This window comes from Leucopleurus acutus (assembly GCF_964270905.1).
Source record: "Leucopleurus acutus genome assembly, chromosome: 5".
In the NCBI taxonomy this organism is placed as follows: Eukaryota; Metazoa; Chordata; class Mammalia; order Artiodactyla; family Delphinidae; genus Leucopleurus; species Leucopleurus acutus.
Window position 1 is genome coordinate 49928443 of NC_139147.1, and position 144179 is coordinate 50072621.

General features: G+C 36.6%; 1 protein-coding gene across 1 annotated transcript; it reads left to right on the forward strand.

Annotated features, from left to right (window-relative positions):
- Positions 1 to 48325: 48325 nt before the first annotated feature.
- On the forward strand, positions 48326 to 87277 carry ZPLD1 (zona pellucida like domain containing 1; the record flags this gene model as incomplete). Its single annotated transcript, XM_082839388.1, has 10 exons — positions 48326 to 48439; positions 64033 to 64253; positions 67566 to 67747; positions 69153 to 69225; positions 73620 to 73717; positions 76385 to 76465; positions 79908 to 80079; positions 81139 to 81247; positions 86656 to 86685; positions 87102 to 87277. The coding sequence occupies exons 1-10, from the start codon at positions 48334 to 48336 to the stop codon at positions 87275 to 87277; spliced, it is 1248 nt and encodes a 415-aa protein (XP_082695514.1). The 5' UTR covers positions 48326 to 48333.
- Between the last annotated feature and the right edge of the window lie 56902 nt (positions 87278 to 144179).

Genomic DNA, 144179 nt, shown 5'->3' on the forward strand with positions numbered 1-144179 from the left:
TCTGAGACACGAGATCACATTTTATATAACAGAAGGTACCATGTCAAAGCTGTAATAGTCTCAGAGCCCTTCCCTCAAGGGCCACTTAGCTTTAGCCATATATACTTTTCTTAGTGCTTCAAACAACAAAATATTTTTAGGTATTTTTAGGAAGTTATCAGTGTCTTTCAAGCTAGTAACACTTGCTATAATAATTATTTACCTGAAAATGATAATGATTATAGATTACTATTTTCTGTATAACAAACATTGTAACTGGAGTTGACTTATGAGAAAAGCACTTAGTATTATGGTGATCCCCAAATAAGTATCATACTTATTTACCCTATAATCTGTATAAACTGTACATTTCTCTAAATAAATAGCTTATTGAGACCTACTCATTTGGCTTATTCTCTGGCTTGCAGGGAGAGGATGGAGTACATCTCTCTCTTTTACCCAGCTCCTCAAGATTTTTGGCTTCCCTGATCCTATTCACACTTGTCCAATGATCAAGATGGTCTCTCAGTTTTCATTGTTAGAAATCTCTTCCTCATGGAAGCAGAATTTTACTTTAGTTACTTAAATGTTTAAGTTAAATCAGATAGCCTTGTTGCCAACTCTCCGTTCAGTTGAAAGTTCGCCTATAATTTATAGTTGGCCCTCCTTATATGTGGTTTTGTTCCCCGTAACCAAGATCCCACAGATCCATTGTGTAGTATTTACTATCAAAAATAAATCTGTGTATAAGTGGACCTAAGCTGTTCAACCTATGTTGTTCAAGGGTCAACTGTAATATGATTCACCTTATATGGATTTTGTGATGCTGAGTTCTGTTCTAAACTTTTACTTGTCTGCCCCATCAGTGTGACAGAACATCTGTTCCCAATTCTGAATACTTTTTTAAAAGCCTGAACTGTTGGTGAAATAAAATTTCTCTTTTTTTTGCCTTGTTCAGCTTCTTTAAAAGAGGCCTGGGCTGGGGGTGAGAAGGTGTGGGTTCCATTCCTGCCCTGGCACTAACTAGCCCGATGGTAACATTGGGTGCTTAGTCCCAGTGGGCCTCAGTTTTCTCTTTGTCAAATGAAGGGGTTGGGCTAATAATTTTTGATTCCTCCTAGCTCTAAGTTTCTCTACTCCACACGTTTTTTTTTAAATTATTTTAATCCTCATTAATTATACAATACTCATTAATGATGATCAACTGTCCCATTACGTTAAAAATACTAGAACTGAGTCCTAGAAATGTAAGCCTGTGAAGGGATCTGACAAAAATGCCTGGGTTTCTTAACATCATGGCTTGCTTTTATAATAAACATGATCGGGGTGCAGCCGTGGAGTTGTACACCATGAATCTCCCTGCAAGAAAGAACTTGTAGTTAGACCACCACCTCCAGCAGCAGGACCTCAGGAATGCTCTCAGTGTTTGATATGAGGTCAGTCTTCCCAGGTGATCCTCTGTACACTACATGAGAGTACTCTCCAAAGGGCCGTCTTTGCTCTGGAGCTCCCCATCAGGTTACCAAAGACGTTTTCAGGTTTGTAGCACTCTGAGGCTTTCTGTGCCCATTTCTGCTCTCTCCCTCCTTCCCTTTCCTTAGTGTCAGATCTTTGTTGTTCCTGAAAGCTTTTCCTGCTCACTTCTGCTGCTTCCGCTTTTGTTTTTCACAGGCACTGCCCACCCCTTACCCCTCAAGCCCAGTGGACCTCTTGCTCTCCTCACTTCATCTCAGCACCTCCTCCCAGAGGACCTGAACTGACACATCAGGGATCCATGCCACATTAGAGGTAAAAACAGATATACTGAAAGATACATTTTCAGGTTTATTTAAAAAAGGCCTTTTTGGTTTTGTTTGTTATTTTGTTTTCTATTGATTTACAGTATTGTGTTAGTTTCAGGGGTACAGCAAAGTGATTTGTATATATATATATATTTAGATTCTTTTCCATTATAGGTTATTATAAGATATTGAATATAGTTCCCTGTGCTATACAGTAGGTCCTCGTTGTTTATCTGTTATATATATAGTAGTGTATACCTGTTAATCCTATACTCCTAATTTATACACATCCCCCACATTTCCCCTTTGGTAACTAAAAGTTTGTTTTCCATGTCTGTGAATCTGTTTCTGTTTTATCAATAAATTAATTTGTATTATTTTTTAGATTCCACATATAAGTGATATCATATAATACTTGTCTTTCTCTGTCTGACTTACTTCACTTAGTACGTATTCTCTGGTTCCATCCATGTTACTGCAAATGGCATTATTTCATTCTTTTTATGGCTACATAATATTCCATTATATATATGTACCACATCTTCTTTATCAGTCATTTGTTGATGGACATTTAGGTTGCTTCCATGTCTTGGCTATTGTAAATAGTGCTGTAATGAACATTGGGGTGCATGTATCTTTTCAAATTAGAGTTCATCTTTTCTGGATATATGCCCAAAAGTGGGATTGCTGGATCATATGGTAGCTCTATTTTTAGTGAAAAGGGTCTTTGGTTACATTTCTTCTTTCCTTTCTATTTTCTTTCATGGAATTAAATACTTTTGAAACTGGTTAGGACTTAGAGAATGTAATTTCAACTTTTTGACTTTTGACAGATAAAGAATGAGAGAGATATGAAGTGAGTTGTCCATGAAGTGAGTTGTCCAAGGTCATAGCTGGACTAATTAATAAAATGACATTTTAGACCCTGTTTCATTGAAGAGGTATCAAGACAGATGAAGTGTCTCTAACCCCTCAGACCCGGCCTCTTACACTTATAGTTTATTGTAACTCATGCAGTTGTTCGAATGCACATCCCAGCTTGACCAATGACTGACAGTGTGGTCCTCCTTGGTGGTGTCTTTCATAGTCAGAAATAAGGGCCTTACATGGGGGAGAAGATAATTTGAGTCATGAGGCTATTTTTTCTAAGCTGCTTTTCTAAGCCTGGATGTGACTTAAGTCATAGAGGTCTCTGAAACCCCACATTCCTGCACTGTTAGTGACCAGAAAAGAAGATTAACATTTGAATGGGGTTTCAGAGGAGTTGTGGAAATTTGCGACATAGTAATTGGGAAGATAAATTTCTGTAGCAAGAGCAATATGAACTCATGAGGGTAAGTGGGTACAGAGCAATGGCAAACAGAAAAGCTCAGGGTTCTCTGCCAAGACCACATCAGCACAGAGTCCTGAAAGTAGCGAGGCTGGGCTGTAGATGGTAGAAATAGATGAGGCAGATTAAGTCAGAGCCAGGGCCTGGACAGGGAGATGGTGTAACTACATCTGCCTTAGGAAGAGCCAGGTGTATGAGCCTGTGACTAGGGCAGTTACAGAAGGCCCAATGCTTAGGATTTAACACAATGTGGTCATCATAAAATTATTAATAATTTTGCTTTAAATTTGTATTTTATAGTCAAAATCATCCCAGTGGGATGATGGAGCATGCACGGGGATCTTGGAGCCTCTACTCACACATGGTCTTGCCTCCTGTCAGCTCCCTATGTCCCCACCTCCCCTGGTTGGGTGTCTAGTAACCCACTCCCTTACTTCTACCCGGTGACTTCTGCTGCCCTCTGTTCCCTGTGGGGACTTAGGGATGGATGTGGAGAGGACACTTGTGAGGGTCTATACTTGTCCTGCTGGTATCCTCACTCCCAAGGGAGCAGAATGTTGAAAGCAAATGGAAATCACCATGACAGGGTGAGAGACTGCAGAACAGAAAAAGCTTTTTTTCCTTTCTTTTGAATAAGGAGTCCACATTTTTGCTTTGCACTGAGCCTGCAAATTATGTATCGAACCCTTGCCTCAGGCTTTCAAAAACATCTTTCATTATAAGGGTTACAAATTAATAACAGCATCACCCTTTCCATATTGCTTTATATACTGTATAGTATATAAAGTATATAGTATAATTATAAAGTATAACTATACATATAATATAGTGATATTTAGGGTATCACTATTTTTCCAAGTCTTATTTCTCAGTTTTGTAGATTCAGGAACTTGATTTTATTTTTCTCTGTAGGTAGAAACCTCTGGAAGACTGATCCATGTCTACCGAACTATAAGAGCCCTATAAATTAATCTGTTTTGAATTGCTAAGTGGTTGGAAATAGTGATATTGGGGTATCAGTGAATTTTCTTGTTAGAAGATATATTTATTTGGGAAATCTGATGGTATAAAAAACTCAGACAAAAATTATTTAGATGGAAGAGGAGCTTCAAGATGGTGGAAGACTAAGACATGGAGATCACCTTCCTCCACACAAATACATCAGAAATACATCTACATGTGGAACAACTCCTACAGAACACCTACGGAACACTGGCAGAAGACCTCAGACCTCCCAAAAGGCTCATGGTGCTCCATCAAGGTGTCAGAGCTGTGCCTCTGAGGTGGGAGAGCCAAGTTCAGGACACTGGTCCAACAGAGACCTCCCAGCTCCACGTAATATCATACGGCAAAAATCTCCCAGAGATCTCCATCTCAGTGCCAAGACGCAGCTTCACTCAACGACCAGCAAGCTACAGTGCTGGACACCCTATGCCAAACAACTAGCAAGACAGGAACACAACACCACCCATTAGCAGAGAGGCTGCCTAAAATCATAATAAGGTCACAGACACCCCAAAACACACCACCAGAGGTGGACCTGCCCACCAGAAAGACAAGATCCAGCCTCATCCACCAAAACACAGGCACTAGTCCCCTCCACCAGGAAGCCTACACAACCCACTGAACCAAACTTAGCCACTGGGGGTAGACACCAAAAACAGCTGGAACTACAAATCTAAAGCCTGCAAAAAGGAGACCCCAAACACAGTAAGTTAAGCAAGATGAGAAGACAAAAAAACACACAGAAGATGAAGGAGGAAAGTAAAAACCCACCAGACCTAACAAATGAAGAGGAAGTAGGCAGTCTATGTGAAAAAGAATTCAGAATAATGATAGTAAAGATGATCCAAAATCTTGGAAATAGAAGGGAGAAAATATAAGAAACGTTTAACAAGGACCTAGAAGAACTAAAGAGCAAACAAACAATGATGAACAACACAATAAATGAAATTAAAAATTCTCTAGAAGGGATCAATAACAGAATAACTGAGGCAGAAGAACGGATAAGTGACCTGGAAGATGAAACAGTAGAAATAACTACTGCAGAGCAGAATAAAGAGAAAAGAATGAAAAGAATTGAGGAGAGTCTCAGAGACCTCTGGGACAATATTAAATGAACCAACATTCGAATTATAGGGGTCCCAGAAGAAGAAGAGAAAAAGAAAGGGACTGAGAAAATATTTGAAGAGATTATAGTTGAAAACTTCCCTAATATGGGAAAGGAAGTAGTTAATCAAGTCCAGGAAGCACAGAGAGTCCCATACAGGGACAAGGAGAAACACACCAAGACACATATTAATCAAACTATCAAAAATTAAATACAAAGAAAATATATTAAAAGCAGCAAGGGAAAAACAACAAATAACATACAAGGGAATCTCCATAAGGTTAACAGATGATCTTTCACCAGAAACTCTGCAAGCCAGAAGGGAGTGACAGGACATATTTAAAGTAAGGAAAGGGAAAAAACTACAACCAAGATTACTCTGTCCAGCAAGGATCTCATTCAGATTCGATGGAGAAATTAAAAACTTTACGGCCAAGCAAAAGCTAAGAGAATTCAGCACAACCAAACCACCTTTACAACAAATGCTAAAGGAACTTCTCTAGGCAGGAAACACAAGATAAGGAAAAAACCTACAATAACAAACCCAAAACAATTAAGAAAACAGTAATAGGAACATTCATATTGATAATTACCTTAAATGTAAATGGATTAAATGCTCCAACCAAAAGACATAGACTGGCTGAATGGATACAAAAACAAGACCCGTATATATGCTGTCTCCAAGAGACCCACTTCAGACCTAGGGACACATACAGACGGAAAGTGAGGGGATGGAAAAAGATATTCCAAGAAAATGGAAATCAAAAGAAAGATGCAGTAGCATTTCTCATATCAGACAAAATAGACTTTAAAATAAGGACTATTAAAAGAGACAAAGAAGGACACTACATAATGATCAAGGGATCGATCCAAGAAGAAGATAAAACAATTGTAAATATTTATGCACCCAACATAGGAGCATCCCAGTACATAAGGCAAATACTAACAGCCATAAAAGGGGAAATTGACAGTAACACAATCATAGTAGGGGACTTTAACACCCCACTTTCACCAGTGGCCGGATCATCCAAAGTGAAAATAAATAAGGAAACACAAGGTTTAAATGATACATTAAACAAGATGGACTTAATTGATATTTATAGGACATTCCACCCCAAAACGACAGAATACAGTTTCTTCTCACGTGCTCATCGAACATTCTCCAAGATAGATCATATCATGGGTCACAAATCAAGCCTTGGTAAATTTAAGAAAATTGAAATTGTATCAGGTATCTTTGCTGACCACAGCGCTATGAAACTAGATATCAATTACAGGAAAAAAATCTGTAAAAAATACAAACACATGAAGAATAAACAATACACTACTTAATAACCAAGAGATCACTGAAGAAATCAAAGATGAAATCAAAAAATACCTAGAAACAAATGACAATGAGAACACAATGAGCCAAAACCTATGGGATGCAGAAAAAGCAGTTCTAAGAGGGAAGTTTATAAAAATAAAATAAAATCCTACCTTAAGAAACAAGAAACATCTCAAATAAACAATCTAACCTTACACCTAAAGCAATTAGAGAAAGAAGAACAAAAAAACCCCCAAATTTCGCAGAAAGAAAGAAATCATAAAGCTATCAGAAATAAATGAAAAACAAATGAAGGAAACAATAGTAAAGATCAGTAAAACTAAAAGCTGGTTCTTTGAGAAGATAAACATAATTGATAAAACATTAGCCAGACTCATCAAGGAAAAAAAGGGAGAAGACTCAAATCAACAGAATTAGAAATGAAAAACAGGAGGAGGAACAAAGATGGCGGAAGAGAAGGATGTGTTCTCACTCCCTCTTGCAAGAACACCAGAATCACAACTAGCTGCTGGACAATCATCGAAAGGAAGACACTGGAACTCACCAAAAAAGATACCCCACATCCAAAGACAAATGAGAAGCCACAATGAGATGGTAGGAGGGGCACAATCACAATAAAATCAAATCCCATAACTGCTGGATGGGTGACTCACAGACTGGAGAACGCTTATACCACAGAAGTCCACCCAATGGAGTGAAGGTTGTGAGCCCCACATCAGGCTTCCCAACATGGGGGTCCAGCAATGGGAGGAGGAATTCCTAGAGAATCAGTCTTTGAAGGCTAGTGAGATTTGATTGCAAGACTTTGACAGGACTGGGGGAAGCAGAGACTCCACTCTTGGAGGGCACACACAAAGTATTGTGTGCATCAGGACCCAGGGGAAGGAGCAGTGACCCCAGGGGAGACTGAACCAGACCTACCTACTAGTGTTGGAGGGTCTCCTGCAAGGCGGGGGGTGGCTCTCTTTCACTGTGGGGACAAGGACACTGGCAGCAGAAGTTCTGAGAAGTACTCCTTGGCATGAACCCTCCCAGAATCAGCCATTAGCCCCACCAAAGAGCCCAGGTAGGCTCCAGTGTTGGGTTGCCTCAGGCCAAACAACCAACATGGAGGGAACCCAGCCCCACCCATCAACAGTCAAGTGGATTAAAGTTTTACTGAGCTCTGCCCACCAGAGCAACAGTCAGCTCTACCCACCACCAGTCCCTCCCATCAAGCCTCTTAGATAGCCTCATCCACCAGAGGGCAGACAGCAGAAGCAAGAAGAACTACAATCCTGCAGCCTGTGGAACAAAAACCACATTCACAGAAAGATAGACAAGATGAAAAGGCAGAGGGCTATATACCAGATGAACAAGATAAAACCCCAGAAAAACAACTAAATGAAGTGTAGATAGACAACCTTCCAGAAAAAGAATTCAGAATAATGATAGTGAAGATGATCCAGGACCTCGGAAAAAGAATGGAGGCAAAGATCGAGAAGATGCAAGAAATGTTTAACAAAGACCCAGAAGAAATAAAGAACAAACAAACAAGAGATGAACAATACAATAACTGAAATGAAAACTGCACTAGAAGGAATCAATAGCAGAATAACGGATTCTGAGGCAGAAGAACGGATAAGTGACCTGGAAGACAGAATGGTGGAATTCACTGCCGCAGAACAGAATAAAGAAAAAAGAATGAAAAGAAATGAAAACAGTGTAAGTGACCTCTGGGACAATATTAAATGCAACAACATTCGTATTATAGGGGTCCCAGAAGGAGACGAGAGAGAGAAAGGACCAGAGAAAATATTTGAAGAGGTTATAGTCAAAAACTTCCCTAACATGGGAAAGGATATAGCCACCCAAGTCCAGGAAGCGCAGCAAGTCCCATACAGGATAAACCCAAGGAGAAACACGGCGAGACACATAGTAATCAAACTAGCAAAAATTAAAGACAAAGAAAAATTATTGAAAGCAGCAAGGGAAAAACCACAAATAACATACAAGGGAACTCCGATAAGGTGAACAGCTGATTTCTCAGCAGAAACTCTACAAGCCAGAAGGGAGTGGCATGATACACTTAAAGTGATGAAAGGGAAGAAACTACAACCAAGATTACTCTACCTGGCAAGGATCTCATTCAGATTCGATGGAGAAATCAAAAGCTTTACAGACAAGCAAAAGCTAAGAGAATTCAGCACCAGCAAACCAGCTCTACAACAAATGCTAAAGGAACTACTACTCTAAGTGGGAAACACAAGAGAAGAAAAGGACCTATAAAAACAAATGCAAAACAATTAAGAAAATGATCATAGGAACATACATATCAATAATTACCTTAAACATGAATGGATTAAAGGCTCCAACCAAAAGACACAGGATTGGGCTTCCCTGGTGGCGCAGTGGTAGAGGGTCCGCCTGCTGGTGCAGGGGACACGGGTTCGTGCCCTGGTCTGGGGGGATCCTGCATGCTGTGGAGCGGCTGGGCCCGTGGGCCATGGCCGCTGGGCCTGCGCGTCCGGAGCCTGTGCTCCACAGGGGGAGAGGCCGCGGCAGTGGGAGGCCCACGTACCGCAAAAAAAAAAAAAAAAAAAAAAAAGACACAAGATTGCTGAATGGATACAAAAACAAGACCCGTATATATGCTGTGTACAAGAGACCCACTTCAGACCTAGGTACACATACAGACTGAAAGTCAGGGGATGGAAAAAGATATTCCATGCAAATGGAAATCAAAAGAAAGCTGAAGTAGCTATACTCATATCAGATAAAATAGATTTTAAAATAAGGAATGTTACAAGAGACAAGGAAGGACACTACATAATGATCAAGGGATCAATCTACGAAGAAGATATAACAATTATAAATATGTATGCACCCAACTTAGGATCACCTCAATACTTAAGGCGACTGCTAACAGCTGTAAAAGAGGAAATTGACAGTAACACAATAATAGTGGGGGATTTTAACACCTCACTTACACCAATGGACAGATCATCGCGAAGGAAAATAAATAAGGAAACAGAAGCTTTAAATGACACAATAGACCAGATAGATTTAATTGATATTTATAGGACATTCCATCCAAAAACAGCAGATTACACTTTCTTCTCAAGTGCGCACGGACATTCTCCAGGATAGATCATATCTTGGGTCAGAAATCAAACCTCAGTAAATTTAAGAAAACTGAAATCATATGAAGCATCTTTTCAGACCACAGCACTATGAGATTAGAAATGAATTACAGGGAAAAAAACGTAAAAACACAAACACTTGGAGGATAAACAATATGTTACTAAATAACCAAGACATCACTGCAGAAATCTAAGATGAAATCAAAAAATACCAAGAGCCAAATGACAATGAAAACACAATGATCCAAAACCTATGGAATGCAGCAAAAGCAGTTCTAAGAGGGAAGTTTATAGGTATACAAGCCTACCTCAAGGAACAAGAAAAATCGCAAGTTAACAGTCTAGCATTACACCGAAAGCAACTAGAGAAAGTAGAACAAACAAAACCGAAAGTTAGCAGAAAAGAAGAAATCATAAAGATCAGAGCAGAAATAAATGAAATAGAAACAAAGAAAACAATTGCAAAAATCAATAAAACTAAAAGCTATTTCTTTGAGAAGGTAAGCAAAATGGATAAACCATTAGCCAGACTCATCAAGAAAAAGAGGGAGAGGACTCAAATCAATAAAATTAGAAATGAAAAAGGAGAAGTTACAACAGACACCACAGGAATACAAAGCATCCTAAGAGACTAGTACAAGCAACTCTATGCCAATAAAATGGACAACCTGGAAGAAATGGCCAAATTCTTAGAAAGGTATAACCTTCCAAGACTGAACCAGGAAGAAACAGAAAATATGAACAGATCAATCACAAGTAATGAAATTGAAACTTGATTAAAAATCTTCCAACAAACAAAAACCATGGACCAGATGGCTTCACAGGTGAATTCTATCAAACATTTAGAGAAGAGCTAACACCCATCCTTCTCAAACTCTTCCAAAAAATTTCAGAGGAAGTAACACTCCCAAATTCATTCTATGAGGTCATCATCACCCTGATACCAAAACCAGACAAAGATACTACAAAAAAAGAAAATTACAGATCAATATCACTGATGAACATAGATGCAAAAATCCTCAGCAAAATACTAGCAAACAGAATCCAACAACACATTAAAAGGACGATACACCATGATTAAGTGGGATTTATCCCAGGGATGCAAGGATTCTTCAATATACGCAAATCAATCAATGTGATACACCATATTAACAAATTGAAGAATAAAAACCATATGATCATCTCAATAGTTGCAGAAAAACTTTTGACAAAATTCAACACTGATTTATGATAACTCTTCAGAAAGTGGGCATAGAGGGAACCAACCTCCACATAATCAAGGCCACATACCACAAACCCACAGAAAACATCATTCTCAATGGTGAAAAACTGAGAGCATTTCCTCTAAGATCAGAAACGAGACAAGGATGTCCATGCTCACCACTATTATTCAACATAGTTTTGGAAGTCCTAGCCATGGCAATCAGAGAAGAAAAAGAAATAAAAGGAATACAAATTGGAAAAGAAGAATTAAAACTGTCACTGTTTGCAGATGATACTATACATAGAGAATCCTAAAAATGCTACCAGAAAACTACTAGAGCTAATCAATGAATTTGGTAAAGTTGCAGGATACAAAATTAATGCACAGAAATCTCTTGCATTCCTATACACTAATGATGAAAAATGTGAAAGAGAAATTAAGGAAACACTCCCATTTACCATTGCAACAAAAAGAATAAAATACCTGGGAATAAACCTACTTAGGGAAACAAAAGACCTGTATGCAGAAAACTATAAGACACTGATGAAAGAAATTTAAAGATGATACCAACAGATATACCATGTTCTTGGATTGGAAGAATCAACATTGTGAAAACGACTATAGTACCCTAAGCAATCTAAAGATTCAATGCAATCCCTATCAAATTACCAATGGCATTTTTTACAGAACTAGAACAAATCATCTTCAAATTTGTATGGAGACACAAAAGACCCCGAATAGCCAAAGCAGTCTTGAGGGAAAAAAACGGAGCTGGAGGAATCAGACTCCCTGACTTCAGATTATACTACAAAGCTACAGTAATCAAGACAATATGGTGCTGGCACAAAAACAGAAACATAGATCAATGGAACAAGATAGAAAGCCCAGAGATAAACCCGTGCACCTATGGTCAACTAATCTATGACAGAGGACGCAAAGATATACAATGGAGAAAAGACAGTCTGTTCAGTAAGTGGTGCTGGGAAAACTGGACAGCTACATGTAAAAGAATGAAATTAGAGCACTCCCTAACACCATACACAAAAATAAACTCAAAATGGATTTGAGACCTAAATGTAAGACCAGACAGTATAAAGCTCTTAGAGGAAAACATAGGCAGAACCCTCTATGACATAAATCCACAGCAAGATCCTTTTGGACCCAACTTATAGAGAAATGGAAATAAAAACAAAAATAAACAAATAGGACCTAATGAAACTTCAAAACCTTTTCAAAACAAAGGAAACCATTACCAAGATGAAAAGACAACCCTCAGATTTGGAGAAAATATTTGCATATGAAGCAACTGACAAAGGATTAATCTCCAAAATTTACAAGCAGCTCATGCAGCTCAACATCAAAAAACAAACAACCCAATCCAGAAATGGGCAGAAGACCAAAACAGACATTTCTCCAGAGAAGATATACAGATTGCCAACAAACATATGAAAGAATGCTCAACATTGTTAGTTATTAGAGAAATGTAAATCAAAACTACAATGTGATATCATCTCACGCAGGTCAGAATGGCCATCATCAAAAAATCTAGAAACAATAAATGCTGGAGAGGGTGTGGAGAAAAGGGAACCCTCATACACTGTTGGTGGGAATGTAAATTGATACAGCCACTATGGAGAACAGTATGGAGGTTCCTTAAGAAACAAAAAATAGAACTACCATATGACCCAGCAATCCCACTACTGGGCATATACCCTGAGAAAACCATAATTCAAAAAGAGTCATGTACCACAATGTTCATTGCAGCTCTATTTACAATAGCAGGACATGGAAGCAACCTAAGTATCCATCGACAGATGAATGGATAAAGAAGTTGTGGCACACATATACAAAGGAATATTACTTAGCCATTAAAAGAAACAAAATTGAGTTATTTGTAGTGAGGCAGATGGACCTAGAGTCCGTCATACAGAGTGAAGTAAGTCAGAAAGAGAAAAACAAATACTGTATGCTAACACATATGTATGGAATCTAAAAAAAAAAAAAAAGGTCCTGAAGAACCTAGGGGCAAAACGGGAATAAAGATGCAGACCTCCTAGAGAATGGACTTGAGGACACGGAGAGGGGGAAGGGTAAACTAGGAGAAAGTGGGAGAGTGGTAGTGTATATATGGGCATATATTCACTATGAAATGTAAAATAGGTAGCTACTGTTAAACAGTCACTTAGCACAGGGAGATCAGCTTGGTGCTTTGTGACCAGCTAGAAGGGTGGGATAGGGAGGGTGGGAGGGAGGGAGATGCAAGAGGGAAGAGATATGGGGATATATGCATATGTATAACTGATTCATTTTGTTATAAAGCAGAAACTAACACACCATTGTAAAGCAATAGTAATCCAATAAAAATGGTAAAAAAAATTATTTAGATGATCTTTGGAAACAGTGTTAATAGATTGGCATGCACCCTGCTTTACTATAGCAATATACCTACTGAGAAGGCTAGAGGCTCATGCCTGCCAATCAGAATGCCCTGTTCTATGGAGTATGCTAGAGACACAACTACACAGCATTTAATTTTTAACTCTTGTTTACCCAGATTTTACCCTTCTCAAAGCATTGGGTGTTGCAAACTTACAGTTTATCTTCTACCAGTTTATCATTACAGTTTATCTTCTATTAATTTATCCTCCCAATAGGATTTGAGTCTGTACACCCTTATTCACAGTAGCAACACATTTGTATATAATTATTTAGATTGGCTACCTCTCTAAAGAGTTGATCAAATGTGGTGTTTATGGTAAGCTTAGATTTCAGAAGTTTACATTATACTTACTTTCTCCTCAAATTCTAGGTAATTTCAACTGACTTGTTATGGTAAAATTTTAAAAATACCTACTACATTCAGCAGTTCTTAAAGAAGAAATTATTTTTACTATAACCCATAGTTTAAAATGTTAAGAGAATACCTAATTAATTCTAGCCATTCTTGAATCCACCACTATAATTCAGAGCCCATTTTTTTCTTTGAGTGAAATTTTCAAGAATTACATTTGTCAAATATTTGTGCTGTCAATATGTTTGTTTTGTTTCTGCAATGAGATGATCAGCTTGAACAAATTGTACAAGTGTTATCAGAAGTAAGAGCTCAGTATCAGTTCCATCAAAATGAAAATAATTGTTTTCTGAAAATCTCTTTCAATATTCAAGTGGATAATGCTTAGTAAGTCTACCCTGCAGGTTCTGCCAAATGTATTTTGGGAGTAACTCATCTGGAAATGCCATTAAGGTGGAGTCCTCCTCAAATTTAAATTGTTGTCAGCACTCGTGTGATAGAGATTGAGAGTTACTAAAGTACACTCTTTTAAATTTTCCAGTTAACTTATGATGCAGAACTCTGAGGAATTAATTCTGTTTTAGTTCAGAGCCTTGGGAAGGGCTAAAGCTGCTTTTTGAGAGAAGGCTGGGTTTTCATCTCAACTGCTGTGCAGCTGGGCAAGAATACAGATAACTTATTCAATATTTATATAAAATATAAATTATTCAATATTTATATAAACATAAATCTCATTAACTACACAGCCAGTAGTTAAGTCGTAAGGAAATCAGTTCGTTAAAAAAAAAAAACCCAAAATGTCTTCACTTCAGACATTTATAAAAACCTCAGTTTTCAAAAGATGTTACATATACTATGCTTTAGCAGGTCATCCGAGATAAACAATTATTTTTCTAAAATTTTTAATCTCCCCTCTGCTGTAACCCAAATCAGTAGAAAGCTACACAATCCAGTACTCCAAAAGGTTGTCATTTCAGTGATATTTTTTTCATTTCATTGACTGATTCATTTATTCATTCCATTAACACTTGTTGATCTCCTACTAGGAGCTCTTTCAGGCATGAGTTGTAAACCTAACAAAGACTCTGAACTTGTGCACCATCTTGAGTGATGTGGATACCCAGTACTGGATGCCAGGAACTATAAAAGAATAAAGGAGAGATTAGGTTTTTTGTACTATATTTATTAATATTACCCTGAATGCCAACATGAGGTTTCTGGAGCAGAGAAGATTTATCACTACTTATTTATAGTAAATAATAATGTGTTGTTTCCCTTGTGCTACAACGTCCTCCCTCCAGGGCAGAGCAGTAAGAGCCAGATGTTACTCTACACATACTGGGTCTGAATTGTAGGTGAGTAAGCCCTCCTCTTCCCCCAAAAGAAAATGAATCTGGACATTGATATAGGAGAGAGGGGCAGCTGTTTTCCTTCCTCTTTTGAGAGAGCTTCCTTGGAAAAGTAATGGAGAGAATACTGAGTCCTCACTTTTTGAAATGTCTCCATGGTCCTGGGTCTCAACTCCCCTTGAAATGTAAACACATACCTCTGGGAAGTAAATCTCTCTGGAGTTCTTATTATTTATTCCATCATAAATTACCTTCTAAGGGTTGCATTTTAGCTCAGGTTCGAAGTTTCAGTAAAATTTTCTCAGAAAGCCCTACTGTGCAGAAACAAAAATATTTTCTCAACAGCCCCACAAGAAGGCTATGGGATAGAGCGTTTGATGAGTTCCTTTAGATTGAGTTGTCAGCTGTGACCTCTCTGAGGAAGTGATCTGAGCTGAGATCTAAAAGGCAAGAAGGAGTCGGCTGTGTGAACATCTGTGGAAATGAAACATCTGGCATAAAGATCTTAAGGTGAGAATGAGCTTGGAATGTTTCATTAACCAAAAGAAAGCCACTGTGGTTGGAATATAATGAAGAGAATGAACAGATATATATTCAGAGCAGTAGAGAGTAGCCAGATCATACTGGGCTTCATAGAATGTGTAAAGGATTTGGATTTAATTATAAATATAATAGGAAGCTATGGGAGCGTTTTTGAGCAAGGGGGATGCAGGGAAAACCATGAGGAAGATACTACAATAGTCTAAGTGAAAACAAGAAGAGTTTTGGATTATTTGTTAGTAGTAGATATAGAGAGGTGGGAATTGTACTTATTCAGTCATTTATTACTTCCCCATTTATCAAATGTATTGGGTGCCTACTATGTGCTATGTAGACATGTGTAAAGTTCAAGGGACATCATTGATTGAAAGATTGACATGATTTCTGTCTTCCTGAAATTTATGATGCAGAGAGAGGCAGAAAATACTGTGTTTGGGATTGTAGGAGATGACATGGAAACAAGGAGGAGCATCTAAACCAGAGTGGGGCAAGGACACATAAAGGAAGTCTGAGTGTTAAGGTTGTGTTCAGCTGTGTCACAGAAAGTCAGTTGATGTGTTTATTTTATTCTTCTATTTTGCTTTATTTTTCATGTAACATTGAGTCTGGAGGCAGACAGTAATCCAGGGTTGTTGTTATGGTGACATGACAGCATAACAACAACCTTAGTGTTGTTGTTATGCTGTCACCCTTAGTGCAAGGCCGTTCTTCTCATATTTACAAAAAATGCTATGGCCCTTCTAGATATCACTTTTCAATCTAGGAAGAGAGACAGGGAAAAGATAAAGGGCAAAAGATACATTGACTAGGTTTGCTCAGTCTGTTAGGAAGACAACGCTCTGAAAAGCCCAACCCTTAACTGTCACGCATACCTCTTTGTCCAGAAGTAGTCACATGCCCATCTGCAGATTCACGGGAGCGTGGAAAGCTAAGTATTTTTAAATAGAAACATTACCCACTAAATTAATTTGTATTCATTTAGAAAGGAAGGTGTAATGAATTGATATTTGAGGGCAATTAAAAATGTCAGGCACAGGGATGATTTCTATGACTTGAAAGAAAGAAAAATTCTAAGAAGACCATTGAGACACTTACAGAAAAGAAAAAATTCCTGTCATTTAACCTTTTCTTTTCAATGCTAATTTTTTAAAAGAGCCGTGATAAGAAGCAGTATAAAAAAGAATGTCTGTGTTCTTCATTTTCTGTGAAGTTTCTATTGAAGATAGTATTCATATTTTAGTTAATGCTCCTTTATAGACTCTTGAACTAAATCCCTCTTTCGCTGTTTGACTCTTGTCCTTTACCGTTTTTTATAATAGCATGATTATAAAGCAGATATTATTTATATCCACATCTCTTACTTATAATATCCCTTAAATCAATTTAGAAATAGGTAGAAACCACTTACTTCAGCCATGACTGAAAAAAAAAATAAACAAATGCAATAATATAGTGAGCTTGGGAAAAATGCATTTGATCCTTAAGAGATTTTCTTAACTAAATATCTAGTACAATGGACTTTGGAGTTAGTCTCCAGTAAACAGAATACATGGCTTTTGACAAAAACAGACCCACATATATCACTGGCCAGAATATTACCCTTGTAATATAGAAATTATACAAAATAAAATTAATTTAAAAACATTGTAAATTATCAAAAGTATTAATTTGATCCCTTAATTTCAGACTATATGGAGTATTTGTTTCCTGACCCTTCTGAATCTTTATAGCTTGCATTTCTTAAAACTGAAGGAAGGCATACCTCCCTGACAAGCAGGAAAATTACTTAGGATGAGTATCAGTAAATAACCCTTGCCCATGGGATTTCCATGTATTGATGAAGTCGTGATTATAAACTGACTCTACCAAAGTTGTTTATTCCAGCAATGCCACTTCTTGATTTCAAGGTGAGAACTCAACTGTGGGTCCAGATAGACAAATAAACAAAATTAATTTTCACAAATAACCTTCCATGATCATGTGATTCAAATGTGGATATTTGGTGGTCTCATGCCTCAGAGAACACAGGAGATGTTGGACAATGCTTAGGACAAAAATCACTACCAAGATGGCACTAGGCAAGGTTTATACAAGCCTAACACCATTGATTGGACATTGTACAAATTATTCTTGGGAACTCATTACATCTGTATAAAACTCATTTTCCAGATTACTGATTATATTCTTAAAGGCAATCATTTTAGTGTTTAATTTCATGTTTGATAATTCGGAGAGTTCCCCATTTACTGTGCATTTTGTTTCCTTTTTCATCTTGATTGTACATTGATTTGATTGAACATTAGTATGTGGAACCATTCCTGCAATCTGGCTTTTGGCATTTATAGACTGGACATTTATCATTGCCTTACCACTATGAAGACATGTTATATTCAGATAATGAATAGATATTTGCTCAGAGAGGAGTTGAGAATCAGTATTGGGCAAATACAGGCATTTCTTTACTTTGTCTTTATGTTACCATACAGATTATTATTAAAATTACAATCATTTTCATCTCACATTCTTCAGTTAAACCTGAAACTCAGAATATTACAGAAGAATTCTTTTCAAAAAATAAAGAGGTGATCAAAAATGTATATGTGCCTTTAATGCAATAGATTGCTAAGTACTCCAATATTTCATCTGCACACTCACAAAATATTACCTCACTCACTCAGTTTCTAAAGCCTGTTAGGCTCCTGATGGTACAAATGGAGTGAACTTTCAGCAACCTAACACTGGGCTTCAGAAATGGTGAAATCAGGAAGCCACTTAGAGTTTAATCTCCTGTCTATTAAGAATTCTTTTGGAGAAACTTAAGAGTCGTGGTTTGGCACCTACAAGTGCATAGGAAACCTGTTGAGTGGAAACTGGCCCAGGTACCTAAGTCCTGAATGGATTCCTTGTTCATGAAAGGCTTGCTACACATGCTTATGTTCTGAAAGAGCATGGTGGGGGTGTGGGAAGAGTGGTCAGATGGGAATACCAATAGATTTCTGTGACATTTCAAAATGTAATAACGTTCACCTTCCAAAATATTTATTTGGCAAAAAGAAAATTATTTGACCTAATCATTGTTTATATAAAGGTTAACACATGTTTTAGGAAATAATTTTTAAAGGACACCAGATCCTAAGAAAGAACTGTGTTTGCGAACACTCTTTCAGTGTCCTTAATACACCCATCTATTTTCTTGTGAGAAAGGAACACACTGGGTTCAGATAACACAAGGTGGTTGCAAAAGTTTGTTTTACATAGACTATTTAACTATAGGATGAAAAAATGGGAGCTGGAGGCAAATTGGATTCTACTTCTCCAAAGCTGAGAGAATAGAAAAGAAAGCCTTTGCCCAGCAGAATTAGCAGATGGTCTAAATCTCCTTGGGGTACATGGGCTCAATTTAATATTGATTTAAGATTTCTCATTCAAAGGGTTTAGCCTCTCCTGAGAATTTAATAAGCTAGGTAAGAATAAACTGTGTCATTCAATTTGAGCATTATAATTTGTCTAGTATGATTCAAAAGAGTTATTAAGGTAGCTTTTTATGCTTGGGAAAAACAATAGCAACACGGTGTCCAGCAGTCACATTAGCTATGGCTGGTGTAGACCACTTCCTTAGAAAGTCAGATCTTAGATTCATCTGACTTCAAAAACTAGCCTTGATGAAGCAAGCATGATTCTATCGCATGATTCTATCCTCTGTATTTGAGATAAATCTGAGCAGACAGTGAATACATGGGAGCCCAGAGGCAAACCTCCAAAAGAATCATTCAGCCAAGAATAATGAGTTGACTATAATAAGATAAAGTTTATTGTGAATAAATATAAATTCCTTCATTTCGAGTGCAGACAAATAAAAACCTTTGAGAAAAAATCTGTAAATATATAAGATAGGGGAGATGGAATTTAGCAGCAACATGTATAAAATTAGCCTACTGTATTAGGGCTCTCCAAAGAAAAGAACCAACGGTATAATATATTCTTTCTCTTTCTCTCCCTGTCTCTCTAAATATATATATATTTTACATATATATTTACTGTTGGCTGTATGGAGAGGGCTTAGAAGGTAAAACATTTAAAAGGTTTCTTTAAAATGATGATGGAGAAAAATTGATTAATATTTTTCCATTTATGAAGCTCAGGGAGTGAATACTTTTCCATATACATTGTAATTTCATCCATAATTGATATGTTTCTGTAGGTCAAAACCATAGATTAGAAAAACTAGAAAATGTTAATTTTGTTCTTTATTTCTTATCCTCTGTTTTGTTAGGATAAAGCCACAAAATACCTTCCTGAATGTGTCAAAAAAGTAATTATGATGTTATGACTTTGAAATGATTATAATAAAACTAACATCAAGACGGTACCTTTGGACGTACCATTTTTCCCCTTCACGATGTGGTACTTTTTATATGATAAAAATATATACGTGAAACTGTGATGTTGGGCCTCATGGACATTCAGTATTATGTATAAATGGACATAGGAAATTCACTCTGTGACTCAGGAAAATGCCACTACTGGCTAATTGAGCAGTACTGTCTAAAAGAACAAGATTTTAACAGGAAACTGTCTCATTTTTTTCTAGTAAGAAAATACCATTGACTATTACGACTTCTAGACAATGTGGCAAACTAGTAGCTCAAAGATTTAATCCAGTCCAAATATATACAAATGATTTTAAAACATGAGACAGCACATAAAATGTGGGTAGTTTCAAATGATCTACTCTTTCCTTGAAAAATTGGAATGTCTGGCAATGTTGAGTAATGTATTCCTGCATGGCAAAAGTCTCCTGAAAGAGTGTAGCCATTGCTTCGTGCCCTGGAATTGGATACAGTTCCAGCTTCTCACCCAATGTGCCCATGTGCCCCTTCACCAGGTAGTTTGCATCACTCATTTACATTACCTTCCAGCCCTTGTAGTCCTTGAAGTTTGCTTACTGTCTTAGAAAAGAGGTGATGCTCAATTTAACTAAAGAGTTCAGAACAAACTCCCACCATCCTCAAATGTGTGTTGAAACGATTGCGGTAGCCTACGTTTCTAGCTTAGAAATTTCTTAGAATCCTTGGTTTTAAAAAGAATGGGCCCATTTTATTATGACAATAGTGATATGATTAGAACAGTTTTTCCTACCATTATCTAGTTTGTGGCTTTCAACATAGATTTGCTGGAAATACAAACCACAGTTTCAGTGCTTTTATTGGCAAATTGGGCTGTATTGGTGAACTGATACAGTAATTGCAGTTTTATAGCCACCAGCACTCCAATTTACAATTATTTTAAATTTAATGCTTTTGATTAGGCATTTCCAGAAATGAGTGTGCCTAAGTAATCTAAGAAACAAGGAAATGCCTTATAAATCTAGGATGATTTAAAAGCTTTCTTAAAGTTATTCAATACCAGATACCTAATAAAGCTAGTTCCTGGAATTGATCATCTATAAATAAATAACTACCAAGAAACTGTAGTACTATAAATACTGTAATAACCATGAATTCTTCATTGAAAGCATCTAGAATATGTTAGTACATTGTATATAAGGAGAATCTCTAAAAATACCTGAAAAAACAAACAGAGGTTTAAGTATCCTGAGACATATGAGCAACAATATACCAGTATTTCCACTGATGGTCTTAAAGTAATAAATTCAACATTCCTCTAATAACATTTTCCCCTTTTGTGGTACAATAATACATTCAATACAATAAAATTTTAGTGTAGACTGTAGCTGCTTGCTAACTTATCAACCAACAATTTATGCTGATCAAGAAGCAAGGCTAATTTATTTGGCTTTTAGACTCTTGAGATTAGAAATATTTGGTTAAATTACTTGTTGAATTGGGAAATTGATTGCACTTATGCGTAAAGCTTGTTTGGGTCCTCTTTCAAGTATGGCTGAATCTGTATGTATAATTTGTCTACAATGCTGCATGGCCTGAAATCCCATTAGGACATAGAGCCAATTTCTTTGTGTATAAGAATACATGGGGGGACTTCCCTGGTGGTGCAGTGGTTGAGAGTCCGCCTGCCGATGCAGGGGACACAGGTTCGAGCCCCGGTCCGGGAAGATCCCACATGCCGCGGAGCGGCTGGGCCCATGAGCCATGGCCGCTGAGCCTGCGCGTCTGGAGCCTGTGCTCCGCAACGGGAGAGGCCACAGCAGTGAGAGGCCCGCGTACCGCAAAAAAAAAAAAAAAAAAAAAAAAAGAATACATGGTCTACAACTGGTTTTGTTAGTGCCTGAAAAAACTATAACACTTCTACAATGTAGGTCTGCAGTAGGAAACCTGTTAGGGTGCATCTATGAGATGCCTACATGCCAACTGAAAATGAAAAGTAAAGTAAATTTGTTGGGGAGAATCTCTGATGTCAAAAACTATTTTCTAGGGACTTTCCTGGTGGACCAGTGGTAAAGAATCCTCCTTACAATGCAGGGGAAGCAGCTTTGATCCCCGGTCAGGGAGCTAAAATCCCACATGCCATGGGACAACTAAGCCCACGTGCCACAACTGCTGAGCTCATGCACCTCAACTAGAGAGACCCTGTGCTGCAAACTACAGAGCCTACACGCTCTGGAGCCCACGTGCCACAGCTAGAGAGAAGCCCACGCACTGCAATGAGGAGCCCGCATGCCTCAACAAAGATCCTGAATGCTGCAACTAAGACCCAATGAAGCCATAAATAAATAAATAAATAAAATAAATAAACCTTAAAAAAAGATAGTTTCTGGCTGCTGGATTAACTGATTATATCAAAGTTTAAAAATCAACATATATATATATATATATATATATTTATGAGATCCTTTATATATTGAGCTCAGGTCCATCTTAAAAAGAACTCTGAAAATGAGACTAAACATTTGGGTGATACAAACTTTATCAAGCACAGAGGTTTAGAGCTACAAAATTCTTATATTTATTTTATAATACCATTCTTTATTGTGAAGCTAAAACTTTGCTTTAATAGAAAATTATGCTAAAACTAGTCTTATTTGCCTTTTCCTTTAACTTTGAAAAAAACATATTTATATCCCCACTTTCAAATACATTTTCTGTAATTTGTCACTGTTTTTCTTCATTCATTCATTTATTCAAAATATATTATCGAGTGCCTCTTATGGGCCAGGCTTTCTCCTGAGTACTAGGGAAGCATTAGGGAACAAGAAGAACCTACAGTGGGGATTACATTCAGGTATGTGTCTGGAAGGAGAAGACATAAATAAGTTAAGTTATGTAGTATGTTAGAAAATAAGTGCTATAAAACTGGATAAGATGGAATCATTCAGGACGCAGTTGTACATAGTGAAGTGAAGAGGGCAAAGACTGAGCCCTGGAAGCAGTTCCATCACTGAGAGATAACTGTGAGACTACAGTGGAAATCAACCTTATCCCTTCCCCAATACACAGAGTGCTGGCGAATGTCAACTTCATCATTCTAGGTTTGACTCTAATAATAAAAAGTCAAAAATCTCACCTTCATGTCCCACACCAGAAAGATACTTTTATTAAATGACAGAAAGAACATAACTCTCCTGTAAGCAAGGTCCTAAAATACCGACTTATTAACTATGCTCTATTATTGCTCCATGTGACAAGGAGGGCTTTTTACTTTCATTTTCTAGCTGGAGGAATTCAGTCATTGAGGTTTTAGTTATATGATTTTTAAAGGAAGTTGGGAGTGAGCCATCTAGTTTGAGAAAACAGAAGTCAGGGTGCCTTCTTAGTCTAAATTCAGTCTTTTTTAGGTACTAAAGGGCACTGGTCACTTCTGATTATGAAACATCCTTTTCTGGACAGGATGACTGTCAGATTTCCACTTCTGATGCTATCAGATACTGATGAATATTTTATGGGGCTAAATTATTCTCTGATACAAGCATATGTTGCATATACAACTAATCACTATTCAACCAAGTCACACAGCCTATAAGACAAGAAATCTTCTTAATAAAGGGGCTCAGAGTTTTCAAATAGCTGATACAATTTTCCCTTGGAAGTTTGTGGAATTGCTGTTCACTACATTTTTAAAGCAAAGTAATAACTAATACTGTCAGCTACTTTATCTCAACTATTTTATATTTTCCTTGCGAAAGCCTCTAATGGAATTTCTCTCTTTTTAGTTAACCAACTTGTAGGGTATGTGTGTAATGGTATTCAATATTTATGAAATGTTCATTTTCTCATAGGATAGAAACTGCTGATTTTTTTATGTAAATGACAGAATTTATTAATTGCTACTTGAAGCTGTTGCATTTTTATTTAACTTTTAAAATGGTGGAGAACATGGCAGAGATGTGTTCAAAGTAAAACCTGAAACATCGCTTGAAAACATCTCACTCAAAAGCTTCATTATGGAGTAAAACAGCCTCTGGAGAACGATGCTGCAGTTCTGTCAGCATAATTAGGAAGGCCTAAAAAGAGGTTTCCTAGAATTGTTTTTATGTTTTTAATCAAGAAAATACAAAGAGTTTTATATTGATGGTATTCAAAAAGTTGGTAGGTTCATGTATCTCATATTTACTCAGGAGGAGAATGGTATTATAACTATGCTTGTTTATGGAATTGACACTTCCCTGAAAAACATGAACCGGAATTTGTCTGGTGTAGAAAGCACCAAACTCCCTTTCAATACTAAACAGGAGATAGAAGGCAATGTGAATAGCCTCTGTCTATTATTTTTTAGTGGTTATATTAGCTTTAAATTCACTTACCATTTAGGGAAAGAGTTTGGTTCAGGGGATTTACTAGAAATCTTAGAAGGCTGAACTCTTGGATTTTAATCTCAGTTCACAGTATCCATAGGCAACTTGCCTCTATCACAGAAGCAATTGAGAACTTAAATGTTGTTAAAGTACCCTAAGCCAATTGAATAAAATGAAATTTTATAAAGGTATCAGCTAGTGGTATTACTGATAAAATAATGTCCTTTTTCAGGATAGCAATTATTATTAAACAGCTGATGGAGTAACATAAATCTATACAATGGGCTCCAAACTTCCCCACAGCCATCCCTAAGCACAGTAGTGCATGAAGTGCATGAAGCAAAGCTTTACTGTGGTCAGAGTATCTCAAAAACCTTTCCCTGTGGCACCCAAATCCCAGCTTCCCACTTTTCTTCTCAATGAGAAATGATAATAGCTTTTGGGGTGGAATGCTTAGATGACATCCAAACCCATTCCAAGGCTCCAAAGCCTGGTGGAAGTCTCTAAACAAAAGCAGAGATTGTGAAGCAGGTTCAGTGTCTAGCGCATTCTTCACAATTGGGTCCTGTTAGGTTTTTTGCATTGATGGCTTCTTAGTCATTATTATCCCAATCAAACTAGTTTTCACGATGATATTCCATATCCCATTTTCATCGCTACATGAAATGTAGTATTGAAAAGACCAGGCATCTTTCATGAAACACAACAGGACATTGATAACCATGCAGATTAATTCCCAATCCAATCTCAGGCCTTGTTTCTTACTTTATGATTTTTTTCTAGACCAGCAGGCTGACGATGGCTCACTTCACACATACCGCTCAAGACTTCTGTGCAGTGTAAAATAGAAGATCAAAAGCAGGTAGGAAAAAAAAAAAAGAGTAAGGGAATGAAATGAAAATTGAAAGAGATGTAGTTGGAAGGAAACAAAAGTCTATAAAAGATGAGCTCAAGTTTCATGTTGGTGATGATTAATCTTGCAAAAACTTCTGGGACCTGTGGAAGCATTTGCTTGTCTAAAATCCAGCTTTTTTTTTTCGACTTCTCATAATGAGCAACTCACCTCCCATTTGAAGGATCAAATCTTTTCTGAAAAAGTGTGGTAAGGCCAACATTCAGTCACATGCGGCAGAGCCGGGCACATGGAGGACAGCTGACTCCACAGAACCAGGGACTTGGGTAAGTGCCCAGCACTGAAGCCACCTAATGTGACTAAAAATGCTCCCTTTTTAGTAAGCATGGAAAATTCATTTTAATTTAATAACGTGTTTGCGACATAAGGCAGCCTCCAGTAAAACTTTTCTGGTGGTACGGTTCCAGTGATGGGTAACGGTTGGGCTGGCAATTAAATGTAGCAAAAGAAAGTGAAAAACATCTTCCCATATTTGGAAACAGAAAGGTGGAAACAAAATTTTATTTTGTGAATTGTAGTCCCATCTGAAATATTTTGATTAGATTTGGAGAAAGAACTGACTCTTTGGGCGGTTTCTTCAATTCTAAGCATAGAGCTTGAGGTCAAATGTTGTACAGGTTTGCCACACCATTGTATTCCAGACTCCAGTCCCATCCACGGTCTGTCACCAGTCAGCTTCAGCCCACAAATATTCCATTAATGGAAGCAAACAGGCATTTATATTTGAGATTTCTTATCAGAGTTCTACCATACCAGAAAAGCTGGCTGAATATGGCATCATCTCTAATTACAGAAATTATATGATAATTGAAGATAATTATGATCTATTTTTCTTTTAAATAAAAATTATTTTAATGATGAGCCTAGTGTTGTTTGAATTGACATGGAATCTCACACAACTTGGGAGAAGTCATCCATGACTTAGAGGAAACGTTGTGATTTCCATTTCTTGGGTGATCTCTAAGGTTCCTTCTTTCCAAGATTGCCTTTGGTAAAACCAGTTGTTTGTGGTGTTAAGAAAAAGACCTCACTTCTTAGGTTCATATGTTGGAGATAATAATCTTTTTGGTTCTCAGGAGTGTGACATTATTTATTTTGCTGCTCTAAATTGGCTTCTTATAATTTGTTTTAGGGGCCAAAGAAAAACAATTCTAAACTGTCAGTTTAAATAAATTTGGTAGTAACAACAAAGGAGTTGAATTCAGTTAAAAACCTAATATTTCTTTTAATACATAATAGAAAATATCTCTTTATTATTTTATTTTTCAGTTACTAGCTTTCTTCTGAGGCACATATTAGAACTACTATTTGAACCATTGCTCCTACTTATTTTTAAATGTCCCTAAATGAATTTTGATTTTTCTTCACTGATTGTTATAATGCTTAGCAAAATATAAAAACCTAGAAATATGCTCTATGTCCATTCATTTTAGAGATTTTCAGAAATATCCTCAAAATAAAATATAGTTATTGTTATTAATAGTCACATAATATACTATCGAAATCATGCAAAATATTAAATCTACATTCCTTTCAAGATTTTTAAAGCTTTTTTCCCCCCTTTAAAAGAAGGCCTATAGTAATGTGCAGAGGCAATAAAAAGTTGAATTTTTCTGCTAGGAAATCTTATTTTAAAGGTAACTTTTGAACCATGAGCAGATGCTCAGAATATTATCTATTTAGTTAAGGCATCAAACAGAATTACTGACAATTCATGTTTTTGTAGCTTTTTCAAAAGCTTGAATAGTATTAAGTTCACTAGTAGAGAATGATAATCTTTTGTATCATTTTAACACCTATTAGCAATGTTTGCTTGCAAGGAATTCAATTTTTTGGTTCATTTACCAAATTCGTGGGCTTTTTTTTTTTTCCTGTATTTAAGATGGAATGTAAACTGGGTTAAGACTATAAATTAAACTTGATCTGGTTTTCTGTGTTTTGTCTTCATTACAAAATGGTATAGCTAGGAGCCAGGCATAACAGCTTTACTAAGATATGATAAAGCAGACATTAGGCTGAGTTTTACAGATTCAGAGTCATTGATGATTGTTATTAGATGTCTAATTTGATTTCAACTGGGGAATTATAGGAATTCCAAACTATCAAGACTTCAATGGTGAGGTGAAGAAAGGAACACCTCAAAAAAGTAAATGATCAATTCAACTAGTTCAATAGTACTTCTCCAAATATTTTAAGAGTATCATAGTAAGTATTTTATTGCTAATAACCAATGGCCTTTACCAAGGTTTATCGAAAAATATATTATTGAGAAAATGATATTGGCTGAAAGAAATCCCCTCAGAAATGGACTGTGTCCTGTTCACCAGATTTACGTGTGTGTGTGTGTGATAGTCATATACTAATTGTTTAAAGCAGGGTCTGCAAACTTCTCTGTAAAAGGCAGATAGTAAATATTTCAGTTTTTTTGGGTCTCTGTAATGACTACTCCTATTTGCCATTGTAGCTCAAAAGTGACCTTAGAAAAATACGCGCACAAGTGAGTGTGGCTATGTTTCAATAGCATTTCATTTGTAGACACTGGAATTTTTTTGGTTTATTTTTTGGTTTTTGGTTTTGGTTTTGGTTTTCTTTGGCCACGCCTCACAGTGGCTTGCAAGATCTTAGTTCCCTGACCAGAGATTGAACCTGTACCCCCTGCAGTGGAAACACAGAGTCCTAACCACTGGACCACCAGGGAATTCCTGACACTGGAATTTTTGAATTTTATATAATTTTGGCTTTTCATGAAATGTTATTCTTCTTTTGACTTTTTGCAACCATTAAAAAAATGTGAAAACTGCTTTTGCTCATGATCCATACAAAAATAGGTGATAGGTAGAATTCAGCTTGTAGACCATAGTTTACTGAGCCCTGGTTTAAAGTATTAGTTTTCTAGAACTCGCAGTGGGTTATATGTACTAGTATCTCAAAAAATATAAAAACCAGAATTATATACTTGGATATTTACGGATTTTTTTAAAGTGACCCAAAATCATTTAGAATATAGAGAGCCAAACTTTGAAGAAGAAGAAAAAAAGCAGTTGCTAAGCCTCAAGAACAATGACGTTAAAGATAGATTAATATGACGTTTTGTTATTTCTGTTGCTGTGAGCGTGAAAAATTCAGATGCTGAATACACAAGATATTTTTAGTTTGGTTAAAAGGAACTGAGACCAAATGAAAACGTCAGTGGCTTTATTTGCAAAGTTAAGATTCTCTATAAAATAAGGTTGACTTTAAACTTTCAATAACATTATAGTCATTTAATATAAAATTACATCATTAGAGAAAATAAAAAAGAATGAAGACCACTTATTGTCAAATTGTTAGAATTTAAAATACGATATTTGCTCAAATATGCTTATCTGATAAATAGCCAGAGTTCATATAACCACACTGTCTCTTTCTGAACACACCATCATTAATGAAAATCTTTTGTACATTACATGAATTGTACTTTCAAATTAAATAATTTATCTCTAGATAAGATATATTATGGAATTGGAAAGAATTCATGGCTAACTTTTCTTTCTATTTTAAATGTAATTAATAATAATTTGGATATAAGAAGTTAAAATAATTGATAGCTTTTAAAATAATCTTTTAGAGATTTTAACTCATTATCCATAGAATATATACATTTGAAAAACTTATGTGTATTTGTGTATTATGCATATTTGGGCTCACATATTTGAATTCTGGCACAGCAATTCTATTTAGGAACTTCTTTAGAATAAGTATTTAAAATTAAAGTAATGTATTTCTGGCTTCTAAAATTCCTTGCTTTATTAATTCTATCATAGAAATGTGTTCCATCAATGTTACTGGAGTGAAAGTAGACTTAGGAAGGGACTATTTTTAACTTTGATGGGATTTAGTTTGTAAAAATTTTAAAAATTGAAAATATTATTTACAGGGCATAAAAATACTCCCTGAACGTTTTTTAAAAAGTGAAGTAATTAATTAAAGCTATTCAGAGAACGTAAAAATACTAGCTGAGCATTTTTTAAAAAACAGAACCACTTAACCAACTATATTCAAGCAATTTTTACTCCGAGAGTTTTATATGCCTAGGTATAATTTCAAGTCAAGTTCTAGACCCCAAATCTCATTTTCATTTGTATTAAAACCACATAAAAATCAATACAAATGATTTCTAGTGATGGGTGGATGGATTTGAGGATTTTAAGTGATGTTTTGATGATATTGAAAATTTTAATTTCAATAGTGATGTAATCCTTAAAAAAAAAACAAAGCATTATCATGATCAGGATAGATGTCGATATGCTTGATCTTCTACATTTTGATAGTGTGTTAGTATCCCTTTTGTAACAAGATAATCATTCCTTTAACAAACGTATCTTGAGAATCTACAGTGGACCTGGCACTATGCTAAGTCCTAAATACAAAGGTGAAAATAACATTCTTGCTTTCATGAAACTTACAGGTTATTAGGGGAGAACAAAGATGCACATCTTAGTCAACTGGGGTGGTTTTGACTGCAGGAGACATTTGGCAGTATCTGGAGATAGGAAATGGTCATGACTTGAGGCGGAGTTCTTCTGGCACATAGTGGGTAGAAGCCAAGGATGCTATTAAACATCTTACAATGCTGTTAAAATATCCTACAGCAGGGCTTCCCTGGTGGCGCAGTGGTTGAGAGTCTGCCTGCTAATGCAGGGAACACAGATTTGTGCCCCGGTCCGGGAAGATGCCACGTGCCGTGGAGCGGCTGGGCCCGTGAGCCATGGCTGCTGAGCCTGCGCGTCCGGAGCCTGTGCTCCACAATGGGGGAGGCCACAACAGTGGGAGGCCCGTGTAGCGCAAAAAAAAAAAAAAAAAAAATCCTACAGCAAAGAATTTATCCAGTCTAAAATGTCAGTAGTGCTGACTTTGATAAACCTTGATCTAAGTGTAAAACATTTTTAGAACTGTTATTATAGAATGATGCACAGACTCTGGTGGTAACATAGAAGAGTCAGTGGTCAATTTAATATCTCAACAAACAAGAACAGTTGTCTTGATAGAGGAATATTTTCAAAGAAGAGCTGTGCTTGAGCTGATTCTTGGAAGGCTGAATGGAGAGATGTTCCTGTAGGGAGAGGGTGGAGTTGGAAAGAAGAGCTTTCCAGACAAAGTCAGTAAAGTGAGCAAAGGCATGGATGTGTAAAATAACTTCTTATCTTTGGGAACTATACAAAGTATAGTGTGTAGGTTGGGGGTGGGAGTTTGGGTGGGTAAGTAGGAATCTCATCTTGGGAGCTTTTTCTTACTATGTCATGTAGAGTTGGGTTTTCTCCTGGAAGGTGTTAGAAATGATGAAAGATTTTGAGCAGGGACATAAGATGAAGCAGTCTATTTGTAGGATCCATCAGCCATGGTGTGAAGTGTCATGATTATTTAAGGGAAAGTAAAATCCTACTTCATTTGACCACACAAGAGACACAAGAGGATATAGTCTTTCAGTAGGAAAGAAAATTCTTTACTTCTTTTCCTATAAATGTTTTACTTCTGATTCAATATCTTTCACTTTATTTGTCAGAACTATATCAAAGCAACAAAAACTTAGCCTTAACTCATTTTCTGTAGTTTTATAAATGTATTATGTTGCTGATTGGCTAACTCTGTGGACAGAAGCTGCCATGTTGTAGATTCAGGTAGCATTGTCCTTCCTTGGAGGTTCTATTTTCAGACTCTTGTTGTGTAGCCAGGGTGAAGAAAAAAAAAATCTGCTTATCAATGAAAAAAAGACAACTATAAATGGAATCTCAGCTGTAGCAAAAGCTTATTCTTCTGTCTCAGTAGTTCTCAGCCCTGGATACTTACTCATTAGAATCGCTGGAGGGAGAGATTTGTGTTTCTGTATTTCTTGAAACTGCTCACATTAACTCAGACAGCTCTGCCATGGATACAAAATATTAACCCCACATTTTTTTATTTGGCTTTGAAATGACTTCTTTTTTAGATTGTTTTCAATTTAAACACACCTTCTTATTTCCATTAAAAGTTAAAATGATCTTTTAATATTTTTTAGCATACACCTACTTTCAAAGAGTAGCTTTCTGATAGTGTAACAGAGCAAGAGGGAAGTAGTCTATGATTTCTTATATAAAATCCACAGACTGCATGAATCTCACTCATGTAGCAGAGAGATAACTAGAGATTTGAACATGAAGTTTTGAACAGTGATATTTATATTGATACTTTTAAATGGTCTTATTTTGTGCTGCTCATCTCTATGATCAGTTGGTTCACGTGGCTAGTGAGTGTGGTGCAATGAAGCGGGTCTAGGAGTTTGATCTTCCTATGGCCCACTCCCTGTTCTTTAGCCATAGATTATATTATTATTAACCTTTTGCTTGCTTCTTTTGTGGGGCCAGTCAAAACTTGTTTGTGGGTAGGGACATCTAGCCCATATGTACCATGTTTCTACCTTATTCTAAACTGGTGGGTTTCAAACTTTTGACTATAACTCACAGTCAGATATTTTACATTGTGATCTAGTAGACACACATCCATCCATACATGTATAGCACATAAACATTTTACAAAAATAATCTATTCCATTACATCCTATGCTATCCCATACTATTCTAGTTCATGAGAAATGTTATTCTTGACCCACTAAACTGATATACTAGCACAATAGTTATTTAAAAAGGTTTTTCTAATCTAAACCCATGATTTTCAGCACAGCCTGTGGGTTATAGCGTCCTCCTAAGGGGGTCAGTAAAACCCTCAAGGGGTGTGCAGATAGCTTGAAAACAAAACTGTTCTTTGTTCCATTGCTTTAATTTGTGTTTAGTGAAGACAGTTAATTTGTATAGATTTTCAAATATTGCATGTAGGAGAAAATGAGATTATTTAACTTTTTGAAAGATCTAATCCCTACTTTTCTTCAAATCCCATTTATATGTTATCTTTTTCATGGAGTCATCCAATGAATGGAACAAACTAAACACCCATTGAAATTCACTTAGCAGTTAAGTATGTATTGCTGGGTGACACCTTTTGTGTAATTCTTTGGGTCAGAGACATTTATGTTATGATGAGCTCTGGTTTTCATACTGTTCTTGATAGACTGTTTACCAAAGTAGTCTGAAGAGGTGGGATCTCCGTGACTCTGAGGATTTATGTTTAAATTTGCCAAAGGTTCTGCTGTACTAGTTATAATGAAACACTGTCTGCTGTCTCATCCACAATAATACATTCTTTTGCTCACCTCCTTCCTTCTGCTCACCTCCTTCCCCTCACTTACTTCTGTCTGAGATCCACTGTAAGGGCAGTTTACCTTGCCTACTGTGGCCCACAGCCATCTAGAGCTTGCCTGATGGTTCAGATCCCAGAGACCATTTTGGTTTATGAGAGAGAGCTGAAAAATTGTGTTTAAAATTATGTCTTATATTCCTAACCCTGGACATAACCAGGACTATAACTTTGTTAGAATTATGTTCATCTCATCTAAAACACAAAAGCTCATAAGCTATCTTCTTAAGAAGTGATAACTCTCTTCCTCTTCATAACTCTCATTCTCCAATATCTTGACCTCATTGACTTCCATCCTATAAATGTTAGGCTGATTTCTGCCTCTTTCCCCTAACTCTACTAGATAAAGGATGAAACGTCCTTTTTTCAAAGGTTCTGTAACCCAGTTTTAGATAGTCACTTAGATCATGTAATGTAGGTCTTTATTTTACAGATAACCAGAAAATCAAAGAGAAGCAAAATGAGTTACTCAAGTTATCACAGAATAAGTTACTACTAGGTCCCCTGATTTTGAGTTTTTATTATGATAAATTACAAATATACAAGATGTTGAAATAATAGCATAATCTTTAATATTTTTTCTATATTTCCTACACACACACACAAACTTTTTTTTCAATGAGTTATTTTTAAAACAGAAATACTGTTGCTCCTTGAAAGTCAGGATTAATGCTTAATTCTGTCCTCTTAACTACTGATTTTCAGAGTAAGGATTTGATATAATGATCACTTCCAGTGATCTATGAATAACCTTTTAAATTCATAAAATAGAAACAATTAATGTGGTGCTTATTGAAATGTTTAAATAGAAGGATTTAAATTTTAGGTTCTCCCCGACTTCAACATCAATTCTTGAGTAATGCTTTTGTGTGTGTATCTCATTTCATTATGTCCCGAAGTGTTGTGCTTTGTGGACACAATTTTGTTGTAGCAAATAGCTGAGCTAGAGATATTAGAAATTATTACTTCGGAAGCTTCTTTTAGTTACCTCCTTTTATATTATCTATTACAAGCATGCACTACCTAGGAAAAACATTTAACCACTTGGTATCAATTCCCACATCTAAAAAACAAAGGCAGCTCTCTGTTCACTTCAATGTATTCCTCAGAGTGTTGTCATGAAGGTTAATATTACATCCCCCCAAATAGTTCAACATGACAAAAAAAATTATGAACAATAATGAGAACAGGCTTGAAAATGTATTTCAGGCAGAACAAAGTGCTGTTATAAATTACAAGCAGCCTATTTTATTTTGTGATTATTGCTTCCTAAAGGCTTTTGCGACCTTTGAGAAATAAACAAATATAGATGCAAGGAGAAATAAATAAAAATATAAAACCAACAACAACTTATTTATATTTTTTCATGTAATTTTAATTTTACCATTTTTGTCTGTGGAAGGACAGAGCTGCTCTAAAAGTGAAAGGGCTATTGCCATCTTGTTTTTAACACTATTGAGATTAGGCTGTGAGACCTCTTACAGGTTTTATTTCTTATAAAAATGACGAGAGATAGATATGAGGGTGTTCTAGATGCAACATTTGCCACCTAATTGATTGTCATAGACAGAGTTAAAGAAGCAGTAGATCTCTAAATCTTCCTGATATAGTAAAACCTAAATTCTGATAAGGGAGGTGATTTTAGAAAGAAGTCTCTGGGGAATTTATCACTATATTCTGCTACAGTTGTTAAAACATCATGCATTCACTGGCTCTTTATATCTGGAAGTCATCTCCGTCATTTCTAGCCAAACATTTCATTTCACACATGAGGTAACTGAGGGTAAGGCACATTATGTGACTTCCCCAAGACCACAGACAATTAGTGATGAAATGGGAACCAGAGCCCAAGCCTGTGATTATATTTATTCAAAGGTATGTTAGTGTGTGTTGCATAAATGTCACATTATATGAATTAACGGGCAACATGAAAACAAAAATATCTCAGTAAGCCTCTAGAAGGAAGTTGTTGGGAGGCCCAGCCTGTAATTTATGATGATACAACAATGTTTTTTCCTAGGAAATCTTTCATTATCCCAAGGTCATAAACATATTCTCCATAAATTAACCTCTAGAAGTTTTAATGTTGATAATGTAATTATGAAGCTGAAGTGTTTGCATTTTGATTAAAAACTTTTGGAGAGCAGAAACACATATTCAGAAATGCATATTCTGTGTACTTAGTGAAGTTACATCAAACTGGCATTTATCATCAACAAATTCAACTATATAATCTTGGGCAAAAAAGAGAAACACAATTAATTTAAATTGCATGTTCAGTCTTCCTGTTATTCCAGTCAATGAATTTATTTATGACTTTATGTAAGCATGAGATAGACAACATCTAACTGATATACTACAGTTGATCTTAGTTCCCCTGTAACTCTGAGTGTAAGCATCTCAAAGTGTGGTATATGATTTTAGCATTTAAAGGTGTGATTCTATCTCAGCTTTTATTATGGCTTCTGAAGCAAAACAACCATTTACTCTGTGTTTAGTGAGACGTTTTCCTGATGTTCTGTTTTGAGTAATTGAAAAATGTCTTCTGAATTTTTTAAGGATCAACATTAAATTAAAACTGTAAATGACCAAACCTAACAATTCTTGAAGGTTTTAAGCTCAAATTCTGACTATTTATCTGTAAGTCTAAGCAGACTTTGATAGTCATTTTTAACAGGTTTTTGAGAAATATTTGATTTTATATGCAAGTAGTTAATTGACATACAGAATAGGAAATTAAATATAATAAATTTTTATAAAGGCAATTTAATATGTTTGAAGGAGTTTAATTATCTGCTATAATAATCCATCTATAAATTATTTAACTAGCCCTTAAAAATAGATTTTAAAATTTGTTCAATCTTACATTTTCTTAACTATCTCAATAATATATATAATCATGTCAATTTTACCTTAAAAGTCTAAATTGTTTACTCAGTTACACATCTCAAATCAAAATAAAAGGACAAAACTGTTAGTTAAGTAGGTCAAATTCTCTAACACATTTGAATTACTAAGAATACCAACATGCATAGATTCTGTAACATGAAAAATGATTTTCTAGTTTTTGATTATCTTTAACACGTCTATGCCTACATAATCCTGGGGTTAATAGTTGCTGATAGATGGAAAGCACTTATCTTCTAAGCCTACTGCAATTGCTTATTAGCCAGAGGTTTTGACTGGGACAATGGGTAGATTCTTATTAGTAATCATCATGCAACATAACCTTATTTACAGCCTATACAAGGACTTGATAAATTAGAGAAGAATTGTTATAGCCCACATGACTTTTCCAGACCATATAATCCACATTTCTAATGTTCTTTAGATTCATGTTACATGTTAACTCAGTGTTTTTCTCTGTAATCGCAGTCATGCAGCTCTTAATATTTGATTAAGTTTTGTATTTATGGACTCAAGATATTTGAATGAATTTCATCTAGCTTTAAATATTTCTGATCTTGACAGAATCTTGCATTTTCTCACATTCTTTTGGTCTGGTGGGACCATAGAATTCTTACCAACGTAAAGTGCTCAGATTTTCTGTATTACAAGAGACTAAAGGGCTGTCACACCTTAAATGCAAAGACTAAACCTTTGCATTTATTTGTATTAACTTTTTGGTCTCTTTTTTTGGATCCCAGATTAAGGAATAAAAACAGGTATAAAATATACTTTTGGTGAATTGGGGAAAATTGAATATTGAATTGATATTGGATGCTATTATGAGTTAATTGTAATTTTCTTAAGTTTGGTAATGGTATTGTGGTTATGTAGAGATGATCCATTTTTTCTTATGAGATGTGTGCTGAAATATTAAGGGCCAAAATGTCTGAAACTTAATACCAAATGATTCAACAATCACCATCACGACAACAACAGATAGATGGATGGATGGAGAAAGAAAGTAAAACAAAACTATGAGAAAATAATATCTACATGGACCCTTCACATCTCAAGACTGTGTTTGAGTCCATGGTGGCCTCAGCATCTGAGAATGTAACCTTGATAATATAGATCTCATCTCCAAAGATACTAATCTATTCAATTGTGAGAAGAAAACCTGGCTGTGAACAGCTCATGGATAATGTATATCTCTGTACAAGGTTTTGTATTTAAAATTAGTTTGCATCTTGGATACATTCAAATGAAGATTTGTTCTTTCTCTTTAAGTGAACTCAAATTATGCAAGAGACTGATTTTTGTCCATGGCAGGGAACACTTAATCTTGCCATTTCAAGATAACTCTGGTTTAAAATTTAGTTGCTTTGGTGTTAACTATTCAGTCATAATCAATATTCTCTTCATCCCCCTTCTCCTAACTCCTCATGTTTCATGTATGGAAAGGGATGGTAGGGAGATAGTATAGTGCAGGTTTAAGAGCACAGATTCTGTAGCCAGATAATCTGGGTTCAGATGCTGTCTCTACCATCTCCTAGGTGAGTGGCCTAAAGTAAGCTATCTAACTATCCTGTGCTTCAATTTCTTCACCTGTAAAATGGGGACAATTATAATACTTATAAGTGTGCAGTGAGAATTTAAAGGTAATATTGGTAAATAATGTTTAATAACTATTAAATAATGGTTATCAATAGTAATTATATAAACAAATAAATGATAAAAATTGATAAAGAATCTGATGAACAAATTCTTGCCTAGGTGGCTCCTTAGAGTTATGGGAGAAGCTACAGAGTGAAAAATCAGCAGGTGTAGGATCCAGTATTACTAACTGCTCATAGGATTTTAGGCAATCTAAGATCTCTTTGGGTTTTAGTAAATGCAGATGTTGGAGAAATGATCTCTGAGGAATTTTCCAGTTCTAATGCTTTGTGACGTTACAGGAGAGATGTAAGTTCTAAATAAATGGATACATATCAAAGTCCTTTGAATAGTATAAAATATTCGATAAATGAATGTTACAAAAATCATCCCATGAAGTACACTCACAATATGCTTTCAGGAACAGGATCCTGGGAGGAGAATGACCAGAAGCATTGCTGCTTGCTGGCATCATTTACCCTTTGGCCTCTGGCATTCAACCTGCTAGCCATGCACATTGATTATTTTACCCATTTCCGCCTTCCACACATGGGGGATTAATCTCAATGTGAAGATCTCATGTGGCCTTAGAGCTCTATCTCCATAGAGATAGAAGAGGAGCTTTTTGACAAATCACCTGCAGCCATGGAGATTGTAGAGCCATGGTCAGATTGATTTGCTTTTTCAAGACAAAATTGGAAATTCAGATATTATGTTACAGGCACTGTGTCTCCTGTGCCACAGTACACCTCACCTCTTTCCTTGCTATCTGTCTCTGTCTTGCCGGTTATTTCCATCATAATGGAGCAAGGCTAACAATGTGGGCATGGTACCAGCTCCTATTGTCGTCTGATGCTCCAATGGGCTTTGGATATATGCGCATGTTGAGGGAACATTTAAATAATGTTTGTGTGCTGCACAGTCATAGAAACAACATTTCCACATCAGCTCCTTTGATCTCCTAAAAACCAGCTACCATAATACAAGCAGATGTTTGAATGGGTAGAAATAAATCCAGGTGGCTCCAGCCTACCCCATGGGGCCTCATACGACTCCATTGGCTCATTCAGGTTTGCCATTCTCCTGATCTTAGTGGGCACAGTTATCACATTTCAAGTAGGCCTGAGTTCCAACCACAAAGTTAATACAAACAAACAAAAAAACCCTTTCTACTAGAATGGTAAGGGGTCAGTGTTAGAGTTGGGGAAAAAAAAAAAGCAAGGAGAATCAGTTTCTTCAACTGAAAAAATCAAGAAGAGCAGTCTATGTCATGGATTATTAGCAGCTCTGGAGCAAAAGATGTACTTGACTTTAGTTTAAACCTGGTGCCAGTGTCAAAATACAGATGGCAGCAAATTGTAAATACTTAGCAGGTTACCAAATCTGTTTGAAGCAACTTGGAAGTGGAAATAATTCAGGAGGGAGCCAGAATCAGAAAAATCTTCACAAAGGAGACATATTCCTGGAGAAAAAGAGCATTTGAGCAGAGGAGAATGCATATGAGAAAAAGAAAACAGACAAAAGCATGACATGTTCTGGAAGTTGTGATAAGAGCGTATGCTAGACCACATATTGTGTGAGGCGGGGGTGGATAAGGAAGGGGTAAAGTAAACCAATAGGGAATGTTTGGAGTCAGATTGAGGAATTGATGAGGAACTTAAATAAAGATGCCAGTAAAGTTGCAAATAACAGGAGTGAAGCCTTTGGTATCTATGTGAAGGGTAGGATCAGTAGAGTTGCAAGTAACTATTAAAACTCTAGTTACTGAGTGAAACATAGGACTAAAAATACAGGAGAAAAATGTGATTGGGTGAAAAGTTAAGGTTTGTGTGTACTGCATCAGTTACGCACATAGGACTTCTATATGAGATGTGTGCTAGGGTGGAAGTACAGGTCTGAATGTGAGGAGAGAGAGAAGAGCTGAAAATCTGATGAAAAGAGAAGTATAGGGACTGGAACTTTAAATTTGTATGAAGTTGGGAAGTTTCAAGGAGGAGCGTGATCACTGTGGTAGGAAATGAACAATCATAAATGAAGGAGATTGGGTTGTTTGTTTTTTTGATATTGAGCTGAATGAGCTGCCTGTATATTTTGGAGATTAATCCTTTGTCAGTTGCTTCATTTACAAATATGTTCTCCCATTCTGAGGGTTGTCTTTTCGTCTTCAGTACAAAAATGGGCAGAAGACCTAAATAGACGTTTCTCCAAAGAAGATATACAGATTGCCAACAAACACATGACAGAATGCTCAGCATCACTAATCATTAGAGAAATGCAAATCAAAACTACAATGAGGTATCACCTTACACCAGTCAGAATGGCCATCATCAAAAAATCTACAAACAATAAATGCTGGAGAGGGTGTGTAGAAAAGGGAAACTTCTTGCACTGTTGGTGGGAATGTAAGTTGATACAGCCACTATAGAGAACAGTAGGGAGGTTTCTTATAAAACTAAAAATTGAACTACCATACGACCCAGCAATCCCATTACTGGGCATATATCCTGAGAAAACCATAATTCAAAAAGAGCCGTGTACCACAATGTTCATTGGAGCTCTATTTACAGTAGCCAGGACATGGAAGCAACCTAAGTGTCCATCGACAGATGAATGGATAAAGAAGATGTGGCACATATATACAATGGAATATTACACAGCCATAAAAAGAAACAAAATTGAGTTATTTGTAGTGAGGTGGATGGACCTAGAGTCTGTCATACAGAGTGAAGTAAGTCAGAAAGAGAAAACCAGATACCGTATGCTAACACATATATATAGAATCTAAAAAAAAAAAAATTTTTCTCAAGAACCTAGGGTCAGGACAGGAATAAAGACACAGACATAGAGAATGGACTTGAGGACACGGGGAGGGGGAATGGTAAGCTGGGACGAAGTGAGAGAGTGGTATGGACTTATATACACTACCTATATGCCTATAGGCCACATGGGCGAATCTGTCTATTAAGATGTTGGAATAACTAAAGAAAAAAAAAAGGAAAAATTATTAAAAAGTAGTAATTATTCTATACATTAGCTACTTAAAAAAAATACTTATTGCCCTGGCATTGGTGAGGGTATTTTGTCCATTTATCATCATGTGGTCCTAATTGGCCTTAGTAGGGAATTCTCATCTGTTTGGTCTTTAGGTAGCATCACTGCCCTTGCTGTGTCCACCATGGCTGTCATATCTCACACCTTCTCTGTGGACTTTAGTACAAACTCTAGGCTTCCAAACTCTTCAGTCTTCCAACTCTGGCTCTTAAAGTCCAGATGTTTGAGAACCAAAATCTTCTTGGTCTCTATAGTCAAAAACCATGGATCTTTATGCAATTTTCTCTACTTTGAGTTAAAATAAGGCTGTTTGGAAGTCAGAATTACGCAATATTTTTCTTTTAATATAGGTTCTATTCTCATCTTCCTAAAAGGATCAAGAGCTGTGGGACAACAGAAGTGATCAGGAGGAAACTCATTCAAAATATTGTTATATTACTCAGGAATCCCACATAGAGATGGGCAATTTAGGGAATTTTCAGGGTAATTTTGACTATATAAGCTAGCTATAGATCCTAACTGCGCAATAGAATGCTATCTCTCTGAATGTGTTAGAAACATCCTCCTGTCAATACGTATTATAGTTTCCTGAGGCACTCTTTATTTTCTTTCATAGCACTTACCAAATATATATTTAAGTATATTTTAATGTATGCCATTATTAATGACTTTTCTTCTCTCTAGTTTTTAAACTCTGTGAGGGTAAGGACTATGCTTGTTTTGCTCATCACTGGATTGATTCCGAGTGCCCTGAGTCTAATACTTAGAAATTGCTCATAAAAATTTGTGGAATGAATAAATAAATGAATGGATTAACCAAGGATTATCAAATAGTGGAGTACTAATAGAAAGGGGCTCTTGTGTTCTTAGGTAAGAGTTGACCAAAGTATGAAGTTATCTTTATTGTTATTGGTACCCATGAAAAACCTTTGATTTTTTGGAGGTGGGTTGATATCCAGCCAGAATATATCAGCATGGTGTCTCTTTTGATTGGCTGATTCCTGTGCTATGCCAGCTCATATGTATTTTGTACGTCATCTCTATTGAGAAATATTTTCATTCTGAAATGATCACACTAATAGTCAATTGTTTAATTAATTAGAGAGAAATGGGCATTTAAGATAAATAAATTATCACTTTATTATTAATTTGTTATCACTGTACTTCATGAAAGGATGAAGGAAGTCAATATATCTTCAAAGATACTTCAGAAGAATAAAATGTACACATATCTTGAAAATGAACGTGGTAAATTATTTTAAAAAGCTTTTAGAGTGACTTAGTTCAATCTGTCAGTACCCCAAAAACTAAGGTGCTAGAATAAATATTCTAAACTAAACACTGTAGATCATTTAAATGCTGTAGATTACTTGAGAAAACCCTCAACAGAAAGACAGGTGAGAAATGTGGGGAAAGGGAAATAAATGAGCACTCACTTTGTGTCAGAAAAAATTGGAGTAGGTTTTACTCTTAGAAATAACTTATAGCATTCATATTTCCTCATAGTATACATCAATATCTTTAGAATCATAAAATTACTGAATGTTTTCTTGACGACTAAACCTGTTTCCTTCTCTGTTTGAGGCATTATTCTGAAAGTACACGGTATGTTTTATTCTTTGTTTAGCAAGACAAGGACATTCTATGTTAAAGAATGTGTATGTACATAATAATGGATATTTCTGATGAAAATTTTATATTTTCATTTTCGTTTTAGTATATATTTGCCTCTAATGTCCCAGTGCAAACACAGAAATAAAGAACATAGAGCTTCAGTCTAGACACCCGATCAAAAAACAGATTTCTTCATTAAATAGTCATTGTCTCCAGCATGGTAAAACTGGTCATTTTGGAGGGTGAGCTAATACGTCCTTTTTCTAGAGGCAAGACCATGTAACACCGTGACACTTGACTGAGCAAGACAGCTGCCTACCTGTACGACTTCAGTGCCTTTTTGCCCCAGATCTTACCTGGGTCCTATTAGTTCCTTTGAAGGCTGAAGTAGAGCTTTATTCTTTTAACTTAAATTCTGATCACTATTAAAATACGTACATTTCTTCTCCTCCCCTTCCCTGGGAACTCTTCAAACTATTTGCAGTCATTTAAAGCTTAATGAACTGTTTCTGAACTCTTCTGAGAAGCAGGCTTGGGTGGGTCATACAGAAGCACCAGGAAAGAGGTTAAGCCCCCTGTAGGGGACAGCAAGTCTGTGCAGAGTAGCAGGTCAGTAAATGCACAGGAGGGCTGAGAATGAGAGGATTAGGGTGATCACTGATGCTGAAGAGCCCGTTCCATATTTTTGCGAATCTGTATGATTAAACAATTTGCTTTAGTTTACTAAAAAAATGCATGTCTTAGATTGACAATTAAATATTTGAAGAAATGATTTTTGGTTTGAATTTTCTATTTTTTTCCCAACTAGAAGAGTATCATAGACAGTAGCCCATATGAAGGTAATAAAATTAAAGAAATATGAAATTTTGATGAATTGTTTCTGCAAAAGTTATTTCTCCAAAGTAGGTAAAAGCACTTTTGAACAGATTCACTTTTTCTCATGTCACAGGGGTGCTGTTTAATAAATTACTTTTCTTGGGTACTAAGAGCCAACTTTATTCATCTGAAAGGTTAATGTGTCTGTTCAAAGTGTCCAAGTTATTCCCAGAGAATAATTTATGCACTGAAAATCTGTTTTATTTGGGAAATGCCTAAAGAGAAAAAAAAAAAGTGCGGTACAAATTAAACACAGGTAGATGTGGTAGTTCATAAATGAAGTTGTTTTTCTTCCCCCGAGCTTTATTTATATGGACTGATTTATATCCCTGACCATTTAAAATTTCAAAACTCCCTCTCCTCTGCCCCAGAATTTCCTATCATTCCTTTTATTTTTTCTCCATAGCACTAATTGTAAATATACTCTGTATTCCACTTATAGATTTCATTTTCTTCTGACTTCTTTCACTAGAATGTAAGTTCTATGCAAATAATTCTTTCTGATTGCATTACCTCAGCTCCCCTGGACACTACCAGGCACGTGTAAGCATTCAATAATTTTGATAAATGAATGTAGGAATAAATCAATATTGATTAAATTTACCAAGTAATCACCAAATTTCCATTTGAGGTACTGTTGTAAGGGTCATTTTCTGGAAGGCAATGCCATATAATAGTTGAGGGTAGTTTCTGGAGTCACTGTGCGTTGAATCTTTTTTAAAAATTTTTATTGGAGTATAGTTGCTTTACAATGTTGTGTTAGTTTCTGCTGTACTGCAAAGTGAATCAGCTATATGTATACTTATATCCCCTCTTTGTTGGATTTCCTTCCCATTTAGGTCACCACAAAGCATTGAGTAGAGTTCCCTGTGCTATACAGTAGGTTCTCATTAGTTATTTATTTTATACATAGTATTGTATATATGTCAATTCCACTCTCCCAATTCACCCGCCTTTCCCCCCTTGGTGTCCATACACTTGTTCTCTATGGCTGTGTCTCTACTTCTGCTTTGCAAATAGGTTCATCTGTAGCATTTTTCTAGATTCCACATATATGTATTAATATACAATATTTGTTTTTCTCTTTCTGACTTAATGCTGTATGACAGTCTCTAGGTCCATCCATGTCTCTGCAAATGGCACAATTTTGTTCCTTCTTATGGCTGAGTAATATTCCATTGTATATATGTACCACATCTTCTTTATCCATTCCTCTGTTGATGGACATTTAGGTTGCTTCCATGACCTGGCTATTGTACATGGTGCTGCAATGAACACTGGGGTGCATGTATCTCTTTGAATTATGGTTTTCTCTGGGTATATGCCCAGGAGTGGGATTTCTGGATCATATGGTGTGTACATTGAATCTTGATTCTCATACTGGTCATCTGTTTAACCTTGGGCAAATTCCCTAACATTTCTGTGCCTCAGTTTTTTCATCTCAGAATAAGGAGAATAATTTACCTGTATCATGGTTAGAAAATATACTTAGAAAATATGGTTAGAAAAGTGCTTAAGAAAACATTCTGGTGCATAATCAGCCCTTAACAGTCACTGGCAGTATCATTAAATCAATTTGTGAAAATAATAATATTTTTATGCACTCTGAATAAGTGAAATAAAGTCATGACAAGTATGTAGATATTAAAAATATTTTGCCTCACTCATCTGAAGCACTTAGCTCAAAGCATATTTTAAGAATTCATTATTAATATAATTTACTTTCTGAAAATTAACAAGACATTGATTTGATTTATTTGACAAACTCCAATTAAGTCGAACAGAGTATTACAATAATTCCAAAGATCAAGCTTAGTTTTGAATTCTTCTCTGTCATTTACTAGGTCTGTGACCCTGGGCAAGTCCATTAAAAACCTTGACTTCAGTTTCCACATTAGTAACATGGGTGAAAATTAAATCTATGTTAGTAGTTGAATATTAAATGTAGCACAGAATCTGGCACTTAACAGATCTTAATAAAAGGAGGGTCAAAAAAAGATTATTAAATGTATAAAATCTAGAGAACAGTGTGACAGAACTATCTCAATTTATATAAAACTGAGTGAGAATTAAAAGTGAAATTATGTTTTTCTGACTCCAAGTTCAATCTTAAGCAAATAAATTAGAAATTCATATTTTAGAAGAAGTTATTTTAAAACGAGAACTTAATATGAGAAATATTGACATTTGATAGCAAGTCACTCAGCATATGACTTCCTTTGTATCGCTAAGTATAAAACACAGAGCCTCAATACCAGTTTAAGAGATGCAAGTGTCTCTTTAAAATCAACACTTCTGAATTCCTTAAAATTCAGTGTTATACGTACAATCCTCTCCCTCCCCTATCGCAATCAATTTAAATTTATGGAGGTACTGAGTTAAGAAAGATGTACAAAAACCTTGTGATACATGTCTTCAAGGTCATTGTTATCTAAGAATGCGTTACTAATGTTTTGTAATATTGACCATGTCAGACAGTCTTGTACAACACTGTTAAGCATCAAAGTAGGGTCATTGGATGCTGCACTTAGTGATGGTGGAGAAGATGGGAAATGCTTCTGCTCAGGTTCTCTAATCAGAGTTTGCTGGAGCCACAATGGGACAGCAAGCATTTCAGGTCATCCCAGGGTAAACCACAGACACTGGGTTCTACCTTGTGACATGAAGCTCAACTAAGATTTTTAAGCCAGATCGAGACTGGAGTACACATGTCTAGAATTGCACATGCCCAGGAGCTGGGGAGTCTGAGCAAACAAGACATTATGCTTCAATGAGTGTAAAGAATCTCAACACAGTCTCCAAACCCCAAGCGCTCCCATTTCAGAAAAAAATTCTAGAAACTGTGGCAAGTAACATCTCCAAGCTTGCTACTACTGTGAGTTGATAGTCAAGTTTTCTATGTACAGAGCAAATGATGGAGATAGGATTGAGGATGGGGAGTGTACAAGAAAATAGTTCATTAACTCCCAAAGTCTTGAAAATGCCATGAGCACTGCCAATGTTATAGGGATCAGAATGTGGATACTGCCTATACAAAAGTTGTGGTGTCCTTCAAAATTCCCCTGCTTAATGTACCATAATATTAAAACACAGACCAATACAAATAACATTATAAATATAATAATGTGATGTAACTAATCAGGGCTGTTACTAGCCCATGGGACACCTTTGTATTGTGCAGTCTAGCTCCAGAGCATGTGGCTTAGTCAAAGGAGCACAGACCCTGTCACCATCCCTCTCCATGGGATTGAGAGTGCCTTATGTCCAGACTGTGCTATGTTCTTTACGTGTTTGTAGTTTATAAAGTCTTATAATCGTCATCTTGGTTTTCAAATGCTAAATCTAGAGAATGCCTGAGGGGGAATTTGAATCTGTATCTGCTGATATCAAAATCAGTGGATTTTCTGTTAAAGCAAGCTGCCTTCTACCTCTACCTTCTTCTTGTCAAAAAAATATTTATTAAGAGTTTTAATCTCTATGACAGAGCTCTAAGTCTTATTCAAAGTGTAGAGATATGTCTTTTGGACAACCTCAGATCTGATCTAATGTTGTAAAGCAAAGACTTTACTACTGCTATTAGTGGTCCATTTCAAGTAGCACGTGTTTCTTAACCATTTTTGCTAAACATAGATGTGTCCAGTTTAGTCTGTAGTAATAATTCTCACTGTTTCCACAATCAGGACCTCCTTTCCCTTTTTAAAAAATAATTTTCTTCCTCACAATGCCCATATTATTCAATACATCTATTAAACAAATTGCATTCACTATGTAAGAATTTGTTTATTTTTATATGAAAAGATCTAATAAAGGGTACACGATTTTAAAAGCTAAAGAAAACAACTGATGATAAATGGCAACCAAAATAACATGAAATTTATTTAATAACAGATGATATTTAGGTAGCTTGTGCAGCAAGCTCTTATCAGAAAGTTCTGGAGTTGAATTCTAGTCCCTTCACTTATTTTCCATGTCACTTTAGCATCCTGAGACTTATTTTTCCTTTTCTATACATGGAGTGGTGATTCCAGTATCATCCAGTGTTTATAAGGATTTGAATGAGAGACTATAGGTAAATGATCTGGCAACACACTGCCTTCTTTGTATACAGCATCCACTCAATAAGCATTATTTTTCTCCTGTGAGACAATATAAAAGCTAGAAAGCCTTTTTGAATAATAAAAATAACTCACTTTTGAAAATTCCTGACTCTGAATCCGTAGGGACGGGAGACTTCTTTAGATTGAGAGACAACAGTGTGAGTCTAGAGTCTCCAGTGCCTTCTAGGAGTTAATGGGACCCATCATGAGAAGGAAGCGGCGGGGCATTGCATTGCTGTGTGTGTGATGGGATGTACCATTCAGACACAAGCTGCTGTCTTTCCTAAAAGTCTTCCAAAGACTCCAAAAGAGCAAGGCTGTCTTCGTCTATTTGGAGTGTCCTGAGGAGCTAGACATTGAAGTCATAGGCATGGCCAAGAGACCCCAGGGTCTGGGTCAGCCATTTGTGTGAGTCTTCTGTTTCTGGAGTGTCCTAGCGGATCAGAGCTAACCAGACATGTGGCTGTTCTTCCTAAAGTGACTAGGTTTGTGCCTCAGTGGTATGTTATAGTGCGTAAGGAAGGAAGCTCCTGTTTAATTAATAGTTTTTGTGTCTATTTTGGGGAGTAAACTCATGCTTTCCTTTCCCACATCCTCACCAAAGTGACTTTGTTCACCATAAACATGTTCTACTAAAATGACAATTCAAAAGCAAGATGTATTTCCTTCCTTTTGCTAAAGACTTGATTGATCATCTAAGGGCAGATCTTTAAGGACAGCTAAAACATCTTTTTTTCCCCCAAGCCCAAAGCTTTAAAAATGCAATAAATTATTTGAATAAGCCATTTGCAGTTTTATTTTCTTTTTGTTTTTTATACATAGACCAAAACCACCAACCCAAAAGATTTTTTTCCAGTGCACAAACTATGCTCTGAGAATAAGTTGGGCACTTCTGGAAGATATTTTAACTTTATCAGGACAATAAAAGGCCATAAAGGAAAAAAAATTAAATACCAGACTGACTGGAGTTTAAGTATTAAAGTCAATTTATATTTATTTGTTCAACACACACTGACAATTTCCATTACACTCTCCTAAGAATTCAAGGTTTTCATACTTCTGTATCAATTATCAACCACCAATGAGCAGCCATTGGAGAAACCAGGATGTCATTCTACACGTAGTATTTTTCTGTTCTCCCTTTTGCTTTATTCCTGTGTTTCCTAGGAAAATGATATACAAACCATTGATTTTGTGAAGTAGTAGTATCCTGGAATTCCTTTGTTGAGAGGAAATTTTTCTTGACATTATTTGGTCATTGAGAGAATTGAGAATTCTCTGAAAATCAACTCTTGAATGTTAAATCCCTCTGACTATGGATATTGGTACTTTAAAGGGTAGCATTGCCTCCAAATCAGTCAGTCTGCCTAGCTATGCTGTTCTAATCTGCTAAATACTTGGTTTGAGTTCTTCCTATTTATAATAAAAATCTTTCTTTTGCAAATGTTATGATTTATATCTTAGTTCTTCTACTACAAAAGCCTAGCTTTGTCACGCTTGCAAACTGGAGTCAAAGAATAAAAATAGTTTTGAAATATTGTAGCCAAAATCTCTGCCTCATTGTTGATAATTATTTCTGATAATCCTTAGGTCTTTAACGAGCTTTGCCTACATGGATGTAGACAGCCTGCCTATCCAACAGTGAGTTGAGATCAGCCTCAGTCTACCCAGCAAGTGAGAGTGAAGGCTGGTGATGTCCACATGAAAAGTAACTCTTTTCTAGGTTTTGCAATGGAACGGATATGGTTGCTCTTGCTTCTAACAATTAGAGTGCTTCCAGGGTCTGCTCAGTTCAATGGCTACAATTGTGACACCAACCTCCACAGTAGATTTCCTGGTAAGTTTGAACCCAATCTTTTCTCTAATTGTATCTGGAAAGAGCGATTATGTTTGAATAGTAAATCATTTAAATACATATGGAAAATGAGGGGGATATCTGTCTATATTAAGTGGATGTTAACAAATGGCAAATGACAAAAGACATTTTTCTGAAGTTGTAACTTATAACCACATTAACATACAAAGTGTACATTGTAGTTTATATTATTATAATCACTGCTCACAGATGTGAAAAATATTGGCTAATGGTTGATAAAATTGGGAGAGGCTAATGTCATTCAAAATTTGTCTAATTGAGGGATGTTTTTCTCATAAATTAATTCAGACTTTAAAAATTGCCCTTATATGCTGATAAATTTATTTAGGAAGAATACTCAGAAAATGACTGTGAAATATTATGCAATACTCAAAAAAATACTATTTCAATGAAATGTCGGTCACCACCAAAGTACGCACGCCAGCTTCAGAATGCATTTCATAGCAACCCATCAATATTATGACAGACATGAGATTTTGACCATATTGATGGACATGTCCCACAGGTTCCTAAAATCTGCACTTTTTAGAGGTAATTTAAGGTTTCACTTAAGTAGTCATCTTTTTATATCAGCTAAAGTTATAGAACCACAGTTCAATAGTTACAAAATAAGAACTAGATGATCTGAAACTACTTTTCTACTTATGTATTGCAAACTGAAATACCTTCTGCAATGTTTTACATGCTCCTGTGTTTGGAGCATGCCAGAGTAACAACACACCTGCATAGAGCAATCAGTAGGTAGGTAGGTAGTTGATGTGAAGTTTCTAATTTATTTGAGGAGAGGTAATCTGGCTTGCTCCCGAATAAAGACAAGAGTATGTAGGAATGGCTTCATGAGCCCAGACCTAGTATGAAAGTACTTGACAGGTTTAGTAAAATAAGGAGGTCAGGATGGGGAATGTCCAAAGACAAGTTTACGAAGATAAGTTAAGGCATGGTTCTTAATGATTTTGAATACCACAAATGATAGGATTTTTTTTTTTTTTACTATGGAAAATTGCAAACATATGCAAAAGTAGAGATTAGTAAAAAAGCACTCATAGTAATCATACAGCTTCATCAGTTGTCAACATTTATAAATTTTATCTCTCCTTCTTACTACCTCCATCTCTGAAATATTTAAAAATAAATTCATTATTCATGTTTCATTATATATATAAGTGCAAAGAACTTAAAAAAGTCATTACACTTGTATATCTAATAAACTTAGCAATAATTACTCAATATCATCTTATACTCAGCCAATTTGCCTCTAAATCCACATGGTGCATTTGTTGATGTGTTTCTTAAGTCTGTCTTAATTTATAGAAGTCCCTTGCTTTTCTAAAATGCCATTTATCTCTTTAAATAATTTGGTGATTTGTTTCTTAGAATTCCAACACTCTGGATCTGGTTGACTGTAACTCTTATGAGTCATTTAACATGCTTCTCTTTTCCTGTATAACCTGTCAACTAATGAGAGCTAGAGGTTTGAATAAATTCAGGTTCAATTGTTTTGGCAAGGATACTTTTTGTATTATTTGTGTAATAAAAGTGTTTTGTCTTCATTTTGTAAGCAATGAAGAGCCATTGCATCTTTTTAAACATACCTTTTTAAGGATTTGATGTGGTCACATTTTGTTTCAGAAAGCAGACGTTGGGGAAAGTATGAAGGACAGAATCAAGTTAGAAGAGACTAGAGGCAGAGAGAAATGTCACAAAGACAGTGACAATGGGAGCAGTAGAAGGAGTCAGTTATTAAGAGATGCAGTATTTTGTGGTGGACTCCCCAGAACTTGAGAACTGATTTGACTTGGGAAGTGAGAGAAAGAGAAGGCTAGAGGCTGTTTTGAACTTAGATAACTGGATGTTGATACTGTTAACTGACGCCAAAAGTATAGGGCATTTGCATGTTTTAGAAAGGAAGTTTGGGTTCGAAAATAATGACTTTGAAGTGCTCTTAGAGAGTAGAGTGGCAGCCTCTACTCAGAAGTCGGAAATATGGACCTGGGTCCGAGGAGAGAGGTTGAAACCAAAAATAGCTGTGTGAGGGTTGAATCCCTGTGCAGTGAGTGAGCAATGAATGAGGGGTAGGAAAAGGAAAGTTGTGGAAATAGACTACTATTTAAATAACCTGGTGGCGAAAGAAAGGGAGGAGTAAACTGAGCCAGCAGTTTAAATGAGAAAGGAGATTTTTAGATTAGAGGACTAGAGACACCTGAGTCTACATGAGCAAAGGGAAAGTATTCAGAGACTAGGAATACTAACAAAGAAATAATTGATGTAATGAGGAAAGAAAATATGGAAGAGATCAAAGGTACAGGTGGAGGAGTTAACCTTGGAAAAGTGGCAGCTGTTTGTTTGATTTAGGAGAGAAGAGAAATAAAAGAGGCAGAGAAGTTGAGAGATGCTAATTATGTTCATCTTCGTGGTTGAAGTGGAAGGCAGAGGCCCTCAGAGAGTGAGGGGCAGAGGCCTGGCTGGGGCCTGGGAAGGGTAGTCAAGTCTTACCCTGTTATGGATAAAAGAGAAGGCCAGAATGTAAGACGATTGCTCGGCAGAGAGGAACTAGCTGATGATGTATTATACTTGTAAAGGTAAATAAAACCTGTAAATAAGCCAAGGAGTGACTAAGACAGCAAAAGGAAGTATTTTTCATATGGTAAAATTTAAAAATTATGTTAAAACTTCCATTTACAATGGTGCCCACTGACCATCAGCGTCAAAATCGCCTGAGATAGTCATTCAGTGTGGACTTCACTGCTTTCCCCCAGATATGTAGTGTCAGAATCTCTGAATATGGTGCTGGGAATTTGTATTTTAAATCCTGCAGATGAGTCTCGTATGCATTATGATTGAGAACAGCTGACGGTGTTCTATTACTTTCTTGAATCCATTATTCCAGTTAAAAGCACAGTCATGTTTGGGGAAATATAACTAAAAACAAAATCTTCTCCCAACCCAAAAAGTCTTTCCACAAAGGTAGTAGAAATGAGAACACGTTTATCATTGAATAAGCATTAAACCAGAATGTGATGCTCAACACAGGCAATTCATTAAAAGTTTGCAAAGACAAAGGAATCTCACTCTTTTACATAGTCAAGCAGAGGCAACCCATTGCATACATGTTTTCAAAATAAATAATTAGTTCTCAAGTAAGAGGACTTGACAGCACCATTTGTCATGTATAGTTCGTCCTGAATTTATCTGGTAATTGAGGTGACCATCTGTGTTAGTGTAGTAGCTTTCTCCAGAGGGAAGATAAAATTCTCATATCTTTATGAAAGGAGGTACTTTTGTGATTTGGAGCAAGGCTCCCACGGAAGTGAGGCTCCCACCCTCCCCAGACTGTGAGATAAGGATACTATTTTCCTTGATGTTTACATTTCTAAGAGATGGTTCCCAAGTCCTTGAGAAAGACGTCCCTGCATCATAAAGCTGACAAAAGTCCTATCTAATTTTCAAAAGGATTTATATACATTTCAAGGAGAAGAGAAAGTACTTACAAATTTTCTGATATAAATGGTCTCTTCCTTTATTTTCAACAGGGAGAATTAAACCTCTTATTTTTAATTTGTATTTGTCCTTACGCATGTTAACACTTTTAGTACTTTTGGGCTTAGACAAAAAATATCCAAACTTTCCAAATTTATACACACACACACATTGTTGCAATTTAAAATTTATATTAAAAAAACCCTAAAATTCAGATAAATCAGAAGTTCCATGAGAGGCTTTAAGTTTATATGGGTAGTCTTTTCAAGTAAGCCCATTTTTGCAGGTTGTGTGCAAAAGACCAGAGTGAGCAAATAAAGCCTGAAGGTTAATTGCTCACTCCCCTCTTGACCTGTGGCTTCTCTTCCACATCAGGATCACCCTTGATGTCATTAGGAGCCCCACAAGCTGCTCAGATACTAAGCAATGGGCTAGAATGAGAATGAGTCTGGCAAAGGAGAGGAGCTATCTAAATGCAAAGTAATGTTAATAATGATGAGAGTAATCATCTCACCCTATCTGACCTTTGCTGTTTCATGACATTAGAACTATTTTCTTTAATTTCCATGCCATTTATCCTTAAGCCAAGGGAACCACCATGGCCTAATTCATTTTAAATTTAAAGGGATACCATTTAATTTTAAAGGAAGTTAACTCTTGCCTATCTAAGCTAGTAGCAGGGAATAGACTCATGCCCAACTGACATTATAATTATGATCTTCCAAGAATAAAATGCAATCCATAGTTGACTTTTAGAGTACCAAAGAATTATTTGGTCAAAGTGAAACATACAGATAAATGCATTTGGCCTCTGCAACTAATGGATACCTTCTGGAACCAGCCCCTCTTTTAGAAGACGGTATATGTAAGGGTTGGCCTAAACTTTCAAGCCTCTAAAGAAGTCTTTAATGATAAAGGCACAATCAAGGAGAGATTAGGTTAATGACACCAGAAACTTTGTGGCCTGACATTGTTTTATGGTGAACTAACCAGTCATGGGAAACTGAACGTAAGTCAATGTTTTATGACTTGTCATTTTGTATTCTATTTGAAATAGTGCTAAGAAGAAATAAATTCCATGTGTAGAATGCTAGGCACATTATGTAATTCTCTCTTTTATTTCTTACAATAAACCTACAAAACTTTTTAATTTTTACTTTATGATATGGAGATTGAGGATTAGAATTTTTCTAATACTGCAAAGCTAGCAATTGTCAGATATATAACACTAGAGCTCTTTCCATCAAACCATGATGCCTTAAAGTGAATCTTGAATACTAAGTTTAAAAAATGATTTATACCAAAAACCAAATAATCCAATTACAAGTGGGCAAATGAATAGACATTTTTCCAAAGAAGACATACAGATGGACAGTAGGCACATGAAAATGTGCTCACTAATCCTCAAGGAAATACAAATTAAAACCACAATGAGCTATCACCTTACACCTGTCAGAATAGCTGTCATCAAAAAGACAACAGATAAATGCTGGTGAGAATGTGGGAAAAGGGAACCCTTGTGCACTGCTGGTAGAAATGTAAATTGGTGCAGCAATTATGGAAAACAGTTTAAAGATTTCTCAAAAAATAAAAATGAACTACCGTATGATCCAGCAATTCCATTTCTGGGTATATATCTAAAGGAAACAAAATCATTATGTCAAAGAGACATCTGTACCCTATGTTCACTGTAGCATTATTTACAGTAGCTGAGACATGGAAACAACCAAAGTGTTTATCAACAAATGAATGGATAAAGTTGTGAGATACACACACATACACACAAACACACACACACAATGGAATACTATTCAACTATAAAAAAGAAGGAAATCCTGCCATTTGTGACAACGTGGATGGACTGCAAATGTTATTATGCTAAGTGAAATGTCATACAGAGAAAGACAAATACTATACGATCTCATTTATATGTGGAATCTAAAAAACAAAAGCAAAACTCATAGAAAATGAGAAGAGATTTGTGCTTACCAGATGGCAGGGGTGGGGGCATGGGAGAATGGATCAAAGTGGTCAAAAGGTACAAACTTCACACTATAAGATAAATAAATACTAGGGATGTAATGTACAACATGATGATTATAGTTAACACTGATGTATGCTATATTTAAAATATATTAAAAGTTGCTAAGAGAGTAAATCCTCAAAGTTCTCATGACAAGGAAAAACGCGTTTTTTTCCTTTTTTTTTTGTATCTATATGAATGATGGATATTAATTAAACTTATTTGGTAATCATTTCACAATAAGTGTAAGTCAAGTCATTATGCTGTCACCTTAAACTTATATAATGCCGTATGTCAATTGTATCTCAATAAAACTAAAATTTTAAAATTATGTGTAAATGGAGAATCACAATGGAAACTGCTACATTAAAGAATTTGAAAAATCATATGGTAGGAAAATTTGTTTAGCTTTTTCAGGACCAGCTTGACTAAGGAAATTTTTTCTCTGATAATATTTATTAATATTTCAATGAGTACCAGTGTTCCCCAGGAAATAAAATAGAGAATCACCTATTTCAGTGATAGACTTCATGGGCAGGTCAAGTAAAATGAGCTGCCTGATTTTGTGTTAGGCTTTGCTTAACCATTGCACTGTTCTGTGCCCAAAGACAAAGTAAGAGTGGATTATGGAATAATTATCCCAGGGAATACGTTCTGTCTCTCTGTGTAGGTAAGAAAGGCCAATTCTGCTGCCTTGGCAGAAGAACTGATCGAGACAGCGATTGCAGATCACATCCTGATTAACCTTCAGTGATAAAGTGCAGTGGAGAGAAGAGGAATTAGTCAGCAAGTTCAGTGACTGAACAATTCAGAGTTCTGAATTGTTCTTCTTTATTTTAATAACAAAGTTCTTTATTGCATGGATTTTTCATTTCCTCTACTTGTATAAGTAAAACCTATATGCTTTTTTCTGCTTGAAAAAGATGACCAAACTCTTCTAGTTCTAGCAAGTGTGAATAGAAGCCTGCAAAGTTTATCGAGGACTGCGTATGCATTTCTTTCAGCCCTGCAGACAACAGCTTGCATTTGCTAATGAGAAACAGAAGGGGAAAACTGAGGTGGTGAGGAACCTGTTCAATACAGAGGGGAAAGCTGAATTCCTAATCCACTTTAAATTCTTCATCAGCTGCTGGTATTTTGGGTAGATGAAATATCAATACCCCTTTTAAACTTCTTGCTCAATATCGTATAAAAACTTGAAAAATTGTGTTAAAACAACAAATATAACATCTGTTTTCTAAGCAATTTTAAGTTTATGTAGTGCCAAATATTGCTACTCTCATTTTATAGAGATAGAAGTAAAAGTGATATATAAATTACTTTTATAATCTGCTAAGATTATACAGTCTTGGAATATCTCTTGGAGTCCAGGAAATAAATTAGAGTTGACCTTCCATATCCATGGGTTCCACATCTGTGGATTCAACCAACCTCAATGAAAATATTCAGAAAAAAAATTCCAGAAAGTTCCAAAAAGCACAACTTGAATTTGCTGCATGCCAGCAAACATTTATATAGCATTTACATTGTATTTACAGCTATTTACATAACATTTACATCATATTAGGTATTATAAGTAATCTAAAGATGATTTAAAATATATAGGAAGATGTGCATAGGTTATATGCAAATACTGCATATGCCATTTTATGTAAGGGATTTCGGCATCCATGGATTTCTTTTAAATTTTAGTATCCAAGGGTGGTCCTGGAATCAATCCCCCATGGATACTGAGGGATGAGTGTCCTTTATTTCCAGGTGAGATTTCTGTGGTACTACAAAGCAGCACAGTCCTCAGCATACAGGAAAGACTCCTCCTATTATACTGAATAGGTTTTGGTTCATACAATCAGTTTTAAACCAATGCTACCTTTAAGTATGTATAAACCAGCCCATGGATCCAGGTGCAATCATATTCATGGGAATACCTGCATCTGAACTGCACAGAGCCGTCAGTTGCTCACAATAGACTCACGCAGCCTCACACTTCTCTTTCAATTGTTTCGAGGAGTGCCCAGGGCCTAGTTGCCATTTGAGGTAACTGTCCTGCTCCTCTGGTTATTAAACTGCTATGGTTTGTAGCATGGGGTAGAGGTGGGGAAGGAGAAGACTGACCCTCTTCCCAATTTTATTTCACACATTGCCACCTGAGCACTAAAGTAGACTCATTTGGGTTCAGTCTCACAAAGCCTTTCACAACCCTCTTTCATTGTAATTCAAACCAGTTAGTTCCTCAAAAAGGAAGGGACTCAGACACACACCCATGCCCTTTACAATTTGTTTCTCTCTCTTTCCTGTCCCTTTTTCATCCAAACCTCTCCCTCTTGTAAGCCTATAAATCATACAGTTTGGTGGGAGTGCTTAATCCCACCTGGTAGAACCCACCTAAGGATTACTTCCTGCCCAATCAAAATGTATAGTTATGACTAAGTGACTCAGTTGGTTAAGAGACTTGTGTAGGGGAGGAAAGATAATTTTCCCTCTACCCTTCTAGGTTCTTAGCTGAAGCCCCCTATAATAAAAGACAGATTAATAGAAAAAAACATAGAAGTTTAATAACATGTAAACCTCCTATATTCATGGGTGATACCCAGGAAAACGGAGTAACTCCCTGAAATGGCCCAAGCCACTACCTTAAATACCATCTCAAGCTAAAGACAAAAGAGATGGTGGTGGTGGGGAAGCCAGTTATGGGAGGTCATCAGGTAAATCACAGTAAACAGGAGTATGGTTGTTATGCAGATTTAGGTCTGTAGCCTCCTTTGTAAGAGTTTCTGGAGGTTTAGTTCCCCTCTTCCCTCCTGGTACAGAGAAGGAGATGCACTTACAAATGGAGATTTCCCTTATAAATGTAAATGTCTCTTTCAGAAGAGTAACTTCCATTTGTTTTCAGGGATTCTCCTATGTCTGCCATTTCTGTTTTCTTTTTTTAAAAAAATATTTATTTATTTATTTTGTTGCACTGGGTCTTAGTTGTGGCACGTGGGCTGCTTAATTGTGACATGCAAACTCTCAGCTGCAGAATGCATGTGGGATCTATTTCCCTGACTAGGGATTGAACCTGGGCCCCCTGCATTGGGAGTGCAGAGTCTTAACCTCTGCGCCACCAGGGAAATCTGCTGTTTCTTAAAAATAATCAATTTAAGGTAATCCTTATGCCAAAGAGGCATATTTTGGGGTGGCATATTCTGCTCCCCTTCACTTGCAACATTGGCATCACCTGGGAGCTTGTGAGAAATGTAAAGATCACGCCCCATCCCAGATCTACTGAATCAGAATCTGCATTTTACTAAGATTCTGTATAATGCATATTCATATGAAGTGCTGATTGGAGTGTGGTACTCATGATGTCTTGCCAGCTTTATGTTGTTACATACCAGAGTGTTTATGCCAACCCCAACTGGCTGTCACGCACTTGCTTGCTATTAATGACAGTAGGGATTAGCAAATCCCTTGCTGTTAAGGGGAAATGATTTAAAAAATTTATTATTAATAATAAAGCAAGATAATTAATTGCCAGACTAATGCACTTAAAAAAGCTAAATACCTAAACAAATAGCAAAAACCTATTAATTTCATATTATTTAGTGTGTTGAATTAGAAAATATCTGACATAGAGAATTTTGATGTTCCTCTAAAAGTCTGAAAACAGGAATCATCTCAGGCAGTTGGCAGAGTACAGATAGGAAATATGAGTTCTGGATGAACAGTCAAGATGAACCTATATCATTGAGCACCTATTTTCTCTGTGAATCTTGAAAGTTGATATTAAAAAGTTAGGGGCTTCCTAACTTTTTAGGAAGTGGTTGGTGCGGTGGTTGGGAGTCCGCCTGCCGATGCAGGGGATGCGGGTTCGTGCCCTGGTCCGGGAGGATCCCACGTGCCCGCGGAGCGGCTGGGCCTGTGAGCCGTGGCCTCTGGGCCTGCGTGTCCGGAGCCTGTGCTCTGCAATGGGAGAGGCCACGGCAGTGAGAGACCCGCGTACCAAAAAAAAAAAAAAAAAAGTTAGAAATCATACATGCTGTTTGTGAAAGAGTTTAATTAAACATTTTAATAAACACTTGCTGAATGTTTGTTAGGCACGCTGGGAAAACCCAGAGCTTTCAATGAGTTCATAATCTAGTGGGAAAGCAAATATCCACTCCCAGGTATAATGTAGGTGATATTGTAGACTCATAGTTAATGTGATGTGGGGTAGAGCGGAAGAGAATGACTATATATCATTGGAAAAATGAAGTCTTACAAAAGGAAGCCTTAGAAATTGTTTTTCTTTTCTCAGCCCATTTCTATTACCTGAGTGCTCTCAATGGGTATTTCATCTATTATTATTGTTTATAATTGATGTACTGAGTATTGCTGATTATCAAATTTATACTTCTTACTCTTTTCTATCCTCTAAATATTAGACTCTTATTTCCAACTACCTGCTGTATATTTCTGCTTGAATGTCCCATATGTACCTCAGCCTCTCAAAAACTGAGCTCATCATCTTTTTCCTTCCTGTATTCCTTATCTCAGGGAATAATCCACCCAGTCACTAATGCTAGAAGCTTGACCATAAGTTTGACATCCCCTTCTCTTCATGCCATCATCTAATCAATTTTTTACAAAATTTAGCCAGTTGGAACTGTTTCATTTCTTCCCAACAATCCCTTCCAAACAGCTGTTCCCTACCAAGACATGGTTGTATATAACGTGGTATTCAAACCTCTATCATATCATTATCAACTGCATTGCAATTGTCTGGTGTTTTCTCTGTGTCCTTTACCCAACCATGAGTTCCTTGAAGTGAAGGAGTCCTGTTAATGTCTTTATCCTCAGAGTTTAGCACAGAGACTAATGTACTGTATATAAACAAATGCTTTTTTTGGATACTTTGTTAACATGAAGTGGCATGTAGTTTAGATCTTGAAAATAAATAGGACCAAATAGCCTCTAGCTTGTGTAAAACTGATGGCACTGATTTTGTGTGTTCAACTCCTGTGCACCCCACCCTTTTTTTACAATCTACACTGACACCCAGAATTGCTTTTCATACAGATTTTTACATTTTCAGGTCAATAGTGAAGGAACATTTTGAGCCACTGCACTGCAGTGCTGAGTTCAGTTCAATTCTGGAGTGTTTGTGTTGCAGAATATATGTGTGCAAATTATTTGAATACTTGCATTGATCTGTGCCCTTATTAATCAGGTAATAATTAGAACATGTTAAATATTCTGACACTACTGAAAGAAAATGTAGGTCTCAAACTTAATAGTATTGAGATGAGATAAAAATCATTCCATGTATCAAAAACTAGGAATCATTAGCCTCATCTGGATGCAATTGGATGTAAGCCAGTTGAGTATGGAATTGTTGAGAAAAAGAAAATAGATATATTTGTTAAATATGTGAATCATATGCTGAGAATATATTGTCATTAATTATGTCTAAAGAGAAAAGTATATTAGGTGTTCTAGGAATGGAACTTTCTTGGAGATAAATAGGTAGAGTGATGTTTTTATTCACATATATAGAATTGGATCCATTTCCTTTTTACTCCATTTATATGGTAACCATATTCTATGAACCCCATATCAGGCTATGTTTTTGTACATGGTGAGATAGATGGTGACAGGATATTTAGTGTGACAGGATATTTAAATTTGCATAATTTTAGAAAATCTGAGACCAACTCATTGCCTGATTGGTAGGTAAGAGGAGTGCAGAACATCTCTTTATTTTTATCTGAATTCAATTGAATACTGCATTTTTAAATTTTCTATGAATAACTTAGCTTGGTTAAATATCAGGGGAAAAATCACCCTTTTGGCAGCATAACTGCACATAAACTCTGTATGCAGGCCTACCATTTTAGACATACTTAGTATCTTTAGACAGAAAACACTAGAAACCAAACATCTAAAGATGTTTATTCCTTGATTATTTTTTGTCATTAGCTTGTATTCATTGGATTGTTTAATACTGCAGTGTTGTTCAAAGGGATATTACAATTCAGGCCAGGGATTGGACAATAAAAAGCCTAAAAAAAATTAGTTGTTGAGAGCAACTGTTATTCAGTAACAGAAAAAAATTTCTCTACTTTTGGCAGAAATTGCTCTTTGGCAACTTGAAGTAGCATTTTTGTTTCCCTCAAAGCCTCACAAATGGAAAAGTGCTGAATAGATGTCTTTAGTATCTACAACCAGGGAAAAATGTGTTCCTTGGAAGGGACAGTGAAAAGTCTTTAGAAAGCTAGGTTAGGATGGATTTGAACAGATCCTTTCTTACACTGTAAAGTCTTTAGTTTTTTATCATTTCTCCAAGTGGGATCAGCTTGTAGCAAATTCAGTTCCACTGCAGGGGTTACAAGTCTCCAGTTATAAAGCAGAAAACGGAAGAGAGCACTGTGTCTGGACAAAGCAATCACTGCCATTGTTAAGCTAGCATAGGCATCAATTAATTCTCAAACAAAGGTGAGGAAGCTAAAATCTTCAGTTGGTTTACGTTAAGGGAGTGATACCTCTTTTGTAACATATTTAATGATATGTATTAACTTCCATACATTTAGGGTATGCCAAGTAATGCAATGATACTCATTCGCTATTTCCCCAAGCATAAAGAGTTCTTAGTGCACGGTCTAGTAGTTGAGAATTTGATTTCACATTTAAGTAGACATTTTGCTACCTTACGGAGACCATTTTGTATGTGAAGGTTTCCTGTGATCTTGCCTATGTGCTTGCTACTTGGCCTCATTGCCTACCATTTCCTCCTTGCTTTTTAAATTCAAATGAACTGTCCAGCTCCTAACCAGCCTGAGCATATTTATTTCACACTTCTGTCATCATTCATGCTGTCCCCTTTGTGCTGTAAGTTTCCCACTCCTTTTTGTAGCTAACTCCTACCGATACTTCAAAACTCAGTTCAATGCCATCTTCTCCAGGAAGCTGTTCCTAATCAACTGGTCTGGGTAAGGTTCTCTTTCAATGCCACCCCATGGTTCTCTGTCCAATCTTTCTTAAATGTGGGCCACATCTACCTCCTCTTATGGACTGTGATCTACCTAAGAAAAAGGACCACTACTTTGTACATCCTTAGTGCAGTCTATTGCCCCATACTTTATGTGAGTAATTAATTAATTACTCACTGGAGTACATCAATGAATATCATAGCTTCCTGCTTTCTGGGACTTTCAATTTATTGAGAAGACAATTATACAAATACATATATGATTCCAAGTCAATACGACAACATAAGACAGAGTAGCATAATTTAGATTTGGGATCAGGAAAGTCTTTGGGAAAAAGACAATGAAATTTGAGACCTGAGGGATGAGTAGGAGTTCCTCAGACAAAGATTGGGAATAGGAGAAGCATCCTACGGAGGGGAAAAAACTGATTGAAGGTCATGTGTAACCTATATTAGGCTTTTTAAAATACAGTATTTTATTGAGGAATAACATATAAAATAAGATGCAGCAATTTTAAGGGTGTGACTTGAAATTTTAACATATGTATACACTCATGTTATCACCACCCAGATTGATAGAGAACAATTTTATCACCCTCCAAATTTTCCTTGTTTCCCCTATTCTAGACAGTTTTCCTTCAGAGGTAACCACTATTCTGGCCTCTATGATTCAGTGTGATACATTTAAAGAACTGAACAGAGTTCAGTGAAACAGATGTAGGGAGTAAGGGGGATAGTAGAGAGGAGATGAGAATGCAGAGGTAGGCAGGTGGTGGATCACAGAGAGTCTTGAGGACCTGGTTCAAGATTTGGACTTTTGGCCTGAGTGAAATGAATAGCTGTTGAAGATCTTCGCAAAGAGGTAACATGATTGGATTCACGTTTTAACAGCTGTACTAATCAGAGGGCATTAAGAGTTGAAATAAAGGAACCAGTTAGGAGGTGAATGTAATATTCTAGGGAAAATATAATTATGGCATAGACCAAGGAATAGCATAAAGATGGAGAAAAATCACCAGATTTAAGATGTAATTTGAAGTTTGAATGTTTGAAACATTCAAACATTTGTTAAAATGAACTCATTATTTTAATAAGAGCATCATTTAAAAATTATAGTTGCATATGAACAGCTAATGTTGTTGAAAGCTAATAGAGATATTCTCCCAATTTTAAGTGGTATTTATTATTTTCTGTGTTGGCAAAGTATGCTTCATCTGTGGGTTATCATTTTATTTTCCACCTACAAGGGGAATATTGCTTGGGGTTTTCCGTACCAAGCAGCCTAATATTTGCCTTTTGGCCATGAAAAAGATTTTCCATCTTTCTATCTTTTGCTATGAAAAAAATTTTTCTTTTTTGTATTGAGTTTAAAATCATAATCAAATATAGAAATTTCCATTTTGATTGATTCGTATCCTCAAAATATGACTCACTTTACCAACAAAAAGCCAGTATGCAGAATAAACACTCCAAAGAAATATGCTGTTGAACACTTTTACCCATAGATTAGAACTGATATATTTAAGCAAATTAACTTTATGCCAAAAAGTCATGAATGACATTTACATATTACTTAGATCATTTACCAAAAAAATATTTTATTATGCTTGTTTTTCCTTTTTTGAACAATCAAGGTGATTTCTCCAAACAGCCTAATCCATTTTTATTTGTTTGTTTTCACACTTTGAAAACCAGATGTATGCTTCAGATTCTTTATCTCAGTGGTAAAAAATAAGAGTGGTAAAAAGTAGTAAGCTTACTGTATTAATTTCCTAAGTCTGCTGTAACAATGTGGCATAAACAGAGTGACTTCAAACAACAGAAATTTATTTTCTCGCAATTCCGGAGGTTGGAAGTTAAAAATCAAAGTATCAGTAGGACTAAACTCCATCTGAGACTCTGGACAGAATCCTTCTTGGCCTCTTCCCAGCTTCTGGTGGTTTGCTGGCAGTCTTTGCAGTTCCTTGGCTTGTAGTTGTGTCACTCCAATTCTCTGTCTTCACATGGCATTCTTCCTGTGTCTCTGTCTCTTCACATGATACATCTTTTAGAAGAACACCAGTAATATTGGATTAGAGACCCATCCTACTCCAGTATGACCTCATCTAAACTAATTACCACATTCTGAGGTACTGGGGGTTAAGATTCAATGTATCTTTTTTTTTTTTCTGGAGGGAGGGAAACAATTCAATCTGTAACAGTTACCAAAACCAATAAAACTGAAAGCTTCTGACACTGGGGAATTGCCTAGCAACAGCCAAATTCTCCATTTTCTACATATATTTTCCTCATTACATGCAGAAAATAACTAAATAGAGACATGAAAATCTTGTGTGTGGGGTGTGTGTGTGTGTGTGTTTGTGTGTGTGTGCCTGCTCACCTCTATAGACCTGGAATGGATCCCATCACTGATAACTCATGGAATCATGGAAAACTGCAAATTGTGTATTTACATTTTCATGCCTAGTTAATTGCTTTTACTCAGGCATAGTCATTGGCAAATTTTTCTTAGGGTAGACTGCGTGTCTGACTGTAATATCCACAGATAAGTTTTCATTCTCTTCCTCTCTAGCATAATTTAATAAAATAAAATGGAATCTGGATAGATGGCTTTTGTTTATACATCCTGGATAAGATGGGTTACAAAACACCAAAGTGCTCAACAATTTGGCTTAGGATGGATTTTAACTGCTTCTTCCTTACACTTGAGAAAATGCATCATTTGTAGTGAGGCTCACTACTCTAGACAGGTGATCTAAATAATTCAGTTACTCTCTTCTGAATTTCCTCGGTGGCCTAATTTTTTCCACTCAATTCTCCAATCATTTTACACTACCCAATAAACATTTAATGCACATCCACTGTGTACCGGGCACAAGGAAACAGAGATACACTATAATCTCTACACTCAAAGATCTCTCCTGAAATAACTAAATCAAAGACTATTTTTCCTAATACTTTCACGTTGGATTATGGTGTATTCAAGTATAGGAATGAGTTAAACAGACCAAGGGGATGAAAATACCTCAGGGGATGGTAAGGTTATTCTTGGACCCCATGCTGTGCTTTCGTGATTTGTTTGTTTTTTTATATTTTTTATTTCAGCTGAAAGAGACATCAATGTCTACTGTGGGGTCCAGGCCATTACAATGAAGATTAATTTTTGCACAGTACTTTTCTCCGGTTATTCTGAAACAGACCTGGCACTGAACGGAAGGCATGGGGATTCCCACTGCAGGGGGTTCATCAATAACAACACCTTTCCTGCAGTGGTCATTTTCATCATCAATCTCAGCACCTTGGAGGGCTGTGGAAACAATTTAGTGGTAAGATTAGTGTGAAATTGTGTGCTAGGTTTGGGGATCATAACTAAAAAATCTCCCAATTTCATGAAATAATCAGAAGCCCAATCTGTCTTTCGAGAAAAATTTCCAATAAAACTGAACAAATAGCTTTCCTTTGCCTGTTCGAGGCTTCTGCTCCCAATCATACAATTTTATTTTCCAATAGTGGTTCTGTTTATTGTAGCTGGTGGTTGAGGGGGCTGAGATTAACTGTGCTACTCTAACCAACATTATTTTGTGTGAGTGATGCTGAGGAATATGTCTCTACAGTTATTATCTAATTATCTAATGATAATTAGCTATGTTCCTCATGCGTTTCATGGAAGTATCTTTTATATTCCAGTGAGTTTGGCGATGGATCACTTGGCCTATTGCTTCTTAGTGACCTCATTCAGGAAGAAAGATGAAATATAGAATGAGAAACTTAGAATCTTCTAGGTTATCATGTTTACCACTGAATGATCCACACCACTGTTTTGTAAAAGAGGGCTGTTAGCATTTCCAGTGTGAAATTCTTCATCCTGTGGGACTGTCCTTTGAATTTCAAAATGTTATCATACACAGTCTTACCCATGAAATCCCAGGAGCACGCTCTCTCCAGTCATTGTGAAAATCAAAACACCACTTCAAATATTTCCACCTTGAGTGAGAACCACTAGTCTACACTATTCATTTATTTATGCATGCATTGAACACCAAAAATAGAATTGAAAGAGGCATTCACTCTCCTGGGAATTAAAATTAATTGAAGTAAAAATATTGTGATTTGGGGGGTGTTACACTAAAATTCATTTAGCACCATTTTTTCTTTTGCTTGTTTAAATATAGTCTTATTGGTTAATCCTAGCAAAGACAAAAAGAAGATTCAATGAGCGTGACCACTTAGCCCAGTGAAGAAGAAGAGATCAGTTTTTCCTCTTGATAAATTATTGTTTGGGATTAAGGGGAAAAGCTTGATTATTCTAAGGGCAGGGCTTTTAAGACGTGGTGGGAGATAGGAGACAGGAAAAAGAGATTTCTTTGAATCTCCTTTATCTTTTCCCGGAGGGCAGTTAGAATATTGTGCCCATGACCATTTCCAAGTCTACAGCTTGAGTATTGTTGACTCTTTTTATTGAAAACGTTTATTCATCTCTCTGGGTTTTGTGCAGAGAGGTTATGAAGTGGGCCTAAGGGAGAGTGAGGGAGAGGGATTCAGGTTGATTATTACACATCCAAGGTTCCGTGTGGAGGGAGGGGGCCCCTGTGGAGAGCAGCAGCCCTGCCCCTCCTCCCACGGTCGCCCAAGGCCTCTCCTTCAAGGAGCTTTCTACTCTTGACTTCAGTCTTACCCTGCTGCTGGAAAAACAATTTGGGAGAAATGCCAGACAAAGCGTGTGTGTGTGTGTGTGTGTGTGTGTGTGTGTGTGTGTGTGTGTGTGTGTGTACGTGTTCGTGTGTGTACCTTCATTTTTTTTTTTTAGAGCTGAATTACTCTGGTATAAAAATTGAGATATATATCATGTGTATATATATAAATATATGTATGTAATTTTTTTCGCAGACAGAATTTGCATGTTTAGCTAGCCAGTCAGGCAAGCGATGTGTAGAGAGGAAGAATCACTTAGTTTTCTATTTTTGTCTTAGATGTCACCACCTTTGGAGTTTGCTCCAAGGATAGTCCTGTATGGGAAAAATTAAGTAGACTACTAAATCATGTGGATTAGATCAAAATATTTTCATTCATAATGATTTTGGTTCTCTTCATGAGTCAGCTAGATAATTGCTTCAGCTTTGCCCATGTGCTCCTAGGTTCATGTATAAAGGGTATTCTATTGTTGAAAATTAAATGTTACCGGTCTCCATAATATCTGCTAAAAATATTAATTGAGCATCATATTGTATTTGACATGGTGGGAGAAGTTCAATTGTATTATGAAGGTCAAGAACATTATTGATTATTCCTGAAATGCTGGTTCTTAAATTTTAGTGGGATTGGAGAAATGAAAGCTAATCAGTCCCAGGAAAATATACACATGGACAATATTTTTATATAAATTCTAGGAGTTCATGATCCCTCCGCAACCCAGCTAAGAACTATTGTCCTGAAAGGGGATGAGAATCTCCATGTACCACAGAGGAAGACCCTGAGAAGATCGACCCTAAGAAAATTTGTGACCTTAATTCATTTGTTCAGAATTTATCTTGAGGACCCCAAGATGCTGGTGTCACTGAGCTATGCTGAAGGGACAAAGGCAAACAAGACCAGGAGGGTCTCCTGCCCACAAAGAGCTCTGATTATGGATGGGGGTGTGCTGAGTCAGACTGCTCATACACTGTGACTGCATGAATAGAAGCTGTGGGGTGTATCAGGAGAAGTTTCCAGGGAAGATGAGATCCAGGGGAGGAGTGGGATATGTCATGGTGAGGAGGAGAGAGTGGAGGCAGGAGGAGTATGCACAAAGGCCAGAGCAACAAGGGCCTTGGGGCTGGGACATTATTAACCAAGAGTGGGAGCCTGGAGATGTGAAGCTAACATGGAAAACAAGATCAGATTAACAGGGGTCTTTTAGGCCATGCCACGGAATTTGGACTTTACCCATGAGCGTTTTCAAATTACTTGCTGTAGCACAACGAGTGACATATAGTCTCTCTACTTTCTTATTTATGAAATATGAGTATAGTGTCTTTGGTTATATGAAGTTTTATTTAGTTAAAAGACACATATGAGTCAGACAGAGAAAGACAAATATCATATGATATCGCTTATATGTGGAATCTAAAAAAATGCTACAAATGAGCTTCTTTACAAAATAGAGTCACAGATGTAGAAAACAAACTTATGGTTACCAGGGGAGAACGGGGGAGATAAATTGGGAGATTGGGGTTGACATGTACACACTACTATATATGAAATAGATAACTAATAAGAACCTACTGTATAGCACAGGGAACTCTACTCAATACTCTGTAATGACCTACATGGGAATAGAATCTAAAAAAGAGTGGATATATGTATATGTATAACTGATTCACTTTGCTGTACACCTGAAACTAACACAACATTGTAAATCAGCTCTACTCCAATAAAAAACTAATTAAAAAAGAATAAAATCACCCTCTTTATGAGAGGAAGAAGAAAAAGACGTATGATCACTTATAAGTAGCATTATATGTGTATAATTTCAAAACCATGCCATGTTATAGTTGGAACAGACCCTAGAAATGATCTGTCTAATGTTTTATTTTGCATATGAAATGCCTAGATTTACATGTAACTATTTAATAACTGAGCTTGATCTACCATTCTAACAGGTATCCACAATTCCTGGAGTCAGTGCTTATGGAAATGCAACTTCAGTACAAATAGGAAATATTTCAGGATATATTGATACTCCAGACCCACCAACAATCATCAGCTACCTACCTGGACTTCTTTACAAATTTAGTTGTAGTTATCCATTGGAATACCTGGTTAATAATACCCAGCTTGCTTCGTAAGTCGCATTTTATTCTTGCTTTCTCATATTGTCTTTTGGTTTGAGTCATTTTTACCCTTGAGGGACTTATAAAGATAGTAGGATTTGTTGAGAATAGCTAAACTCAATCTCATGGAAACCATATAAGGTCTTATCTATCTACTTACCTACCTATCTACCTCTCTATCCATCTGTAAGTGTTATTGTTATGATGCATATCAACAGCTCAGTTTTAATCCCCCCCCAATTAAAATTGGCTCAAACTAACCAGATGTCTGCCTGGGGTTCTCCTAGCTCCCTTTAGAACTGCCCAAGAACCCAAGAACCCTGGGTGCTTATGCACCAGAAGGGCCTGTCCTGTTTCCAGTGTGTGGAACATTCAGTCACTGCATTTTTGGGTCCTGTTTAGCTTCATTCTCTGCCGTATCTCTCACTGGTGGACTCTGCTGCCCAGAATCTGAGGTCTCCATGCCTCCTGCTGAGGTGTCACCTGCACAGTTGCTGATGCTTCCCAGGAAAGGTGGTGTCACCCTGAACCAAAGAGCTTCAGACATGGACTGCGGTCATTGCCTTTTGTTTATAGTCATGTATTCATTCATTACTCCCAAAGCACATACTCCAAGACAGTTATACATCCACGTTACAATATAACCATATGGATTTGTGAAATATTTTTGACAAGATGGAGTGATTGAATAAGAACATTCCCTCTCCAGTTCTAGGGTTTTCTATCACAAAAGTAGTTATTGTTTAATCTCAGTCACAGGGAATGTGGAGGCCACATTTTGCTTCAGGTAAAAAATATTCATAGATGATTTAATGGCACAATGATGACAAACAACTTGGTCAAAAGCAAGATTTTGATGTGGAAAACAAGAAAAGAAAGGTCTTGAGTCAAAAGGATACAGGTGCAGAGGGAAGGAGGTCATAGTCTTTCACTCTGCTCCCCTCAACTTTCCCACTGAATACATTCCTGAACTTCAATGCACATGGAAATATATTCATTTATTCAATAAATATTATACACGTACTACGTGCCATGCAGTGTTCCAGCAGTAAGCAAAGTAAAACAAAGTCCCTGATCTCATGAAACTTCTATTGAAGTGGAATTGATGAAAATGTATTTGCATCAGATTCAATTTTCTTTGGAATGAGGTTTTTCTGCAAAAGTTTCATGTAAGTAATAAAAAATGTAAAAAATGTTCCTTTATAAATAAAAAGATCATAAAGAACAGTTTGTCTTTACTTAGTCCCTCTTGCTGTTTGATTATTTATCTGTTCAGTAATTTAAACAGTATGCACACTACAGACCTAGTTAAAAGTATGTCAGGATTACTAGTTTTTTGCCTTAAATCTAACATTAAGGTATAACTGAAACTTTTAAAATCTCATCAATGCCTTCCTTTTCCTCAATCTGTTTTAGGTCCTCAGCTGCTATTTCTGTGAGGGAGAACAATGGTACATTTGTCAGCACTTTGAACCTGCTCCTTTATAACGTAAGTTGATGGGCGAAGGATGTTATCTTCTCTTTCACTGTTCTGAGGAGCCATTTATGAGAATGGCTTTTATATAAAAATCTACCAAAAGCCACATTAACCTTGTTATACTTTGGTAACATTTATTCATCTTTACCACCATTTTCATATATCTTAGTGATAAAAGTATACTAAAAACTCCATTATTTTCTAGAAGTTGGTATATGATTTAAACTTTATTTTATAAATGTGATTCTGCATAGTTACTCCAAGTATCTATCTACATTTATACATATATATTTATTTATGTGTGTATGTGTGTGTGTGTAGCCATAGTCAGGGTCAAGATTTTGGAAATAATATATTTGTGATAAAAAGATAGGAAAAGTCCAAATGATACTTGACTTGAAGGCACGATGCTTGGTGATGAATGTGTTAATATTTTCAATGTGGGTTTTGGCTGTTGTCAATTCTGTCACATCTGAAATAATTTGGGTTGACTGCATAGTATTGTATAAACTTTTGTCATTTAAATATCGACAGTGGCAGCAAAAATGTGAAAAATACATGAATTTCTATTTATAACTCTAACATTAATCTCACAATGATATTTTCAAGTTGATTAAAAATTTTTACTCATACATGTTAAATGCCTGATTTAAATATCAATTTTCAATCTATCAACCAACATTTTTGTAAATTATGAATCTGATTTTTACATTATTATTCATGTCATCATGGCACTGAGTTATAATTCATGCAACTGATTTAAAAGTCATTGCATTATACTTTGAATATAATGTGCTATAAATATTGTAGTAGGACATTTTCCAAAGGAATTTAAAAAAATCATGTTTATAAGTTTGTAGTCTGACACCACAGAGTTCTAAACAACAAATTAAAATGTGTTGGAATGGAGATTGCCTTTCTGTCATTTCTGAACTTTCTTCTGCAAGGAGAAGCTGCCAAGATACTTGGTTTTACAATACTCAGCAAATATGGGCCAGTATTCATTCCCAGTATGGCCAGATATTTATTATTGTTGTGAGCAATACTTTTAAATTGGAACCTTTCTGTTAATTTATACGTGTAAGGTCCCTCAGGTAGAATTACGATGAATGGTTTGGATCCAATCTTATTTGTTATAATTGAGTGAAACAAAGATGGGAATTCCTGATCCTAAAAAAGTGAAAAACATACATGACATTTAAGGATACCACTGTTTTCTGTGAAATTAAACTATTCTCTCAGCAGAAAAGCAGAAAATCAAAATTTAGAAGTGTGGATTTGAGGAGAGCTTTGCTATTAAGCTCTTTCCTTTATCATTAGAGATAGTATTATAGTCCTGTTGCTAACTAGACCTAATCCTTCAAAGAGTTTCTAGAATCTTAATGCCAAATAAAAGTCTATAATTTGATGATAACCTTAAGATTTTAATTCTATGGTAAAAAGGTAATAGATATCAGAATATAAATGAAATACATAGTGCCAAAATCCTTTTTTTTTTTTTTTTTTTTTTGCGGTACGTGGACCTCTCACTGTTGTGGCCTCTCCCATTGCGGAGCACAGGCTCCAGACACGCAGGCTTAGTGGCCATGGCTCATGGACCCAGCTGCTCCGCGGCATGTGGGATCCTCCCAGACTAGGGCACGAACCCGTGACCCCTGCATCGGCAGGCGGACTCTCAACCACTGTGCCACCAGGGAAGCCCAGTCCTTCTCATTTTTAACCAATTTGCAATGAAAGTATTACTAATGGTTGAATTAATACATTAAAATTTAAAAGTTATTTACTAACCAGTTATTTAATAAAATTCAACCACTTCCCTACAAACTAGTTTTAAAAATTAACAGACTTAAATTTTTTAGAGCAGTTTTAGATTTACAGAAAAGTTGACCTAAAATGTACAGAGAGGGGTTCCCTGGTGGCGCAGTGGTTGAGAGTCTACCTGCCAATGCAGGGAACACGGGTTCGGGCCCTGGTCTGGGAGGATACCACATGCCGCGGAGCAACTGGGCCCGTGAGCCACAATTACTGAGCCTGCGCGTCTGGAGCTTGTGCTGCGCAACAAGAGAGGCCACGACAATGAGAGGCCCGCGCACCGCGATGAAGAGAGGCCCCTGCTTGCCACAACTAGAGAAAACCCTCGCACAGAAATGAAGACCCAACACAGCCAAAAAAAAAAAAAAAAAATGTACAGAGAGTTCCTATAGACCTCCAGTGCCTGCATACAACTTCCTCTGTTATCTGCACCTTGTATTATGGGTCATAGGGCATATTTGTTACAATTGATGAACCAATACTGACATATTATTAAGTAAGGTTCATAGTTTACATTTAGGTTAATACTTCACATTATATATTCTATGGGTTTTGACAAATGTATATGACATGCATCCATTATTACTGTATCATACAGGAGAGCTTCACTGCCCCAAACTAGTTTCTTAACATGGCACCATTGTAGTATTTTGCCATCTTACAGGACATTAAAAAACTAGTAATTTATACTGAAAAAAATTTTGTATACTTTGATGAATTGATCCCAAACCATATTTATTATTTGTTTGGAACACTAACATTTAGCTACCCAAATGTAACTTTATTGCAGCATTACAAACTAAGTATTATTTTACAACCATTAGGGGCCATATTTTCCTATTTTACCTGCAAATTTGTGATTTCTAACCCTTAGGAATGATGAAAATTATATTACATACCTACTGCTCTTATTCTATAGTTAGTTACTTGGGTAGGAAAAAGTGCAGTTGTTTATTTCTATGTGTTCTGGGATTCAGTGAATGTACTTAGGAAAATTTTACTTATAATAAATAATGACATTATTGACTGTGTGATTTTAATATATGGAGTTTACTTCAAGTTGAACTATGACCTTATTTTTATATGGTATAAATAGATCAGTTTTCTCCTCTGTGGAAACTGAAAGTGAAGATGACCTTGTGAATTTGAATTGTACTTAATTAATAATGTCTTCTGAGCAGGTAAAGAAACAGAGTAAATCTAAAACTGGGTTATGGTAATTATGAATTATTTTTAAAGTTGAGGAAAAAATGTAAAATAAATATAATTGATTTTAGGGACAATATTGTACTAACAGGAGTAAAGGCAACTAAACAAAATAAAATCAAAAGATTACCTTTTAGAAGAATAAATTTGATGTCATGATTAAACCACAGCTGAGTCATATCACTTGCAAATGACTTTGTAGTATAATACTTGTAAAAAAAAGTAAGCATTCTTCTGGGCAATATTGATGCAAATACAAGATGAAAGAGCTGTATAGTTAATGAAATGGATAACTTGGAGAAGTTGGAAAAGGGAGCCAGAAAGATAATGAAATAAAAATACTACCTATCAGAAATGGTTAGAGGAGCTATTATCATTTATCACAGAAATATAGAAAATAAGTACAGCATATAATCCCTCATTTATCAGGCTTTATTTGAGAATGAAATATTCCACATGAATGCAACTTTTTCAAAAGTGAAGCATCCAAATTATTATTGTTTTAATTTTAAAAATTCAATGAAATAGCATTATCTTCAGAGTTACTGAATTTGGGGGAAACAATTTGCCTCCATGCTAAATGATTTAACAGCTTAGATTTTGAGAAGTTTTTTCTTTATTCCACATTTTTTTTCTGTTTTTCTTTACTACCAAATTAAAGCTGTCACTTCTCAATTTCTAATTTGCTGCTTTCATCTACTGTAGATTGGGAAGTGATATAAATAAACTCTCCAGAATTGGTCTAAACTAAGGGTAAAAGGTAGAAATGAAGTCCTAAGACACCCTTCTATAAGTCCTTACCATGTAATCTAGTACAGGAATTCCAGGCCAAGCATTTTGGCAACTCAGAGACCGTACTGGTCTCTTTTTAGGTTTTTTTATTAAATTTTGGTAATTTCAAATTGCCAGGTAAGTGACTTTGGGTAAACGAGACACATTATTTAAAGTGTAAAGACTTACATCTCCAATGGCAAAGGGCTTAAACTGAAGCAGATATAATTTAAATAAACTGAATATTAGCCACTAATATAATTTAAATAACTGGAATATGAATTTAAGTAAACTGAATATTGATAGCTGAATATTAGACAAACTAAATACTAACCTCTGACTAGTAACCATTGCTTATAATTTAAATACACTGAACATTAATCATCATAAATGGTAAACTATGGACACAAAAAGATTTATGCATGAATTTGTTACTTGGATATGATTTAAGAACAGTTCTGCCAAAAACTAGAGGATTAACTAGGTCCTTTTTGGAGTTGGTTCTGTAAATTGATGTTGATTTGCCCCCCTTTTCTTTTATAGGACATTATTGTCTTAAGTAAATGTGCTGTTGGGAAGGCAATGATGGATTAATTGCTTATTTTTTTCATCATTAGGATTCAACCTACAGTCAGCAGTTAATTATCCCGAGTATAGGATTACCTTTGAAAACCAAAGTATTTGCAGCTGTACAAGCCACTAATCTGGACGGCAGGTATTTTCAAACCCTTATCTTTTGTTGGTTAAAACATTTTGGCTGCCTAAAGCCTCATGAATCATAAAGTTAGCTCATTCACTTTAAAAAAATATTGCCATTGCCATTCCATTTAGAAATGCTAAACAATGGCTCTTAAAGAAGTAGTTAGGGGGGACTTCCCTGGTGGTGCAGTGGTTGGGAATCCGCCTGCCAGTGCAGGGGACACAGGTTCGAGCCCTAATCCGGGAAGATCCCATGTGCCACGGAGCAACTAAGCCCGTGCGCCACAACTACAGAGCCTGTGCTCTAGAGCCCGTGAGCCACAACTACTGAAGCCCACACGCCTAGAGCCCGTGCTCTGCAACAAGAGAAGCCACCACAGTGAGAAGCCCGCGCACAGCAAGGAAGAGTAGCCCCCGCTCGCCGCAAATAGAGAAAGCCCGTGCACAGCAATGAAGACCCAACGCAGCTAAAATAAATAAATAAATTAAAAGAAAAACAATGTAGTTAGGGGCATAGGCCTGAGGCCACTCCCCTAGGGATTTTAATACGTCTCCTGCCCTAACCAGGTACAGACATTTCACTCTCGCCATCCATGGCTACGCATTTTTGCCAAACATAGCAAGGCTTATGCCATTGCCTCTGACCAGACTCTCTCTCCACCACCACCCTCTTGCCTCATACACACCCTTCCATTTTATTTCTGCCAGCTCAAATCCTACCCAGTGTTCCTGGCCCTGATCTAGTGCCATCTCTGTCTGATATCTATCCTTACCACTCCAAACAAGAGAGCAGTCAGAATGGGGTGAGATTAATCAAGGGAAAAGACACGTATTTAAAGGAAAAGAAGAATAACAGTGGAACCACTGTTCTCCCAGTTTCCAAAATGGGAAACTCGACCCTATATTAAGGTGACATAACCTCACCTTAAATGTTCAAAAAACTTCTCAGGAATCCACCCCATCTTATTCTTCAGTTTTCCTTCCCAAGTACCTCGCCTATTATGTCTATTATTCTTCCACCCATGCAGCCACCCTCTGGTCCAGCTGTCAGCATCTCAAACCACCTCCTGCACTCTCTAGCACATTCACCCCAAAACATCCCAGCCAGACTGGGGATTGTGACCTTCCTTCATCCTGCTGCTCCTCCCTCAAAAATGTCAGCACCTAAGGCTCCTGTCCAGATTTTCCAGTGTCTCCGTGCTGCTCGCATCTCAGCCCTCCCACCTGACGCTCCGCATGAACCCAGGACCTTCCTAGTCCCTTCTGGTCCTTCACACCTTTGTTCACATTACTCTTCCCACCTGAATGCCCACCCACCCACAATCGCCACACCTTCTGAAGCCATAGACCTCAGATTCTCCAAGAGAGGGATGATTTCAAATATTCTGCCTCCTGTCAAACTGTATATCAAATCATGTATTCCAATTTTTTGTTTAGAAGGTAATGCCTATATTTTTTGGTTTGCCTATATGTAAAAATACATATATTTTACATATTTGCCTAAATTAAAAAAAAAAGAAATGCTAATAAGTAGAAATAACATATTACAAGGGTGCTTCCCTGGTGGAGCAGTGGTTAAGAATCCGCCTGCCGGGGCAGGGGTCGCGGGTTCGAGCCTTGGTCCAGGAAGATCCCACATGCCGTGAAGCAAATGGGCCCGTGCTCCACAACTACTGATCCTGAGCTGTGGAGCCCGTGTGCCACAACTACTGAAGCCCGTGTACCACAACTACTGAAGCCCGTGCGCCTAGATCCCGTGCTCCTCAGCAAGAGAAGCCACCACAATAAGAAGCCCGCGCACTGCAACAAAGAGGAGCCCCCAATCCCCGGAACTAAAGAAAGCCCGTGTGCAGCAATGAAGACCCAACACAGCCAAAAATAAATAAATAAATACATAAATTTATCTAAAAAACCCCCAAATTACAAGGATTAAAGGGTGACACCCACTTTATGTCATTAATTGGAAAATAGCGATTCTTCCCGTAAAGAAGGAGGGGTAGTGACTGGACGAGGGCATGGGGAGAGCTTTTGGGATACCAGAATGTTCTATGTTTTTCATCTGAAAGATGATTAATCAGATGCAGTCATTTTGTGAACACTTATGATTCATGTATTTTCTATGTGTGTTACTATTCAATAAAAGTTTATTAAAAAACAAAAGAACTCTCCCCATAAGAATCTGGGCCAAAATTATATAAAACGATCTTCAGAAACATCTCTGCAAAATAACAAAATCAATCAAGTTTCATTTGACACTTAGAGAATTCAGAATGATCAAAATTGAAAGGAAATTCAAAAGTAAAGATCCATTTCTGCCCTAATAAAAAAATTGTAGCATGTAAATAGTTTATTTGGGGTTTCTCATATATTATTATTTAAACATTGCATCCTGAAGAGATTAGTACACTCTAGAAATCTGGTTCTACTTTACCTTCTCCCTTTTTGTCTTCTTGGCATTTTTATTCTTGGTTGTATGTGATTCTTGATGTGTGACAGCAATTTGTTGCAGACTTTTAAATACTTTGAGTTTAGGAGAAAATTTTAATAAACAAGAAGTCTCTGCAAATAATATAAAACTATGTTCCCTGGGATAAGATGTTTGTCAATATCTACTTCTCTTGGATTAGTAACTAATATCCAAAAGGAGATTCTGACTCTAGATTATTCTTACCTCTTCCTGCAGATGGAATGTCTTAATGGATTATTGCTACACGACCCCATCAGGGAACCCAAATGATGATATTCGATATGATCTCTTCCTTAGGTAAGTGTCTAAGTCTTGTATTGATAGCAATAACCCTACTATAGATAATTAAAAGAGAAAAGCTAAGTCAGATAAACAAATTATAGGGTACTTTTATAGCTTTTAAATTTAAAGTTTTACATTTTGAACTTTTAGTCCTTATATAGTTGGAACTATAAAAGTAGAGAACAATTTTCAACATGAAATGCTGATAAGGCTGTTGTTGAATGACAGTTACAAGTAAGTTTACTCCATCAAAGATGTTTTATTAATGTTTAGGTCATGTGGGAATATTTCACTGTCTTAGGAAAAACATGGCTAGGGTACTATTGACAATATGAGAAAGGCGGTGAGAGGGTACTATTTTTCCAAAACTAGACTGTCTCATGGTATGTCAAAAGGAGAATAAAATTAAAGTAATGGGCTAGATAATTTAGACCCCAAACTGCTTTTCTTAATTTATCAGTATTTAATATGAAAGTGTAATACAGCCTACCACTCCTTTTTTATCAGAGCCAATAACTTCAACTTCATTCCCCAATAGACAGTGATAGAGTGAATGTAATCTACATTTGGGGAAAGGGGACATTGATCATAAAAACATTCAATCATCTCAGTTCCTTTTCAGCATTTTTATCTGACAGGGGAACAGACTTGAAAGCCAAGCAATGGCTTCTCATCATGCTTATAAAATGCAGTTGGCTCTGATCACTGCCACTTATTGACACATGATGGGAGTAATATGATGGGAAACCAGAATAAGTTTTACTGGCTAATCAACGTTAAGATGATACTCAGAGGGTATGATCAAACTGACACTCATATTCTATTGCTGGAAGTGTTAATTTGGTTAACATTTTTGGGAAAAAATATCAGTATGTATCAAAAAACCTTAAAAGATTTCATATCCTTTGATTCTACTTTTGTGAAATGGGAAGCATATTCTAAAATATTTATGACTTTCTTGTCTATCAGTGCTATTTAAAATAGTAAAACATGAGAATTGACTGCATGTTCAGCAGTAGGGAAATGGGTAGGTGAATTATGGAGAACCAGTAAGTTGAAAGCTCACACAGACATAATAATCATATAAAATTATTTATAAAATTGAAAAAAATAGTTGGCTCTATTTTATCTCTTCCCCTTCTGTCTTCTTGATATTTCTATCTTTAGAAATATGTGGTTCTTTAAAATTTAAATGTATTAAAATATGAAATGAAAGAATTAGCATACACGATTGTACAGTTGACTTCATTTATGTAATACATGATAGAAAAGACTATAAGGAAATACATCAAAAGGTTCACCTTTGTTATTAATGCACAGTGAGATTGTGGATCATTTTGTTTTGACATTTTTCTTATTTTCCAAAATTTCTATAATGATTACGTATTGATAATCTAGAATAAGATCATCAGACTTCTGGTATGACTATGGCTTCAGCTTAATTCTTTCAGTTTTCTTCTTGGAAACTATAGAGACTGAAATGGATAACTAAAAAAAGTCCCCTAAGTGCCATTTTCAGTGAGATAAGGAGGAAAAGAAAACCTAGAAATTCCAAAATATGTGTTAGTGTTGATAAAAGCAGTTAAGATCAAGACAAAACAGAGCAGGAAAAGGCTGGCAGGAAGCAGCGTGGGAAGAAGTGGCAGGAGAAGCAAGGAAGAAAAGTGATTGCTGAGGGGTCCCACTGCCATAGATCCCAGAAAAGTCAGGAGAAATGCATACCTACAAGAACAGAGAATCACAAACTAACTGAATCGAGAAAAAAGGGATAAACAAAAAATCCATAAAATGCCAAAGAAAGGGGGAAATCAACATCGAAATGAGGAGGGTATGGCTCTACCAGATATTACAGTTAATAGAAGCTCTAAAGTTATTAAAGGGGTATGATATTATGTGAGGCTAGACACATAGACAAAAATTTAGAATAGTAAGTTGAAAAACAGATCCAAAACATGGGAATTTACTATATGACAGAGCTTGGTAACATGCAAATCAGTGGGATTGACAGAGATTTTTAAAAATAGTGCTGGATAGTAGATAATCTTAAGGAAAAAAATAGCATAGGATCTGTACTTCGCTCACCATGATAAACTTTAAATAGATTAATTTAAATGTAAAAACTACAGCTTTAAAAGTGATGGAAGAAAGCATGCAGAATATCTTTAGAAATTTGGAGTAAGGAAAATCCTGTTTAGCCCACATACTAGAAGCCATAAAATAAAATATTTTAAATTATGTAAAAATAAAATTTCTGTGTGCAAACACACACACATACACACACCCACACCCACCCACCCACACACACACACACACACACACACATACACTGGGAGGAATGTCCAAAGCCAAACAACAAAGTTAAGACAATTTACAACTTATGTAACAAAGAAGGAACCACTCTTCCTAAAAACCAAGAATTTATAGGAATCTTAAGGAAAAGGCCAACAGTACAATAAAAATTTGAGCAAAGAACATAAACAATTTTCAGATAAAGAAACACAAATGGCTCTAATATATATGAAAAATGCACGCATCCATTCACACTAAGAAAAAGGTGAATTGATATTATATGGTGATAGTTTATTGTTCCTACCAAATAGGGAATAATCCAGAATTTCATACATATACTTTGTTGATGTAGCTCTGAGGGAAATAAGTATTTTTTATACATTACTGGGGCAGTACAAAATGCAACAATATTTATAGAGGGCGATGTGGCAAAATCTGCTGAATGATCCTACAGATATATAGATAACCCAGCACATGTTCAAAATGATGTGTTAAGACTATTCATTATTACTTTGTAAAAATGCAAAAGATTCAAAAATAATGCAAGAGTACGTAAATAGGACACAGGTTAAATAAACTCTGACATGTGCATGATGAAATAGTGTACAACTGTGGAAAAAGATGAAGGAGGCTCTCTAAATATTGATATGGAAAGATCTCTAAGATTCATTGTTAAATTTAAAAAAGGCAAGGTACAAAATAATATAGAGAGTGTGCTATCATTTGTTTAAGAAGGGGGGAACATTGAGAATATATTGCTTCTGCTTCTATTTGCATATGCCCTGTGAGGCTGCAGTAACATGTGAGGTCACCACGGGCAGATTTGTGTGTGGACATGGGAGAGCATGGACAAGGGCAGAGATGTGGGGAGAGACTTTTTACTATATATATTTTATAGCGTTTGGATTTTTGAACCATATGAAAGTATAATTCCTCTAAAATTTGATAATAATATTATAATCAGAAACTGGTCTGCTTAAATATTGTGATCTAGGTCACTTACATATCTGCTGAGTTAGTTTATTCTCCTATTAAGTATCGATAACATGGCATAATTTTGTTAGCTCTTAATGTAATAGGGTACTCTTAATACTGCAGAAATTAATTTGCAAGTCACGGTAGGTTGGTACTTTACAATAATATCGTTTTCACATTCTCTAACGTGTAGCTGTGACAAAGATCCTCAAACCACCGTCATTGAAAACGGCAGGAGCCAGCAGGGCCGCTTTTCCTTTGAAGTGTTCCGATTCGTGAAACACAAGAATCAGAAAATGTCCACTGTCTTCCTGCACTGTGTTACCAAGCTCTGCAGAGCTGATGACTGCCCCTTCCTTATGCCAGTATGTTTTTAGCAACTTTATTCTGAACTGTTGAATTGATCTAAGCTGAAAGTTATCAAGTGTTAGGAACTAATTTCTACATAGAAAGTAGATATGCATCAGGTCAAATAGTTTGAAGTATAATTTTTTCATTCATCCAGGAAAGATCTATTGAATGCCGCCTTGTGCCAAGCATTATGCTGGTAATACAGAGATGCATGAATGAGTTCTGAATTCAGTTAGCTTATCCTTTAGGATCATGAGATAATCATGGCATAAAATATGACAAAATGTTATGGTGCAAAGGTAGGCATATATATGGGCTGTAGTAAAAGGCATTATTCATCATTGTGAGAGAGATGAAACAGGAGAGGCTGGGAGGCTCAGTGGAAGAGATATGACTTTGAAGACACATGAACACCAAAGAGGCAAAATCAAGAGTGTAAGAGACATTCCATGCCAAAGGATGGTCAAAGTCACAGACACATGAAACAGAGTAACTAGGGAACTTCCAGTCCTTCAGTAGGGCTATGGAGTAGAGTAGAATATCTAGACAGTAGGCCCCCTAGTGTTACAGCAATATTAACCTGAGAAAAATGCAGTCATGTTTTTTGATTTGAGATAGCTTTAATGTGTTTATATGTGTGCTCTAATTCATGCATTTCTTCACAATCATTAGTTGCTTTAGTCCTAAGTAGCTGTATCAGTTGGGGTTAAATGGAGATTCCACATTTCCTTGGCTCTGTGCTGACCAGCATTTCAGGGAAAGATTTATTAAAGCCTTGAGAGAAATAGAAGTAGAAAAGTTTGATAAACACAGCTCTTTTTCAGGGGAGCCATTGAGCTATGTAAATTAATGAGGCAATGCACGATTACAATGGGAGGAAATAAGAAATGCGGCCCAAGCCAGGATAAGAAATACTGTAGCAGTTATATGCAAAGTAATTAAATAAATGCACAGAAGTAAATGAATAAAATTAAACATGTGGTATCTCTTCTAAGAGAATCTGCTTTCCAAATGGCCATAAAGAAACAATTTTGTGCTGGTGTGGAATTTCATTTGTTTTCTTAACTCCTTAGATTTGCGACCACAGAGAAAGGCGAGATGCGGGGAGGAGGACCACCTGGAGCCCCCAGAGCACTTCTGGAAATGCTGTCCTTTCTGCAGGGCCCATCATTACTCGGAGTGGTAAGAGTGCTCCTCCTTTTGTGTGTAGTAATAGACGGTTCCAAAATGGCTTGTTCCTTGGCTTCTAAGGAGAACTCAAAGTGATTCTTAAAGAGCACTAATTAACTGTGAGACAAGATAAACTGCTAGACAACTTTAATTTCATGGTAGTTTATTCAACTTACTAAGGGAAATATTCTTTACCACATTTCCCTTCACACACACACACACATACACACACACACACACACACACACACACACACACACACAGAAGTATATGGTGCTGGACATGTTTCATTTGCCCATCCGGATCCACTCTGCCCTTCCCAGCCTCTCTCTGACCTTGAATACTGGTCTCTGTGAACTGCATCCCCTAGCTGCCTTGCCAAGTAGTTTCTGGTTGGACTTGGCCAATAGGTGGCACTGTCAGAGGCTGGGTGTGAAGTCCACACAGCTCCCACCAGACAACTCTCTCCATTCAACTACTCGCAAGAGTTCTGGAAACTCTCCCTTTAACCTATAGCCTAGGTAACTTGACTTTCTCTTGTCAATTCCCTCCATCTTTATAAATAGTCCTATTAAATCTCCTTAAATTGCTAGTTTGAATACCATTTGCTCCCTCCCAGGATCCTGAATTGTAGTAGTATGTAAATACACCCACCAGTGCACTCATTTGTGCTCATGACTCTAATGGACACAATTGTTTATACAATACATTTTCATGTATACAAATATTTGTACATGCATGTCCGTACACATACATATACACATACACACACACTCTCCAAAGGGATACTGCTTTACAAGCGTGAACCTGGAGATATCCAGAATCAGTTGGATAAAACAGACATGCATTGTAAACAACACACACTGAAGTCTGAAAAACTGGTTCTAGTTCCAGCTTTTGTCCTAATAAACTGTGGAACTTGGGATTTTCCTCCACTTCTCTGGGCAAACATTTCTTTCTTTCTTTTTAAAATAAAGGGTTTGAAAAAGTAGCCTTTCAGATTCTTTCTAACTCTATGGTTCTAAATTTGTCTAAAAAGGGAAAGCAGAATTCTGATTTGGACTATATGCTAAAAATTTTTCTCTATTTTATAATAGCCATAGGCTATTATTATGTTTCAATTAGATTATCTTTACCTTTTCTCCCACACTTCCTGTCCCACAATGAAAAGAAAATTTTGTCTGAAAGAGGTGATTAAGCAAAAGTCATTTTGACCTAAAAAATACAGACAATTGCTTTAATTATTCTCTCCTTTGTGTTTATGTACACATATTAGAATTTTTTTAAAAAGCCTAAGAGGCCCTTTAAATAATACAGAAATTTATTAAATATAAAATTTCAAACTTAGTCTGTACTCCCTGAGGGTTTGGTATGTTTTGAATGGTTTGAAAATGACTAGTTTGTGGTTTGTCAGAGGCCCAATCCTTATCTCTGTCTAGCTGTTGGAAATAGCTCGTAGAATTGCACTGCATGGAAACTCAGCTCTTGCTGCCAATAATTAGGAATGCTTTGGGGTAGGCACAATAAAAAATATTCTTATTTCTATGGAGCGTATCTGGAGTCAGTTTGCCATAAGAAAAGAACCTTGAAAGTGACATTTCTCTGTCCACGTTGAGTAGATGACTTTTCCTCCTTTTTAACTCCTTTGCTTCCTTCTTACCTGGACGAAATCAAATTTAAATATTACAAATTTTAAATAATTTACTAGTGTAATATAATTTTAAAACAGACCAAAATTATTAAGATCTCCAAATCCCAGTAAAGATTACCAAGGAGCAATTTCTAATCCTACTGTAGCTTACCAGCTATCCAGGTTTATAGGTTTCTTTCACATCACATCTAGTCATCCGAAATATATATGTTAAAACCTCAAAGAGCTAATGCCTTTGATAACAATACCTCTGATGTCATGCCTGGATTTCTTCCTTTCCAATTTCGACTTGTTTCCACCTCAAAGATGACATTTATTTCCCAATGCACTAAGGTTCTCTCCTAGTCACCTTGGTCTCTCCACTGGTAAAGCCCCCAAAGGATAATGGTTAACCTTCCTTCATTTCTCTCTCACTCTCTGTGGATTTTTGTTTTGTAACTTTGATAAATAGCAGTAGAACGGTCCTTATTTTTGGATATCATGGTGGCCTCACTGCCTAGAGGACCATGTATTACAATAATTTCATAATACTACTATAATATCCTTAAAAATTTTTAATTTTAAATTCCATACAAATACAACTCAGAAATCAAGATATAGTCATTCACAGGCAAATTCTATGTAAATTTAATGTCCAGCTTAATGACCAGGGCTACCTTCTTCTCTTAGTTTTACTTTATTTTTTACCTTAATTCAGCTAGAATTTATCTCTGCAGATCCTATGGCTGATTTTCACAGACAAGTCCAGTTTCAGGCTTGATTTGCTCTCTTCAAAGCTCTCTGATACTTGGAATATTTGCTCTGTTTACTCACTGAACCACGCCTTCCCCTAGACATCTGGCTTGGATCAAGTTTAATAAGTTGTTAAACCTCAGAACTTCTGTCTTGTTTTGTTTTACTTTAATGAAGTCAAACCCGTTGTGGTTATTTTTACCCAACATTGTTAATCCTTTTTTTAGTTGACTTAGGAAAATATTCATATCCTCAGAATTCAAAATCCTCAAAATTCATGAAATGTTCTTATTTTAAGCTCTGAAATGCTAAAACTATTCGGTAGGGAAATGCTTATCATGGGGTACAATCCTGGAAATTTAAAGGTATAATCACTGGAAAATAGTAGTACCTAATTTTTTTTTTTTTTACAAAAATTCATATGGAGAAGTTCAAGCCAAACGCTTGTCCAACTAGTGTCATTGAGTTTCATTGAATAATTCATTCTAGCATATTTATTTAGCCCCTACAGGGACAGCCACTCTGCTAGGAACTGGGAATAAAATAGAGAACAGGCCACAGTCTTTGCCCTTGGGGAATCTTAGAATTCAGCTGTAGAGATAGACTATTAACGAACATGACCCAGTGGAGAGTAAAAAGTTTTGAGATTCTCAACCTGAAATATGTGGTTCATTTTACCACATAGGTAAATTGAAGACTTAAAAAAATAGTTTGTGCTTAGAAAGGAAAAATATTCATTCTGCATATATCTTTGCACTTATGTTCACCTTTTCCATTTATTTCAGCTACTTATCTGAGAGAAAAGCAGAGAATGACAATTTATCTTCCACTTCTGGCTTTTAAACAGCTGTGGTATTGCTACTGTCACTTTCCTCCTATGGGTCCTCAGCTAGCTATATGTTTTTTGAAGAGCTCACCAAGTTTAGAATTCCAATCTGTTCGAATTCCATAAGGTTTCTTTTAGTGTACATGTGTATAAGACCAAGTCGGTGTGAAAGAAAAACAGAAGTGTGTGGTGACAAAAAGCTCCTGAAAAATCACTACCTCCTTTTCCAGACAGTTCTTTGATTTTCTTTTAATTGCAATGATCCTAACTGCAGGATACCAGAAACAGAAGATAACAGATAAATTTATTCTAAGTTTATTCAGTATCGAGTACAATTCCAAACAATATTCAAATATTACACACTCTGATTTCAGCCATCTACCAAAGGTAGGATGCTTTCAGTTTTTCAGAGTCCTGGAGCCTGCAGCTGATGTGGCTTATTTGGCATCTTTGTCCCCACACAGAGATTTTGTCCACAGCCAAGTCCTTGTAGGTGACAGCTGGGATGTTGTTCTTACAATAGCACTTTGGTAATGTAAGAGAGGAGTGGATATTCTGACTTCTTTTGTTAACCTGAAATTGCAGAAAATAGTGGGGGCGTACAATCATAGAACTTTTGCTTAATTTGGGATACATAGGAGGAACCTTTCTATTCTTTAATAGAAACATTTCTTTAAGAGCAAATAAATGTAATTCCTAAGCAAAGAATAACTTCTAAAAAGGAATTTTATAGCATTATATATTCTCTTCCATGTTCCAGTGAGGCAGCTTGTTTTGGGAAAGGGGCACACAGATCTTTTGGTTGAATTAATCACAGTGCATACATCCCATCTATTTCCATGAGAAGCTATTGTCCTTGTAGGATCATATTGGTTGGAGGTTAGGATTTTCCTAAGGATGTCTTATAATGAAAATTTGTATTTTTTTTTCTTTTTGTCCTATAGCAAAGCACTGCACCATTCTAAAGAATCCTATGAATGAGTGCTCTATTTATTTTGGACATTATACTTCAGGATCAAACAGCAGAACCATCATTTCTGCCAAGACCCATATGTCTGAAAAGAAATGGCATCAGATGTTTTATAAATATCTCACCAGGTTCTCCCATCAATTATTTCAAATACTAATCCTGGAGTTTTATAGTTTGAGATATTTATCTCTTTTACTAAAAATATTTCCACACTTGCTAGTTTATATTATTTTAGAAAAGGGACTCTGAAACTGAGCTTTTATTTAAGCCTGTGTTTACTTTATCATGGAGGCTGTGACAGATGGAAGTTTCTTCATCTGTAAAATGGGAGTAGCAATAATATCTAAACCATATGGCAATTATGAGAATTAAATGTAATAACATATGAGACAGCACTTTGTAAACTGTATGAAATTACACACATATTAATTGTAATAGTATTTATACTCCAGAATCAAACAGCCCACTGCACACATTTTATGGTTCAAATAACAAACACTCACAGGCACATATACACCCATGTATTTAAACACAAATATCCACTCATTGTGTATGCTCAAGGGTTAATTGCTATATGATTACAAAATGGGTAGCAAAAACTGGGAAACCAAGTGAATGTGTTCATTGCATCTATTATGTTTGTCAGGGAAAAGTGAAAAATCAATGGCTTCAGTCTTTTACTTAACAGATGCAAATAAAACTGCAACTCAAGTTCAGGAGTGATTTTTCTTTTCATTTAGTTATTAAGTACGAATTTATTTTCTTGGAACTTGATGTTTTTTGCAGATTATAATGGGCAAATTGGCATCACTTAAAATAGAGTGGCACTAAATAATGAATGTTTCTCTATAACAGAATAATAAGTGGCAGGTTATAGGGCTCTAAAAAATGTAATAGCTGTTAACAATTACTGCCCCCACTAACCTGACTGGAGAGATAATGATGAAGCAAAGTCAGCAGGAAAGAATACAGCACAGTATGTTTTACGACTTTATTTGTATGCCCAGGGCAGTAGCAGGGTGTGGGCTTGGAGGAATAGATAGATGATGAAATCTTGGACACATGGAACAGGAAATGAGAAAGCGGACGGTTTAGCGGGACTTTCGTTATTGCCTTTCCCAGGGAGCTTGTGGGTGAAGATGAGGGGATATATAGGTAAAAAGTAATTATAGAATTATAACAGACATAAATACATATTTGGAGACACAATATTGCTTTTCTTTTTCTTTTCTTCCCCCCAGATGAGACTCCAACCAACAATTCCCAGCTTGGTAAGATAATTAACATATATTGAAAATTAAAGTATAATTTTTTTAAATGTTAAGTATTTTTTGGTGATCAGTTACAAAACTGTAATCAGCTAAAAATAATGAACTCTGGTTTAACAAGCTTGTTATATTTTAAATAACAGTTCACTGAAGATTTCTGAACTCATATGCAACCTGTTGGTCAATTTTTAGAGCATTTTATAGATGACTTTTTTTGGCTGCCTGGGGGATACCAGGCCTCTAAACCATACAATCCTTTGGGTATTGAATTGAATTATAGTCAAATAAATTGTAGCATAATTGTCTCATGCCATTATTCTATAAGATACTGATGACAGATGCTTTGCAGGTTTAAATTGGGATAAGGTGAGTTAAATCTGATACTGGACCTTCCCATTGTGTGTGTTTATTACTTGCAGGTTCTCCAAACGAACCTCATTTCCAGCTGAACGCCATCACCAGTGCACTGATATCAGGAATGGTCCTTCTGGGAGTCATGAGCTTTTCCCTCCTCCTGTGCTTACTGGCCCTCCTACACAGGAAGGCACCCACCAGTTTGGTATTGAACGGCATACGAAACCCAGTCTTTGACTGACTGTCACAGGCCTCTGCTCTCGGGAGAAGGCTTCACTGGCTCTACAGTGACTGCAGTCAGTGTTCTATCTGAATTGAATGCCAGCCAGCATTTGATATTTGTAGGTTTGATAGACTTCAGTGTAGCTTGTTAGCATGACAATAGTGAGAGAATTTTGATAATATTGCTCTCGTCACTTACGTTTGTGGTCAGGCCTGTTGGTATGGCACCCGTGGGTATACTGAAAATAAGCAAACAACATTCAGGACTTAGATCTTACAGGATCCGTCATTATTTCATTTCATTTCAACTTTCTTTTGATTATTGGTTTTATAGATAAAAGGTGACCATAGGAAAAAAAATAAATTTGTTGCAATTTTATCCCCTAAGCATTAAAATCCACTGTGATGGCAATTAGATTTGCATATGTGGTCCTGAAATGAAAGTTGCTTTTTGTTTTATTCCAGATAATTGCAGCTTGGGGATAGGTTTTAATTGGACCAGCCAATTTGGACACCTGAGATTTAATTTCTCATTCTATGACCTCCTATGTTTTTGGCTGATTTCCGTGTCTGAAAACATTCATTTGAAAAACAAAAATACAACTCTTGGGTATTGTATCCTAACCTGGAGGGAGCATCCATTTGTGTAGCAAACACTAAAATTAGTCGTTAACCTCTAAAGGATACTGACACTAGGTCGTTATTCATTTGATAGAAGAATCTGTGATCCGTTTTCTCCTGGTTCAAGTGAGAACATCAACACGTGTTCCCTCTGCGCCCAAGTAAACCACTCAGCTGCTACTGCAGCTGTGCTTCCAGACTGCAAAGATTATTCTTAATTCAGGAACCATTACATGGGAAAACAAACAGTAGTTGTGGGAGAGGACATCGTCCCCACACACAAGCATAGCGTTCCTATGTGGGTTTTTAAAAACCTAAGTTCCATTTTTTTCCCCTAGAACAAAGAGGAAACAGGTTAAATGTTTTTGCAGAATTTTGTTGGAGTCTCCATGAAAAAAATGTCGCTTTTCTTACAAATTTCTGATGTAGACAAAACATGTAGTCTGGAGGAGGCCTACTTTTGCAGGTGTCTCCTTTAAGGCATCATGATTGCCATGGAAGAAACAGTATTTTCCTCTAATAGTAAACTGCAAGAAGCATTTTATTTTTTATGAGTTTTGCAAAAAATTTTAAAAAGCCAAGTTTTAAGCTTATATTCTTACCAAAAAATCAAGCTTCCCTTTGTTCAATCTATCTACACAATGGAACAAATAAAACAATTCAATGACAAACACCAGTACCTAGCATGTGCAGCTACTAGAAGTGCTGTTTATAACTGTAGAAATTGCTGTAGAGACTAATTGTTATTCAACATTTGTGACCTATTATTCAGGACTTAATTTTACTATACTACATGCAAATCACTATGCAAGCTTAGATTTGTTTCAAATGAAGTGTCTATGCTCTGATGTTAATAATTAAATCAATCATCAAATCAAAAAAATACCTTTTCTCCAATTTGCCTGAATAGTTCAGAAGAAAGTATTTATATTACTCTAATTAGCTATATAATTGCCTCAACTTTCTCTTTCAAGGTATAGACACTGTCAGAGGGAAATAGGTTTTGAAAAGTCTCCTGATAATTTCTTCAATATAACAGAGTCACAAACGCTTAAAAAGCCAATCTCCTCTTCCTCATGTTACTTCAAAATAACTTTGAAGTGACCATTCTGAACTTTATCAGTGTTAGCAATTTATTTACAGATTTAAAGGGGGAAATCTTACAGAAGAAAATATGGACCATGCTACTTATGTGACCCTCCATGTACAGGTATAGTATTGAAATATTCTGGTAAATCTATTTCAGATACTTTAAGTGAATTGCCATTGATCCAAGGATTAAATCCTGTGAATAGTACATTATATCATTGAAACTGGTTTGTCAGTTTGATTTTTGTGCTTTGGGGATAGTTACTGTTTCAGCTATTAACCCGTTAAATTCTATACACCATTTTCTAAAACTGAATAATGCACATATCAGTTTGCAAGTAACTTAAATCTCATATTATTGTTTGCCACCTTTAACATAAGTGGGATGTCCAAAGCTATAATGAGACAAACCAGGTTTGCTTTAAATAGCTTTGTTCTTATAAACCTGCAGTTATATGTAGTATTTAGTTATACTGAATATTCCAGTTACTATAGCGTGAAAACCTTACAAAATATGTGCAAATATTCCTTCAGTTTTAATACCTCAAACTGTTTTTTGCATTTCAGGGGTAAGGTCTGATGACATGTAAAAGATGATTGTTCAATAAAATAATTGTAAGTGATATCTTTAAAACTGATTTTTTTAAAATTTATTTTGTTTTTAAGATATATCTCCATCCTACTCTCACCATTCTATTCCACTTTCACAAACATTAAGAAAGGTTAAACTTAAAATAAGCTGCCTAATGCAGGGAAGGGCAGTAGCTCTAGGCTAGATGAAGCCTGCCCTCTCCACACTGAACTTCCGCAGCCCTGTGTTGGGAGCATATTCATGAGACCAGCTGAGGGTAAAGAGGTACTTTACCTTGTGTCTGAGCTCTGACTAAAACTGAGCCTACGATTTTTAAAACTTTGAGGGGAAAGTAAAAACTGGAAAGACAGGAGCTCAGCTTCTGCCCAGAGTTGCATAGTCTCTCATGACAGTTCCGTCAGGGTCTGGCTGCCACCTCTTGTTTTGGAATATGACAAAGAGTTGAGGAGAAATCCTTTTCCTCACTCAGGGAGAATCCAATCTTACAGAACTGAGTACTAGTCTGGGTCCTCAAGTATTGGCACTTAGCTTTGGGAGCATCACAGACATGATGGTCCATGAAGGGGCATTGTTAACTGTGGAAAATGTAAGGCAGTGAACTTCTAGAAGTGAGAAAAGAGCAGGAGAAGAAGTATATGGGAGACATTTGTGAACACACACAAGGTGTAGTTTGAAGGATTCTCAGCACTTGGCAGGAGAGAACTGTAACAGGATGGAGAGCCTTCTGTCAAGATGATAGAGGCTATTAGGCTAGCACACATTTGCTTTCATTTTATATTTATAAGGAAAACAGGAAGCTGACCATAGATCAATTGCTTTTGAAAATGAAGTTCCTCAATTATTTACGAGTTGGGAGACATTTAATACAAAACAATCCAAATTTGTAATTTAGAAAAGTATATACTTGGGTAGTAAACAAAATAAGTACAAGGATTGGCTGGTGTATTAGGGTTCCCCAGAGAAAAAGAACTAATAGGATGTATGCATAGAAAGAGATTTATTTTAAGGAATTAGCTTTCATTATTATGGAGGCTGACAAATCCCAAGATCTGCAGTGGGCAAGCTGGAGACACAGGAGAGCTGGTGATGTGTTTCCAGACTGAAAGCCAGCAGGCGCAAGCCCCAGTAGAGCTCTTATTTCAGTTCTAGTCCAAAGGAAGGACTAAACCAGTGTCCCAGTTGGAAAGGCCGTCAGGCAGGAGGAATTTCTTGTAGTCATGGGAGAGTTAGACTTTTTGTTCTATTCTGATTTTCAACTGAATAAATAGGGTCCACTCACATTAGAGAGGGCAATCTGCTTTACTCATGTATTCAAATGTTAGGTCTCATCCAGAAACATCCTACAGACACACCCAGAATAATGTTTGACCAAATGTGTGGGCAACCTGTGGCCCAGTCAGGTTGACACAAAATGAACCATCACAGCTGGTAAACTTGCAAACACACCATTATTATGTGTCACACTACTAAAATATAAAACGTCCTAATGAACCAAGCCATATTAAGGGAATGAATAAATAAAAATATTACAAAATTTGATAATCTCCTCTTGAAATTACTTTGAAATATTTAATGTCTGGAGGTAAGGGCTTGTGAGCAGAGGGTCCTCTTTCATATTAGCTAAAAATATGGATCAAACAGAGAAAAGACAGGGCTATGAGTGGGTGGGAAGTGATGTGCTTGGAAATTATGCTGAATTATCTCTCCTTATCATGAGAAACAGGGCAGAAGGAGGCCTGGCATCAAAGCACTGATTGGACCGACATCCTGCAGGGTTGGTATTGAGGGGGCGGGTGGCCAAGGAGTGGAGTGAGTGATGTCATCAGCAATGACAACAGGCCAGAAGCAGTGAAAAGCATAAAACAGCAAAGCAGAGATAATAGGGGGCAAATGCAACAAGGAAAGTGTTGAACCCTGGGAGGAGAGGCAGCTTCTCAGAGGGCATGAGTTCATTGGTAGAAGACAAAAACAAATCTCTGGTAGCTGTTACCCATGTTTCTCATGATGGTGACTTGTCTCCTCCAGAGACTCAAAGGAAGTGGAAACTGGATAAATATAAGTTATACTTTCATGTTTGTGAGAATATCTTGCCGATCTTTACAAATTTGAATAATACAGGAGAACTAAAATTGCCTTGATTAATACCACTTTTTGCTGAGATAGCAAGGAGAGAATTGGTTTGGGTACTAGACACAATATTTGGAAATCTCTGTTCAATAAACTTCATTTAAAAAATGCTTTGTATTCTTGGCGAAGTGAAATTGAGAACTCAGATTGTTATCTGCATAGTTCAAACCTCCAATTCCCTTTTACCTCAAGTATCTGGATATTTTTTGTTTTACTTAAATTGCCAACATAATTATCTCAATTTTCCCTTTCATTTTCTATGTTGAAAAGAGAAGTTACATCATTATATGGAGGTTTAGTCAAAGGGAACTTGGATCAAATGTTGAGGTTAGTTTTCATCAGGAGCATAGCTGTGTTAGCAATGCCCAAAGCACAATCTATTACTGAATAATCCTGCTCATTTGGCTAATCAACTAACACTGGAAGATCCTGGGAGAGTTTGGGTTTGACAGTTTCACGCAACTCTGACTCAAAGTTATACAGGTCGTGAAGCCATTTCTCCCTTTGCGTGTAGTTTTCTAACTTTAGAAATTATTTACCACTTGGGAATTGGAACTGATTTTATTTTAAAAGCTATTGTTTTGCTAACATATATTTTGTTGTTCATAAAATGAGATGGCAGAATGCCCACTGAGAGAGAATTGAACCCAGTGATTTCTCTTAAATTCTATAAAGATAAATCACAATTAGTTTTTGCATCACCCTCACTCTCAAAACGCAATATGGAACACAGGTGATTCACTATCTCATTAAAAGATTTATCAAAACTTTAATGCTTTCTTTCCAGTTTGTCAATGGATCCATAATGAGAATTTCTCTTATTTCACACTTCACCATCCCTGGTCTGTAGCCCTTGTCTTGTGGTCCAAAATGGAGAAAGGTCCAAAAATAGAGGCAAAGGACATACACACATCGTCAATAGTTTAAGGAAATTTCCTGGAAGCTGCCACAGGAAACTTTCTCTCATTATTTAACTTGCCAGACTTAGTCACTACCAGCACAGGTGTCTCAGAAATGTACTGTGGGTGTCCATGTGCCCAGCTATCATCAGAGGATCTGACTTAAACCTGTGTTACTCAAGTCATGTCATCATTTACTCACAGCTTTAAAACATGAGATACATTGATTTATGTACAAGGATGTTTATCACTATTATTTTTAATAAAAAATATTAGATGCCACTTAAATGTTTCCAAATACAGAATTCTTAGATGTATTATGGTCCTTTGCTGTGCTATAATGATATGTAAACACTAAAATCAGTTATAAAAAGACTTTACCCAAATGGAAAATGCTTATGCTATAACATGAAAAGAAAAAAGCAGAATACAGAACTGTATATATAATATGAGCTCACACAGAAAAAAGACACGAAGAAAACTGATAGAAAAGTTAACTATGGTCAGTTAGGAAAAATAATTGGTTTTGATATTAATCTTTTTATACTGCTAATCTCTAGAATGTTTTCTTTTTTCTTTTCCTTTTTTTTTTTTTTTTTTGAGAAAGTATCCAGATAATTTAAATGAGAAAGTAATTTTAGTGGTCTGGTAATTTGGAAGTTGAGGAAAGTGTTTTGTCTATATTATTGACATAATTGCATCAATTCTCAACTTTACTTCATCTACTGAAAAAAAATTCTTTGCACTTAATCTAATGAGCATGTAGGAAGAAAACAAAAATCTAAACCGTTCTGAGAGACAGTGGAATGCAACTGCTTTATTTATTCCAAAGCAATTCTAACATTTTATTCAACATGCAAATGGTGTGCAATGCACTTAAGATTATACAATGGCAGACACTAAGCAGATTTGGGGAATTCTGGATTCTATTGACAGAAATGAATGAGCTATCTGACTCACTGTTTTTCATTTGTGCATTTGTTTTTCCCATATCACTAGCATTCGTTATGGTCACACAGCCAGGCTCACATTCAAACCGAGTTTATGCTCTGGGAAATGCTGAAAAGCATTATCATCTTCATTATTGTCATCAGTGAAAATTATGTTCGTCCATGCTCTCTGGAGTTGATGGCTGGGATGTTTGAAAACAACATCCAGGCATTTTCCCTCACCCTGAGAAAAAAAAATACATACCAGTGTTTTTTTTTTTTTTTATTTTACTAATAATCTGTTTTTCCTTTGCCTTTTAAAGTTGACAAAAGCTGCACGTAATGAATGCTATTTGTACATAACAAGTACAATGTCACTGCCTGGCATATGAAACAGATACAGAAATTCTCCAGATTAGCCCCCTCAGTTGAACACTACTCATATTTTGAAGTAAACAAATAACCATTTCCTGTGCATTTTCGCCTCACCCCATCACCACATCAGAACAGTGATAATTGCTTAGGAGACTCTTGGTATTCCCTCCATGCCCTACTCAGTATCCCTTGGAAAGGGTGGCCAGGACTCCATTGTAAATACAGCTATAAGGTCCGAATTCCTGCAGGTTTGAGGAGAAAGGTTGTAGCAGCTTTCCCGCGCTAATTTATGAACTCTTTTGAGTTAAATTTTTTCCTCAAAAAGGGATCTTTCCTCAAAATGGCAACCAGGGTAAGTAACTTCGTACATACCCAGAGGGTTTGAAATAATGCCTTGAAGACTGTGTGGTTTTTCCTAAATTGTCAGCTGTAGAGTTCAAAGGGATCACATTTTGCCTCAGTTTAAAACCAACACTTTTCTTTCTTTAAACGGGATTAAGAGTATCACGGAGCCCTGGGGCGTGGGGTGGGGCCGCCCTGGCGCGGGTCATGCTGGGTCCAGCGCCCGGGTTGCTGGGAAGGGGGCGGAGCACGGCTGCTCTGGAGCGTCTAGAGGGAGAAGTAGCCGCTGCGGTGGCTGCGTTCCTCGCAAGACCGTCATGTTCACGGACGCCAAGGAGTCAAGCACCGTGTTGGAGCTGAAGCGCATCGTCGAGGACATCCTCAGGCGGCCGCTGGACTAGCAGCGAGCGGCTGTACAAGGACGACAAGCTTCCGGACGACGGTAAGACATTGGGCGAGTGTGGCTTCACCAGCCAGACATCAGGGCCTCAGGCGCCAGCTACTGTGGGACTAGCCTTCTGAGCAGATGAAGCATTTGAGGCCCTACGCGTCGAGCCCTTCTCCAACCCACCCGAGCTGCCGCATGTGATGAAGCCGCAGGACTCAGGAAGCAGCCCCAATGAACAAGATGTGCAGTGAGAGACTCTCCCCCCACTGCCCCTCCCCCCCTTAAAAGATATTTGGGTGTCCAAAAAAGAAAAAAAAGAGAGGTTATTCTCTTAATCCCATCTGAAGAAAGAAAAATGTGTTATCCTTCGCTCTTCAGTTTAAATGACTTCCCCCAATATCTGAACTCTGTGCTAACTCTAAATGGAAGCCAAGAAGCAAAGAATAATGTGCTGTTTTAAATGTAAATGGAAGATACGATGTTGAGGCTAAATTTTAAAACCACACCAAGATATATGCATTCTCCTCTCACATTTAAATAATGCTCACATTAAATAATTGTTCCAAAGGAACTGTCAGATGAAACAGTTACAGCTTTCCCTAACTGAGCTCTGACAACTAGAAGTTTAAGGCTCACAGTGAAGTTATGAAAATAATTTTTTAAAAAACTCATTTGTAAAACATGAGCAAAACCTTATTTCTATCTGATATTGGCAGAAAAATGAACAAGTTCTACAGTATTGAGTAGGTGAAGCTTTCTAGATTATATTGATTATGCAGGACTAGCCCGGGGAATCTAAACCATGTAGGACGAAATTGAGTTTTGAGGACCTGTGCATAAATTGCAAAGGTATAGGCATTATTGTTTTTAACTTTTATCTTAGATATCATCTTTATTTGTGCTTTCTATGCTCTGGGAAAATGTGGAACTGACTATGAAATGCAGAAGCTCTGCAAATCAGTACATAGAGCTTCCTGGGGGCCTTGAAGTCAAGGAATTGAGCACATTGTTTGTAAAACAGATTGCTCATTCCTGAGAGCTGATAAATTATGGCCGGCATTGGTTTGGAGTAAGGAGAAATAAATTGGAAACTTACAATAACTCTAGATCCCTAGTCCTGGATGTATGATCCCCTGACCCTCACCATCAGTCTTACCAAGTAACTTGTTAGAAATGCAGTTTCTCAGAACCCAGTCCAGATCTACTCAATCAAAAACTCTGGGGGTGGCGCCCCCTATTTTCTGTTTAGCAAGCCCTCCAGTTGATTCTGCTGCATGCTAAAGTTTGAGAACCACTGCTCTGGAATAAGACTGAAGGCAATTCCAGAAAGCTGAAAAGAGATCACCACAGATATATGGAAGTATCTGTATATCCCCAAACAGAAAGAAGGAGCCATACTACCTAGTGTCTAGAGCTGGAAATACACCTCTATTATGACATCCTCTATTATGTATAGCACTTTGACCCAAATGGTTACACTTATCCATCATTTATGATCACCAGGGATGATTCAGCTGACCTGGCTGGGCAGTGGTGTACTTTCTCCCTCATTTCTCCTTGTTTACTATCTATGTTTAGTATTTCATATGCTTAGTGAAGGGATGAACGTTCCAGATCGAGAAAGATGGTTCATTGGTCAAAGACATGAACATCCCTGAATTCCTCTGTACCATATTCCTTAAGGACAGAGAATGCTCCAGGACATGGAAGATTTCTGTGGTCTAGATTGTGTAGATTTGGTCTCTAGAAATATTCTATATAGAAAAAAACCCTGTGCTTTGGAATCAAAAAGACTTGATTTGAATCAGTTGTCACTTGTTAGCTGTATGACCTTGAGGAAGTCATTTAGCTTCTTTGAACTTCAGCTTCCTTATCTATGAAGTGAAGATTCTCATACAAACTTTTCGGGTTAATTTGAGGACTAGGGATAATCTATGGAAAGGCCTGGCACTTGGTAGATATTAGAGCTTCCACTTATCCTCATTTCCTCACTGTTGCACCTGTTCTTGGCCGTTATTGTGATTTCTGACTTAATTTTGTTTCTACATAGTGTGGTGGGAGGTTAAGAACATGGACTGTGGGTCAGCATACCTGGGTTTGAATCCCAGCTCTGAAATATATTTTGTGTTTTCCTCATGTGTTCAATGTGAAAAATACTACTACTTACCTTCACAAGTTGTTCCAAGGAATAAATGAGTATAAGGTGCTTCTCAAATGACTGACAGAGAGTAAGCATGCCATTAATGTTAGCTATTACTGTTAACCTCATTCCTCAGCCCTGTTGTAACTTCACTTTTCTTCCTTATCCTACTTGTGCCCTAAAAATAGTACTTTAGTGGAAAAAAATCATCTATTCACCCATTCATTCAGAAAATATGTTTGAAGATCTACTATCTGAAAGGACTTGAGCACGGGTAGATCTCTGCCTCAGGTTTTTGAAGACAGATTTCATTTACCATTTCTACTCCAAGTTAGTTTCCTAATCTGTAAAACAGGGATAATAATAATTCTTTCTGTATCCATGTTAGAGTGTTGTAAATAAAATGAGATAGTAAATGAGATTCCAAGAAGTGAAATGAGAAGCCTCAAGACCTTACACATATAATCAAACCATAAACACCTCCCCAAATAGCATAGAGTCAAGGTAGAGGAGTACGACTACTGCTCCTCCTTTCCAAACACATCCCCCAGCTTCCTATATGTATTTTCTTTAGCAGCCTTCATACTGTTGGTAGGATGAGATGAGTGAGAAGAACAAACTATTTAACAAGTATGAAATAAGTAAGTAGAAGGACCAAGTTCAGAAGGTTTTCCTCTTTTTCAAAAACTTAAAGCTCTAGACACTACTGTAAATGTGTTGTATATTACCAAATTTATTTGTTGGAAAGAATGTTTATCTACCACCAAGATTACACTCTGAAAACAAGAACTCGATTTTTGAGCACTGAATTACATGAGAGGTTCAGGCTGCTGAACTGCAGGTTACTACAGATCCATTTTGGAGCCAAGGAACCTGGCAGTAATAGGGACCCCTTCTCCATCAGGGTCATGATGATAAGGTCTTCAGTTTGTCTTGCTACTTCTCAGACTCATTGCCTCTGGATCTCTGGGAACTCACTGGACATCTGTGTGTCCATCAGGCTGCACTCTTTCCTGTTATTTGTCACCTCTCATGACTGGACTTCAGTTCTAATCCCTGACTTGTTCTCACTTTGCTGACAGCCTGCACAGCGCTTTTCTCTGCCTCTACTCCTATCAGTTGCTACCAGGTCCTGTCCTGCTATAAACTAGAATTATGAGCTGCAGTGCTCCTGACCAAAGGTGTCACCAGTATTGGAAGATTCCTCTTTGGGGTCTCTTCTCCCCATGGAATTTTACACCAGCCCAGATCACGTCTAAGTCTGACCCAGGTTTGATTTTTAATTTTAGTTGGTTGACCTCCTCCAGGGGAGCCAGTGCATGTGGATTCTTAACCATGCTTCCTTCTCTTACGCTATAGTCTGCTGAGCAGTCTCAGAATCTTACAGCCGGGATCATGTGGGTCAAGACGGGGAATCTATTGAGGAGAAAAAGAGTCATTTCAAACTTCCCTAGACAGCAATTTAAGTGACCCAGTCCATTCAAATCATAAAATTTCTAAGAAGGCAAGCAAAAATATTGTTAATTAAATGTTTAATCTTTATTATAACTAGCATATTAATTTTAAGTAGTTTTGATTTATAGTATAGCACAATTTTATTTATGTGCAGTGTGTAGCCTTTATAGAGTAGAGTGCCCTCTTGTATAATCAGTGTGTATAGGATATTTATGCTTATTTTATTGGACTCTGAGCAGAATTTTAGTATTAAATATATGGAAGAATTTTATGCTTTTTTTAAATGATATCATTGGCCTAAGCTAGCCTTACTTTTATGCCAAGTCTCTTTCCAAGAACTCAGCTCTCAATTTCAACGTTATTTTTCTATGGGAAAAATACATAAATACACTGTCTTTCATGAACATTTGCTTGTCTGTAATTTCAGTAAACCTAATGCACAGAGACCTAGGTTTTCTTCTTTCTGTTGGAACTTTTTTTCCTTTGGTATAATGATTTCCCTTCAAGTCATGTGATTATGCTATGTGGTGGTTGAGCCTTATACTATGAGAGAAGCAAAATTCTCAGGAAACTAAGTTTCTTAAAAATGCATGTAAGTGTGTGGGGGTAGGAGTGGGGGTGCTGTACATATAAATGTAATACAACCAATAAAAGAATCCTTAATTAGAAAACAATTTCAATTTAAAAGAAGTCTATTGAAATAGAAAATAAAAGTTGATTTAACCCATATCTGTCTTTTATTGTTAGTACTTATTCTCTCAGTGTATTTTAATTCACAGCCTTGTTCAGAGATCTAGATTTTATATGGCCAGTGAGGCCTGAAAACCCTCTCCCTGGTCATCTGGAACAAGATGGAATCTGACAGATGCAGCTGCAGTGCATAACATCCTCAACAACACTGGACATCTGGTGGTCAATAACAAAGTAAGTTGTACCCAGGGTCTCAGGTAATATGCAAAGCAGTAAAAATTGGTTTTATGTTAGAAAGAATGTTGAACAAGAAGCTGGGAGACTGACATTCACTTTGGCAAATCATAATCTCTCTAAACTTCCATTAGATTCCGTATTGTTGTGCTTTATTAATTTCCTATAAGAAATGTAACTGGCATTTTTTCTGCTTCATGCATCAAACTAATATATTAACATTTTAATAAAAATAGTATAATTACATGTGGAAACATATGCATTGCAACTTTAAGTTGTCTGTGCTTGGAGAGAGTAACTGTTAAGCCTAACCGTGAAGACTTAGGTTAAGCCAGCAATAAATATAATTTGATATTTTAAAACTCCCATCTTCAGACTTTATGGAATAAAATATACATGCTAGAATAATAAGATCTCATAAACAGAAAATACCTAATCATCTTTTGTTTGTAATTGAAAGCTTTTAATTTTATGCCAGTTGTCATCATTGTATACTGTAAGATGCAAATCCTCACAACCATCTTTTTCTACTATCGAAAAGTCATATAAATTTAGAAACTATTTCGTTTCATCCATGCTATGTTCATTTCAATCCGGAGTAAGCAAACATTTCACATGCACATAGTGAATCTCTTATAGTCCCATTTTAAGGTTGTCAAGTATTCTGATTTCAATCCTATTTGATCAATTTAAATTGCAATTTAAATGGTTAGATTCTACCATTAGATTTTAATTACCTTCAATGCTATCAGAGTGAGTTCCAACCCTTTGTGGCAGATTCATTTCCTGCTCAACCAAAATGACAATACTCTTTAAATAGGCTTTTCCCTGCTGCTAGTGCTTTCTTTCTGTGGAAAGAAAGCGTTTTAACGCATACTGTTGTTTATTTCCTCTCTTACTCCAGGACAAATTTATGTATAAAATAAGTAACACAACATACAAAGGAAAGACAAGATGAGAAACATGATAATATTTACTTTGTGAAAAAAGATGCTCATCATTTCTTTAATATATGTAACTGAGTGGATTTGTCATTTTAACTAGGAACTGTAAACGCTCATAATAATATGACTCTCCACCTTTAAACCTTCCTTTGCCTAGGTCATTTCAAATACAGCCTCTCTCTAGAGAATGTAATTGTGTAATTAAATGAAATACATAGAGAAGAATAAATCCTCACTGGCCTGTGATTTCAAGCACAGCATAGACTAAAATCATAGAGAATCCATCTGAAGTGTACACATATACACTTATATAAAAATCACATTGTAAAAGATGTAGCAGTAGAAAGTTTCATTCTTATTCTTGATGCTATCACCAGGTACTTCTGGACAAGTCATTAATTGCTTCATGCCATCAAGGTCCACATAGTGGATTAAAGCAGTAACCTTCTAAGTTGTCCCACTGGCCAGAAAGATTTAGGTTAGACTCTAGAAGAAACCCCCACAATAGTTTATACAGGAGTGCTGAAAGTCGGGCATGTTGGAAATTACTTTGTGACTGTGTATAATAACTTTGGGAATATAGATACTGTCATATGTGAATAGGTGGTTAAAGGAAAATGGTTTTCTTTCCTTGACACTTGAGGATTTTCCATGTAACAATGTCCAGGAGTGAAGGTGACTCTATTATGATGCTACAGCATTTTGGCAGAAAGCTTCCCATTTTTTGTACACCCTTTTAATTAAAATCTAGTGTGGCAAGAGATTGCCAGTTTCTTTAAATGGGATCTGTTGCCATTATAATCAATTCTGACAAGGCTCCCAGCTCATTTTTAAAAGAAAGTACTGTTTATTCTTGAATCAAATAATGAATAGCCTAAAAAAAGTCAAATTAAGTTCTTTATAAGATCTGCATATCTTACATAGGACATGCGGATATAAACAAAGAGTTTGCTTCTATGCCTGTCACTGACCAGTATTATGGAAGTTACTAGAAGCTAAAGTGGTTGACAGCTTTGGATTCAGACAAATCTTGGCACTGCCACTTGCCAGCTATGTGATAGACAAACTTCTTAATATTCCCTAAACCTCAGCTTTCTCATCTGTGAAATGGGGTGACCACGTATAGCTGTGAGAATTAAATGAGATCATCTAATATAAATTTTTAGCACAGGATCCAAGACTTAGGATGTCCTCAATACGTTGTTGGTGGTGATGGTGGTGAATAGCTCTCAACTCAGACCGAAGTCCTTTGATAGTTTTCCCATTGTCCGTATTCGGGCTGTAGTCAGATCTTTCAGTTCAACCTCTATCTCGTATCTGTGCTTTATTTTTAGTCCTACCTTTCTGCCCTATATCAGGCTGTATTCAAACGAGAATGTATGCGAGAGTGAAAGAACTTTGTAAATTCTAACACACTAAAGAATTATTGGTTATTTTTAATATTTTACTGAAACTTACCAGAACTATAGTAATTTATTAACTGGTATATAATTCACTACACATACTAATCCATTCTTAACAGTACTGCTGTAGGTACATTTTAAGGCATTTCTTTTTAGATCACTCCCTTCCTCAAATACTTTCTATACCCATAGGCGGTGATGGACGACAGTCTACCAAAGTGGGTCATTGTCTCTCTTTATAACCTTGTCTTCAGACATTTCCCCTAAAATGCTGCTAATACTCTGCTCTCCAGCACTTCAGAAGATGTCCTCCTCTAAATTTGTTCTAACATTGCCTTATGTGAATAGTTAACTTTTATTAAGTTAATTATTTTTAAAGATTTACATTTATTGAGGAATAATTGAGATATAACATTATATTCATTGATGAATACTTAGGTTGTTTCCATATCTTGGCTATTGTAAATAATGCTTCAGTGAACATGGGGGTGCATATATCTTTTTGAGTTAGTGTTTTCATTTTCTTTCAATAAATACCCAGAAGTGGAATAGCTGGATCATATGGTAATTACATTAAAATTTTTTAAGGAACCTCCATGCTGTTTTCCATAGTGGCTGCACCAATTTACATTCCATTATATACATACTAGTTAATTCTTTAATTGGGTAAATATTGGTTAAAAAATTTTTGCATGCTTTCTCTCTGTACTGAATGGTCTGTTACTCTTTTGACTACTTAAATTCCTATCCTCCGAGGCTCTACTTAAAATCTGTTTGTTTTTTTTTATTTAGCTTTCTTGGATCTCCCAGGTGGGAATCAACCTCTCCCTAACCTGTTCTCCATTTTCTAGACTGTATTCATGTTCACCCTTTTATCTTAGTTTGCCATTTACAACTTAATCTGAGAAGTCTGGAGGGCAAGGACTGGGTTGCTCTTTTCCCTCAACCCTCCACAATGCATTGTGGAACATCTTTCACAAGGAAGGTGCTAAATCAGGAGAAAAAGTATTGTCTTTTTCTCTATAGATGTATTTGCTAATACTAAGTTGTAGTAAAGGAATAGAGGAACAAAAGATAGAGCAGCAGCTGAATTTAAAAAAAATCCCCCAGCCCCCCCAGTAGGGAGAGAGATTGGCTTTGATGTTTCCTTCTCTTTTTCCATGTACTCCTCTTAGGCTGTACATTCTTTTGATATTTATTTTAACTGGAATTCGCTAGGATAAAAATGGTGGGTAAAGGTCATGGATGAAAGATGGAGGGAGAACAAAGTTTCTCCCAAAACCAAAGTTCCACTGTGGACTGAATCTTTGTTCTGAAGTGTTTTACTAAGACCTTTGACCATCCTCACCATCATGTAGCAACAACAAAAAGCACCTCTATAACTCTGAATTTTTTTTGCCATTTGATGATGACTTCTATTAGCCTGACCTGGTCAGTTTGGTATTCAGAGTAAGGTGAAAATTCATCACAGAACAACACAGCATTTTATCAATGGCCATTCTCCTCATTTTGTGCATCCTATCTCTACCCCAATATTTTGTGGTTCTCTTTAGCACCAAATTGCGTTTTTGTGTGAGACGTTTGTGAGAAGATTGAAAAATGCAGTTAGAAAATATTTTATTGGCCTCCAGCACCACCGACGTGCAGGATCATCAGTGTTTACCACATCTACCAATTAGGCAACATTGAGAGGATCGCTTCAGGCTTCTCAAATCTTCTTTGATCCTTCATGTAAATCACTGTGAACTCTGCAGAAGATGTAATGGGAAGGGTCATTTGGGGACCACAGTATTGATAGCTGTGGGCAAAATACTGTTATAAGTTTTCATTGTACCTTTCATAGAGTAATTATCTGGATAAATAGCATTGTCCCTTTAAGGATTTTAAAATCCAGCCAGAGCCATTCATCTTTCTAAATACATGAATGAAATTGGTCATCAGCTACAGTTGCATCTCACCTTATGGACAATAAAAACTAGTCATCTTTTATTGTGAGGAATGTATGATCTTAATCACCCCTGTTTTAAATCCCAGCTTAAATATAAGACTAGATGGACTGAAGGAAAAAGAAAATACATTCATCCTCAAATTAGCAATTATGCTGGGCAAAACAAATAAGTTTGTTGTTGGCAGACTGCCTGACTGACAAACTAAATCAGAGTGGAGAAGGCATTGCCTTTTTTTTCCCATTTGTCAAAATGTTGTTCTGAGTTCCGTGGTTCCTGAAATGGCCCTATGATGATGACTTTCATTCTCCTGATATCACATGAGTCTTGCTTTGCATCAGATTGGGGACAGAGATGTACTGAGTGCTTTTGTTTCTGTGACCAACTCCTCTCCTTTCATTTAAAGGTGCATTAAACACAGTTTACAGGGATATTCACATCACACAGGTTTTCCTTTTAAAGTTTTCCACTTGATAAAACAGAGCAACCATATCATAGCTACATTGCTATTTGTACTGAATCCACTGTTTCAGAAAGATATTGCCTGCAAAATTGCTGCTAGCTATAAAATGAATGAAATTTATCAATCCTGCACTACAAGGTACATGCCAGATGTAGCCATGCTTTTCTGGAAACTATGCCCACCAACAGGAGCTACATGAGAAGTTGGCCCTGAGCTCTTTCAGCCTCATAAACAGGACTCTAATTAGAATGCTGATAAATGCTTCAGCACCTAGCATATAGAGTAAGCATTCTGCGGTTTAATTTATACAGTTCTTCTAACATTCTCTGGTAGAGAATGATAAACCATACTGCTGATACCAGGCTTTCATGAAAGCAATAATAACATTAGCCAAACTCCATTTACAAAATAATCTCATTAAACCTCAATCGTGAATATCCCTGAAAATGCTGAACAGGAATAGCATGGATAAATGCAGTTTATAGATACTCATCTCATATAAACTTTTAGTTTTCAGTTTTAGATTACTTAACCTCATACCTTTACTAAAATGCTTTCTATAACCTGAAATATGGACTGCTGTGGGCTTTACCGTCACTCCCTTCTGCCTGTTGTTGCTGAGTTACACCAGGCTTTTGCATATTCAGGAATAAGCCCATTTTGGACCAGATACAACAGGTTGATTTTATTTATTTATTTGCATTATATATATATATTATTGAAGTATAGTTGAAGTACAATATTATATGTTACAGGTGTACAATATAGTGAGTCAGTTTTTAAAGGTTATACTCCATTCATAGTTGGTATAAAATATTGGCTAAATCCCCTGTGTTGTACAATATATCCTTGTAGCTTATTTTATACCTGATAGTTTGTACCTCTTAATAGCCTACCCCCTCTTAACTGCCCTTCCCCCGTTCCCTCTCCCCTCTGGTAACCACTAGTTTGTTCTCTATATCTGTGAGTCTGCTTCTTTTGAGTTGTATTCACTAGTTTGCTATATTTTTTTAGATTCCACATATAAGTGATACCATACAGTATTTGTCTTTCTCTGACTTATTTCACTTATTGAAACTTACTTGTGTTATGCTCTTTCAGGTTGCAAGGAGCAGAAAGATATGAAGTTTTCTTTTCATGATACGAGTTTTTGGTCTGGATTCACATAGAGGAGTCAAGGAAGTGTTGAACAGCCTCAGAAGATACATAATCAGGCCTCATGGAGAACTGGAACTCAGTAAGAATTTAAGCTGCTCTAGTGGTCCAACAATAATTCTAGTAATGAATTATGCCCATCCCAGTTTTATACTTTCTGCAATTCTTTCTCTACTTCTGTTACTGCTATCAATTGGCATCAGGGTACCTTCTTCCATTTACTGACGGTTCCTCCTGTCTCATGGCTCCTGTTTATTGCAAACTCTCCATGTGTCTTTCCTTCTGTGCTACTATACCTTCTGTGTCTCTCTTATTTTTATTCAAGTTTCTCAGGAGAAGGGATCTAATCAGGACAGATAATTATGGTTCAGCATGGAGTACCTACAATGAATAGATGTTTAACTCTAGGACACATCACAGGCTGTGTAAGTCATTGTAAGGTTGAGTGCCTTTGGTTTAGGGGTCCTTCAACTATAACAAAGATGTTGGGGTGACATGGTCCAAAGCATGGTGACGTATATGCATTGGAATTGAGCATCTTTGGTTATGGAGAAGACACTTGAGCTCTTTTTTAGCTTTTGAAAAAACTTAGGTAATTAATAAAGAAATTGTCAACCAAATTGTTCACCAAAAATACAGCATATAATTGTTAAATTTAGAACTTCGTTTGCATGAGATTGAGAATAGCTTCAAAAAAAAAAAAAGCTAATTCGGCTGTCCTGCCACTCTACAGGAAGTCAGGTATAAGTACCCTAGAATTTTATAACTTAATAATTATAAGGGAATATAAGATGGTCTTACCCAAACCTCTTATTCTGCAGTTGAAGAATAGGCTAAGTGAATGGTCCAAGATCACACAGCTGATTAGTGTCTAGCTGCTGCATTATGAGGGACAGAAAACATTTCTCCTCTAGATTCTGTGTTTTAGAACACTGTGAGCAACACTTCTGCATGCTTACAGGAGAATCCTATTAGTTTCGAGTGATTACTTCACCACTTAAAACCCTTAAACAAGGGCCACAGAATTCATTTGAGTTACTGACAGATTGCTGAAATAGCTATTTTTCTCCAGATTAAAAATGCTTAAATTCATATATTCCTCCATGTTGTTTATACACACTAAAGAAACTTTAAATTATAATGTCATTTTACATTTTTCAAAGGATGTGATCTTACTGTGAATCACAGCATCAATACAATTTATAATTACTCTTTCTCTTTGGTTTATTTCACGGGACATATTGAAGCTTTGCAAAGATACATGCAAGGCCTTAGGCCAGGAATCAGTAGCATTGGAGGATTTCACATACTCTGATTACCCTTTGTTATAGACATTGTTATTTATGTGCTCCCAATTACCATTCTGTAATTTTACCTTCCATGGAAAATATATCACATTAAGCCGGCCTTTTAAAGCACAAGAAATTAAATCAAGCTGAGAAATCCTGGGGTATAAATTATGTTCATTTAGGTACTTTCAGGTGCCCAGCTTAAGTGATAGATGTCTTCTTCTCTCAGGTTCACGCTTTTCTCATCCCTATGACAGGCAGCTCGGCTTTCTATTAAATTCCTGGTCCTTGAGAAAACAAAGCCAGCCTTTCTGCTTCGTTTGGAGGGTGCAGTCCTAGACTGAAAATAAAATCATTTTCCATATCACTAACACCCCAAGCTGAGCAGAGTATGACTTTGAGGGTAGAAAAGCAAAAGTGGAATCTCATTGTGAAGGAAAGAAAACAAATACACCTGTTGGAAAATAAAACAAAAACTCTCACCCATCAAATGACCATTTTAGCCAGCAACAGAGTTTAAAGTGCTTCATAGAGCCATCCTAAGCTGGCAATAGTGAATTACTGGATTCAAATATATTGTTGGTACACAGTCTCAGAACAATCCTCAGGTCTCAGCTTTGCTCCACTTATGCTCATAGTTTCAATAAGTTATGGCCAACAATCACCTAATATGTTTTGACTGTCAAACTTTTATGGTAATGATCCTTCCAGAATGGTTTCTGTAGCCAGTGAAGCTTTCACCCATAAACCATAGACTCAGGAAGGAAACAGGGAGTGACCAAGGCATTTTGTGTTTGCATTTGTGTTTATTTGTATACAGACCCATAATTCCTACTGGTGCATCCTTTCATTCTCTAAATGTCACTCTTAAATAATAAGGTAATGGTTCTGAATAACACCAAGGATTTAAAAATAAAACTCTTGTCCTTGTTAAATCTTGGGCTATGATTATATCAACTGTAGCCGGTTAAGACAAAGACATGGGGTTGGTAAGTCCCAAACCTAGGGACTCCTCCTACTTAACCTTGTAATAAAAAAGATTGTAATATTCAGCAGGTGTAGCACAGTTCATCAGTGGGTAATTCAGTAAAGCTGTTCTTATCAGGGAAGTTAAGGATGTGATCATTGTTAGTGGACCCCAACTATGGGGCATCTGGAACCAGGATTTATGAACAAGAATCCAGCCTCAGGAAGATGGAGCGTAACTGGTAGGATTGTTCAAAGTGAAAGGGGCAGAGGAGTGGATTGGGGTAGTGGTTGCAATAATAATAACACCAGCAGCAATGATAGCAGGCATAGTTAAAGCTCTTACTATATACCAGGTACTTTGCTAAACACTCTTCTGTGAACTAGCTCATTTATTTATTACAGTAATTCTGTAGGTATTGTTATTTTCCTTCTAAAAGTAAGGAAACTGATGTCTAGAGAAGGAACTTGACCAAAGTCCCACTGCTTATTTGTGTTTTTATCTACCGTTTCAGATAGGTTCTATTTGCCTCTTGGATCCTTCTCCACCTTGATCTTTACCCTAAGAGACTGACAGGAGGAGAATAGAGGGAAGTTGGAGAGAAGTAGGGAGGAAAGTGAGGTCAAAGTATTTTTCCCCCAGGTCCCTCCCTATAGGGTCATGTCAGGCTGCTTGTGTCCCTTGTCACCAAGCATCTGATATTAGAGCACGTGGGGACACAGTGTCTAGCAATGTGAGATGCCCAGTTTTCATACTCTAGAAAGGGTTCAAAGAGAGCTGAACAACAAGGGGTGCAGAAACCCATAATGTGGGGCAGGAACTTAGATCTCCTTTGCCTATGATCACAGACCTGGGTGGACTGGATCTGCCTGCAGGGTGAGTCAATTAGCTTCATCTGTGATGTCAGGAGAGCACCACCTACTCAGGCAAGGCTCAGGAGCAGTTAGGCTTCTCTTGACATTGTGTGAGTTTGACTTTCTACCTGCTGGGAAGCATTTTTTTATCTTATTAGTTGTTCTTTTATCTAATTGTTGTTATGACATCATGATACAGTGGGGCTTCCCTTAGGAACTTTAAAGTGAGGAAAATCTAATTGCCCTCCCTGCTCACAGAGTAAAATTTTAATGTCAATTGAGCTGAGAAACGCATAAAACTGCCAAAGAGGCAAAGTAGCTCCTAGGTCTGCAAGACTTGATAGTAACTCATTGAAGTATATTAATACCAATTGAAAACAATGAATCTATGGCAAGAGGGCACTAACAGCCTCCAGGACAAAGAAAAAGGAGAGTTAGGAAGGTAAATGGAGACTAGATCCATGTTGGCACAGTCTGGTAAGTGGAAAAAAGATCTTTGGCCAATGATTTTGACTATTCCTTCTGTCAAGACTTTCCTTATAGGAGATGGTGGCTTTATATGAACATACAAGTTTTCAGTTGTATTCTTGTTCAGGAACCTTTTGATTATAATTGGACTTCTAATATGTTTTGTCTTTAGGGAAATAATGTGCCAGCTAGAATTGAGAAACTGAATCAAGTAGATTTCATACTAAAATGAATCACTTATCACTCTGGTTTTATTTATCAGTTTTGTGAGTTCAGTTAATGTATGTCTGCATCTGAGAGATCACTGTATGCATGCTGACAAACAGGGCTTCACTTTCTCCCAGGGGATGCCATGGGAAAATTATTAAGCTAATCTCTTCCCACAAAGCATTTTGGGAGAACAACTTGGTTTACCACAGGGCACCCCTCCCCCTCTATGGTTATCTGGGCTTTGGTTATTTATTTATTTTTAAAGGTGTTGAGTATCCCTAAAGGCACTTTGCTTTGTACTGGCAACATAGTGGTGTTCAAGACACAGTCCTGGCCATCAAGAGACCTTAGGATCTAGTGAGATCACAAGCATGCAAGGCCTCTTCTGTCCTAACTTCTGCCTGACTGAGACTGCGAACACTAAGGACAATTTAGCTGTATAAGATGCTCTGGGACCCTCTGTGGGTAAGTTGCGAAGACAGGAGGAGCATCTCTTGGTTCATAAAAATACTTGGTTGCCAAGCTTCTGATATGGTAGGAGTATATACAGTTTTGTAGGATCCAGGATTTACCCCTGCCTGCTCCCTTAGATTTGAATGTTCAGAACTTGCCAGGTATCCTGGACCACCCTCACCTGGCACTGGGACTCAGTTCCCACCTAGTTCCTTGCCACAGGTGAGCACGCCTGCCTTCTCCTCTCCTCAGGACAGAGTAGATCCACAGATATTCTTTTTCCTGAAGGGGAGGGCAGATAATATTCTAAACATCCTATGAACTATTATGACTGTTGATATATAAACATTAAAAAATAATTCTTGGGCTTCCCTGGTGGCGCAGTGGTTGAGAGTCCGCCTGCTGATGCGGGGGACACGGTTTCGTGCCCCGGTCCGGGAAGATCCCACATGCCACGGAGCGGCTGGGCCCGTGAGCCACGGCGCTGAGCCTGCGCGTCCGGAGCCTGTGCTCCGCAACGGGAGAGGCCACAACAGTGAGAGGCCCGCGTACCAAAAAAAAAAAAAATTCTTTCCCTTGGTTAATGACTCCATTCGTTAATTCATCCATTTGTTCAATCTATGTCCTTTGAACAAGTGCTATATGCAAGGCTCACCAGTTCTTTCATTTTACTGCTTCATTCTAGAAAAAGAGATAAGCCACATCTTATTATTGTATGTAAGATATTTATACAGACTTCTTGTGGGAACGTTGGAACATTAAGAGCTTTGTCTGGTAGGTGGTATTGAGATAGATCTTGAAGTGTAAAATATGCTTTTACAGGCAGAGATAGCAAAGACTCAGGACAAGGCAACTGTAGTCATGGGGAAGAGGAAAGAATGCTGTTTTTGAAATCCAGTTGACCTAGCCCAGCTCTGCCAATTGTGATATCTGTGACCCTAGAAAAGTCAATTTATCTCTTTCAAGCTTCCATTTTTTTTCTCATGAGCAAAATGGTATAAAAATACCCACCTTCACACAGTTGTGAGGATTATGTGTAATGATATATGTTAAAGTTTTCTGTAAACTTTAAGTGCTATGTAATGGTGGGATTTTGTTCACACACAGTTCATGGAAGAAAAACTCAAAGGAGTCACGTGATGTGTTCTAGGAATTGCAGGCGTTTCGGCCATGAATTCTGTTTAGGTATTTAGGCTCCTTCTCATTTGAGTGACCCTAGAAAAGGGTTACCTTTTTTTTTTTTCCCCAGTTACTCAGCTGGAAAATGGGAATGCTAATTTCCACTCACCAGTGTTATAGAGACACTGTGATTACCAAAATTAGATTATATTATAAAATGCAATGAGCATTTGGAACTGAAGAGCTAATGTAAATGAGTACATGTTTCAGCAAAGAAATATCATGCTGAAGAGATTTCTTTTAATGTGATACTGTTCTCCTTTACTAGGAAAATAGGATTTGTGACAAAGCTCTTGAAATGATGGCAGACTTAGTAAATGCATTAAAATTTGATCTATAGTGGGTGACTGTCTCCTTTTAAAAATTAATTGTCAGCTTGGTTTTAAAAAATTGCAATATTCCAGTACTTGATTTTGGTTAATTACCACCAGAGCCATTTGGGGGTTTGGGCATGAATTTCATTTTAATAAACAACATCGGCCTAATTTGGGAATGACTTGTATTTCAAAACTGAATTCCTAATGTAAGTGTCTGAAAGAAGCCTCTATAAAACCCAACATGGGGGCACTGTAAAGATGGTGGAGGAGTAAGACATGGAGATCACCTTCCTCCCCACAAATACATCAAAAATACATCTACATGTGGAACAACTCTTACAGAACACCTACTAAATGCTGGCAGAAGACCTCAGACTTCCCAAAAGGCAAGAGGGTAGAAGGGAGACGCAAGAGGGAGGGGATATGGGGATATATATATACATATAGCTGATTCACTTTGTTATACAGCAGAAACTAACACAACATTGTAAAGTAATTATACTCCAATAAAGATGTTAAAAAATAACCAAAACACATACACAGGAGTTATGTCTTTGTAATGCAAACACAGTCTAAAATTGCAATAAAGATATAAACATAAGAATTTTGGAACAAACTTTTGTAAATGATTGCATAATTCCTAATGTTTCATCCCTTTGTTTTCCAAATGCTGCCTTTATACTCTGCTTAATCATTTCTCTGACAGTTGGGGGTGTTGTATGTCATCTATGGAAGAAGTATTTTCTTCAGTATTGCCATTATGAGTAATATCTCACTATATAAAAAATGCTATGAGCAATGCTAATTTGAATGGCTTCTGAGCCAACATCAACATTGCTGACACCATGGCATCATGTACATGAAACCTAATCACTCCAGTAATTGGATGCCTCAGTAAATCTGAGAACATTAACAGACAGTTGCATTAATGTAGCACTGCCTTGTGCTGCAGTGTATTGACACAGAAACATGCTGGTTTAAGAGCAGAAGGGTTCAAACATAAATAGATAGAATGCATTTATAGTTTGTAATATGGCTGTCTGTCCATCATAAACTCTGCTAATATGTTGACACTCTTTTTCTATATTACCTCTCTGAAAGATTTTGTACATACTATTTCAAAATTGGATGTGTCCATTTGAAAGACATGATTTGCCTTTTCGTGACATGAGACATACATGCTTACTTTGGAAAACATTATCAATTCAATTTCAAATTTATAAAAGAAATTGGCTAGGTGGTAATTATTTCCTTACTAGATTGATTATTTTCACAGAAAAGGAAATGCCTGTAGGACTCAAAATTCCCTTATGGATGTGTATAAAATAGAACTTACGCATGAGTGTTGAGAAACATAAAATCATTTACACCAGTAACCTTCCAATCTGCCTGATGTCAGTAAATGGTATGCAATATACCCACAAAGAATTCCTGCGTATCTAAAATAATTCATCTTTCTTTGCTCAAGCTGTCAGTGGTGAAAAGACACACATGTACTAGTATAGAAATAGAAAATTACAATGAAACAAAAAATGACCAAGTCACAACTGTGGTGCTGGCAAAGAGTTTGTTAGTAAGTAGTATTCTGGTCCTTGAATCAAAGGGCAACTCAAATGAGTGAATGTTACTCTAAAGTAGTCAACGTTTCTTAAAGAATTTAATGGGATGTATTTTTGGGGACAGAATTATCTTTTAATGGATTTTTCTGCTGTGTTTTGTAAATATTGCAGATAGTAGTAAGTCAATATTATTTTGATGGTAAAACATTTGTAGTTGAGGACCTGTCTGTTTTGGGGATTACCAGAATGTTGCTTTTATCATTGAAGGTTTAGTCATGAGTAAGTCTTGGAACCAACTCTTGAAATGAAATTAACATGAGCTTTGTTGCCTTATTTCCCCAAAACACATAATAAAATGCTTTGTTTAGGACTGTTCTTCTGACCAGAATGTGCATTCTGTGAGCAGAGCTTTCTGAAAGGGGTCCCTGCGGGCTCAGTGTGGGTTACCTGGGCAATAAGGCAGCAGGGACACCAGAGCCTATTTCCCCTCTCCTGGTGGAAGGGACTGCATCTAAACTCAGCTTCCCATGGACTCTTGACAGCATCCTACAGGCCATGAGGCTTCCAGGAGTTGGGTAGCCAGCTTTCTCAGACAGTCCCTCTAAACAGCTGATATCCAAATTCTAACTCCTGGTACCAAATAGCTGTCTGTTCCTGCTCTGACAAGGCTACTTTCTCATTCTTAACCTATAAGAAGGTGATCCTTGCTGCCCTCCCCGACCCCAACGCCAAAAGCAGCAATTCCACATTGTAACACAGGATTGATTAAGCAATGTACCCCAATACTGGGTACAACAAAGAGCAGCCTTGAAGGAATTCTCTGGACGTGACATGATGCATGTGGCCTAGTCCCTGGGTGGTGCTATTTACAAAACCTTTTGAAGCATCAGGATCCGTGGATTCCCAGAGCTCTCAATTGTGCTATAAAAGATAAAACAACCATCATGTTATATTGGTTGCTGATTAAGCAATTTTGATAATTAAATTCTGGGAGAAAAAATGTACTTTATAATAAGCAACCTATAATTAATAATGTTCTATTCCAGGTGGTAATAGGGAACTCTCAAATTGAGAGGGCTTTCTCAAATGCCCAGCAAGCCCAATGCAGTCAAAACCAGGCACAATTCCAGTTTTACTAGATGGAAGAATCAGAGACAGATTAGAGGAGAGAAGACATTTATAAAGACTGGCAACTGAGGGGATTGGCTCACCAGTACAGAAGAACCCTTCAGCATCTCAGTGTGGTGGTTTCTATCATCATGGCAAGGACAGATTTCAGATTCTGGTAGTTTGTCACTTTATTTTTTAAATTGATTTACTTATTTATTTTTGGCTGCATAGGGTCATTGTTGCTGCGTGCAGGCCTTCTCTAGTTGCGGTGAGCGGGGGCTACTCTTCGTTGTGGTGCATGGGCTTCTCATTGTGGTGGCTTCTCTTGTTGTGGAGCACAGGCTCTAGGCGCGTGGGCTTCAGTAGTTGTGGCACGTGGGCTCAGTAGTTGTGGCTCGTGGGCTCTAGAGCACAGGCTCAGTAGTCGTGGCGCATGGGCTTGGTTGCTCTGCGGCATGTGGGATCTTCCTGGACCAGGGCTTGAACCCATGTTCCCTGCACTGGCAGGCAGATTCTTAAACACTGTGCCACCAGGGAAGTCCTAGTTTGTCATTTTAAAAAGCAAGCTCTGGGGTAGAAGTTTTTTCGAAATACATATGTGATTTCCACTGGCATTCTCTTACAATGTGTTCCCTCTAGTTAGGAAATTCATATGAAGTAATGGCCAGTGTAATCCAGTAGAAAGGTACAAACTACTGTGTGATGTACACATTACTCTGCCAATGCATATTTGTGTTATTTGAATCTTGGAGTTTAGTGACTCCAGTAGTTGAGTCCTTTTCTTTGAAGGTCTTTACTGCCACCCTTAGCGCTTGAATAGTTAGTTACATTAATGATGACTCATCTCCCTTATGTGATGATGGTAATGGCAGAGCAAGCCAAGAGACACAATTCAAAAATGTCTCAATTTCAACAGTATCCAAAAAATTTTGTACACAATGGATTCCATATATTCCTATGCATTGTACTTCGTTTTGTCCCTACTCCATGATAGTCTGCCCATTTCTAAAAAAAAAAAAAAAAAAGTAAAATAATGGGAACAGTGAATACTAAATTCAATTTGATCCCTATAAAATTAGTTAAAGGGGAGAATAAAAATGAAGATGTTCAAGGCTTTTGCTTACATATTTGGTGAAATAATATAAATAAATACAGCAGGGAATTCCTGCCTGATCCAGTGGGCACGAATTACATTGGAGGATTTAGAATTGTCTCTTGGAATTGCTTTGTAGACAGTTAGCATAGTTCAGACTAAAGCATCTACCTTTATCTCTCATGGGCAGTAAATGCTAAATGGTCTAAGGTCCAAATTGGCTTTTTTCACAATTCAGATTCACTGAAATATTTAATTACCAAAGCTTAATTTTGTGTTGGCAGGAGAAAGAAGAGGAGGATGAAGCTCTTCAGAACAAAAATCCATCTGTCAGCAATAACAGTCTTTGTATTTAAAAAGCAGTCAGTAATAACATAACTTTCCTTCTTTACACTATTTTTGTATTTTAGTTATTTGGGAAGAAGAACATTTAAAAAATTGACACACTATCAAAGTCTGATGCAATGAAAATTAAACTGCATGGACTTGAGGAGGAGATAAAGGGAAATGTAATATGTCAATGTAGGGCCTCCCAACCTTGCCCATATCCTATGTGTCAAATAGAAATGAATGGATTTTGGTGATATTTAGCTTTGTAGTAATAATGACTGGAAATGTTAACATCAATAACTTACTACTGCATAAACCACATTTGGAAAAAACATCTCTTTGAGACAGTATTACTTTGGCTGTTATTCAAATGAGCAGGAACAAATGAGGCATTTATACAGTTATTTTTTTTTCTTACTCAGTTCAAGCCAAGTCTCATTAAGAAATGGTTCTACCAAAATGAGCTTGTGCAATTAAAAATAACTTAGATTAGAGATAATGTATTTGACAAAAGTATATGTTCTATATATAGATGGACTTATTTATCATATAAGACAAATCAATTTTCTGTTAAGGGGCCTTCACTCATAACTGAGGCAGGTTAGATCTAATGAATGGGTACATTATTTTTTTTTTTCTTCCAGGAAGTTCAGTTATCAAACAATGAATTAGATTAGTGAAACCTAAATCCATTTGATTAAAATGAAAAGAATTTCTCCCTCTTTTTATGTTGCTCATCCCATATATGTATTTTTAAAAATATAACTGCAGTTTGGCTGCTAATTATCTACAAGTCAGTTGGAAAAACTTTAATATGCTACTTTAAATCAGATCTAGGGAAAGATTGACCCAGTGAATTGAATCAAATACAGGAAGGCTGGCAATTGCAAAACTAATCTCAGTCTTGCCCAATTATCTGTGACCTCTTGGCAGTTATTTTAATCCTTATGGCAGAATCTGTCAGTCTGTAAGAGGGGTTCTTCTACCTCCCATCTCCAGCTGCTGCTGCTTGGAAAATAATGAATATAATTTTCCTAATAGTGTATTAATTTTATTAAATTATGTTGGCACCTTTGTTGAAATAAATTGATTTATATGTGTAGGTCTATTATTGGAAGTGATCTGTACTTTTGATCTGTACGCTTACCTTCATGCTAAAACCACTCCCTGATTACTGTAGCTTGGTCAACTAAGTCCAATAAGTCATTCAACTTTGTTCTTTTTCAAAATTGTTTATTTCTATTCTAAGTCTCTGTGTTCTATATTAATTTTAGAATAAACTTGTCAATGTCTGCCAAAGGAGCCTATTAGGATTATATTTGGGATTGTGTTGAATCTATAGTTCAAGTAAAAGGAATGACTGCAAATATTTCATATTTTGATGATATTGTTTTTCATATTTTAAATTCCAAATGTTAATTGCTGATCTATAGAATAAATTTTTTTTTGTTTTTGTTTATATGTTTATATATATTTTTAATTTTTATTAGAGTATAGTTGATTTACAATGTTTTATTAGTTTCAGGTGTACAACAAAGTGAATCAGTTATACGTATATCCACTATTTTTCAGATTCTTTTCCCATATAGGCCATTACAGAGTATTGAGTAGAGTTCCCTGTGCTATACAGTAGGTTCTCATTAGCTATCTGTTTTATACATAGTAGTGTATATATGTCAATCCCAATCTTCCAATTTATCCTTCCCCTGCTTACCTCCTGGTAACCATAAGTTTGTTATCTATATCCGTAACTCTATTTCTGTTTTGTAGATTAGTTCATTTGTACCTTTAAAAAAAATTCCACATATAAACGATATTATATATTTTTCTTTCTCTGTCTGACTTACTTCACTCAGTATGACAATCTCTAGGTCCGTCCATGTCGCTGCAAATGGCATTATTTTGTTCTTTTTTATGGCCCAGTTATATTCCATTGTATATATGTACCACATCTTCCTCTGTTAATGGACATTTAGGTTGCTTCCAGGTCCTGGCTATTGTAAATAGTGCTGCAGTGAACACTGGGGTGAATGTATCTTTTCGAATTATGGTTTTCTTTGGATAGGTGCCCAGGAGTGGGATTGCTGGATTATATGGTATCTCTCTTTTTAGTTTTTTAGGGAACCTCCATACTGTTCTCCATATTGGCTGCACCAGTTTACATTCCCACCAACAGTGCAAGAGGGTTCCCTTTTCTCCACACCCTCTCCAGCATTTGTTGTTTGTAGATTTCTTTATGATGGCCATTCTGCCTGGTGTGAGGTGATATCTCATTGTAGTTTTGATTTGCATTTCTCTAATAATTAGTAATGTTGAGCATCTTTTCATGTGCTTTTTGGCCAACTGTATGTCTTCTTTGGAGAAATGTCTATTTAGATCTTACACCATTTTTTGTTTGGGTTGTTTGTTTTTTTAGTATTGAGCTGCATGAGCTGCATGAGCTGTTTGTGTATTTTGGAGATTAATCCCTTGTTGGTTGCTTCATTTTCAAATATATTCTGTGATTCAGAGGGTTGTCTTTTCATTTTGTTTGTGGTTTCCTTTGCTGTGCAAAAGCTTTGAAGTTTAATTAGGTCCCATTTGTTTATTTTATTTTCATTACCCTAGGAGGCAGATAGAAAAAGATCTTGCTGTGATTTATGTCAGAGTGTTGCTGCCTATGTTTTCCTCTAAAACGTTTTTATACAATCCGGTCTTACATTTAGGTCTTTAATCCATTTTGAGTTTATTTTTTTGTATGGTGTTAGGGAGTGTTCTAATTTCATTCTTTTACATGTAGCTGTCCAGTATTCCTAGCACCACTTATTGAAGAGACTGTCTTTCTCCATTGTATATTCTTGCCTCCTTTGTTTTAGATTAATTGATCATAGGTGTGTGAGTTTATCTCTGAACTTTCTATCCTGTTCCATTGATCTATGTCAATTTTTGTGCCAGTACCATACTGATTTGATTACTGTAGCTTTGTAATATAATCTGAAGTCAAGGAGCCTGATTCCATCTGCTCCATTTTTCTTTCTCAAGATTGCTTTGGCTATTCATGGTCTTTTTTTTTTTTGCGGTACGCGGGCCTCTCACTGTTGTGGTCTCTCCCGTTGCGGAGCACGGGCTCCGGACGCGCAGGTCCAGCGGCCATGGCTCACGGGCCCAGCTGCTCCGCGGCATGTGGGATCCTCCCGGACCAGGGCACGAACCCGTGTCCCCTGCATCGGCAGGTGGACTCTCAACCACTGCGCCACCAGGGAGGCCCTATTCATGGTCTTTTGTGTTTCCATACAAATTGTAAAATTTTTTGTTCTAATTCTGTGAAAAATGCCATTGGTAATTTGATATGGATTGCATTGGATCTGTAGATTACTTGGAGTAGTATAGTCATTTTCATAATGTTGATTTTTCCAATTCAGGAACATGGTATATCTCTCCATCTGTTTGTGTTGTCCTTGATTTCTTTCATCAGTATCTTATAGTTTTCTGAGTACAGGTCTCTTACCTTCTTAGGTAGGTTTATTCCTAGGTATTTTATTCTTTTTGATGTGATGGTAAATGGGATTGTTTCCTTGATTTCGCTTACGGATGTTTCATTGTTAGTGTAAAGGAATGCAAGAGATTTCTGTGTATTAATTTTGTACCCTGCAACTTTACCAAATTCATTGATAAGCTCTTGTAGTTTTCTGGTAGCAACTTTAGGATTTTCTATGTATAGTACCATGTCATCTGCAAACAGTGACAGTTTTACTTCTTTTCCAATTTGGATTCATTTTCTTTTTCTTTTCTGATTGCTGTGACTAGGACTTCAAAAACTATGTTGAATAATAGTGGCAAGAGTGGACATCCTTGTCTTGTTCCTGATCTTAGAAGAAATGCTTTCAATTTTTCACCATTGAGAATGATGTTTGCTGTGGGTTTGTCATATATGACCTTTATTATGTTGAGGTAGGCTCCCTCTTTGCCCACTTTCTGGAGAGTTATGATAAATGGGTGTTGAGTTTTGTCAAAAGTTTCTTCTGCGTCTATTGAGATGATCATATGGTTTTTAGTTTTCAGTTTGTTGATGTGGTGTATCACACTGATTGATTTGTGGATATTGAAAAATCCTTGCATTCCTGGGATAAGTCCCACTTGATCTTGGCATGATCCTTTTAATGTGTTGTTGGATTCTGTTTGCTAGTATTTTGTTGAGGATTTTTCTGTCTGTGTTCATCAGTGATGTTGGCATGTAATTTTCTTTTTTTGTGATATCATTGTTTGGATTTGGTATCAGGGTGATGGTGGCCTCGTACAATGAGTTTGGGAGTGTTCCTTCCTCTGCAATTTTTTGGAAGAGTTTCTGAAGGATAGGTGTTAATTCTTCTCTAAATGTTTGATAGAAATCACCTGTGAAGCCATCTGGTCCTGGACTTCTGTTTGTTGGAAGATTTTTAATCAGTTTCAATTTCATTACTTGTGATTAGTCTGTTTATATTTTCTATTTCTTCCTTGTTTAGTCTTGGAAGGTTGTACCTTTCTAATAGTTCATCCATTTCTTCTAGGTTGTCCATTTTATTGGGATATAGGTGCTTGTAGTAGTCTCTTATGATACTGTGTTTCTGCGGTGTCAGTTGTAACTTCTCCTTTTTCATTTCTAATTTTATTGATTTGAGTCCTTTCCCTTTTTTTCTTGATGAGTATGGCTGAAGGTTTATCAATTTTGTTTATCTTTTCCAAGAACCAGCTTTTAGTGTCATTGATCTTTCCTATTGTTTTCTTCATCTCTATTTCTTCTTGATCTTTATGATTCCTTTCCTCCTACTAACTGGTTTTTGTTCTTTCTCTAGTTGCTTTAGGTGTAAGGTTATGTTGTTTATTTGAGATTTTTCTTCTTTCTTGAAGTAAGATTCTATTGCTATAAATTTCCCTCTTAGAATTGCTTTTGCTGCATCCCATAGGTTTTTGGGTTGTTGCATTTTTTGTTGTTATTTGTCTCTAGGTATTTTTTGATTTCCTGTTTGATTTCTTCAGTGATCCATTGGTTATTTAGTAACATATTGTTTAGCTTCTATGTGTTTGTGTTTTTTACAGCTTTTTATCTTGTAATTGATTTCTGATCTCATAGCATTGTGGTCAGAAAAGATGCTTGGTATGATTTCAGTTTTTTTAAATTAACTGAGGCTTGTTATGTGACCCAAGATGTCATCTATCCTAGATAATGTTCCATGTGCACTTGAGAAGAACGTTTTCTGCTGCTTGCAGATGGAATGTCCTAATAAATATCAGTTAAGTCTGTCCGGTCTAATGTGTCATTTAAAGCTTGTGTTTCTTTATTAATTTTCTGTCTGGATGATCTGTGCATTGGTGTAAGTGGGGTGTTATAGTCCCCCACTGTTATTGTGTTACTGTCGATTCCCCCTTTATGGCTGTTAGCATTTGACTTATGTATTGAGGTGTTCCTATGTTGGGTGTATAAATATTTACAATTGTTATATCTTCTTCTTGGATTGATCCCTTGATCATTATGTGTCCTTCCTTGACTCTTGTAATAGTCTTTATTTTAAAGTCTATTTTGTCTGATATGAGAATTGCTACACTGGCTTTCTTTTGATTTCCATTTGCATGGAGCATCTTTTTCCATCCCCTCACTTCAGTCTTAATGTGTCCCTAGGTCTGAGGTAGGTCTCTTGTAGGCAGCATATATATGGGTCTTGTTTTTGTATCCATTCATCCAGTCTTTGTCTTTTGGTTGGAGCAGTTACTCCTCCTCCCCCTCCCCTCCCCTCCCCTCCCCCTCTTCCTCCCCCTCCCCTCCCCTCCCCTCCCCCTCTTCCTCCCCCTCCCCTCCCCTCCCCTCCCCTCCCCCTCTTCCTCCCCCTCTTCCTCCTCCTCCTTCCTGTATAATTCAAATGTTGATGCATTTAATATTGTCCCAGAGGTCTCTGAGATTGTCTTCATTTCTTTTCATTCTTTTTTCTGTTCCACAGCAGTGATTTCCACCATTCTGTCTTCCAGCTCACTTATCCAGCTCACTTATTAATAGCAGTTATTCTGCTATTAATTCCTTCTAGTGTATTTTTCATTTCAGTTATTGTATTGTTCATCTCTCTTTGTTCTTTAGTTCATCTAGGTCTTTGTTAAACACTTCTTATATGTTCTTGATCTGTGCTTCCATTCTTTTTCTGAGATCTTAGGTCATCTTTACTATCATTAGTCTGAATTATTTTTCAGGTAGATTGCCTGTCTCCTCTTCATTTAGTTGTTCTTGTAGGTTTCTAGCTTGCTTCTCATCGGCATCATATATCTTTGTCTTCTCATTTTGTCTAACTTACTGTGTTATGGTTTCTTTTCCACAGGCTGCAGGATTATAGTTCCTCTTGGTTCTGATGTCTGCCCCACGGTGGGTGAGGTTGGTCAAGAGGCTTGTGCTATTATCCCCATGATAGGGGGTTGACCTCCAGCCTGCCCTGGGTATTGAGTGGGACCTCCTCTTCACTCTGTGGTTGTCACTGCCCTGTCAGGGGTGGGGTCTGCTCCCTAATTGTTGGAGTAGCGATCTGTTTCTTAGCTGTGTTTCTGATCTGTGGTGCAAGGTAGGTGGGACTGGAGCACTCCCACTGGGAGAGGAGCCACTGAGTATTCCTCCTTTGGAGCTGTTTACCCGTGAATGTGTTCTGTTGTGTCCCCTTTCACCCATTGTGCAGGCTCACAAAGTACGGTGTTGTTGACACTGCTCTCGATCCCAGCTTAACCATGGGCATGCTGGCAATTGGCCCTGGTAACTCTGAGGTGTTGTTTTCACCATGCCACCTGCAGCTCCACTGAGGTCAGGTCCCAGGATTGTGTATCTGAACCTGCTGTGGAGGCTATGGAGACAGCTCAGACTCTGGCCTGGCCCAGCCCCCACGTGTACGTGCCCACAAAGTTCACATCTGCTAAAGCCAGACCTGTCCCAGCTGTAGGAGCACTTGTTGTCCTTTTGGATGTTTTGCTGGTGCTGAATTTAGGAAGCCGTCAGTGGAGGTTTAACTCCGTGGTTTGCACAGCTGCATGGAGAGATTTCAGCTCTTCTTCCTTAGTCACATGGCCCCTGGGGCTCAGCTATGGTTTCAGCCCCACCTCTGTGTGTGTTCCTTCCAGTGGAGTTTGCTCTAGAGGTTGCCAGAACACATGAGCCTGTCAGATAGGAAGGAGCCAAGGGGGCGATCAGAGGGGAGCAGGCTGTCAGGACGGAAGGTGCTGGGGTAGAAATTGGAATGTGTGAGCCTGTGAGGCAGCGATTGGGGTGATCGGGGCAAGTGGGTTGCCCAGGCAAGGGAAGGGGACGGCAGAGGTGATGGCAGGGGCATGCCAGCCGGCTCCAGTGGGAGCCCTCCTTAGTGCCTGTGGAGGCAGGGGCTGGCACGTGAGGGGAGAGGCTGCACTGGCCCCACCCTTTGCATGTCATTCAGCAATGGCACTTCGCCTCTGTGGTGGTCTGGGCTTCCTCTACGAGTATTCCTGGTTGCGGAGCTCCTCACTCCTGTCCCCTCAGGCTGTCTCCTCACAGCCAACAGCAGTCCCCTTCCCGGGTCTGCTCTCCAAACCCCATTTTCCATCTCCCAGCCCCCGTATGCACCAGTGGCCACCTGTCTCAGGCTAGGGTGTGCAGGGCTGTGGCATGGACCATCTCTGTATATCTCACTCTGTCCTGCCTGCCACAGATCAGTTGCTGGGCTCTCTGAACCCCCAAAGCTCCCCTTCTGTCCCAGATGATCTCCCTGCCAGTAAGAGGGCTTTCCTAGGTGTGGGAACCTCTCCTCACCTTCAGCTTTCTGCCAGGGTGCAGATCCCATCCTGCTTCCTTTCCTCTTCTTCCTTCTTTCATCCTACCCAGTTATGTGGGGATCTTTCTTGTCCTTTTACGTGTCTGAGATCTCTACTAGTGTTCAGCAGGTGCTCTGTGAGAATTTTTCCATTTGTAGATGTATTCTTTTTTTTTTTTTGGTACGCGGGCCTCTCACTGTTGTGGCCTCTCCCGTTGCGGAGCACAGGCTCCGGACGCGCAGGCTCAGTGGCCATGGCTCATGGGCCCAGCCACTGCGTGGCATGTGGGATCTTCCCAGACCGGGGCACGAACCCGTGTCCCCTGCATCAGCAGGCGGACTCTCAACCACTGCGCCACCAGGGAAGCCCATGTAGATGTATTCTTGATATGTTTGTGGGGAAAGATGAACTCTATGTCCTCCTACTCCTCCAGCATCTTGGAAAGTCATAATTGATTTTTACATTGACCTTTCATACTGCAAGCTTTCTAAATTTATTGTTGCAGTATTTTTGAGATTTTTAAAAAAGAATTTTCTATATAGATAATTATGATGTCTATAAATAGAAACTTTTTTTACCTTTTGGTTTGCAATATGTATGCCTTGTATTTTCTTGCCTTATTACCTAGCTAGGGCCTCCAATACAATAAAAGTGATGACCTTGCCTTTGTTCCCAATCTGAAGGGAAACATTTAGTCTTTCACTATAGTATTATGTTAGTGTTTTTTTTTTTTAGAAGATGCTGTTTACTAAGCAAGAAAAAGAAGAAAAGTAGAGTTTCTTTTTACCTTTAGGCTTTGAGGTTTACTAACAGTGGGTTTAGAATTTTGTCAAATAGTTCTGTAATTTTTTTTATGGAAAATCACTTGTTTAATTGAAAATTTGTACTGTATATATGATCTCTATCTTTACAAAAAGCTGACAGTGATAAGTGTTTTCAAACCCACTTTGTAAATTAAGAAACTCAGAGAGATAGAATAACTTGTCCAAGATCAGACATCTGGACAGGAGTTACTCTGGGCTTTGTCTTGTCAAAAGCCTAAGCATTTTCATTAGGTCATCCATAGGAAAGAGAGGTCCCTGGGCATATAGAAGGGCTTTGGATGGAATTTGCACCTTAAGATTTCAGGGTGCTCTCTTTTCCTGCTCTCATTTTCACATGTTTTAACTGATGTGACAACAAAATTTAAGGGGTCTGAAGTGAAATGATGTAATTTAAACATCACCTTTAACATCACATCTACTTTTTATCATGTGCTTATTGAGGGCAGTGAGGAATGAATAATAGCTCCCCAAATATATTATCTGGCACACTGCATTTCTGCCTCATCCTGAAACATGATTCTGGTTCCATATGTGAGAACAATCCTTGCCAGCTCTCTCCTGTTGCAAGTTCTGTTATTTCTCTTAAGTGTCCCAGCCAGTTATGTTAGTGGTATCTGTCTTTATGGCACCCTACTGGCCTTTGATGGAAGATTCCTGAACAAAAATTCTTATCACATGTGTTCAGTGGCCTCCAGTGTTGAGTACCCTCTAACTCTTTAAAAATATCATTGCCAACCCTTCCTTATTGATTGTACTCGCAGACAGTGTTCATCTACACATGAACATGTGTTTAAAAGGAAAACACGTTTTCCTTTTAAACAATGCTCAGGCAGAACTAGAAGTCTTTTTAGTTATGAGCAGTCAGATCTTTCTTTTCTTTTATTCAACCATTAAAAATAATTGAAGTATAGTTAATTTACAGTGTTAAATTGGCACTAGGTGTACAGCAAAGTGATTCATATATATATATTCTTTTTCAGATTCTTTTCCATTATAGGTTATTATAATTCCCTGTGCTATATAGTAGGTCATTGTTGATTATCTGTTTTTTAATATACTAGTGTGTATATGTTAATCCCCAAATCCTAATTTCTCTCCTCCCCACTCCCCTGTTATCCCCTCTGGTAACCATAAGTTTGTTTTCTATATCTGTGAGTTTCTATATCTGTGAGTCTATATCTGTGAGTCTATTTCTGTTTTGTAAATAAGCTCATTTATATCATATTTTTAAGATTTCACATATAAGTTATATGATATTTGTCTTTCTGTGTCTGAGTTACTTCACTAAATATGATAGTCTCTAGGTCCATTCATGTTGCTGCAATGGCATTATTTTATTCTTTTTTATGACTAATATTCCATTGTGTGTATATACCATATCTTCTTTATTCATTCATCTGTCAGTGGACATTTAAGTTGCTTCCATGTCTTGGCTATTGTAAATAGTGCAGCAGTGAATAATGGGGCACATATATCTTTTTGAATTAGAGTTTTCTCCAGATATATGCCCAGGAATGGGATTGCAGTATCATATGGTAACTATATTTTTATTTTTTTAAGGAACCTCCATACTGTTCTCCATAGTGGCTGCACCAATTTACATTCCCACCAACAGTGTAGGAGGGTTCCTTTTCCTCCACATCCTCTCCAGAATTTATTGTTTGTAGACTTTTTAATGATGGCCATTCTGACTACTGTGAGCTGATACTGCATTTGGATTTTGATTTGTATTTCTCTAATAATTAGTGATGTTGAGCATCGTTTCATGTGCCTTTTGGCCATCTGTATGCCTTCTTTGGAGAAATGTCTATTTAGATCATCTGCCTATTTTTTGATTTTTTTAAATATATATTAAGCTGTATGAGCTGTTTGTATATTTTAGAAATTAATCCCTTGTCGGTAGCAGCATTTGCAAATATTTTCTCCCATTCTTTAGGTTGTCTTTTCATTTTGACTGTGGTTTCCTTTGCTGCACAAAAGCTTTTAAGTTTAATTACGTCCCATTTGTTTATTTTTGTTTTTATTTCCAGTACTCTGGGAGACAGATCCAAAAAAATATTGCTGTGATTTATATCAAAGAGTGTTCTGCCTATGTTTTCCTCTAGGAGTTTTACAGTATACGGGCTTATATTTAGGTTTTTAGTCCATTTTGACTTTATTTTTGTAAATGGTGTTAGACAATGCTCTAATTTCATTCTTTTACATGTAGCTGTCCAGTTTTCCCAACACCACTTTTTGAAGAGATTCTCTTTTCTCCTTTGTATATTTTTGCCTCCTTTGTCATAGATTAATAGACCATAGGTGCATGAGTTTACTTCTGGACTTTCTGTCCTGTTCCATTGATATATATTTCTGTTTTTATGCCAGTACCATACTGTTTTGATTACTGTAGCTTTGAAATATAATCTGAAGTCAGGGAACCTGATTCCACCAACCCCATTCTTCTTTCTCAAGATTGCTTTGGATATTTGGGGTCTTTTGTGTTTTCATACAAATTTTAAAATTTTTTGTTCTAGTTCTGTGAAAAATGCCATTGGTAATTTGACGGGAATTCCATTGACTCTGTAGCTTGCCTTGGATAGTATAGTCATTTTCACAATATTGTTTCTTCTAATCCAAGAACATGGTATATCTTTCCATCTGTTTGTGGGGTCTTCAATTTCTTTCATCAACATCTTATAGTTTTCAGAGTACAGGTCTTTTGCCTCCTTATGTAGGTTTATTTCTAGGTATTTTATCCTTTTTGGTGTGATGATGCATGCAATTACTTCCTTAATTTCTCCTTCTGATATTTCATTGTTAGTTATAGAAATGCAACAGATTTCTGTATTTTAATTTTGTGTCCAGCAACTTTTCCAAATTCATTGATTAGCTCTAGTAGTTTTCTGGTGGTGACTTTAGGATTTTCTGTGTATAGCCTCATGTCATCTGCAAACAGTGAAAGTTTTACTTCTTTTCCAATTTGTATTCCTTTTATTTCTTTTTCTTCTCTGATTGTGTGGCTAGGACTTCCAAAACTGTGTTGAATAAAAGTGGCAAGCATTGGTATCCTTGTCTTGGGCAACCTAACATTATGCTTAAAGCAATTAGAGAAAGAAGAATAACAAAACCCAAAGTTAGTGGAAGGAAAGAAATCAAAAAGATCAGATCAGGAATAGATGAAATAGAGATTAAAAAACAAATAATAGAAAAGGTCAATGAAGCTAAAAGCTGGTTCTTTGAAAAGATAAACAAAATTGATAAACTTTTAGCCAGACTCATCAATAAAATAAGGGAGAGGGCCCAAATCAATAAAGTGAGAAATGAAAAAGGAGAAGTTACAACTGACACCACAAAAAGAAAAAGGATCATAAGGGACTACTGCCAGCAACTCTATGCCAATAAAATGGACAACCTAGAAGAAATGGACAAATTCATAGACAGGTGCCATCTCCCAAGACTGAACCAGGAAGAAACAGAAAATATGAACAGACCAACTAGCAGTACTGAAATTGAATCAGTAATTTAATAACTCCCAATAAAAAAAAGTCCAGCACCACATGGCTTCACCGGTGAATTTTACCAAACATTTAGAGAAGAGTTAACACCTATCCTTCTGAAACTATTGCAAAGAATTGCAGAGGAAGAAACACTTCTGAATTCATTCTATGAGGCCACCATCACCCTGATACCAAAAGCAGACAAAGATATCACAAAAAAAATTACAGGCAACATTACTGATGAACATAGATGCAAATATCCTCAACAAAATACTAGCAAACAGAACACAACAATACATTAAAAGGATCATATACCATGGTCAGGTAGGATTTATCCCAGGGATGCAGGGATTCTTCAGTATACGCAAATCAATCAATGTGATACACCACATTAACAAATTGAAGAATAAAAACCATATGATCATCTCAGTAGATGGTGAAAAAGCTTTTGATAAATTTCAACATCCATTTATGATAAAAACTCTTCAGAATCTGTGCATAGAGGGAACCTACCTCAACATAATAAAGGCCATATATGACAAACCCACAGCTAACATCATACTCAATGGTGCAAAGCTGAAAGCATTTCCTCTAAGATCAGGAATAAGGCAAGGATGCCCATTCTTCTGTAATTTTTGAAAGATTATATGATATACACATCTTTATTATGTAATTGTGGCAAATTATATGATTGATTTTTTAATGTGAAATCAATCTTGTATTCCTTGTTGTTATCCCTTATTATTTTTGTATTATCCTTATAATATCCTTGTTTATCCTTTATATTGCTGAATTTGATTTTCTAACATTTTTGAGGATTTTTGTGTCTATGTCATGAAGGATATTGGGAGTTGTTTTCTTATATCTCTCTTAGGCTTTGGTATCATGATTATGCTGATTTCATAAAATGAGTTGAAAATTTCTTTTCTCTCCCTCTCTTTTAAACAGAAATTTGATATACTAGTATTTTTTTCCTTAAATGTTTGATAAAATTCATGAGTGAAACCTACTGAAGTCTGAAGTTTTCTTTTGGGGAAGTTATATTTTATTACAAATTAAAATTTTAAAAGAATTATAGGGTTATGCAGACTCTGTCTTCTTATTTCAATTTTGGTAAATTGTGTTTTTCAAGTAATTTTCTAGTTAACGTAATTCATAAAATATATTGTCATAAAATTTTTCATGATATTCTCTTAGCTGTTTAATGCCTGTGATACCTGAAGTAATATGCTTGTTTTTATTCTTGATATTAGCACTTTTTGTTTTCTCTTATTTCCATATATTGAAGAGTTTATCAATTTTCTTAATATTTGTAAAGCACCAATTTTTCATTATTTTACTTTTATATAATTTTGTTTTATACTTATTTGAGTTCTGTACTTTCCTCTAATTTAGTTTGATTTATTTTATTTTTTATTGAAGTACAGTTGGTTAACACTGTGTTAGTTTCAGGGGTACAGCAAAGTGATACAGTTATACATACATATATATATCTATTTTTTTCAGATTCTTTTCCCTTATAGGTTATTACAAAATATTGAGTATAGTTCCCTGCACTATACAGTAGGTCCTTGGTGGTTATCTATTTTATATATAGTAGTGTGTATATGTTAATTCCAATCTCCTAATTTATCCCTCCTCCCCTTTCCCCTCTGGTAACCATAAGTTTGTTTTCTAGGTCTGTGGGCCTGTTTCTGTTTTGTAAATAAGTTCATTTATATCAATTTTTTTTAAGATTCCACATATAAGTGATATCATATGGTATTTGTCTATCTCTGCCTTGCTTACTTCACTTAGTATGATAATCTCTAGGTCCATCCATGTTGCTGCAAATGGCATTATTTCATTGTTTTTTATGGCTGAGTAATATTCCATTGTATAAATATACCACATCTTCTTTATCCTTTCATCTGTCAGTGTACATTTAAGTTGTTTCCATGTCTTGGCTATTGTAAATAGTGCTGCAATGAACATTGGAGTGCATGTATCTTTTTGAATTACGTTTTTCTCCAGATATATACCCAGGAGTGGGATGGCAGTATTATATGTTAGCTCTATTTTTAGTTTGTTAAGGAACCTCCATACTGTTCTTCATAATGGCTATACCAATTTACATTCCCACCAACAGTGTAGGAAGGTTCCTTTTTCTCCACATCCTGTCCAGCATTTATTATTTGTATACTTTTTGATGGTGGCCATTCTGATTGCTGTGAGGTAGTTTGATTTGTGTTTCTCTAATAGTTAGTGATGTTGAGCATCTTTTCATGTGCCTGTTGGCCATCTGTATGTCTTCTTTGGAGAAATGTCTATTTAGATTTTCTGCCCAGTTTTTGATTGAGTTGTTTGGTTTTTTTGGTATTGAGCTGTATGAGCTGTTTGTATATTCTGAGATAAACCCTTTGTTGGTTGCATCATTTGCAAATATTTTCTCCCATTCTGTAGGTTGTCTTTTCAGTTTGTTTATGGTTTCCTCTGCTGTGCAAAAGCTTTTAAGTTTAATCCCATTCACCATTGCATTAAAAAGAATAAAATACTTAGGAATAAATCTACCTAAGGAGGCAAAAGACTGTACTGTGAAAACTATAAGATGCTGATGAAAGAAGTTGAAGATGACACAAAAAGATGGAAACATATACTATGTTCTTGGATTGGAAAAATCGATATTGTGAAAATGACTGTACTATCCAAGGCAACCTACAGATTCAATGAAATTTGTATCAACTTACCAATGGCAATTTTCCACAGCAGCAAAACAAAATTTTTTTTTAATTTGTATGGAAACAGAAAAGACCCTGAATAGCCAAAGCAATCTTGAGAAAGAACGGTGCTGGAGGAATCAGGCTCCCTGACTTCAGACTATACTACAAAGAAACAGTAATCAGAACAGTATGGTACAGTAGTATAGATCAATGGAACAGGATAGAAAGCCCAGAAATAAACCCATGCACCTTTGGTCAATTAATCTATGACAGAGGAGGCAAGAATATACAATGGAGAAAAGACAGTCTCTTCAAAAAGTGGTGTTCTGTAAAGTGGACAGCTACATGTAAAAGAATGAAATTAGAACAATTCTCTAACACCATATACAAAAATAAACTCAAAATAGATTAAAGACCTAAACGTAAGCCAGTGTAGTATAAAACTCTTAGAGGAAAACATAGGTAGAACTCTCTTTGACATAAATCAGAGCAATTTTTTTTTTCTTGGATCCATCTCCTAGAGTAATGGAAATAAAGACAAAAATAAACAAATGGGACCTAATCTGATTTCAATTTGCTTGTTTTTCTACCTTCTTAATGTGAAATATTAAGTCATTTTAAATGTCTTTTGTAATAGAGACTTTTAAAACTCTAAGTTGCCTTCTAAATACTGCTTTAGTTGATATGTTGTGTTTCCATTATCCCTCAATTTGAAGTTTTATTTAATTTCCCTTGTGATTACTGCTGTGATTTTAGGGTTATTTAGAAGTATATTAATTATGTTTTGAATAATTGAGGTGGTTTTCTACATATCTCATTGTTTTCTTTAGGTATCTCATTTTAATAATCACAGAACATACTCTATGACTTAAACCTTTTGAAATGTTTTGAGACTGATTTTATTGTCTGTGGATGGACTGTCTTGGTGAATGTTCCATAAGCACTCTATATTCTGGAGATATTGGATGTAGTGTCCTATAAATGTAAATTAGGACAGGTTTATAGATAGTGTTGTTTGGACAATCTATATACTTAGTGATTTAATTTAAAAAATTTGTTTCTATCCATTACTGCTAGGATGTTTAAAAATTTCCAATGATTTGTGATTTGTTTACTTCTGCCTTTAGTTTTTTCTATTTTTGTTCTACTGACTTGGGCATTCTTTTACTAGATCCATATAATTTTAGGATTCTGTCTTCCTTATAAATTGTCTTTTTTTAAATCATCATCAAATATCCTTCTTTATCTCTTGTAATACTCTTTTATTAATATAGGCATTACAGTTTTCTTAAGCTTAGTATTTTTACAATATACTTTCCCCCCTCATCTTTTAAATTTCAGTCTATATACCTGTATTTTTTTTCTATGTCTTTTTATATAAAGTGCTTCATATGGAGCCACTATTCTGTTAGGTCTTCCTCTTTATCCAGACTGGCATCTCTGTCTCTTAATTGAATTGTTTAATCAATTTTCATTTAATGTAATAGTTCTTAATGTGATTGGGTTTATGGCTACCGTTTTGCTATATTTAAAAAAAATATGTTTCATGTGCTCAGCATCATAATTCAATGTCTGTATACACTACAATTATCACCACCACAACTCTAGTTACCATCCATCATTATACAATTGACACACTTCACCCATTTTACCACCCTCAGCCCCCTTCCCCTCTAGTAACCACTAAGTTCTCTGTATCTATGAGTTTGTTCTTCTTTTATTTTGTTTGCTCATTTGTTTTGCTTTTTTAGGTTCCATATATAAGTGACATCATAAAGTATTCATTTTTTTCTGCCTTATTTCACTTAGCCTAATACCTTCAAGGTCCATCCATGTTGTTGCAAATAGCAAGATTTCATTCTTTTTTTATGACTAAGTAGCATTCCATTATGTGTGTGTCTGTCTATATATTATACATGTATATATAGTATATATGTGTATATATATATATGTGGGTATGTAATATACCACATCTTCTTCATCCATTCATCCATCAGTGAACACTTAGGTTGTTTCCATATCTTGGGTATTGTAAATAATGCTGCAGTGAACATAGGGGTGCATGTATTTTTTTTTTTTGAATTAGTGTTTTTGTGTGCTTCAGATAAATACCCAAAAGTGGGGTAGCTGGGTCATATGATAGTTTTATTCTTAGTTTTTTGAGGAATCACCATACTGTTTTTCATAAAACAGTGGCTGCACCAATTTATAGTTGTCACCAGTAGTGTATGAGGGTTCTCTTTTCTCCACATCCTCTCCAGCATTTGTTCTTTCTTGTGTTTTACAGAATAGTTATTCTACGAGGTGTGAGGTGATATCTCATTGTGGTTTTGATTTGCATTTCCCTGGTTACTAGTGATGTTGAGCATCTCTTCATGTACCTGTTGGCCATCTCTGTGTCTTCTTTGGAAAGTTCTCTGTTCATATCCTATGCCCATTTAATTGGTTTTTTTTTGTTTTTGATTTTGAGTTGTATGTGTTCTTTATCTATTTTGGATATTAACCCCTTATTGGATATATGATTTGTAAATATATTCTCCCATTCAGTAGGTTGCCTTTTTCCTTTTGATATTTCTTCTCCATTTATTTCTTTTGCCGTTTTATTTCTCTGTATTCCTTTCCTCCTCCTTTGAGACTAATTCAATTTTTTTTAGCATTAAATTTTATTTCATCTATTTCTATTCATTTTTTAAGTTAATTGATTAACTTGTTGTTGTTGTTGCCGTTATTGTTGCTCTAGGCCTAACAGCATGCAACCTAACTTATGAAAATCTATGTAAAGTTAATATTGCATGAATTTCTACTTCCCACTTTTCATTTCACATCTGATACTTTCCACCTTCCATTTCCTTCTTGATAAATGTAAAAACTTATAATAGTTTAATTTCATTTACCCACATATCCATTTTTGTACTGTTATTTTCACATTGTTTTCTTCAACACATGTTATAAACACCACCTTACAATGTTATTAATTTTGCCTTAGAGTCAGATGTCTTTTAAGAAAGTTATGACCAGAAAAAGAAAGTAGTAGCTTATTTTACCTCTTTATCTACCATTTCCAGTGTTCTTTATACCTTCCAATAGATATGAGTTTCCACCTTGCATTGTTTTCCTTTATTCTGAAGAACATCTTTTTTTTTTCATTTTTTTGTGAAGTCCTGCTGGTAATGAATCCTATCAGATTTAATTTATTTCAACATGTCTGTATTTCATTCTTATTGTTGAAGGATATTTTCACTGGATCAGAATTCTGGGTTGACAATGTTTTCTGTTTTATTTTTCTTTTTGTACTTTAAAAATGTTCTGTTATCTTCTGGTTTCCATTATTTCTCATGAGAAATCAGTTATAATTTATATCATTGTTAGTTATCAGTTCATTGTTTGCTTCATGTATGTAATGGGTCTCTTTTTTCTATTTTTCAAGAGTTTCTCTTTATATTTTCTGTTTTAGTAGTTTGAGTATGATATTCTTAAATATTTTCTTTGCATTTATCCTATTTGGGGCATGTTGAGTTTATGTGTACATAAATCAATGTTTTGCATCAAAACTGGGAAAAAAATTGACCATTATTTCCTCAAATACTTCTTTGTTATATTCACTATCTCTTCTGCTTCTAGGGCTCAGGTTACATACATGTTAAGACCATTTTTCTATCATCCAACAGGTCACTATTGCTCTCTTCAGTTTTCTTCAGTCTTCTTGCTATTCTTCAGATTGGATAATATCTATTCACCTATCATCAGATTTACTGAGTCCTTCTCCCCTCTGTTGATAAAGCCCTTTCAATGATTTTCATTTCATTACTTTTCAGCTCTATAATTTCCATTTGATTCTTTTATTATTTTAAATTTTCATTTTTCTTCTAAGGACCACTTTTAGTTTACTTATTATTACCATATTTTCCTTTAATTCTTTGCCTCTATTTTTCTTGAGTTCTTAGAATTTACTTACAATAGTTTGTTTAACATCTTTGTTTGCTAAAGTCAACAATAAGCCTATCAAAGAACTGGTTTCTATTGATTGCTTTCTTTTGTGTCTTTGGATCACATTTTCCTATTTCTTTGTGTATCATATAATTTATTATATACTACATTTTGGATAATACCCTGTAGAGAATACAGATTCTGTCTTAATTTTGTGCTAGTAAAAAACTTATTAATTAAACATCTTGAATTTGTATAAGCATAGTTGTCAGTTGGTTAATGTAGATCTGACAAAAGCATAAAGTATTTCCCAAGATACTGCAACTTTCAAGGATTCGAATTCCTCCAAATTATATATTCCCTGAGGTTTTTTTTTGGTCAGGGCTTGGTTTTTCATTTTATTGGGCTGATCTAGAGAAGTCTATACTAAACATTGTGATGCCTCAGCTGGATTCCCAGGATACCCCTAGTGTTTTATATATCTATGATCTATACTGTCTATATGGACAAGATTGCAACTTGCAGTACTGTTCGACAACTAATGTTGAGCTCTGAACCCTATACCAGCTGTTCTCTGGTAAGTCTGATGAAGTCTCACCTTGCACATATGCAGCCAAGCCTTTAATGAAGGGCTTGCCTGAACCCTCATGCAGACTTCTGTCCATTCCCTCCACAGCTTCTTCCTGTCTGATGCCCTCAGATTCCAGCTGCTCCAGTTCCCCTAGACCCTGATATCTACCTCCTCAGCTCATTAGGACCTCCATATCCTCTCTGAATTCCAGCTCACTGTGCCAAAGTCAGACACAGTGGAAAAATGTGGATAAAAGTCAGTAAAGTCAGGAAATTTTCTCCAGGCTAAGAACTGGGGTGACTGTGGGGCTCATCTCATGGGCTTTCTCTTCCCTCAAGGTTTATAGTATTGCACTGCCTGTCATCCAGTGCCTAAAAATAGGGTTCTCATACATTTTGTTCAGCTTTGTAGTTATTCATGTTAGGAGGGATTGATTATTATTAATCAATCCAGGTACTTTATTATATCTGGAAGCAAAAGTCCCCTCTACTTAATTTTTTAAAAGATTGCAATATTCTTATATAAGTCTTCAAGGATATATTTAAAAATCCTGTTTTACTTGTTCTATTAACTGTGCTTATCTCAGGTACAAGTTATTATCTTTGTTGAATTTGGCATTGCTGTTTCTGAAGTATATGGTGATTGTTGCTTGCATGCTTATATCAGTTAAGATCATAATAAGAAACCCACAGCACAATTGAAATAAGATAATTAGAGGATAGTTAATTTGCAAAGGTGTGGGCTTAGGGCAACCTTAGGAATTTTTATTCTTAAAAATAACAATTCAGTCTCTATAATGGTATTTGTAAGACATGTAAACATGGGAATTTTTGGTACCTATGTTTTCTGCCATGTATAGTAAGGAAGAAAAATATTTGAGCCAGTATTCAGAGAGAGAAAGACAGAGAGAGACAGAGACAGACGGAGAGATTGAGAGAGACACACAGATTGAGAGAGACAGAGAGAGAGAGAGAGGAAACTCCTTATTGTAGTCAACAATCTGACTTTGTTCTAGCGTCTGTATATTTCTTGTGGTTTGTTGGTTCAGCGCCATTGCTGATGTTGACCAATAAATTTACCTGTTTTCCTTTGAGTTAGTTTAACCTGGGTCTGTCACTTGCCACAAGGGTCCTAACTAATGCTGATGATAAAAGGCTGATGGAAATAAAGATTGATTCAAGAGAATGTATTAAATGTGAATGGAGTAACCTAAATTTTGCTAGTTAGATGGATTTTTTTAAAGGAATTTAGGCCCTGATACCTGCTGTTTTGCTTATGATAAAAAGATTAAGTAAGTGTGTCTTTTTAGTTTTTTTTTTTTTTTCATTTTTTCCCACACTGCTAAAAGGGAAATATTATCTGAGAGTCTGTATGATGTAGGCCCCATTTTGCGGGGGGAGGTTTTACTTTGGATTTCTCAGATTTTATTTCATCAACTAAATAGGAATGAAACGTATCATTAAGTGTGCTTGTTCACCAGCAAATATTTCACTGGATATTCCATATCCTGTACATGGTAGTCTAGGGCTTTGCTTGATTAAAATCTTTAAATACTCCACATATTTAAATGCTTATCTTAAAAATGATTCTACTCATAATCTTAGGCAAAATATCTATCTCAGCTCTTTAAAGATTACCAATTTTATCACTACTTATGAAACAAGAAGTTAAGGTGTTTAATGATTGCCAAATCCCTACTAATGGAACAAAGAACTTGCTATTTCCTGTTCAGGAATTGAAGGTGGTTAATTATTACATGCCTGTTTTCATACAGAATAATTAGAACTTGGTATAGAAGCTGCCACATAAACGATTTAATTGCTTACACAGAGTTTTAAAAAGAATTATGTTTGTTAACATAAGAAAGGCATAGCATATTCAAGTTTAATGCTTATTAATTATGTTTAAATAAAAACTTACACAAGTCTAAGCCATGAATATAATGCTCCCTTCCTTTTAAACTTTTATTTGTACTATTTATATGAACAGGATATGGTGATGAGATGAGGGGATGCATTGAATAAGACAGATCCAAATTTTATAGCTTGGTTAGGGGAAGGAAAACACTAGAGCTTTTAAAATAAGATTTACAATGAATGTTTATAGAATTAGAGTCAGGAGAGGCTGTTAAGTAACTGGATGTCTTTAACTCACCAAAGGGAAATAAATAATTTTATCCATCATGGTGAAAAACTAGCATATCCAAAAGTATGTTCAAATCGTTCATCACTTATGAATTTAATTAGAAAATTAGTGTGGCATCTAATTTATGTCTCAGTTTGGTGGGTATGCAGGGAATTGGAGACTCTGTCAGGTGGAAAACAAGTATGGTTTCTGTTGAGGTTTGGTTATACAAGATGTGCCTCTGAGCTACCCACATTTCCTAGCCCTGTGTCCTCGCCCTGTAAGCCATTTTTATCTCTTCCTATTTTTTTCCTGCATTACTGAACATGAGAACAAAAACATCTGTCTGAAAAATATATATTTTGGAAAACTCTACGTAAGGCTAGTTCATCCAAGCATACTGTGTTATTTGCTCCCAAGACATTTTTTCCACTTTGTTTTGATTGCCTCTCTTAACTTGCTGTCAGCTTCAGTGCTAGATTCTTTTTTTTAACATCTTTATTGGAGTATAATTGCTTTACAATGATGTGTTAGTTTCTGCTTTATAACAAAGTGAGTCAGTTATACATATGTTCCCATATCTCTTCCCTCTTGCATCTCCCTCCCGCCCACCCTCCCTATCCCACCCCTCTAGGTGGTCACAAACCACCGAGCCTTGTGCAAACCTTGGTGGTATGTGTTTTCATGTGTGTGTGTATGTGTGTGTGTATAATGAGGTGTGGAGGAGTGTCAAGGTGAAGAGAAGAATGATTACAGGATGATAAAATACTTTTTTTTTTTGATGAGGTATTTTTTTTAATTTATTTTTTGGCTGTGTTGGGTCTTCATTGCTGCTCATGGGCTTTGTCTAATTGCAGCGAGTGGGCCTACTCTTCGTTGTGTTGCGCGGGCTTCTCATTGCAGTGGCTTCTCTTGTTGTGGAGCACAGGCTCTAGGCACATGGGCTTCAGTAGTTGTGGCTTGTGAGCTCTAGAATGCAGGCTCAGAAATTGTGGCACACGATCTTAGATGCTCTGCGACTTGTGAGATCTTCCCAAACCAGGGATTGAACCTGTGTCCCCTGCATTGGCAGGCAGATTCTTAACCACTGCGCCACCGGGGAAGTCCGCTAAAATACTTTTTATTGAGGAGGTTCATAATGCCAAATCCTAGGGTACTTCCGCAGTTGCCAGCACCCTCTCCAATAGAGTCATGTCTAATCAAAACCAGAAAATTATCTTCCTGAGAATGCTCTGTCTCATATTCACATAGCCCTAAACCCTCCCACCATTCCTCACAGTCACTGGTGCTTGGACCCCATCAGTCCTTACCTGATGGTAAGAATCTACAAACACAATATGAATCAGAAATAGGCAGGTTCTTCATTTCCAGCCTTTCTCCAGTGTCAGAATTTTGTTTCCATAGCTGCCTATGGTAAACCTCAGAGGTTTACCAGGGAGTTGGACAAGCACTTTGAGAAATACTGTTCTTTAGGGCATTGGAACTTTGACTGATTTTTTGAAAAATTTTGTGGTATTTCTGTAAATGACTACTGGATGGATTTCCACCCTTATCAGGAGTTGGAAGAAATAAATGAATCATTCATTAATTGGCTCAATGAGCCATTGACTCTGAGCTCAAATGGCTAGACTGTGACTTTTGCCAGAAAGAAGGGGTAGACACCAGGCTTAGGCCAATAATTCAAACTTAAAAGGATAATACCATGGCAAAGATGGAAGTAGGCTTGAAATAGAGAAAAATGCTCCAGGAGTTTAAACCGCATTAGGTCTGAATCATATTACTGTTACCCTTCAGAAAGAGGCCTCTGCTGACTTTGTATTTCTTTACCATGAGTCTATTATGGAACAGTCTTGTTAGTAAAACATAATTATCCATTTTTCTCCCTTTGTTTTCTTTCCTCTCTCCCTTCAAGCAATAAAGCCATGGCCACCCTTCTCTGATTATGTTCCTGTTGTTTAAAGGAGAGTTACCTCCAAAACCCTGCCACACTTGGATTCTCCGTACAACATGAGGTCAGGTAGAGCCATTACCCCTGGGCTCTGTAATTCTTTCCTCAGAGTGGCTTTGATTGCACCTCAGTTTAACAGCTTGTCTCTCCCTGAAGGATACGTTATTTATAATTGTGTAATAGCACTTTTGAGCTTCTATGTGCCTGGCCCTAGGCTATGACATGGGGATATATTAGTGAAGAAGATGCAGGGACTATTCACCCATTTTCTGACCACTTAAACATAACTGGCATGCTTCCTTAGAAGTAAAGTCAGCCTGTTCCAGGCATTCACAAAGGACCTTTCTTTCCTTCATTCTATCTTCACAGTCCTGCAAGCTGTTACCTCCCTGGCTTGCTAAAGCCTATTCTTTGCCTGGCTTTCAATATCCATGGCTGGCACCCCAACTTTGCCGAAATTTCCCTACTTCCTCTTTTGCCTTATCAGTCTTGAACTGCAAAGTCCCTTAATTGTGGCATTATTGGTAATATGTAGTGAAAGTAATCCACAGCAGTCTTCCCTGCAGAAGAGAGAAAATGAACAATGACTATTCATAGCTCAGAAGGAAGAAAAGGAACTAATATTGGCAATTATTATGCAGTAAACACAGTGAGAAGTACCTCACTTATATTATTTCATTTAACTTAGTAGCAGAAATATATAAAATATGTTATGCCAAGTGAAGGAGAAATGGAAATAAAAACTAAATAAATGGAACCTAATGAAACTTAAAGTTTTTGCACAACAAAGGAAACCATAAGCAAGATGAAAAGATAACCCTCAGAATAGGAGAAAATATTTGCAAATGAAACAACTGACAAAGGATTAATCTCCAAAATATACAAGCAGCTTATGGACCTCAATATCAAAAAAGCAAACAACCCAATCCAAAAATGGGCAGAAGACCTAAATAGTCATTTCTCCAAAGAAGATATACAGATTGCCAACAAACACATGAAAGGATGCTCAACATCACTAATCATTGGAGAAATTCAAATCAAAACTACAATGAGGTATCACCTCACACCGGTCAGAATGGCCATCATCAAAAACTCTACAAACAATAAATGCTGGGGAGGGTGCGGAGAAAAGGGAACCCTCTTGCACTGTTGGTGGGAATGTAAATTGATATAGCCACTATAGAGAACAATATGGAGGTTCCTTAAAAAACTAAAAATAGGACTACCATATGACCCAGCAATCCCACTACTGGGCACATACTCTGAGAAAACCATAATTCGAAAAGAAACATGTACCACAATGTTCATTGCAGCACTATTTACAATAGCCAGGACATGGAAGCAACCTAAGTGTCCATTGACAGATGATTGGATAAAGAAGATGTAGCACATATATACAATGGAATATTACTCAGCCATAAAAAGAAACGAAATTACATTATTTGTAGTGAGGTGGATGGACCTGGAAACTGTCATACAGAGTGAAGTAAGTCAGAAAGAGAAAAACAAGTGCCATATGCTAACACATATATATGGAATCTAAAAAAAAAAAAAAATGGTTCTGATGAACCTAGAGGCAGGAAAGGAATAAAGATGCAGACGTAGAGAATGGATTTGAGGACACAGGGAGGGGGAAGGGTAAGCTTGGGCGAAGTGAGAGAGTGGCATGGACATATATACACTACCAAATGTAAAATAGATAGGTAGTGGGAAGCAGCTGCAAAGCACAGGGAGATCAGCTCAGTGCTTTGTGACCACCTAGAGGGATAGGATAGGGAGGGTGGGAGGGAGGCACAAGAGGGAGGGGATATGAGGATATATGTATACATACAGCTGATTTGTTATACAACAGAAACTAACACAACATTGTAAAGCAATTATACTCCAATAAAGATGTTAAAAAAAAAAAAAAAGAAAGAGGTAATATAACAGAGAGAGTGAGTTACTCTATTTGAGCATTGATGGGGTGGTTAGATGCTCTTCATTCGTGAGGTGAGTGTTGACTTACGACACATGAAGATGGTGCTGGCCAGCTACTGGGTAGCCATAACATGTTAGCTTCCCTTCTGGCTTGTCTTCTTGCTACTCTACAGTTCATTCTACACATAGCAGCCAGAGAGACTAAAATCTCAGTGACTTCCCATCACACTGAGATGCTCAGATTCTTTCAGTGGTGGACAGAGATATAGATCTGGCCTATCCTTCCAAATTCAGCTCTGGCCATCACCACTCTTCTTTTACTTCTTTCACTCCAACCACATTGGCCTTCTGGGTTCTTAAAAATACTAGGTGCTTTCCAGTCTGAGAGACTTTAATGCCTCTGTCCAGCATGTGCTTCCCACCCTCTCTTAAAGAATGGGTGCGCTCTTGGAGTAGAGCTTGTATATCTTGTTGATTACCAGATTAGAGGCATTTCAAACAAGTCATGTACAAGAAATTCTTATCTAACAACATGGTCTGGTAAGCAATTTCATTTCCTAAAGCCTTATTTGTTAAACGGAGACCTTCTGTTTACCTCAGAAACATTAGCCAGTGAAAAGGTTGAGTTTGCTTAGGGAGAGGGTTTGTTTATGGATGTGGATATCAGTTTTGGTCTTTAGCTTACCTTTCACTATTTAGACCTGAAAGTCCTTGCTTACATTACCAGTGTTGTGCATGTAACTGGTTATGACTTTGAATTTCTGATCTCTTGTTACTGTTGCCGTATTTTGTGTAATTATTAGCTGTTATCAAACAATGAATTAATTACATTTACTGTAGCTGAAATTAATACTGGGCTACCACCAGTATGCTTTACCTAGATAACCTGGATTTTAGGGATCATTTTACTGTTGGGAAACTCTTAAGCTGTCTAGGAGGACTTGGTTTAGTTGTGGCTGTTTCTCATAAGCTGCGTACTTTTTCTCTACCATGTTTGCTTGAAAATCCCAGTGGACATTATTTGGTAAATGTACTTCTTTGGATGGAGGTTGGAGAGCAATGGGATGATTAACAAAGCAAGTGATTTTAGCAGAGTGGGAAACTGTCAGTGGGACAAATCTGATGGATAAAGTGAGTAGTTATCTGGTGATTCCTGTGGGAGTTTGGATTTTTCAGGGCTGCTCTCTGGGGCTCAGTGATGGTGAGACAAGATGGGCTGATCTAAGTGATCAAACAGAAACAGAAAATCCTGTAGGATAGTCTGGTGATGCAGAGCTACATCAGAGTCAAAGCATCATAGAATCCATAGCCCTTCAGTACAAGCTCTCACCCTTCTGTTCCTCTCCTTTGTCCTAACAAAATATTAAAAGGTACCATAAACCCCTCAAAGGAGGAAGATGACTTTTAAGAATTTAGGGCTTTGTTTGTGTGTGGAAGTTGGGTAACGGGGTGGGAGGGAGAGGAAAGTGTTATTCTTTTGTAAGACATTATAAGACAACTTTTATTAAAATAGTATGCAGTGTTACGTACTAATAAGATCAGGAAAGGTTGTTATCTGATAATGAGGGAAGAAATATTTGAGCCCATTTTGCAGCATTTAAAAAAATATCACGTATTTAAAGGAAAGGCTGAGAACAGCACTCTTCACTGGGCGATTCTTTTTTTAAAATTTTACATCTTTATTGGGGTATAGTTGCTTTACAATGTTGTGTTAGTTTCTGCTGTATAACAAAGTGAATCAGCTATATGTATACATATATCCCCATATTTAAAAAAAGAAAATATTTATTTATTTGGCTGTGCCGGATCTTAGTTGTGGCACACGGGATCTTTAGTTGTGCCATGTGGGATCTAGTTCCCTGAGCAGGGATTGAACCCGGGACCCCTGCATTGGGAGCGCAGAGCCTTAGCCACTGGACCACCAGGGAAGTCCCCACTGGGCAATTCTTGATAGGGAAGTTGGACCAATGGGAAATGCAAATACTGTGATATGTATTATGAAATAGACTGGGAAGTGCGTTGAAGGAGCAAAGGAAAACCACTCTCATATAGATAAAAAATGAGCTTAAGTAGAAAGTAAATTACCAAAAATATTGTTGTCCAATAAGGCTAGATCTGAGGAAAATAAAGTCACCATGACTTGAATTTATTTCTCATAATGTGTAGCTCCACCTTCATATTTCTCATTTGCCAAGAAATCTCTTCCATATTGATGGAAATGGTAGTAAAAGTAAACCATTCAGAGTCAACTTGCACTAATGTATACTCAGTAAGACACCACAGTGCTGACTCACCAAACATCTTGGAATCATGTAAATAGAGTATGTCACAGGAAAGAGGGATTGTGGGATTTTTTTTTTAACATCTTTATTGGAGTATAATTGCTTTACAATGGTGTTCTAGTTTCTGCTTTATAACAAAGTGAATCAGTTATACATATACATATGTTCCCATATCTCTTCCCTCTTGCGTCTCCTTCCCTCCCACCCTCCCTATCCCACCCCTCTAGGTGGTCACAAAGCACCGAGCTGATCTCCCTGTGCTATGTGCTGATCTCCCTGTGCTATGCGGCTGCTTCCCACTAGCTATCTGCCTTACGTTTGGTAATGTATATATGTCCATGCCTCTCTCTCGCTTTGTCACAGCTTACCCTTCCCCCTCCCCATACCCTCAAGTCCATTCTCTAGTAGGTCTGTGTCTTTATTCCCGTCTTACCCCAACAAACACATGAAAGAATGCTCAACATCATTAATCATTAGAGAAATGCAAATCAAAACTACAATGAGATATCATCTCATACCGGTCAGAATGGCCATCATCAAAAAGTCTACAAACAATAAATGCTGGAGAGGGTGTGGAGAAAATGGAACACTCTTGCACTACTGTTGGGAATGTAAATTGATACAGCCACTATGGGATTGTGTTTTGAATGGATGTTAAGTAATGGTAAGCCATTTAAGCACTGCATTTGCCAGAAATCAACAATCAGAAATTTCTGATTCCAACTGAAGCTATGAATGGCAAGCCAAGATCAAGGAAGGAAACAGCTGAGAAATGAATTAGTATGCATGTTGATAAATACAAATCACATGGGCCCTTTGTTCTTTGGTTGTCTATGTCACAATAAAATGAACTATCATATAATTTCATATAAAACATCATTGTTTACTACCCTCATGTGATAACAAAAATTATCAGAGAAATTAAACATACATATTCTTGGAATGAAACCAGATTTCTGAATCAGACTCTTCATGGAAAATGTCTAGTGTATATTCTCCATAGGAGTCTCCATATTGACTGTATGAGGAATGAACATGCAGCTTGATGATGACTGAACATGGATGACTTATGTGGTTATAAGACAGAGTAGCAGGAGCAGTTCAGTTGATATTTATTGGAAAATGCCCATTTTCAAATATTAAATTTGGATTTTCTTTGGACCATTTGCTGCCTGAATTGGTTTCTATTACTTGCTTTACTCTTCACTGGAAGACATCCACTCTGTATATTGTTTTCCAAATAATTTTAATTTTTGAAAAAACCATGTCAGAGTGCTGTATACAAGTGTTATATTTTATGCCTCTATTTGATTTCAGCTTTTTTTTTAAAGGAGGTTTTTTGGTAAAACTCCAGCTTTGTATTATGAAATCATGGTTCCCAGAATCATAAAATATAACGTTATGAAGGAATCTTAGAAATTATCAAATCTAATAGTTCTTAAATTTAGCTTGTTAAAAATCACATATGCTAAATCTACTGAATTATACTCTGGGGATGGACCAAGGCCAGATATTTTTAACCACTTCTCAAGGTGATTTTAGTACAAAGAGTGAAAATCATTGTCTATTCTCCAGAGAGATATTTCAGTTCTAGAGAAATTCAACAACCTAGCCAAGGTCACAAAGTTGGTTTGGACAGGTAAGAACTAAAATTCAAAGCTTTGGACACCCAGGTCAGTGAGAATGTTCTTTCTAAAACATCATCAAGTTAGACAAGTTAAAATATAAATATAAATGTTTTCTAGCTATAAATGTA